Raw genomic sequence first — 144,179 nt, 5'->3', positions numbered from 1 at the left:
ATATCACCTTTCATAATTACTTAGATAACTTTAGTGAAGGCTGCACTGAGTTGGGGTTTAGTCTGAAGTAAATGCTGTTTGTCCAGTAGCAGAACATGTGGGTGTGCCCTGGGTCACCGTGTTTTCTAAGCTCTGGGAAGACAATGAGTAATAGCAAATGTGGTTTTGAGCACAGCATTAGGCCAAACCTGAAAGTCCCTCTTGATCTTGTCTTTCTGAGACATCATAGGAGAAAAGTGTAAGTATGAGTATATGTGTGAGGGTATTTGCATACATGTGTGGGCACATATGCAAATACATAGGTATGTGAATGTGTATGCATATATGTACATGTATATGTATGTATATATGAATGTTACCTGTGGGAGTATATGTGGGAGTGTATGTATGTATGTGAGCATGTACGTGTGTGAATGAATGTGTGCTCATGTTTAGGTGTACATATGTGGGTGTATATGTGTGTTAGCATGTGTATATATGTGCGGCTATATGTGACAACATGTGTGTGAATGCATGTGTACATGCATACACACATGTATATAGATAGATGTGTGCCTATGTGAGTATATATGTGACATATATGAGGGTATATATATTTGTAAGTTTACATATGTGAGTGGAATGTGTGAACATGTGTGAATGTGTATGTGTGTGGTGTGTATATGTGTACAGAACTGGAGCCACTATAATTCAAGAGTGACCATGGGGTCCCCAGCCTTCGGTTTCTCTGACAACATTTAGGGTTGCTTTCTTGGACAAGAGGAGGCACTCTCATCACGGATGGTTTATCACAGAAGCTAGCAAACCGCAGAGCGGAGATTCAGGGTGATGTCTGCTTTTCGAGTGTCATGCTTCTAGGAAGACTTTGACCTTTGGGAGAGCATTCACCTCTGAATTGTCAACTAAGTATTTTCCTGAATTCTATCAGCATGACGGACATTCTATGCATTTTCATAAATCTTTATGTGTACTCTTATGGGGTAGAGTCCCATCTCAAAACACATGAGAAAGCATTTGTCAGAAGGGTAAGTGCACCGAGTCTGATGGAGAGTGTTTATGAAGGTGAGGCATATTGAAGGAAATGAACCCAGAAGGATGAGGCACCCAGAGGGGAGCCACAGAGGGAAGCCCCCCACCCAGGCCTGATGGGGAATGGCAGGAAGGAATCACCACCACAGTGAAGGAAGAGCTCCAGCGGAAAGACAAATTCCTGGGCATCAAGTTCTGTAGAGGAAGCAGCCAGGGTCAAACCAAAGCCTGGCAGGAAGGGAACAGATTTCTCCTTCCCTCACTTCAATCTCTACTTTCTACTGTCCAAACCCAACCAGGAGCAGAAAGCTAGGGAACCCCTTGTAATACCATGCAGAGCAAGGTGAGAAAGGGAGCAGAAGGCAGATCTGGAGGGGCCAATGGAAAGTGTGCATGCCAATGCCCTGAGATGTGCTGGGTACCGTGCGGGTGCCGCAGGTGCACAACGAGTCAGCCACAGTCCCTCTCTGGAAGAGCCCCATGACATTAACTAGGAGAGTAAAATGAAGAATAGAGCTTAGCTTATTTTCTTCCAAAGATTTTATTTATTTCTTTGAGAGGTAGAGTTACAGACAGTAAGAGAAAGAGACAAAAAGGTCTTCCATTCGCTGGTTCACTCTTCAAATGGCAACAACAGTCGGAGTTGGGCCAGTACAAGAGCCAGGAGCTTCTTCCAGGTCTCCCATAGGAGTGCAGGGAGCAAAGTGCTTGTGTTATCTTCTGTTGCTTTCCCAGGCCATAGCAGAGAGCTGGATCAGAAGAAGAGCAGTTGGTACTAGAACCAGTGCCCATATGGGATACTGGCGCCAATGGCAGAGGATTAACCTACTGCACCACAGTGCTGATGGGAGATTAGCTTCTGATTCTGATCCAGATATTTTTTTTTAAATGAAGACTATCAAATAACAGTTTAAAAACAATCTAGAGACCAGTGTTGTAGCATAGCAGGTTAAGCCACCACCTATGATACCAGTAACCCATCTGAGTGCTGGTTTGAGTCCCAGCTGCTCCACTTCTGATCCAGATCCATGTTAATTGCCAGGGAAAAGCAAAGAAAGATGGCTAAAGTGTTTGGGCCCCTGCCATCCATGTGGCAGACCTGGAAGAAGCTCCTGCCTAGCCCAGCCGTGGTGGTTGCAGCTATCTAGGGAGTAAACCAGCAAATGGAAGATCTTTCTCTCTCTCTGTCTTTCTCTCTCTGTGATTCTGACTTTCAAACGAATAACTCTTAAAAAAAAGACCTAGAAATTGAAATTCTTATGCACAATATGGCTTTTATGCAACCAAAAGTGTAGCCACTGAACTAAACATCTAATGTGGATAGGTGATACAATTCTTACCTCTTTCTTGGACAGCATTCCATTAGGGAAAAGCAGACCTTGACACTTAAGCTATTCAGCCATCTCATCTCTTTGTCAGTATGAAGCATGAAAAGAAGTTTGTAGTAACACAGCAATAGGAAGAGACATGGCCTGCACTGCATCCCATCACTGTACATCACACCAAGCCAGTGTCCTGACAACAGCGAATAACAGAAAAAGTCACAAACACCATACTATGTGGCATCAGTCACTTAAGTAGTGTGACCTGCGCTTCAGCTGTGTGTGTGTGTCTTAAACCCCAGTATCAAAATAAATGGCGAAGATTGTAAGGGTCCATTCCTGCATAGATCAATCCTTCCACACCTCAGTGAGCCTCTATTATGATGGGGTAGAGGCTGCACTTGTCAAGCTACCATGGCAGGTGGCAGAACTTTTGTTTTGCAGAGGTGGAGGACCCACTAGAACACAGTCCTTGAGAGCCTAGGGGTTTGGGTTTGTCTGATTTGCCAGATCTCTTTGTGAGATAAACTTAATGACAGGTGACAAGAAATTTTACTCTAGGTGGTGCAGCTTGATTTCAATCAAACAGTACTTGGAGAGTCAGGAAGGATTGAAGTAAATATTTAATCAAGTAGAAGTGAGAGGGATCAGTGTTGTGGCACAGCAGGTAAAGCTACCACCTGTGATACCAGCATCACTTACAAGTGCTGGTTCAAGTCCTGGCTGCTCTGCTGCTGATCCAGCTCCCTGCTAATGTGCCTGGGAAAGCAGGGGAAGATGGTCAAAGTCTTTGGGCCCCTGTCACCACCATGGAAAACTTGGATGGAATCCAGGGTCCTGGCTCACTCTCTTTGTCACTCCTTCAAATAAATAAATAAGTCTTAAAAATATATAGAAGTGAGAGAAGAATTGGTTTGGTTTAGATTTGCTTTTTTTGTAAATGCCAGCCAATATGTGGCCAAAACATTTGACAAAAACTCTCAGAGTCTGTAATTCTGATTGGATTTTTCTAAGAATTAGACATAAAATCATCTCATTGAGGGAGAAAGGAATTGGCTAATGGACCTCTCTAAGAAATCACTCGTTCCAAGTAAAGCGTTGTCTAATGGAGGAGCAACACGTATTTTTGGCAACACTTGGGCAAGCAGGGGGTTGGGGAGAGGTTTAAAGTTATGGTGTTGGCTCCATTTGCAAAGCAAAACCTGTCAGAGGTAGTGTTTACTTAAGCTCCTTTCCAAAAGGCAAGTTAAGACAGAAAGATCAGACAGCTTTGTTTGAACACAGATTGTTCCAGCTCCACTTTTCTTCTTGAGATTGCTCTTTTTTGCTTAAATAGGCTGAGCTTTTGAAGAGTGTGTTATTAACAAGTACTTGGGTCAGAATATAGGGGAAAGCCTCCAAGAGTGGGCAAACAATAATACATTGACACATATGTTGTTAAACAAACAAGGAAGAGCAGCCTGTGCCTCTGGACCCAAGGCAGAGCTCAAAGTGCAGACAACAGGGCTTCTCAGCTTTCATTTCTGACAGCTCCATTCGGGGAGGGACATAGCTTCTCCTGGTAACCAGAGGCGTGACAAGAATGAGGTACTCCATGTTCCCTAGGAAATATTTTAAGAAGCCATCTGTAGTTTGTGTCCTGGGGTTTCTTAACAAGCAGGCAGAGAATCAGCATGTTGGTAGTTAAATGTTCACTGATTTTTTGTTTTGTTTTGTTTTGTTTTGTTTTCATAGCTTTGCAAATAGTTCATATTGGACATTTAAACTGCCAGTTTTATTAATGGAAAAACTGGAGGGAAAAATGTGGTTTGGACTAAATGCCAGCACACAACTTTCTTTTCTTTTCTCCAATGAGTTAACTCATTTAGCTACTGAGAGCTGAAAAAATGCCAGTGGAAATTCTGCTAGGCTTGCCAAAGAGGGAGGAAGGCAGGGAGTCACAGCCTCCGTGCACATGCAGGTAGCAGGAGGGAGGAAAAGGCAAGAAAGGACAGGACTAGGAGGAGGAATAGTTGGGCACTAGTGTAGTGTTGCCCACACATGTCTTCATGATATTGCCCCAGCATGGTTTTCGAGGAACTGATGAGCCTTGTCTCAGCCACATCTCTCTCCTTTTTACAGCAGCTACACACACGATTCTCCAATGTTAAGCTTGGATGCCTGCCTCACCAATGACTGGTGTGTGTCTTGTGCAGTGCAGTGAAGCAACATTTCTTTTTCTCCTGTTGATTTTGGGTTTGTTGACTAGAGCCCTGTAAATTAGACTGACAAGAGATTGACAAGAAAACAAACTAATTCTTTTCTTTTATTTCAAGATTTATTTTATTTATTTGAAAGACAGGAATACAGAGAGATGTAGAGACAGAAAGAGAGGTCTTCTATCCGCTGGTTCACCCCCGAGATGGCCGCAACGGGGGGCAGTTGAGCCTATCCAAAGTCAGGAACCAGGAGCTTCTTCTGGGTCTCCCACATGGGTGCAGGGGCCCAAGGACTTGGGCCATCTTCTACTGCTTTCTGAGGCCATAGCAGAGAACTGGATTGGAAGAGGAGCAGCCAGGACTAGAACCATATGGGATGTCAGTGCTTCAGGCCAGGCCAGGGCTTTTTTTTTTTCTTCACTTTAAAGAACAGTACTTTGTTGAATACTTTTTGTTCACAGAAAAATAAGCTTTAATCTATGATGAATGTCAGATTATACAGCAGAAAACAATTTTCTTAGTTTTCCATACTGATGGAAAGATTTCTACTAAATGATAAACACGCATAATATTATATTCACAAATATAGTACTCTGTCTCAAAGCATTTCACAATTATTCACAATGCTAATGCAATAACATAAGAATCATTCACTCTGTCAGGTTGAAGTTTAACTAAGAAAAAATGCAAAATTTTAACAGAAGATACATTAAAGCCTTTATTACATCAAATCAAAAATGCAAATTTGTTACTAAGCATAGACAAAATTGTAAAATCTACTTACATAATACTTTAAATGTCATATAATGATACATAATAAGAATGTAGTAAATGCCAAAATCTGTATTCATACCTGCAAGCTTTAGACGTCAAAACAGAATCTTACCACCCAAATACTAGTGCAGTATTGACCAATTTGAAGAAGCAGGTATTTAAGACTGTCCTGCTGTATCAATTTTAAAGTGCCACCTAATATGCAATGAAAGTTGGGGCATAATGGAAAGAATAGTTGAAAAAAATATACATTTGACACCTCCCGGGAGAGGCAGGTTGGTGACATTTTTCACCTTCAAACTATGTGCCAGTCAGGGCTCTGCCACTAATTAGCTACCTATAGCTTTGGACAAACCACTGCACCTTTAGCCTTAGCTGTCTCACCTATGAAATGGAGGGGATGAATTAGGTACTCTCCCAGGTCATTTCTCTCTCTGACATGCTATGGTTCTATGATGCTGAGAAAGAAATCCACGCTGTGTTAAGTGTACAAGAGTCAAATTGAAACTGATTACTGGCTGGCGCCGCGGCTCAATAGGCTAATCCTCTACCTAGCGGCGCCGGCACACCGGGGTCTAGTCCCGGTCAGGGCGCCGGATTCTTTCCCGGTTGCCCTTCTTCCAGGCCAGCTCTCTGCTGTGGCCCGGGAATGCAGTGGAGGATGGCCCAAGTGCTAGGGCCCTGCACCCCATGGGAGACCAGGAGAAGCACCTGGCTCCTGCCATCGGATTAGTGCCGTGCGCTGGCCGCGGCAGCCATTGGAGGGTGAACCAACAGCAAAAGGAAGACCTTTCTCTCTGTCTCTCTCTCTCTCACTATCCACTCTGCCTGTCAAAAAAAAAAAAAAAAAAAAAAAAAAAAAAGAAACTGATTATTAAGGTGGGAATAAGACACCTGTTTCTCTTAGGAAAGCTCAACTAAATTTGATAATAACTTTTTCAAATACTTTTAAGAAAATTTAAATATTTGAAAGGATCTGACCTACTTATTGACTGAAATTTATATCTTGACTATGAAAAACACCAAAAATATGAGCATCATCGAAACAGTTATGTAAGAACTTCTTCTAAGTTTTAGCCCAGATTTCCAGGTAAAGGCAAACACATGGAGGGGTGAACAGTGTTATGATGGGAATGAGTATTTGTAGCATACCTGGTTTCCTTAAATCTTTTTTTTTTTTTTTTTTGATAGGCAGAGTTAGACAGTGAGGGAGAGAGATAGAGAGAAAGGTCTTCCTTTTCCGTTGGTTCACCCCCCACATGGCCGCTACAGAGCCAGATGCTTCCTCCCTGTCTCCTATGTGGGTACAGGGCCCAAGCACTTGGGCCATCCTCCACTGCACTCCTGGGCCACAGCAGAGAGCTGGCCTGGAAGAGGAGCAACCGGGACAGAATCTGGTGCCCAGACCGGGATTAGAACCCCATGTGCCGGCGCCGCAGGCAGAGGATTAGCCTAGTGAGCCTCGGTGCCGGCCTCCTTAAACTCTTATAGTCTCCTAAGATGTTATTCTTATTTCACAAATGAAGAAATGGCTAATTTTTTTAAAAAGTAGATTTGGCTTAAAGAACTATGTCAAATATTCTTTACCATTTTATTATTTCTTTAATGGCAATGATATACAGCCTAGGCCATTTCTCTCACTCCCTCACAGGCCAGGGCTTTAACTGGCTGTGCCACTGTGCAGGCCCCAAGACAAACAAATTTATTAACCTGTGCATGCTGCAAACACTTCGGAGGTTTTAGTGATGCATAGCTCACAGGGTGGTTAGGACTTGGGCTCATATGTAAAGAAGAGTTCTTGTGTAGAGAGAAATGAACAAACAAAGGAAAAGGACTTTGAGCTTCTAGGGGAGGCAGATTGTGGGAATGTAAACATGTGGAAGCAACAAGTGGAAGGCAAAGTTCAGTTAGCAAAGTTGTTTTGTCAATTCTTCTGGCGCCTTCTCTAAGCTGTAGGAGCCTACAGCCTGATCTGATGATTAAGAAGCCCCTGCCCTTTCTGGTAGAGAGGGGGCAGGGTGAAGTTTTTGTGTGTGTCTACTTCTTAAATTGGCATCAGCTCAAAAATAATATACCAAAGTGGTTTATTTTGGGGTAGTGTCGCTCCCCCTCTTCGCGGAGGAACGACACAGGACCCTGCGCTGTTCTTTCGTCTGCTCGGCCCTCCCCGGGTTTGCTGCTGGTTCTTCCCGGGTTGGCTACTATCCCTTCCACCTCCGTGGAAGGGCAGTTCCCCCTGGCCGCATTCCCCACTTCCGCAGGGGAGCGGCACACCGCCGGCCGGCTTTCTCGGGGGCTGCACGGGTTCCCTTAGATGTTCCCCATAGATGTTCCTGGTGCATGCCGTCTCTCTCCTCCTTTATAGTCCTCCTCCGCCAATCCCAACTCGGCTGCCCACACGCCGAGTACGCTGCTCTCCTCCAATCAGGAGCAAGTCCTACAGTTTATCAGTTGAACTGGAGGCAGCTGTGCGGAAGCTGTTTACTTCTCTCCCAGCGCCATATTGTGGGAGAGCAGATGCATAGAATAAGTCTTAATTCCAGTAACTCAGTCTAGTCCGGATTGCTCCCCACAGGGTAGCATCTTCTGCTACCCTTCAGCAAGTTACTTAACTTTCTGGTTTCCCTTTTCTCCAAGAAGCAAATATTAGGGGCCAGCCTTGTGACGCTGCAGGTAAAGCTGCCACCTGCAGTGCTGGCATCCATATGGGCACCAGTTCAAGTCCTGACTGCCCGACTTGGGGAAGGGGATTAGAAAGTTTTATATTCAATGAAGAAAGCCCGATTTATTGGTACACAGAATTTTCTTTTCCTTTTTTTTTTTTTTAAGATTTATTTATTTATTTGAAAGTCAAGGTTATAGAGAGAGAAGGAGACACACACACACACACACACACAGAGATCTTCTATCTTCTGGTTCGCTCTCGCTCTCCAGATGGACACAACAATTGGAGCTAAGCCAGGCCAAAGCTAAGAACCAGGTGTTTCTTCCAGGTATCTCATGTAGATGACATGGGCCATCCTCTTCTGCTTTTCCCAGGCCATTAGCAGGGAACTGGATAAGAAATGGAGCAGCTAGGACACGAACAGGTGCCCATATACCCAACAGAGCCACATTGTCCATCAGGATACCAGGAGTTTTATAAAAGGGGAGACCAATTGCCCAAGGAATGCATATTAGGTAAGGAATGAGATTGTCCCATGCCTGCTCCCTGAGCCGTAGATTTGGGATGCCTGCTAAACTTTACTAAAGCCTGTTGGCAGCAAATGATAGTTAAGACTTTAAAGCTGATATTACCAGAGGAATTGGGAATTTTAGGATTAATGAAAAGGCCTAACAGTTTGGAGTCAGGGTTGGTTTCAGGGCAGTGTGTGTTCAAAGCAGGAACCCCAAACCTTTGTAGAGCAAATGGCTAGACATCAGAGGTTAAACATGTGCATGTAAAATCAAAGAGTGAAAACCTTGGAACTGTATCCCAGAGTAGGGGACAAGGTGATCATTAGATGGAGACGGGCCCAAGGGTGCCAGGGTGCTACTGGGGTATTTGTCCCCTCTTTCACCACTTGATTCTCAGAAGCTCCTGTGTTCTCAGACAATTGGATGTGTGCCTTATGGGAGGCGGGGTCAGCACTCAGCAGGAGATGCTGGACACGAAGTGAATACAAAGATTGGAGCCGTTGGGGGAGGAAACGATGTCCTCACAGTTTGGCTCCCACTGATTCTCAGGAGGCCCTATACACTCTGTCAGCTCTGAATGTTTCTAAGTGGAATGGAGAGGAGTCAAATTCCTAAATACACACGTAAAGAAGGAGAGGATTTATAAACAGATAATTGAACTCAGTGTGGAAGTTCTGGTTGCTGTTTAAACTTGGTCTGGCATGACCATGTGACGGTGCTGAATCATATATTAACAGAACAATGAGATCTATTCACTTAGCCAGCGAGTTTCACGTTCTACTAAAACAGAGATCACACTATTCTGATTTGCAGTACTGACTTAGAGGAGAAAAGCAAAGCATCTAAATGATCTGAAACTGGCTTTAAAAAGCTCTTTTACATACAAGCCTCTTTTAGGGGAAAATAATTCACAGATTGCTACCGTTCTAAAATTGCTTCAACTATATTGATATTCTCTTCCCACTCTTCTTTTTTTCTTGTACTTAGGGTTCATTGAGATTCTTGGACCTTGAAAGTCTACTTTTTAGATTAATTTATTTATTTGCAAGTCAGAGTTACAGCAAGAGAGGGAGAGGGAGAGGGAGAGGGAGAGGGAGAGGGAGAGGGAGAGGGAGAGGGAGAGGGAGAGGGAGAGGGAGAGATATCTTTCATCCACAAGTTTTTTTTCTCTCCAAATAGCTATAACAGTCAGGCTTGGGCAAGTTGAAGATAGGAGCCAGGAGCTTGTTCAGGGTCTCCCACGTGATTTTCAGGGGTCTAGACACTTGGATCATCTTCTACTGTTCTCCCCAGGCCATTAGAAGGGAGCTAGATTAGAACTGGAGTAATCAGAACGTGAACTGGCACCCATATGGGAAACTGGCATCACCAGCAGCAGCTTTACCTGATAAGTTTCAACTCCAGATCCTCGATTTTTTAAAAATTTTCATTTGAAAGGCAAGGAAATAAGAGCTTGAGAGAGAAAGAGAAAGAGAGAAAGAGAGAAAGAGAGAGAGAGAGAGAGAGAGAGAGAGAGAGTCTCCCATCTCTTCATTCACTCCTCAAAGCCTGTAACAACTGGGGCTGGGCCAGAACTCAGTCTTTGCCTTCCATGTGGTGAAGCAATCCACGTACTTGGGCTGTTGCTCCTTCTCTGGGTGCTCAATAGGAAGAAGCTGGAATAGGCAGTGGAGCTGGAACTCAGGCTCAAGCACTCTGATGCTGGAGGAGCATGTGCTGTCTTAACTGGAGCCCTCAAAGCTCACTCCTCTTCAAATTTTCTTTGTGTCCCCAACCTCCTTGTCCCCCTCCTCAATTAATCTGGTAACATATACCAGTGGCCTTCAAAAGTCCCTGGAAAATGCATATTCTAAAAAAAAAAAACACTGGGCATGGACTTCAAATTTTTTCTTACACCAAAATAAACTTACCTTTTAATTTCATTCTTCCATATACTTTTGGAAGCATCCTCATGTAATTACATTGCTTAAAATTGCTCATAGATACACTGCTACTTCCCTCCCCTTTTTCTCCTGCCTGAGGGATCCACTATCCTTAGTTTGATAACCAATTGACTTCAAACCATTGTTTTATATTTCCCCCTTTATTTAAATTATTTTCAACATGAGGGTAAAACTGGTCTTTCTTAATCTATCCTAGCTGAATGGAGTTTTGGTTCCTAGTCTCAGTCTGACCCATCTTGGGTGAACCAATGGGTGGAAAGTCTCTGTTTTTTCCTCCCTCTCTGCCACTCTGCCTTTCAAACAAGCAAATACACCATTTTAAGAAAATGGAAAGACCCTTTGGAGGAAATTCATTGCTTTGTAATAAGAGTCATACTATGCTCAAGCAGCACAGGAGAGTTCTCCAAGGTCCAGATGCAGGCACCCGGCAGGAAGAATTGGAGAAGATAAACTATGACCCACTTTGGTTGAGCTCTGAGAAGCATGTCACCTGCCTTATCTCTGATATTTGAGTCTGAGGTCCACTCCTGATTTCAGCTTCCTGCTGTTGTGGACCCTTGGGGAACAGCAGGTAATGACTCAAGTAGTTGGGTCTCTGCCACCCACATGGGAGACCTGGATTGAGTTCTGGGCCCCCGACTTTGGTCTGTCTAGCCCTGGCCTTTGTGGCCATTTGGGAAGCAAACTAAAGGATGGGTGCTCTATCTGTCTGTCTGCCTCCACCTCTGCCTCTGATTCTCTAAAATACTAAAAAAGAAGTGGATTGTCAATGTTTCTTAAAGTACTATCCTGAAGTGTTTAAAATTTAATTAAGATATTATTAAGATCTATCTATTAATTCTCTTTAAACTTTTAAATTTTTAAGATTTATTTGAAAGTCAGAGTTACACAGAGAGAGAAGGAGAGGCAGAGAGAGAGAGAGAGAGAGAGAGAGAGGTGTCTTCCATCAGCTGGTTCACTCCCCAAATGGCTGCAATGGCTAGAGCTGCGCCAATCCGAAGCCAGGAGCCAGAAGCTTCCTCTGGGTCTTCCCACGTGGGTGCAGGGGCCCAAGGACTTGGTCCACCTTCTATTGATTTCCCAGGCCATAGCAGGGAGCTGGATTGGAAGTGGAGCAGCCGGACTTGAATGGGCACCCATATGGGATGCCAGCACTGCAGGCAGTGGCTTTACCTGCTACGCCACGGCTCTGGCCCCTAAACTTTTATCTTTTAAATAAAATTATCATACCAGAGCATTTATTTAATTTACAAAAGCACTTTCCAAATCATCATCTGTTAAAATCATCATTTTCTTTTTATAAATTTTATTGATATAAACAGAATAAATTTCATATGTTTCTTAGGTACAGTTCTAAGAAGATAATGATACTTCTGTCCCTCCTGCTCTCCTTCAGTTTCCCTCCTTCCTTATTTTCTTTAATTTTTGCAAAGAAATACTTTCAATCCACTCTGTAATCACATGCTTAATTCACCACTAACCATGATATCCAATAAATAAAAAGTAGCAAGACCACAGTTCCACAGGAGTATAAACAAGGGCTAAAAGCAACCATCATATCACAAGATTTTATTCCTACACATTTTTTTGCATTCCATATTAACTGTCACATATCAGAAGAAAATATTTGTCTTTTTGTGTGTGGCTTATTTCATTAAGCATAATTGTTTCACATTGCATTCATTTTGTTGCAAAAGACAGGATTTTATTCTTTTTTATGGCTGAGTAGTATTCCATAGTGTGTATATATATACACCACAATTAATTGATCCAGTCAAAAGTTGATGGACATCTGGGTTGATTCCATGTATTAGCTATTGTGAATTTAGCTGCTATAAACATAGGGGTACATATAACACTTTCATATGATGATTTCATTTCTTTTGGATAAATTCCTAGGGGTTGGATGGCTGGATGCTAGGGTAGATTTATTTTCAGATTTCTGAGGAATCTCCATACTGTCATCCATAATGTTTGTACTAGTTTACATTTCCACCAACAGAGTATTAGGATAGATTTTCCCCACATCCTCACCAGTATTTATTGTTTTTTGATTTTTGGATGATAGCCATTTTAACCAGGATGAGGTGAAATCTTTTTGTGATTTTTAATTTGCATTTCCCTGATGGCTTGTTATCCTGAGGATTTCATTACGTGTGTGTGTTGGCCATTTGAATTTCATCTTTTGAAAAATGCCTGTTCATGTCCTTTGTCTATTTCTTAACTGGATTATTTGTTTTGTGGTTGCTGAGTTTCTTGAGCTCGTTATAGATCTTGGATATTAATCCTTTACCAGTTGCAAAGTTTGCAAATATTTTCTCCCATTCTGTTGGTTGTCCACGGAGAGAGCCAAGGCATTCCCAGAGACAGCTGCCTGTCAATGGTCTGCTTTGGCAGTTTGAGTCTGAGTGCCCTTTTTAGAGTGAGGGGAGGGGACTGATTCATAGGCCCAAGTGGGTGCCCCATCCCCTGCCAATTCTCCAGGCCAGCCTCAAAGTCAGTGGGGACCATGGGTTTATCCCTCCAATAAAATCTCCTAGTCATGCAGGCATGAGAACTGCAGCAGCAGCCTCTGCTCACCTTACCAAGATGGGGCTTGTCCCTGCTAATCACCAGATGCCCTTGCAGGGAGGATGGGAAGAAGGCAATGAACTCTCCATTAATGGGGCTAGGTGGGCACCATGTGCCCTGCCAATGCTCCAGGCCAGACTCAGGGCCGGTGTGGTTCACCAGGTTCTCCCTCAGGCAATATAACCAGTGACGTGGGCTGTCACAGACTCCTGGCTCCAAGAAGATAGTGCCGTATGCAGCCCCCAGCTGCTGGAGTTGCTGGTACTGTCCCCGCTTGCTGCTGTGTGTCTGTACTGTCCACGGTGCTCCAGGGTCTCTCTTCTTACTGTAGAATTCCCATGGCAAGCTTCTCTCCAACTCTTCCCTGGGAATGCAGTTACTCTGCTTTTCTTGTTATAGTCTTGAGGTCAGAATTAGAACTTCTTTTCCCTATTCAGCAGTCTTGGTTCTCTCAAATCGTTATTTTCAAATTATTATCTGTTCAACATACAAAGTTGTTCCAACAGATTTATTATTAATATTGTTCTTCCTTTAAAGTTATGAATTGAATCTCAGACTTTAAATAACTTACCCAAGGTGACACAGGAAGTAAATGGGTGAGCAGGAGCTTAAAACTTTGTTACCAATACTGAAGCCTCTCACTCTAAGTTCCATCGCCCCAGCCCTCATAGGTTCATGGCTGTTGAAACATTCTAAGTGTTTCCACTCTGCCTGTCAAAAAAAAAAAAAAAAGAAAAAAAGAAACATTCTAAATTAAAGAGTGGAAGGATTTGCTGCTTGTCTAATTGCTAGAAGTGCTTTGAGTGTATACAAGGTCCATAGAAAACCTCAGAGTTAAGCACTCTGGCACTGCCAGAGTTGTTGTTTTTGACTAGCAAACAAGTAAGTAGACAGCGTGTTCCTTGCTTGTGAGTGCTACCTCCAACATCCTGGTCACCAAAGTCTTACCTTAAAGAAGCAGAGCTTCATCTTCTTAGACCTTGGGGCATTTTTTTTTTTTTAGATTTATGTATTTATTTGAAAGGCAGAGATATCGAGAAAGAGAAGGAGATAAAAAGAGAGGCAGATTGTCCATCGGCTGATTCACTTCCCAAATGGCAGCAATGGCCGGAGCTAAGCCAGGCCAAAGCAAGGAGCCAGGTGCCTCTTCCGGCACTTGGGCCATCTTCTGTTGCTTTTCTAGGAGCATTATCAGGAAGGAGGATCAGGAGTGGAGCAGCCAGGACTCCAACTGGCACACATATGTGATGCTCGTGTTGTAGGCAGCAGCTTAACTGTTGTACCACAGTTGACCCTGGGAGGTTTTTAAACATGTGGAAAAGCATTACTTCTTGAAGGCTGGTCCTTGGATCAGCAGTATTGGTATTAACTAAAAGTTTGATGGAAATGAAGAATTTCAGGGGCTGGCTTTGTGGTGCAGCGGGTAAAGCTGCCACTTGCAATGCTAGTATTCCACATGGGCACAGATTTGTGTCCTAGCTGCCCCACTTGTGATCTAGGTCCTAGCTAATGGCCTGGGAAAAGCCCAAGTGTTTGGGCCCTTGACACCCATGTAGGAGACCCATGTAGGATTAAGCCCCTGGCTTCAGCCTGGCCCAGCACTGGCTGTTGTGGCCATCTGGGGAGTAAATCAGTGGATGGAAGATTCTCTCTTTCTCTTGTCTCTACCTCTCTTTCTATAACTCTGACTTTCAAATAATAACTCTTTTTAAAAAAAAAAAAGAAATGAAAAATTTCAGGCCACACCCCCAAATCTACTTAGAACCTATTTTTTTTTATAGAAAGCTTTTATTTAATAAATATAAATTTCATTGATACAACTTTTGGATTATGGTGGTTATATATTATAGCGATTATACCTGCTCTCCCACCCGCAAACCATCCCACCTCCTACTCCCTCTCCCATCCCATTCTTCATTAAGATTCATTTTCAATTATCTTTATATATGGAAGATCAAATCTATAGTAAGTAAAAATTTCAAGTTTGCACCCACACAGACACACAAAAAATAAAGGACTGTTTGAAGACTAGTTTTGCCGTTAATTCTCATAGTACAAACACGTTAAGGACAGAGGTCCTACATGGGGAGCAAGTGCACAGTGACTCCTGTTGTTGATTTAACAATTGACACTTCTATTTATGACGTCAGTGATCACCCGAGGCTCTTGTCATGAGCTTCCAAGGCTATGGAAGCCTCCTGAGTCTGCAAACTCCGACCTTATTTAGGCAAGGCCATAATCAAAGTTGAAGTTCTCTCCTCCCTTCAGAGAAAGGTACCTCCTTCTTTGATGGCCCGTTCTTTCTACTGAGATCTCACTCACAGAGATCTTTCATGTAGGGCATTTTTTGCCACAGTGTCTTGGCTTTCCATGCCTGAAATGCTCTCCTGGGCTTTTTAGTCAGATCCGAATGTGTTAAGGGCTGATTCTGAAGCCGGAGTGCTGTTTAGGGCATTTGTCATTCTGAGTCTGCTGTGTGGCCTGCTTTCCATGTTGGATCATTCTCTCCTTTGTAATTCTATTTATTATTGTTAGCAGACACTTGGCTTGGAACCTACATGTTACAAGATCTCTGTATGATTCATGTACACACTAAAGTTTGAGAAGCATTATGAGGGTGCTTCAAAAAGTTAATAGAAAATGGAATTAAAAGATGCTATTTTAATGTGGAAATTGAAACTCACGTATAGTTTTTTATAATATGAATTTTAATAAACTTTTGTAAGACCCCCTTACTCATGAATTAAAAAAAATTGTACACAAAAATAAACTTTCCTTTTAACTACATTTTTGCATTAACTTTTTGAACTCTCCTCAGCTATTAGGTCCGGGAGTCCTTTGTGTCTTCTCAGTCTTCCCCAGGCCAGTGGTTCTTCAGCCTGACAGCAGATGGCCTGCGGAGTTTTGATGATTCCAGTGGGGTGTGCCTAGCTATGTTAGTAACGCTGAGGCTGCTAGGCTGCGAAGGCTGATGTCAACAAACACCGGCGGCCTTAGACTGTTCGGGTCATGCGGCCTTTGGAGAGCCCAAGAGCATGGCATCACCCGACAGGCACATTGAGGACAGGAATATTGCCCAGGACCATAACTTCTTTTTTTTTTTTTTTTTTTTTTTTTTAAACAGGCAGAGTGGACAGTGAGAGAGAGACAGAGAGAAAGGTCTTCCTTTGCCGTTGGTTCACCCTCCAATGGCCACCGCGCTGATCTGATGGCAGGAGCCAGGTGCTTCTCCTGGTCTCCCATGGGGTGCAGGGCCCAAGGACTTGAGCCATCCTCCACTGCACTCCCTGGCCACAGCAGAGGGCTGGCCTGGAAGAGGGGCAACCGGGACAGAATCTGGCGCCCCGACCGGGACTAGAACCCAGTGTGCCGGCGCCGCAAGGCTGAGGATTAGCCTAGTGAGCCACGGCGCCGGCCAGGCCATAACTTCTAGTAACAGATGCTATGACACAGACACATGGATTAAGCCTGGTGTCTATAAACCATGATGTCTTCATGATCAATGCTTTCTACAATCTTCACAGATAACACATTTCATTGTGTAATGTATCAGGAATGTAGGTGTTACCTCGAAGAATGGAGGTAATGACGTATCCAAAAATGTGACTTTCAGCTTTGTCACTTCCAGTTTTAAGTAGAGGAATCTGATTTTTTCTGGGCTTCATTTTCTGTGAATTGAAAAGAGATTAGACATATATGTAAGGACTATTATTATAGCCTCAAAGCAAAAAAACACACAGTCTTGCAGATAGTCAGGGATAGAGAGACAATCTATCTTTACAACTGCTATAAACCATGACTGTTAGTATGTAAGCAAACTATTTATCACTTTATGGAAGTTGCTCGACTGAAAATGATACCCACAGACTGATAAGGGTCAGGAGAGGACTGGAAAGAATGCTGAGAAGACTTTCAGAGAAACCTAAGTGGCAACCACAGAGTAGAACATGTAAGTCTCTGTGGCTGCTGGGACAGCTCTTCACTGCGAATGACCTCTCAGTCTGCTTCACGTGCTCCAAGTTCAGATGCTTTGCTTGGGCATATACTTGCAGAAACAGAAAGCAGCTTATTAGCTACTTCTGCTTCTGCAGGAGGCCACAACCCACCCAGGCAAAATCAAGCTTCCCAGCCTGGCTTCTTTATTTCGTGGAAGTTCAGTGACTGTGCCACATACGATCAGGTAAAGCTCTGCAACCAGAAGCACCATAAATTTACTCTTCTTTTAAAAAAAAATTAATTGTAAAACAGTTCAAAAAATGTAGAAAGTGACTAGATACCTACATTTTTTGAATTAATAAATTTTTTTCCAAAGAAACCGTTTATTTAATGAGTATAAATTTCGTAAGTACAGCTTTGGGAATATAGTGATAATAAATACTAACATTTTCCACATTTCCTTTGGATTTCTGTAGAAATAAATTACACTTGGGGCCTGCATTGTGGCATAACTGGTTAAGCCACCACCTGCAATCCCAGTATCCCATATGGGTGCTGTTTCAAGTCCTGGCTGTTCCACTTCTGATTCAAATCTCTGTTAATGTGCCTGGGAAAGTAGCAGAGGATGGTCCAGGTCCTTGGGTCCCTGCACCCACACGGAAGACTTGGATGAAGCTCCTGGCTTCGGCCTGGTCCAGACCTGGCCATTACAACCATTTGCGGAGTGAACCAGAGGATGGAAGATTTTTCTTTCTTTCTCTCTCTCTCCCCCTCTCTTTCTGTAACTCTTTCAAATAAATAATAAATCTTTTTAAAAAAGGGAAAATAAATAAATGAATTATACTTACAGTTTAAGTGATACCTATCCCTATATCCATTCCTCTCCACACCAAAAATGTGACGTTGGTAATGGTTTGTGTTATTCCCTTGATTGTTTTTTATACTTCTACATATATTTGTGGCTCCTAAATAATGTATATTATTGTTTTGTGTTACTTTCTGTGAATCAGATCCAAACCAGGTACTAAATCCCCTGAGGCCACTGGATTTTAGGCCAGCTATAGGGGACAGTTCCGTGAACTCTGCAAGGTTCCCCTCAAGAAATTCCCAGTGACTCCCTGCTTGTCTACATGAGCACTTTTCCTGATCCTGGGAATTCCATGGCTGCCCAGGCACAGGTTGCATGTGCAGAGGAATAGTGCCAAGGGCCACCCTCAGTCACTGAGCAGCAGTCAAAGAGTAAATTTTCCAGACTCTTGTTCTTCTGAGGGAAACTGATGAGGCACAGTCCATGGAATTCCTCAGAGGGTACTAGTACCACAGGGGCCCACAGATGTAAACAGCTCCATAACACACCCTATATTTGCTTTGTTTACTTCCTTGCCTCACTTCCTTTGTCTTCTTGCTCTGGGATCACTTTCTAAACATAATAATAATAATAATAATAATAATAATAATAATAATAAAAACAGCGCATATGCCATTCCATTGCTGACTTCTCTGATCATTTCAAAATTGTTTGGATACAAATAATTTTGGAGTTAAATTTTTTAGATTTATTCTTATTTTATTTGAAAGGTAGAGAGATGAGGGAGAAGGCGAGGAAATGGAGGGGGGAGAGAGAGAGAGAGAGAGAATATGAATCTTTCTTTCACTGTTTCACTTCCCAAATGCCTGCGACAGCCAGGGTTGGGTCAGGGCAAAGCCAGGAGCCCAGAACTCAACTCAGACCTTCCACGTGGGTGGCATAAACTCAACTACTTGGTCCACCAGCTGCTTCCTGCAGGATGTGCACTAGCAGGGAGCTGGAATCAAAGGTAGAACCTGGACTGGAACCTTGGCTCTTCATTATGGTTTGAGGGCCTCCCAAGCAGTACTTAACTACTGTACCAAATGCCTGCTCCAACAGCTTGGATTTTATAACACGTGGTCCAAAAATGTGGTCTGATTGTTATTAATGCTTTCCATTTGTCAAGACTAGTTTTGTGGTCTGGAACATGGTTAGCTTTTGCAAAATGTCTGAAGTTTGTTTGAAAATAACTTGTATTCCATGATTGTTGAGTGCTGACTTTTATATTAGGCCACTTAGAGAAGTTTATTAATTTTGTGTTGGAAATCTTCTGTCTAATTATTAGGTTTTCATCTTCATGGATTTTTTAATAGACACGATCTAAGATTATTATCTCATTTTAAATCTACCTGTTTTACTTTATATATTTTGAAATTATGTTTTTTAGTTGATACAGCTTCAATATTAGTATATCTATATCTCAAATAATTAATGTCTTTATCTTTTACTAATAAAGTTCATTTGGTTTATTTTTTGAGGGGGTTAGTATTTTCCTAATCTATTTTTTCATGTCTCTAGTGATCAACACAAAATTCTATTTTGTTTGTTTAGTCCACTTTAAGAATTATTGTGTTTAACTAGCAAGCTTGATGAAGTTACATTGACTATAATTATACATATATTAAAAATATGTCATTTTATTGTGTTTCTATTTAACAGCACCCCCTCCCCATGCCTTTTTGCTACTTTTCTTTGTGGGGGTCAGAAAACTATTTTATATAAAATAATTTTGTTGGAAAACAGCTGCACTTTCTTGGCTGTGCTTTGTGTATGGTTCCCTTTATGCTACAATGGTATAGTTGCCTTGTTGACACAGAGGCTCAATGGCCCATCAAGCCTGAGATACCTACTACATGGCTCCTTAGTGTAAGGCTCTGTCCCTGTTTTGTTCGCCTTAAATATTCTTTCTCTCTCTCCCTTTGAAATTAGAGATTCCGATTTCTAATTCTAATTTTACAAAGCAAGTAACATATATAACAGGTTAATGCCCAGTGAGGTAAATATTCAATTAAATGGAATAATTACAAACAATTGCCATTATTATCAACTGCTTAAGACAAATTCTCTCACCATGTTTCAATGTCTATCTCTCCTGAAATTTGCAATATTATCTTTATCTTTAGAATATTCAGCTTCTTTACCACTATAAGATCCTATCTCATAGACTATAAAAATACTCAGGCTTTTCTTTGCTTAAAATACAAATTCTGTTTTTACTTTAAAGTCTCCCCTCAGCTACCCCTTTTCTATTTTATTTTCCTTTATCAGCCAAATTCTTTTTTAAAATTTCTACTACATTCTGAAAATTATTGCTCTCGAATCAATTAATCTTTTTTAATTTAATCTTTTTTCACAGGCATGGTGGGCTGTAAAATTCTATAATTGGGGCCCACACTGTGGCATAGCAGGTAAAGCTGCCGCCTGCAGTGCCGGCATCCCACATGGGTGCTGGTTCAAGTCCCAGCTGCTGCACTTACGATCCAGCTCTTTGCTATGGCTTGGGAAAGCAGTGGAAGATGACCCAAGTCCTTGGGCCCCTTTACCCATGTGGGAGACCCAGAGGAAGCTTCTGGCTCCTGGCTTCAGATCGGATCAGCCCAGCTCTGGCCATTGTGACCATTTGGGGAGTGAACCAGCGGGTGGAAGACTTTCTCACTCTCTCTCTCTCTCTCTCTCTCCATCTCTCTCTGTAACTCTGCCTTTCAAATAAATAAAATAAATATATTTTAAAAATTCTATAATTAAACGATTATCATTGGACATAGACATAGTTGATCACTTTATCAAAAATGTGGATAATGATTGCTATTTTGTGCCCTTTTATATGCTAGGGAACAGACTAAGTACTTTATTACTATAGTCCCAGTTGATCTTCGTAACAACACAATGAGGTAGGAACTATTATTCCTCACATTTTACTCTTGTTGGATTTAAGAACTGAAGAGGCTGAACAATTTCTCCAGGCACATTGCTGGTAATTGCAGGAGTTGGGACTTCCAGCTGAGGATCTTGGAAACCAGTTTATAGTCAGTACAAGTAGCCAGCTGTGAGGTCTCCTTTGCTTTCAGGATTCTAGATCTATCACAAATGAAAGTCCCAGTATTTAAGCGAGTTTGAGTCAGCTTCTCTATTATTTTTATCCTATAGTGTTCTGTGGTTGATCTCAGTTACAGTGCTGTAAACCCCTTAAGGGCTGGGATCCTGACTTGTCAGTCGCATGATGACAGGAACATAGTAAATATTCAATTATGTGTACAGCTGTTACTGTATTGCCACTAAACTAGGGTCTTTAGCTTTTTATTTGTTAAACTTATTTGGTGAAGTAGAAAGTCTTTTACTGTAATATGAATTTAAACTATGTTATCTCAGAAACTTAAAAAAATAAAGGGAGAAAGGAGGAAGGTGGGAGGGAGAGAGGGGAGAGAGGGGGAGGGAGGAAGGGAATATCATTATGTTCTCAGAATTTTATCTACAGATCGCATTGAATCTGATAAATATAAAGTAAAATTAAAATGAAAAATTAAAAAATAAATTTATTTTGAATGAGAGGAGAAAGTTTTTCTTTTTAAAATCATTGTTGCTTCCTAGTTTCCCCTTCAACTATTCCTCCCACTTGAGCATTTACTCTAATGATTCTCAGTTGAGGAAAGAGCTGGGCGAGTCATTCTGTAGATGAGGAGCACATGTCTGCCTCATCTCACCCCCACCAGCATTTCGATACTCGCCCCTCAAGGGCAAGTCAGGTGGACTGACCCTGCCACTGTAGCTGAGGGCAAGGTCCAGGAGGGCAGTAACTCTAGAACCCCGGAAAACCAGGTATTGTGTATTTCTGTTTAAATTTATGGGTGCACAAACTTTGTTACTTCAGATGTATTTTAGGAACTTAGCAAGAGTCCTTTTTTCATCATAGAGCACACTGAACTCACAGAAAGTGAGCGCTAGAAGGGACTTAGTAGTAGCTGATTCATTTTGTACTTCACTGATGAGGAAGCTGAGGCCTTGAGAACTGTAGCAATGTGTCCACGGCTGGACCCTTTGCAATGCCTAGCAAAGTGTTAGACACACGAACAGGTGTTCCGTAAATCCTGATGGAATAATTGGACATAAAAATCAGACACCAAGGCTGCTTTGCCTTTCCATTATGCATCAGGGGTCAAACTGTTCAGAACTAACCACCTCCAAGCACAAACCCCAAGTCAGAAACAGTCACTGGGCCAGGCCTATCTCTGATGATGCCTCTCATCTTTGAGTTCTTGTGGAATTTTAGGATTTGCTGCATGACCTAGTGCTTTCTGGTTTATATTCCCTTGAACATAATGTCTTTCTGCATTTCATGCTTCTCCATACTGAATTCTCTGAGAGCACCTTGGCATGTATTGCTTTGCCTCCCTCCACCACACCCAGCCCTGGAACAGTGTTTTGATCCTAATAATGGTGAGCTAAATTCTTCCATTGATTCCTGAAGGATTAGTAGATGCCTAACTGCAGAGAAAATCAGTTGCTGAACAGGTGACATTTATCTTTGACTTGAATATCGTCAGGTCATATAGTTTAAAAGCAAACCAATGAATGAAAGTTACACTCTTTTTAGTGTAATCTAACAAACAATACATTGTGCTGAGTTGTTCTTACAGACTTTAAAGTACAAATTGTGAGCATAGCTTCCTGTTATTTAGAAGCATGTGAATTTAGTCTGCAAACATTAGCAGATTTGAGACTGTCATGTTATTTATTTATTGCACAATCACAAATACACAGCCTTGTGAATGTTAGTATTTTCTGGGTATGACAACAGAGTTTGGAAAAGATAAAAGCTGCAAAAATAGTCAGCATTTATCCACAGTTTTGGAACCTGCACAGGAAAAGGCCAAGATTAGGGGTCTAGGGTTGCAACAAATTAGCCTGAGTCAGGAGATTGGAATTCTTGATCTGGCCCTGGTTCTAGCCACTTATGAGACCTTCAATAAGTCTAAAATCTTCGTGGCCTCTAGCTCCTCAAATTTAAAACTGCAAACTTGAATTTCTGAGGATTTATAACATCTATTCTTGTTTATGATTCTATAATTTATTTAAATTAACAACCACCATGGCAGAAAGAATATGTAATGACAATGGAAAGTATTTTTTAGCACTGTAAAAATGGGCAGTAGAACGGAGGAGCATAAATCAGTGATCTTTTAATAGAGGAACAACATAAATACTTTAACCTAAAACCTTACATTTCATAGCATCTGTCCTGAATATTATGTGATTATTTCACTGCTTAAAAAGATTTTGAAGGTCATAGAAATGTCCATCCAAATATGAGGTGAGACCAAATTGTAAGTAGATGAATTTCATAGAACTACCAACTCTTCCACAATTTTCAAGTATTCATGAGGATGAAATATTGAAGATTTTCATGACAAAAATTTCCATGAATAATTTCAGATGTATTCTATTGAAGAATTTGTCTTTGGACTTTCTAAACTTTCTAAAGTCAAAAGTCAAAATGTTATGTTAGTTAACAGAAAACTGTTGTGATTTATAAAATAAAAAAATTGAAAGCATTATGTCCAAATAGATTATGCCTCATACAAATGTGGCCAAATATGAGTCCAACATTTGTATGATGAACCCCTCTCATGATCTTGAACTTTGCTTACATTTGTTTCAGTAGTTTTGAAACAAATGCACACCAACAAATGACATCCAATGGCAGTTGGATTATTATGGTTAACCTGAACACACTGGAAACCAAGGATAGTCTGAATGTAAACAGCCCATGATTTGGAGTGAATGGTAGAATGAGGCTGAACTATGCATTTCAAAATAGGCAGTAAAGTTTGGGCAGAAGAGTAGCCAACAATTTCCAACTATCTAGTAGCTGGTTGGTAGTTCAAACCTGTAACAACCAAAAACCCATATTTCTCTCTCCCAGAGTTTGAGTTTCAGGGCAGGGGGAAATTGTTCAATTGAAGAATCAATTGGCCGGCGCCATGGCTCAATAGGCTAATCCTCCGCCATGCAGTGCCGGCACACAGCGGGTTCTAGTCCCGGTCGGGGCGCCAGATTCTGTCCCGGTTGCCCCTCTTCCAGGCCAGCTCTCTGCTGTGGCCCAGGAAGGCAGTGGAGGATGGCCCAAGTGCTTGGGCCCTGCACCCGCATGGGAGACCAGGAGGAAGCACCTGGCTCCTGCCTTCGGATCAGCGCGGTGCGCCGGCCGCAGCGCGCCAGCCGTGGCAGCCATCGGAGGGTAAACTAAACGGCAAAAGGAAGACCTTTCTCTCTGTCTCTCTCACTATCCACTCTGCCTGTCAAAAAAAAAAAAAAAAAAAAAAGGAATCAATTGAAGAATTTGACTGATGGGGTTAAATTACTCAAGCGATCCAACCTGTCAATCTTTCCTGCACAGGTGCAATCTGGAATGGAAGGCAGCATATTGCTGGGAATGATGGCTGTGGCTTTGTGAAGCCCAATGTGGGTTATTGACTCAAGCTCCCCTTTTTCTCCTGTTTGAGGCTGCTAGTGGTTGTTCTTTCTCCTCTTACATCTGGGGTGCTCCCAGATCAGTATTAGGTGAAGAATATGATTTTTTGATGTTTTTTTTAAGTTCAAAGGGATAAAAGGTCTAGCTGAGGGATTGGTATTTATCAAGAGGAGAAAATGATTGAGATTTATAGAGAAGATGAAAGTGGCCTAAAGGCACAAGAAAATTAAAAAAAAAAAGAAAAAACTTGGGTGATAAGAGTCAGGGCAAGGATGGGCACCCTGTTTGGGAAGCAGAGCTGACAGCTCTTAAAGCTGAGTTATCTTGTTGAATCTTCTTCCCTGGAGTCTTTTTCTTCCCTGGAGCATTGTCGTTGATGATATTTAGCCATGCTCTTAGCTTTACTTCTCTTTGTGTCTGGTTACTTCTCTCAGGAACAAATGCCTGAAGCTCTCTACAGCTCCCAAGTCAAATCCCCAAGACAGAATTTATCAGTCCATCTGATAATTGTCATCTCTGTTTTGGGAGTGTGCAGAAAAGAGCCAACATAGCAGGTTTGTGGTTGTTATCTTTAGAAAAGTCCTGTTTGGGGACTGGTGCTGTGGCGTAGTGGGTAAAGCCAACACCTGCATTGCTGGCATCCCATATGGAGACCGGTTCAAGACCCAGCTGCTCCACTTCTGATACATCTCTCTGCTGTGGCCTGGGAAAGCAGTAGAAGATGGCCCAAGTCCTTGGCCCCTGCATCTGTGTGGGGGACTGGAATAAGCTCCTGCTCCTGACTTTGGATTGGTGCAGCTTTGGCTGTTGCCAATTGGGGAGTGAACCAGTGGATGGAAGATTCTCTCTTTCTGCCTCTCCTTCTCTCTCTGTGTAACTCTTTCAAATAAATCTTCAGAAAAAAAAAGAAGAGGTCTGTTTGTAAGACTTGGACCTCTGCTGATGTTGTGGTGTTCCTAACCTTCCCAGTACTGATAAGGGTGGTTCACTGTGTCTAGGCTGTTTGTGCAAACAATGTGATTTATGTTGAACAACTGCTTTCCTTCTGGAAGTCAGGAGTTTTGGCACATGCTAGGCAGAGTGGATGTGACCAGCCCCTCTAGAATGTTGACTGCTGGTGGGAATTTCCAGGTAGAAACACTGCACATATGTTACTGCATTTTTTAATAGAGAAAGTATCACACTCAAGTGTAGCCCTCACAGAAGAGAAAGCACAGGGATCTTGTGCATGGATCCTGTCTGTTTTTTTTTTTTTTTCCCATTTTGCCCTGAGTGGATATCTTTACTGTTACATCATTGTAATAAATCTTAATTATGAATCCAATTATATTCTGAGTCCTATAAGTCCTCAGCCATGAGTCCAATATATGCTGAGTCCTGCAAGTCAACCTAGCATATCTCTGAATATGAGGATGATCTTTTAGATTATGGCACAGGCCACCTTGATTAATTAAAATAATTAACTGTATATGGGGAAAGGAGAGTGACATTGTATACCTGGCCACTTTAGCTTATGGAATGTTCTAGAACAGTGGTTCTCAACTCAGTCTGCAAAACAGAATCTTCTGTGATGCCTTTAAAAATTGGACCCCATCAAGATTTGTTAGACTCTCTGGGTGGTGGGGCCTAGAGAGTGATGTACTTTTAAGTTCCGCTGTGATCATCATGTGCAGTCAGAGCTGGGGTCAATGGTCTGGATTGATTTTCTTCCAGGGCATTGCCTGGAAGTCCCCTTTGGAAGGAGACAGTAGACTTGGAGAGCATGGTGACCTATCTGGTCGGATTAATGCACATTTTCCAAATGAAGAACCTATGTCTCCAGGTATGGTATATTGAAGAGAATCACTGGATTTCTTTGTTGTGAGCAATACTCTGGAGATTGTGCCATTTTAAAAGTTCTACCCTCACAGCACGAAGTTTATATATAAAGACAATGTTCTTTGTCTGCAAACTGATAGAATAGACGAGCAGGGGGAGTATAGCTCGGTGGTAGAGCATTTGACTTCAGAGAAGACAAGCAGGAAAAAACAACATCAAAATGTGTGTAGCAACTGCCCCAATAGTTTGCGATTGGCTCAGCTTCTGGAACATATTGTTCCACGACATCTATCTCTTATGAAATAAACACTCACATCTGTTTCTTAGGGTTATTCAAAGAGCCATGCTAAATTGTTTATCCTGATCAGAGAGACTTGTATTTTTTTTTTTTTTAAGAAAAATCTGGTTGCAGGAAAACCCTACTAGGCTGGCTTGTTGGGGTCATGTGCTCCTTCCCTTTGGGTATGGGCAGAGGGTCCCTCTGCAGGTCTTTCTGTCATTGTCATCTTACAGCCCCCAGTACCAAAGCTCTCCGGTAGCTGTTGCACAAAAGAAACTCCTACCTGCCTGCGTCACTTCCATTTGGCAGATGTACCTTAAAGCCAAGCCCTGCCTACAATCGATGCCTGACAAGTATTTGTTGAGTTCCATTATGTGATAATGGAACTCCTCGAAGAAAGAATTGCTGCTCACAGGCAGGAGCTCACCATTCTTGTGTCTCACAAGACCTATGTGGTGTCTTTTGTAGATCGCAATGCTGCTCCATAAAGTGCCACAGATAAAAGCAAATGTTTTCTATATCAAGAAAGCCCTACTCTTCATATACTCAGGAGTTATGCTGATGCCCCTTTAGGATGTAGCTTTCCTCATGATTTGTGGTTATGGAGTATTTGTAAGTGACCGTCACTGGCTGTCATATTACTATATACCCCAGTGCAGCTTCTATTGGCCCTTGCTCAGCTGGGGTAAATACGACTTAACTGTGGGGGTTTAAGGGGTCAGTCTCCAGCCTTCATTTTCTTTGCCTTGCCACTTTGGGGTTGCTGTCTCTATCCACAGGTGTCATGCATTTTCTTTTTCTTTTTTAAAAATATTTATTTATTTGAAAGAGGTACACAGAGAGAGAAGGAGAGGGAGAGAGAGAGTCTTCCATCCGCTGGTTCACTCCTCAATTAGCTGCAACAGCTGGAGCTGGGCCGATCTGAAGCCAGGAGCCAGGAGCTTCCTCTAGGTCTTCCCATGTGGATGCAGGGGACCAAAGACTTGGGACATCTTCTACTGCTTTCCCAAGCCATAGCAGAGAGCCGGATCAGAAGTGGAGTAGCCAGGAATTGAACCAGCACCCATATGGAATGCCAGCACTGCAGGTGGCAGCTTTATGTGCTACTCCACAGCGCCGGCCCCCATGCATTTTCTTAAGCTGTTCCCTGCCTCCCATCAATTTTCCTTTGGGAAAGGACTAAAACTGCATGCTAAAATCTACAGGTTTAAACTCTTTTCAGAATTTTGCATTTTAGGAAATCTCAATGAACAAAACTTAAGGTGAAGGAGTTTGATTTTTCCTCATTTTATTTAAAAAGGAGAAGAAGGAGAAAGAGAGAGAGAGAGAGAGAGAGAGAGACTGTTATCTGCTGGTTCATTTCTCAAATACCTGCAACAGCCAGGGCTAGGTTGAAACCAGGGGCTTGGGACTCCATCCGGGTCTCCAACGTGCGTGACAGGGACCATGTAGTTGAGCCGTCATTTGTTGTCCCGGGATGTTCATAAGGAAGAAGCTGGATCAGAAGCAGAGGCAGGACTTGATCCCAGACACCCCAACATGAGATGTGGATTCCCAAGTGATGGCTCAAGCTGCTGCTTCAAAGGCCTATCCTGGTATTGCTTTTTTGACTACAGTGGTGGTATAGGGGGCTTCACTGTGGGGACTTTTTGGTGTCTGACTAGAGTTCCCTCCTATTGGTTTCCAGCAACAGCCTGCCTCTGGTTCAGACTTGGGAGATTGGGGTTTATGTGACCCTTAGAATTTTAATTAAAAGTTAACCAACGAGAAACCTCAGTTCTGGCACTATAATTTTGTGGTCTCTAAAGAACTTCATTTCCCAACTCCCTTGTGCTTCCCTTTCAACCAAGGCATCTGGCAGCTGTGGTGCTGAGCCAGCAAGAGCAGTTCTGTTTTCCCAGTATCTTAAGTCTTAGCAGTTCTCAACCCCATCTGTGCTTTTGGAAATTTTCCCAAACAAGAGGCTGCTAAAAGACCAAAAGTATTAAAACTACAGGAAATTCTACAGCAAGAGACTTGGATAAAAGCCCACCCACGTGACCTCATTTTACCTTACTTCTGTAAAACCCTATTGCCAAATAGAGTCACATTCTGAGATATGAGGGCTTGAGACTTCAACATATGAATTTTTTAGGAGGATACAGTTGAGCCCATAACAATTTCCATTCTGCAAATGTCTGGCTTAAACAACTCCCCACATTAGAAATTGATAATCAGTGGCCAGCGCCATGGCTCACTTGGTTAATCCTCCGCCTGTGGCGCTGGCATCCCATATGGGCGCCGGGTTCTATTCCTGGCTGCTCCTCTTCCAGTCCGGCTCTCTGCTGTGGCCTGGGAGGGCAGTGGAGGATGGCCCAAGTGCTTGGGCCCTGCACCCGCTTGGGAGACCAGGAAGAAGTACCTGGCTCCTGGCTTCAGATTGGCATAGTTCCGGCCTTGGCGGCCATTTGGGGGATGAACCAATGGAAGGAAGACCTTTCTGTCTCTCTCTCTCTCTCACTGTCGAACTCTATCTGTCAAATAAATAATAAAAAAAATTGATAATCAGTGATGAAAACAGCATTAATAAAAATTGGAGGATATCCTAGAGCTTCTCTTCAAATGAAATAAAGAATATTTTCAGAACAAATATAAGACTTTTCCAAAGAATCCAAAAAGAGCCAGGGGAAAGTATGATGCTAACAATATACATGTGCAATTGTGTTATAAAAGGAACTTACAAACCCTAAAGCCATTATCATTCTGTCATGTTCACCAGTGGTGTTTTGCATTTGTGGTTCAAAAATTTCTCTCTTCTGACATTTCATGAGCCATTTCCAACATCACAGTTAAATTTCTATAAGCCCTAGTATGCTGCTTCCTAAACTACTATTGCTTTGTTTTGTTTAGTCCCCCTGCCCCACCCTTTTTCTTGCAATGAATGATTTACTCAAGCTTAGGATCAAAAGTATAGTATAAAATAACCTCGGAAATGATTGAAGAATTGAATGGAAAAATTCCTCCCCGAATCTTTGAGATTAACAATTTCCATACACAGTATTAGGGCCATGCAAACAATAGACTTTTAAATTTTTTTTTTTTTTAGTTTTATTTATGACAGAGAGAGAGAGAGAGAGAAGGAGAAGGAGGTATAGAGAGAGATATTTCCCATATGCTGATTCATTTCCAAAATACCCACAACAGCTGGGGCTGGACCATGCCAAATCTAGAAGCCCAGAACTCAATCTAAGTCTCCCATGTGGGTGGCAGAGGCTCAGGTTCTTGAACCATACCTGATGTCTCACAGGGTACACATTAATGGACACTCAAAGTGGGACCTGAACCCAGGCATACTGATATGGGATACAGGCACTCCAAGTGGCATCTTAATGGCTGTGTCAACCACCTGTCCTCGGCTTCTTTCTCAGCAGAATCCCTGATACTGGTGAGTGGCCAGAAAGGAAACCCTAAATGAACCTTGCATCTCTTCTCTTGTGGTTTTAACACATTCCTTTCTCACCTACTTGTAGACTGTCAGAGATCTGCTTCCCAACTGCCACCATCCTTTTCACCTCCCCATTGTTCTGCCTTTGTTTTGGCCTGCCTGTTGAATACTGTCTATTCCACAAGGTCTGATCAAGAATTCACTTTAGGCGTGAGTGTTGAGGCAGTGGGTTAAGCTCCTGCTTGGGATGCCCACATCCCATATTGAAGTGTCTTGTTCATGTCTCTTCTACTCTGCTTCTTATCAAGCTTCCTGTTAATGTGCATCCTAGAAGGCAACAGAAGATGGCTCAAGTAATTGAATCCTTGCCAATCATGTAGGAGAATTGGATCACGGTCCAACTTCCTGGGTTTTGACAGGCCCAGGCCCAGATGTTGTGGGTATTTGGGGAGTGAACCAGCAAATGGAAGATGCGACTCTCTCTTTGCCTTTCAAAATAGAAATAAACATTTTTTTAAAAAGAATTCAGTTTACTTTCTCTGGAATGCCTACCTTGATTGGACTTAATTATTTTGTCTTTTCTAGATGTTTGTAGACTTGTCTAGAATGGCTCCTAGAAGATAAGGAATACTTATCATCCTTGGGATGGTTTTATCTTACTAATGTTCAGGAAATAAGAGCTAAATGAATGAATAAGTAAACGAGTCTCAGATAACACGGTCCTCATTTTTGGCACAGTTTACTGTTATTGATCGCTACTTAACAAATTACCCCAGAACATAATTGCTTAAAAAAAAAGGGAGTGTTAATTTGCCACTTGGACACCCACATCCTATATCAGAGTGCCTGGTTTGAGTCCTGGCTCCTTCACTTCCATTCAAGCTTCCTGCTAAAGCACACCTTGCGAAGAAGTGGGTGATGGCTCAAGTGATCGTACCCTGCCACACACGTGGGAGATCTGGATTGAGTTCTGGGCTCCTGGCTTTGGCCTGGTCCAATCCTAGCTATTGTGGCCAATTGGGGAGTGCATCAGTGGGTGGATGATCTCTCTCTCCTTTCAAAATAAGATGAAAAATAAACAAATAAAATGCAAAAAATATATACCCAACAAGCATTTATTATCTAACAGCTTTTGTGGGCAGGAGTCCGGGAACAGCTTAGCTGAGGTGCATCTGCTTCAGTATCCTTCACAGGCTGGGATCACAATGGCAACTGGGACTGCAGTCTCACCTGAAGATTAGATTTGGGGAAGATCTGGCTCAAATTACCTCATGCGGTTGTTGGTTAAATTCATTTCTTTGCTGGTTATCACTGTCAGTTCTGTGTCACACAGATTTCTCCATAGGGAAGCTGATAGTGTAACAAGGCTTCCTTTATAGTTAATAAGGAAGTGGAAGAAGGAAGAACGGAGGGAATCTGGGTCTTCAAAGTGATATTCTATTACTGTAGCACATATTTTCCTATAGAGTGAGTCACTATGTCCTCATTACACTCCATGAGGAGTGATTACACCTGGACATGGGTACAGGAGGAAGGGGTGATTGGGGGTCCTTCCTAGAATCTGTCTTCCATTGCTTCCCTCTAAATCTGTTCTTATTCTTTCTGAAATTGGTACTTTTTCCTCCAGGAATTTAGCTATACACCCATGTAATAAGGTTCCTTGGGCCACAACTCTGGGCTGGATATAAATCCAAATGTATTTGAGTGCATACTTGTTGCTTTAGCTTAAAAAGTTCTCACAGAGGTTCAAACATTTTCTCCTGCTGCTCAGTCATCTTCATTCCATTGATTGGGTTTCCATTTTTGTTTTGAGTGATGGCACTGTATTTCAGCTTACTTTATTCTGTAGACCAAACTATAATTCTAGGGTTCTTATTGATCTGCTACTCTCAAATAGAATTCCTCCCATCATGTCACTACAAAGACCATTCTGGTTTCAAATTAACCAAACTCTTTAAGTGCATCTAGAAAAAAAGGAGACAACTTTATTTTGAAGGATATTACTGTCTGATATTGATTTAGGTTGAGCAAATTTTTAGAATTGGGATAAGAAATGCTTATCATTGAAATATCAAATTTCTGGACTCCAAGATGGCAGATTAAGGAGCAACATGCTGCACTAGGCTAAGAATAAACGGTGAAGACCAAAGTGTAGGAAGTGTATGTTCAGGGGAGGATTGGAGAGAAACTTCCACTGAAAGTCCTATGAGAAGAGCAGGAACTCCGTGGATCTGTGTGGAGCGTGCAGACGTGCAGCCTCAGTATGAGCCCAGTTGCATCAGCCAAAAGCCAGAGCAGGCGGCAGTTTGGAGAGGGAGGTGAGACCACACTGCAGCAACTCATGGGGATATAGCCAGAGGATATAGCCATGGGCCCAGATAGGAGCCTTGGGGGCTGGCAGTTGCTAGCAGTTGCTGGCAAAGATGGGTGCTTTGTAATGATTAAGGGATCAATTCAACAGGAAGATGTGACTATAATAAATGTATACACACCCAATTACAGGATGCCTGGCTATCTAAAAGAAATGTTAATGGATCTAAAGGGAGACACAGACTCCAATATAATAGAAATAGGGGACTTCAATACCCACTTTCAGCAATGCACAGATCAACCAGACAGAAAATCAACAAGGAAACAACAGAGTTAATTGACACTATAGACCAAATGGACCTAACGAATTTCTACAGAACTTTTCATCCCACGGTGGTAGAATACATATTCTTCTCATCAGTGCATGGAACTTTCTCTAGGGTAGATCACATGCTAGGCTATGAAGCAAGTCTCAGCAAATTCCAAAAAAATTGAAATCATACCATGCATCTTCTCTGACCAAATTGGAATGAAACGAAATAAACAACTCAAGATCTCTAGAACACAAGCAAACATATGGATACTGAACAACATAGTCTTAAATGAACAGTGGGTTATAAAAGAAATCAAAACAGAAATAAAAAAAAATTCTGGAAACAAGTGAAGATGACAATATGTCATATCAAAACTTAAGGGATACAGCAAAAACAGTGTTAAGAGGGAGTTTTTTAGTAATTGGTGCCTACATGAAGGAATTGGAAGGGACCAAATAAATGAGCTATCAGTGCATCTCAAAGAACTATAAAAACAACAATGAGCCAAAGAAATAATTAAAATTAGAGAAGAAGTAGACAAAGTGGAAACAATATAAAAAATCATGAAATGAAGGGCTGATTTTTATTTTATTTTATTTATTTATTTATTTTTGACAGGCAGAGTGGACAGTGAGAGAGAGACAGAGAGAAAGGTCTTCCTTTGCCGTTGGTTCACCCTCCAATGGCCGCTGCGGCTGGTGTGCTGCAGCCGGCGCACCGCGCTGATCCGATGGCAGGAGCCAGGAGCCAGGTGCTTTTCCTGGTTTCCCATGGGGTGCAGGGCCCAAGCACCTGGGCCATCCTCCACTGCACTCCCTGGCCACAGCAGAGGGCTGGCCTGGAAGAGGGGCAACCGGGACAGAATCCGGTGCCCCGACCGGGACTAGAACCCGGTGAGCCGGCGCCGCTAGGCGGAGGATTAGCCTAGTGAGCCGCGGCGCTGGCCTGAAGGGCTGATTTTTTAAAAAAAAAAATAAACAAAATCAATACACCATTATTGCAACTAACCAAAAGAAAGAGGGAGAAAACCCAAGTCAATGAAATCAGAGATGAAAAAGGAAATGTAACAACGGATACCACATAAATGAAAAGAATAATCAGAAATTACTATACTGTATGCTAACAAATTAGGAAACTTAGAAGAAATTGACAGATTCCTAGACACATACAACCTACCAAAATTGAGTCATGAAGACACAGAAAACCTAAATACACCAATAACCAAGAAAAAACCGAATCAATGATAAAGACCCTACCAACAAAGGAAAGCCAAGGACCAGATGACTTCACTGCTGAATTGTACTAGACATTTAAAGGAGCATGAAACTAGACCCCTACCTTACACCTTATACAAAAATCCACTCAAAATGGATCAATGGCCTAAATCTATGACCTGATACCATCACATTATTAGATAACATTGGGGAAACTCTTCAAGACATTGGCATAGGCAAAGAGCTCCTGGAAAAGACCCCAGAAGCACAGGCAATCAAAACCAAAATTGACAAATGGGATTGTATCAATCTGAGAAATTTGTGCACTGCAAAAGAAACAGTCAGCAAAGTGCAGAATGGGAGAAAATATGTGCAACCTATGCAACTGATAAAGGATTATTATCCAGAATGTATAAATAGCTCAAGAAATTCAACAACAACAAAACAAATAACCCAGTTAAGAATTAGGCAAAGGACTTAGACAGGCATTTTTCAAGAGAGACAATTCAAAGGCCAACAGACACTTGAGAAATGCTCAGCATCAGGGAAATGCATATCAAAACCGCAATGAAGTTTCTCTTCACTTCCAGTTAGAATGGCTGTCATACAGAAATCAACAAACGGCAAATGCTGCAGAGGCTGTTGGGAAAAAGGTACCATGGCCCATGGCATTGTTGGTGGGAATGTAAACTGGTGTAACCACTGTGGAAGACAGTATGGAGATAACTCATTAATCTGAATATAGACCTACCATATGATCCAGCCATCCCACTCCTGGAAATTTAAGCAAACCAAAAGAAATCAGTACATGAAAGAGTTATCTGTGTGCCCCTGTTCATTGCAGTACAATTCACAATAGCTAAGATATGGAATCAAACTAAATATCCATCAATTCTTGATTGGTTAAAGAAATTATGATATATATATATACACACTATGGAGTACTACTCAGCTATAAAATAAAAAGAGAGAGATCTTGATTTTTGAAACAAGATTATCACAACTGGAATCCATTATACTTAGTAAAATAAGCCAGTCCCAAAAAAGAGAAATATCATGTTTTCCCTGATCTGCAGGTGGAGGCTTAACCCATTGTGCCACAGTGCTGACCCCTGAAGATACACAATTTTAAAAACATAATGAGGGGCCAGCGCTGTAGCGTAGCGAGTAAAGCCACCGCCTGCAGAGCCGGCATCCCATAGGGGTGCTGGTTTGAGTCCCGGCTGCTCCACTTCTGATAACAGCTCTCTGCTTTGGCCTGGGAAAGCAATGGAAGATGGCCCAAGTCCTTGGGACCCTGCACCCGCAGGAGAGACCAGGAAGAAGCTCCTGGCTTCTGACTTCAGATGAGCGCAGCTCTGGCCATTGAGGCCAATTTGGGAGTGAACCAGTGGATAGAAGACCTGTCCATCTCCTTCTCTCTGTGTAACTCTGACTTTCAAATAAATAGATAAATCTTTAAAAAAAAACAAAAAAGAACATAATGGTATTTCTTTCTTCCTTCCCTCCATCCCTCTGTTTCCCTCTCACCCTCCTTTCTTCTCGCTTTTTTCTTTTTTTCTCTTTTTTAGTTTAGAGATAACATTTTAAATTTACATTAGAGTAAAAAAGGGTTAATAGTTCACCAAATAAGAAGTTTAAAAAGTAAAATGCAAATCAAAGAAGGAGGTACCTTTCTCTGAACGGAGGAGTGAACCTCCACTTTGACTATGACCTTGTCTAAATAAGATTGAAGTTGGCGAACTCAAAAGGCTTCCATAGCCTTGGCAACTCATGACAAGAGCCTAGGGAGATTACTGATGCCATAAACAAGAGTGTCAATTTGTTAAGTCAACAACAGGAGTCCCTGTGCACTTACTCCTCATGTAGGATCTCTGTCCTTAATGTGTTGTTCAATGTGAATTAATGTTATAACTAGTACTCAAACGGTATTTTACACTTTATGTTCTGTGTGGGTGCAACTATTGAAATCTTTACTTAATATATACTAAATTTATCTTCTGTATATAAAGATAACTGAAAATGAATCTTGGCCAGCGCTGCGGCTCAATAGGCTAATCCTCCGCCTCTGGCGCTGGCACATCGGGTTCTAGTCCTGGCCGGGGCGCCAGATTCTGTCCCGGTTGCCCCTCTTCCAGGCCAACTCTCTTCTATGGCCCAGGAGTGCAGTGGAGGATGGCCCAAGTGCTTGGGCCCTGCACCCGCATGGGAGACCAGGAGAAGCACCTGACTCCTGGCTTCGGATCAGCACAGTGCACTGACCGCAGCACGCCAGCCGCAGCGGCCATTGGAGGGTGAACTAACGGCTAAAGGAAGACCTTTCTCTCTGTCTCTCTCTCTCTCACTGTCCACTCTGCCTGTCAAAAAAACAAAAAAATGAATCTTGATGTGAATGGAATGGGCAAGGGAGTGGGAGTTGGGAGGGTTGCGGGCGGGAGGGAAGTTATAGGGGGAAAAGCCATTGTAATCCATAAACTGTACTTTGGAAATTTATATTTGCTAAATAAAAGTTAAAAAAATGCAAAAAGACCCTAGTTTAATGGGATTATAGACAATGGTTATAAACAATAATTGAATGGAAAAATGACCATTTCACCCATATATGATAAATTTTAAAGTAATCACAAATCATTAAAATTAAAGTAGTATAAAATTCATTAAAATTATTTATTAGTATAACATTTTTTTAAGATTTATTTTAAAGGCAGAGTCACAAAGAGGCAGAGGCAGAGAGAGCTGGGTCATTCCCAAGCCAGGAACCAGGAGCCAGGAGCTTCCTCTGGGTCTCCCACATGGGTGCAGAGGCCCAGGGACCTGGGCCATAGTGGAGAGAGACATTTCTTCTTTTTATTGTTTGTTTTTTTAAATTTTAGTTCCCACATATAAAGGAGAGCATGTGGTATTTGTCTTTCTGGGGCCAGCTTATTTTACTCAACTTGGCATCCTCTGGTCGCATACATTTTGCTTGCCCTTTCTTCTTGAGTTCACATAGAGGAGCGAGCCCAACAGATTTTTTTTAAAAGCAATTTTAACAGATTTTTTTTAACAATGAAGTATTTTAAATTAATACAGGCACTTTATTTTTCTAGATATTATGCTATTGCACACTAATAGACAACAATAGTGTAAGCAGATTTTTTATATATGCACTGGGACACCAAAATTTTGTGTGATTTGCTTCACTGTAATACTTGCTTTATGCAGTTGTATGAACAGGGCCTGCTGTGCCTCCAAAGTATGCCTCCAAAGTATGCCTGTATTGAACTAAACTGCAGTCTTTGCATGAGAACAAAATGGCCAGTGTGCATCTTCCAAGGCTCAGAGAAACTGATTATAAGGCTGGACCTTTCCCTAAGAAACAAAACAAAACAAAAAACCCACCATAATGCCATTTCCTATCTAAAGGCATAAATTTCTTCTTGGATTCACCAGAAAATCTTATCTAGACGAAGAGCAACAAAAGAAAACTCTAGGCTTTTCTCAGAGCAAATACACGTAAGATTTTGAGACTGACGTCTTTAGCTTTGAGGAATGCTGTGTTACTTTCATTGAAATACAGGCTGAGCACTGCTGGTGGAAATCAGGAAAACAGAGCCTGCTGAGAATCACCTGCCGGCCGGCTTTCCCCAGGCCAACTCAGGGATTTCCTCCCTTCAGCTTCCTTCCCCAATATAAACACAGCCTTCCTAAGACTCTGAGTTTTTCATGTATCAGTTACTTCTTAGTGTCCACAGTGACTCTGAATTGCTTTACATCAGGGGAAAAAAGTGGCTCCCTTTTCTCAGGATAGCAAACCAAGTAAAATATTCAATTAAGGTCACTGAGATGGCAAGGCATGGATTTTTAGTCTTCTGTGAAAGTTAGGAGGATAAATACGAATTGAGCAGCAACCTCAGCAGAAGGATGCTAATTGAGTTTGACCCTAAACTGTTCTGACCAAGTACATAAACGGTCCCCCCAGTTTCCCCATAGAAATAGCCCTGGAGTTCCTGTAAGATGGGAGCTTATGGTTGAAAAAGCGAAGATTATCTTGGAGAAACAGTCTAGACTATCCATGACACATCTACTATTCCCGTTAAATCTGTTCCTGATGGCTCACCAAAGTACTCTCCTAGGACACAGAACTGACCAGTTGCTCCTGTGGGCTCCACGGGGCCTGGTGTGCCGAGGCTGCTGTGCACGTGTCTGTTTCATCACTACCTTTTGTCTCATCTGCACAGACTTCGTTCAGTTCCTTCAACCTGCCCTGCTCCCTTCCACGGTGAACCTGGGCGTGGACTCTCTGCCTTTTTTTTTTTTTTTTACTTCATCTGGTTAACTCTTACAGTTCATTCCTGTTGCAGCTAGTTGTTACCTTCTCACAAAAGTCTTGATCAACTTCAAGAGCTGAGTGATTTTGCTATTTTTCTACTTTCTTCTACTTACCACTTGTTGACATTTGCTTTAGACTGTGAAGGTAGGAGTATGTTTTCATTTACTTAAAATTATTTATTTACTTATTTGAAAGGTAGAAATACAAAAAGAGAGACACAAAGATAGAGAGATCTTCTCTTTTTTTCTTTTTTTTTAACTTTTATTTAGTAAATATAAATTTCCAAAGTACAGCTTATGGATTACAATGGCTCCCCCCCCCATAACTTCCCTCCCACTTGCATCCCTCCCATCTCCTGCTCCCTCTCCCCTTCCATTCACATCAAGATTCATTTTTCTTTTTTTGACAGGCAGAGTGGACAGTGAGAGAGAGAGACAGAGAGAAAGGTCTTCCTTTGCCATTGGTTCACCCTCAATGGCCGCCGTGGCCAGCGCACTGCGACCAGCACACTGCGCTGATCCGAAACCAGGAGCCAGGTGCTTCTCCCATGGGGTGCAGGGCCCAAGCACTTGGGCCATCCTCCCCTGCACTCCCAGGCCATAGCAGAGAGTTAGCCTGGAAGAGGGGCAACCGGGACAGAATCCAGCGCCCCGACCCAGACTAGAACCTGGTGTGCCAGCGCTGCTAGGCAGAGGATTAGCCTATTGAGCTGCAGCGCTGGCTGAGATTCATTTTCAATTATCATTATACACAGAAGATCGATTTAGTATATATTAAGTAAAGATTTCATCAGTTTGTACCCACACAGAACATAAAGTGTAAAATACTGTTTCAGTACTAGTTATAGTATTAATTCACATTGGACAACACATTAAGGACAGAGATCCTACATGAGGAGTAAGTGCACAGTGACTCCTGTTGTTGACTTAACAAATTGACATTCTTGTTTATGGCGTCAGTAATCATCCTAGGCTCTAGTCATGAGTTCACTCCCCAAATACCCACACCAGCTAGGACTTGGTCAGACCCAAGTCAGGAGGCTGGAACTCAACCTGAATCTCCCACATGGATGGCAGCGTACCAACTATTTTAACCATCACTTGCTGACACCCAGGGTATGTATTAGAGGAAGTTGGAATTGGGAGCAGAGCCTGGATGCAAACATGAGCACTCCCATACATAAAGAGAGGTCCCAGGAAGTGTCTTGACTGCTACTACCAAATGTTCACTCCTTCTTTAACTTTCTTGTTTGTTTGCTCTCATATATCTAGTGCTTAGGCCACTGTTGGTACTCAGATCTCACAGGATTGGAGGAAAGCAAGCTTTGGTGCTACTGGGATTTGGAGATTTGAAATAACAATGATAGCTAACATTCTTGTGAGCACTTATTATCCCAGACATCACACTAGGAATTAATGTGTATTTTCTTATTTAATCCTCACAACAAGCTACAAAGCTGTTCATAACACCAGCCTAACCACAGCTGCGCCATCACGAGAGGCTTACCTTTCCTCATGTTTTAAGAAGTCCATGAGTAGGCAGCCTGGGGCTGATATAAATGCTTAAGAAACCATTAACAAGATTCCAGCTCCTTCTAGCTTTCTGCTTCACAATGCTCAGTGTGTGGATTTTAGCCTCATGATTAGAAAATGGCTGCTCCAGTTAAGGCATTGCACAGGTATCCCAGCAGAAAGACAACAAAAGCAAGAAGTGCTAATAAAGAGAAAGAAAAACTAAGAATTCCTCTTGCAGACTTCAACTTCTACTGCATCCCATTAGTTAGAAATGCATTATATAGATACCCCAGAGGCTGGATGAGAAATAGAGGCCTTTTATGGTTTGCTTTCCTATTTTTCTCTGAGCACATAATTGCAAATGCAATTGTGTAATGAGGAAGAAGGAAGGAAAGGGATATTGGACAGGCAGTTAGCAGTGCTTTCTCAGACAGGTTCTCCTGTAATTCTCACTTTGTGTAGGAGGAAACCCAAACATTGAGAATTAAGTAACTTGCCTAAGGTCATATAGTTAATGAGTATAAAAGCAGAACACAAACACAAGCAATCTGATTTACAGGGCTTGAACTTTTAGACTCATGCTGAGATCTACGTTGGAAAGTAGAGGAAATAGCACTCTGGAATGGGGCGGGGGGTGTTAATGAGGATGTAGAGGGGGCGATGATCATGTGCAAGGGAGACCCTGCGGCTGCAAGAGGGGAGTCACACTGAGAAGTGGTGGGAAGTAAGGTGGAAAAGATGGTTTGGGTCATGCCATCTGTCTGGTTAAGCCTTCAGGATCAAAGAATTGTCACTCCTAAGACTGATATAAAGAGGACATAAATAGACAAATGTTGGCAAGAAGTAAGAGCCTTGATCAGGAGGAAAAAGCCAAGTCAGGGAATGTGACCATAGTCAGTGCAAATATGAGCAGAGCTGGAACACAGAGTACACAGCAGATCAAAAGTTGAAGCTGGAACACCCTAAGAAACAGCAGCCAAGATTGGGTTCAGTGTGTTCCGAAGGTGGAGCTATGTATAGGACTTTTAGGAATAAAGGGGTTTGAGGCTAGGGTTTGATGATCTAGTGTCAGATAGTTGAGGAGCTGGAATCCTGGAATATTACATTTCAAAGGCCTTGTATATATTTATATTTATACCTCCTAAGCACCTTTGACACATAACTAGCACTTTAAGAGGACATGATGACCCTAAACAATCAAAACACCAATGAAACAGAGAAGTGTTTTCCACTGGAACGTATTACTTTCAAATACTATCATTAACTTTCTTCAAACACAGAGTAACTGGAGTGGAAACAGAAAAGAATAGTAGAATTAACAAGAAGGAGTTTTAAGAAGTTTTATTTATTTGAAAGGCAGAGTTAGAGAGAGAGAGAGAACTTCCAACTCTTATTTCTCTTCCCAAATGGCTATCATGTCTGGGGCTTGTCCAGAGCAAAGCCAGGAGCCTGGAACTCCATTTCAGTCTTCCACATGGGCGGCAGGAGCCCAAATCCTCGGGCCATCTTCTGTAGTTTTCCAGGTGCTCCATCAAGGACCTGGATCAGAAGTGGAGCAGCAGGGACTCAAACCAGTACTCATATGGGATGCTGGCTTGACAGGCAGCAGCTTAGCCTGCTGTGCCAAAACACCAGCCCCAATAAGGAGAGATGTGAATAAAGTGGCGAATCATATCAGTTTCAGATTTTGTTCTATTCCCTGCCATTTCTGAGTGTAGAACTTACACCATAAGATGTCAAGAGACACAATATGAGAAGCTCATCAGGAGAAACATGGCACCATTCTGAGCGGTGTACCTTTATTCCTGACATTATTTGTTTTATTAAAAAACTTAGTTATGTATTTATTTGAAGGAAAAGAGAGAGAGAGAGAGAGAGAATGTTTGCTTCTGCTGTTTCATTCCCTAAGTGCCTGCAATAGTTAAGGTTGGGATGGACTGAAGCCTGGAGATAGGAATGAATGCAGCACAGGTCTCCCAAGTGGATGACAAGGAACTAACCACTTTAACCATCACCTGCTGCCTCCCAGGGTAATTAGCAGGAAGCTGGAATTGGAAGTGTAGCTGGTAATCAAACCCAAGTACTTTTTTTGATATTTAAAAAGACTTATTAAAGTGAAATCCGGTCATTTGCAACAAAATGGAGGAATCTGGAAAAGATCATGCTGAGTGAAATAAGCCAGTCCCAAAGGGACAAATATCATATGTTCTCCCTGATCTGTGACAATTATCTGAGCACCTAAAAGGAAACCTTTTGAAGTGAAACTGACACTATGAGAAGCAATGACTTGATCAGCCCTTGTCCTGACTGTTGAGGAACAGCTTACTATTTTATTCTTTTTAGTATTTTCTAGTTCTACTTAATACAATTGGTTGAACTCTTTACTTAACACAGAATTATTCTTAGGTGTTTAAATCAAATTGAAAATTGATCCCTGTTAAAAAATAAGAGTGAGAATAAGAGAGGGAGGAGATGTACTGCTCACTTGGACTTTACCCCTAAAGTTAAAGCTAAAAACTTGCCATGGGACTCCAAATCCCATCAAGGTGACATGTACAAATGCCATCTTACTAGTTAAAGTGATCAGCTTAAGTTCACAACTCATAATAAAGATAGGGTGAAGTGTCAAAGGGATCACATAAATAAGACCATATGTCGGCCGGCGCCGCGGCTCACTAGGCTAATCCTCCGCCTAGCGGCGCCGGCACACCGGGTTCTAGTCCCGGTCGGGGCGCTGGATTCTGTCCCGGTTGCCCCTCTTCCAGGCCAGCCCTCTGCTGTGGCCAGGGAGTGCAGTGGAGGATGGCCCAAGTGCTTGGGCCCTGCACCCCATGGGAGACCAGGATAAGTACCTGGCTCCTGGCTCCTGCCATCGGATCAGCGCGGTGCGCCGGCCGCAGCGCGCCGGTCGCGGCGGCCATTGGAGGGTGAACCAACGGCAAAAGGAAGACCTTTCTCTCTGTCTCTCTCTCTCACTGTCCACTCTGCCTGTCAAAAAAAAAAAAAAAAAAAAAAACCATATGTCTGCTAATAATTGACATAATTATAAAGGAGAGAAAGATCCAGCATGGAAAGTGGGCCACACAGCAGACTCGGAATGACAAATGTCCTAAACAGCACTTTGGCCTCAGAATCAGCCCTTAAGGCATTCAGATCTGGCTAAAAAGCCCATGAGAGTTTCTCAAGCATCGAAAGCCAAGACACTGTGGCAAAAAAAAAAAAAAAAAAAAAAAAAAAAAGACCCAAATGAAAGATCTCTGTGAGTGAGATCCCAGCAGAAAGAACAGGCCATCAAAGAAGAAGGTACTTTTCTCTGAAGGTAGGAGAGAACTTCCACATTGACTATGAACTTGTCTAAATAATGTTGGAGTTTGTGGACTCAAGAGGCTTCCATAGCCTTGGCAATTCATGACAAGAGCCTTGGGTGATCACTGACATCATAAGTAAGAGTCTCAATTGTTAAATCAACAACAGGAGTCACTGTGCACTTGCTCCCCATGTAGGACCTCTGTCCTTAATATGTTGAACTATGAGAATTAATGGCAAAACTAGTCTTCAAACAGTACTCTATTCTTTGTGTGTCTGTGTGGGTGCAAAATATTAAAATCTTTACTTAGTATAAAGTTGATCTTCCGTATTTAAAGATAATTGAAAATGAATCTTAAGGAATAATGGGATGGGAGAGGGAGTAGGAAATGGGATGGTTTGGGGGTTGGAGGGTGGGTATTGTGGGAAGAACTGCTAGAATCCAAAAGTTATATTTATGAAATTTATATTTATTAAATACAAGCTTTCTATAAAAAAAGAGATTTATTGGAGTCAAAGACCTCCAGCCAGAGTGACATGGAGGGAGGCTTTCCAACAGAGGAAATAACACAAAGGGCCCCATGGCACTGGAGTTTTTAAGTACAATTTTGAAGGAAAAAACACTTGACAATCAGATTGGCATTCAGCTCCAGGCAGAGACAAAAAAAAAAAAAAATCGAAAGACCTGTATTACAATTCTTTATCCTATCTGAAATCCAAGTACTTTGGTATAAGATATGTATCTTAACTGCTAGGCCCATGCCTGCCCCTCAACATAATTTTATACCAAAATAAACTTATAAATCAAAATTTCAATAAATTCTTAAAAGCTTTTGTGTATGTATATGAATATATACCCACATTTATGAAGAAAATAAATTCATGCTTATTGTGGCAATTCTTATCTTGGACTCTAGAACTGCTGAGTTTGAATCCAGGTTCTTCTTTTTAGCTCTGAAACTCTGAAACTGGGTCAGATTTCTCTTCTATACAACACAGGTAATAACTATTGTGAGGGAAGAAGTACTGTTGCCTATAAAAGGCAGTATAGTGATTGGCACATAGCAAGTCCTCAATAAATACTAGCTATTATTATTTTAGACCTTCCATGAAAAAAAGTGACATAAGCACAAAGAAGAACTAAAACTCATCTTCAAACTTGAGGAGAACCACTGTGACTTACAAACGTACTTTCCCAGATTTTCTTCACATGCATGTCTTCTGTTTATCCCCACTATGGAGTCATGCTCCAATGTCTAGTGTCTCAGTGCACGTTGTGTGCACATGCACACACACATGTGCCCACACACATGAAAACACACACACACATTTTTATGCTTCTTATAAAGGTCAGAATATGTGCTTCAATTATTGGATAAGTTTCCACAATCATGATTAAGCTATGCACAAAAACATCAAAACATCTTTTAATATATATCACATAATACTTTAACAAACTGAAGAACAAAAACATAATTATCTCAATAGATGCAGAGAAAACATTTGATAAAATACAACAACGTTTCATGATGAAAACTAAACAGATTGGGTATAAGACGGACATTCCTCAACACAATCAAGGCAATTTATGACAAAATCATGGCCAGCATTCTATGGAATGGGAAAAAATGGGAAGAATCATTGCCATGAAGATCCAGAAACAGACCAGAATGCCCCCTTTCACCTTTGCTATCCAATATAGTCCTGAAAGTTTTAGCCAGAGCCATGAAGCAAGAAAAAGTAAACAAAAGGATACAAATTGGGAAGGAGGAAGTCAAACTATCCCTATTTGCAGATGACATGATTTTATATATATATATATATATATATATATATATATATATATATATGGATCCAAAAGACTCCAGTGAGAGACTATTGGAACCCATAAAAGAGTTTGGTAAACTGGCAGGATATAAAACCAACAGACAAAAATCAATAGCTTTTGTATGCACAGACAATGCTACGGATGAGAAAGAACTTCTAAGATCAATATCATTCACAATAGCTGCAGAAAAATTAAATACCTTGGAATAAATGTAACCAAAGATATCAAAGATCTCTACAATGAGAATTAAAAAAAACATTTAAGAAAGAAATAGAATAAGACACAAAAAAGTGGAAAAATCTTTTATATTCATGCATTGGAAGAATCAATATCATCAAAATGTCTGTACTACTGAAAGTAATTTACAAATTCAACACAATACCAATCAAAATACTAATGACATTCTGTGCAGATCTAGAAAAAAATGATGCTGAAATTCATATGAAAACATGGGAGACCTTGAATAGCTAAAGCAACCTTATACAAACAAAACAAAGCCAGAGGCATCACAATATCAGATTTCAAGACATACTACAGGGCAGTTATAATCAAAACAGCCAGCTACTGATACAAAAACAGATGGATAGACCAATGGAACAGAATAGAAATGACAGAAATCAACCCACACATCCACAGTCAACTTATCATTGACAAAGGAGCTAAAATCAATCCCTGGAGCAAGGACAGTCTCTTTAATAAATGGTGCTGGGAAAACTGGATCTCCACATGCTGAAGTATGAAGCAAGACCCCTACTTTACACCTTACACAAAAATCCACCCAAGATGTATGAAAGACCTAAATCTATGACCCAATACCACCAAATTATTAGAAAACATTGGGGGAATCCCTGCAAGATATTGTCATAGGCAAAGAGTTCTTGGAAAAGACCCCAATCGAAGCCAAATTGACAAATGGGATTACATGAAATTGAGAAGCTTGTGCACTGCAAAAAAAAACACTCAGTAAAGTGAAGAGGCAACTGACAGAATGGGAGAAATTATTTGCAAAGTATGCAACTGATAAGTGATTTTTATCCAGAACATATGAAAAGCTCAAGAAACTGAACAACAACAAAATAAACAACCCAATTAAGAAATGGGTAAAGGACTTAAACAGGTATTTTTCCAAAGAGGAAATCCAAATGGCCAATAGACACATGAAAAAATACTCAGAATCACTAGTAATCAGGGAAATACAAATCAAAACTACAATTTGGTTTCACCTCATGCCCATTAGAATGGCTTTCAGACAGAAATCAACAAACCACAAATGCTGGTGAGGATGTGGGGAAAAAGGTACTCTAATCCACTGTTGGTGGGATTGTAAACTGGTACAGCCAACCCTAGGGAAATGAAATCAGTGTATGGTGGGAAGAATCACCATGTTCCTAATGTTTTAATTATGAAGTGTATGAAATTTGTAACTATAAAGCTGTATAGTTCTGAGTACATTCATATGGACTTACTTCTTAGGGTACAGTTTAAAAACTTGCCAGGTGGCTCCAAATCCCCTTAAGTTGGGTGATAAAAATAGCATTTTAAGTGTTGTAGTGGTCATATGGATATGATTAAGTATTAAAGTGATCAGATAGATAGGATTAAGTGTATGGTAATAATAATAAAATTAAAAAGAGTGAATGCTCCAACATGGGAAGCAGTCTATACAGCACACTCATGTAATGACAATCACTTTATTTTTTTTTAATATTTATTTATTTATTTGAAATTCAGAGGTGTGCAGAGAGAGAAGGAGAGGCAGATAGAGACAGAGAGGTTTTCCATCTGTTGGTTCACTCTCCAGATGGCTGCAATGGCTGGAGCTGTGCCAATCTGAAGGCAGGAGCCAGGAGCTTCCTCTGGGTCTCCCATGCAGGTGCAGAGGCCCAAGGACTACTGCCTTCCCAGGCCACAGCAGAGATCTGGATTGGAAGTGGAGCACCCAGGACTCGAACTGGTGCCCATATGGGGTGCTGGCACTGCAGGCGGTGGCTTTACCCACTATGCCACTGTGCTGGCCTTGACAATCACTTTAAGTAGCACTCTGACCTCAGAATCAGCCCTTAAGGCATTCTGGTCTAGCTGAAAAGCCCACAAGACCATTTCAGGCATGGAAAGCCAAGACACTGTGGCAAAAAATGTTCTACAAAAGGACTTCTGTGGGTGAGACCCCAGTGGAAAGAAGCGGTCATCAAAGAGGGATGTACTTTTCTCTGAAGGGAGGAGAGAACTTCCACTTTGCTTAGGGCCTTGTCTAAATACTGATGAAGTTTGTGGATTCAGTAGGCTTCCATTGCCTAGGCAGCTCATGACAAGAGCCTCGGGTTGTTACTGACAACATCCATAAGTGTGTTAATTGTTAAATTAACAACAGGAGTCACTGAAACTTCCCATGCAGAACCATTGTCCTCAAAGAATTGTATTATGAGAGTTACAGTAAAACTTTAAAAAAAAAGATTTATTTTTTATTTATTTGAAAGACAGAGTTACAGAGAGAGGTAGAGACAGAGAGAGAGGTCTTCCATCCATTGGTTCACTCCCCAGGTGGCCACAACTGCTGGAGCTGAGCCGATCTGAAGCCAGGAGATTCTTCCGGGTCTCCCATGTGGGTACAGGGGCCCAAAGACTTGGGTCATCCTCTACTGCTTTCCCAGGCCACAACAGGGAGCTGAATTGGAAGAGGAGCAGCCAGAAATAGAAATGGTGCCCATATGGGATGCCAGTGCTTCAGGCCAGGACTTTAACCCACTGCGCCACAGCTCTGGCCCCATAAAACTTGTTCTTCAAGATTTATTTCATTTTAGTGTATTAAGTGGAGGGTATTCTTAAGTCTCATAAGTTTTAATTATGTTTAAGTGTCCAACTCCATTGCTCGTTTTCTTAGGTGCTTCCTTAATTAGTGATAAAACTTGTTCTCAAGGACTAATTTTCTTTTAATGTGTTAAATGGAGGATACTCTTATATCTCATAAGTTATAGTTATGTCTATAGTTATAGTGTTGCAAAAGATGTATCATTCTTGGTTGCTTCTTTAAAGTTAATTAAGTTTAAAAAAAGAAATGAAATCAACTTCGAGATTTGTTTATTTATTTATTTATTTTAGAGTCAGAGTTGCACAGAGAGAGGAGTGGCAGAGAGAGAGAGAGAGAGAGAGAGAGAGAGAGGTCTTCCATCTGCTGGTTCACTCCCCAGATGGCCGCAACAGCTGGAGCTGCACAGATGTGAAGCCAGGTACGAGGAGCTTCTTCTGGGTCTTGGGTGCAGGGGCCCAAGGCTTGGGCCATCTTCCACTGCTTTCCCAGGCCATAGCAGAGACCTGGATTGGAAGTGGAGCAGCCGGGGCTTGAACAGGCTCCCACATAGGATGCCGGCGCTTTAGGCCAGGGCGTTAACCTGCTGCACCACAGCGCCAGCCCCAAGATGCAATGACTTTGAACAGCCCTGGTCTTGACTGTTGAGGAACAGGTTTTTTATTTTGTGCAAATTGTTGAACTTTTTACTTAGTATAGAGTTGGTCTTCTTGTACAAAGTTAATCGAAAATGGATCTTAGTGGAGAATGGGACTGGGACTGGGAGAAGGAGGAGTAGGAGTGTTGGTGGGAAGCTGGGTATGGTGGGAAGAATCACTATATTCCCAAAGTTGTACTTATGAAATGCATGAGGTCTGTATTCTTAAATAAAAGCTTCTTTCAGAAAAAAAAATAAAATGAATGAGGTGATTCTATATACTCTGACATACAAAGATGTCTATGGGGGCTGGCATTGTGATGCAGAGATTAAGCTCTTGCTTTGGACACTGGCATCCTATATTGGAGCACTGGTTGGAGTCCTGGCTGCTCTGCTTCCAATCTAGCTCCTTGCTAATCTGCCTGGGAAAGCAGCAGAAAATGTTGCAAGTACTTGGGGACACCGCCACCTATGTGGGAACCCCAGATGGTGTTCCTGGCTCCTGGCTTCAGCTTGGTCCAGCTCAGGGCGATGCTGCCATTTGCGGAGTGAATCTGTGGATAGAAAATTTATTTGTTTCTCTGCCTCTCCCTTGCTCTGTTACTCACTATGTCTTTAAAAGAAATAAAACAAACTTTTTTTTTTAAAGAAAGATATATATGACTTGGAAAGATGGCTATGATATATTGTTAAATTAAAAATAGTTTTCAAATATTACGTAGAAAATGATTTTGATAATTTATACACAGTATATTCTTTTCCACCAATTTAATATACAAATGAACACAATATTACCTCTTTTGAAAGGTTAGAATTTTAAAAAAATATTTATTTAATTTACTGACAGGAGCAAGAGGATAGAGAGAAGCTGACACAGAGAACACCTATCTCTGGTTTACTTCTCAAATGCCTGCAACTTCTGGGACTGGGTTAGGCCAAAGCTGGAAGCTGGGAACACAGTTCCTGCCTCTCATACGGTGCTGGGGACCTAAGTGCTTGAGCAATTGTCTACTGCCTCCCACTGTGCACACTTGCAGAAAATCACTATGCTACCTGCCACCTCCAAAAAGTCAAATTGATTTTAACGGATATTATTTAAAGCCACTTGATATAAAATTATGTATTACATTACTGGTTATTCTAACAGAAAATTCTTAAGATTTACAAGATTTTACCAAAAAGCCCTTAGGACTTGAGAAATCATCATCAATACAAGTTCTAGAATACTCATAGGTTGTGCATTCACATGAAAAAATGAAGTGGTAAATAAAGACTCCTAGAAAATTAATGTAATGATCTTGAAATATCCATTTACTGGAGGTGAGAGGACTGATTTAGAAAAAAAATTTCAACCATATAAACAGTACTTCATTGCAAACTGGATAGCATGTTAGAAACACAACAGAAAGCTCTCTGTACTTTAAGGAAAATGGACAAAATGGTTTTTAGCATTGGCCTGAGCAATGGCCTAAAGTATTAGCTTTTTTTTTTTTTTTGAACATTTGTTTATTTATTTGAAAGGCAGAGTTACAGAAACAGAGAGAGAGAGACAGAGAGACAGAGAAATCCATCTTCCATCTTCTGGTTCACTTCCCAAAAAGCCAGAATGCTTGGGTCTGGGGCAGGCTGAAGCCAGGAACCATCTGAGTGTTCCATGTGGCAGAGGCCAAAGCACTTGGGATATCTTCTGCTGCTTTTTTTTTTTTTTAAAAGGAAATGGGAAGTAGATGGGAAGTAGAGCAGGTGGCACTGGAACCAGTACTCATATGGGATGTCAGTGTTGAAGGTGATGGCTTAAACCACCGTGCCACAACATTGGCTTCAGCATTATTAGTTTTGGGAATCAATGCATCAGAGAGACTTGTTTATCGTTTAGATGATACATGAGGAAATGAATACTCACTTGAACTTCACTGGGAATAAAGCAGCTCTATTGGAAAAGTTCAAGGTACAAAAAATTCCAAGACAGAGACTAGTAAAGAATCACTAGGTTTGGCTCATTCTTTGGGTTACAAGAAATTCCTTTGGCAATCTCAAGGAAATTTTAAAACTTAGAATGAAGACTTCTCAGTTCTTATGTATCACAGAAGAGTTCATCATTTATTTACCCATTCCTTCACTGAATATTTATTGAGTCAATTGTTTGTATCAGGGTGCTCAATAATCTCCATTGTTGTGTTTCATGTGACAATGGCCTTGAGAGCAACTTTGTCATGTTCCCAGCGTTTGTCCAGGGACCCTGTCTTTCTTTTTAAAAAAGATTTATTTACTTGTTTGAAAGGAAGAGTTAGAGAGAGAGATGGGGACAGAGATATATAAATATATATATTTAAAGATTTATTTATTTATTGGAAATAGTTACACAGAGAGAGAGAGAGAGAGAGAAGAGAGGTCTTCCATCCGATGGTTCACTCTCCAATTGGCCACAACGGCCAGAGCTGTGCCAATCCAAAGCCAGGAGCCAGGAGCCAGGAGCTTCTTCCAGGCCTCCCATGTGGGTGCAGGGGCCCAAGGACTTGGGCCATTTTCTACTGCTTTCCCAGGCCATAGCAGAGAGCTGGATCAGAAATGGAGCAGCCGGGACTAGAACTGGCACCCATATGGGATGCCAGTGCTTTAGGCCAGGGCATTAACCCGCTGTGCCACAGTGCTGGCCTGAGAGAGAGAGAGAGAGAGATAAATCTTACATCTGCTTGTTCACTCCCCAAATGGCTGCAACCATCAGAGCTGGGCCAGGCCAAAGCAAGAAGCCAGGAGCTTCTTCTAGGTCTCCTACATGGGTGCCAGGACCCAAGGACATGGGCCATCCTCCACTGCTTTCCCAGTAGTATTAGCAAGGGACTGGATCAGAAGTGGAGCTGCTGTGACTTGAACTAGAGCCCATATGGGATGCTGGTGCTGCAAGCTGTGGCTTTAACCTACTGTTGCTGGTCTTTTTCACTGTTCCCTGCTGAACAGTAAGAGCAGCTGCTGTCAACAATGCCTGTCCAGCTGTTTGACCAGGCAGATCTTCCATATTGTTCTTTTCATCCCCAATTCTGTAATTTTCTCTCTCCATTCTTTTTTTCCAATCTCATTCTTGGATTTTTGGACCCTGCCAGTGGTCCCCCTTGGACTTTAAGAATTTTCAGTTTCTGATTCAGATTTTAGTTGTATAAGCTCCTTGGATTTCAGTGTTTACCAAAGCTTACAGAGACAATTCATAGTCACCTCACCTCAAGAGCCCTTGCCTCCTGGACTAGCCAATTCAGATGTACCAGAAAAGTGAATGACTGAGGGGCATGTATTAGATAAAGCAAGATCATGAACCAGACTTACACCGCATTGTTGACTTCGAGAAAACCAGATAGGACACTTGGGAAGAAATTCCATAAAATCCGATCTAAATACCAGTTTGAACAATGGGATAGATAGATCGATACTGTTATAATGAAAAATGAATTCCAGGTATTCCAGAAATATTGTTTAATGAGAAGTTTTCCAGAAATAATTACATCTATGGAATGAGTCCTTGATCAAAGCCAGACATTGATGTGGAGCCCTAGGGTTAACTATAATATCTGTTTTTTTCTTCTATGAGAACTATGGACCTAGCTTCCTTGTGTACCAGGGCAGATGGTATGAGTTATTTTTCTCACATGATCTATGTCTGATGTGGACTGCAGTGTATTCAAACATTTCCTTAGCCCCTCTCAAAGCACAACAGTTGTGTGTGTTATAGCCTGAGTGCAGCTACAAACTGTTAGGTTTGCTCTAGTACACACGAGAAACATCCTTCAAGGCTTAAAAAAGTACAAGTAACTCTTTTACTGTTATTATAAAACATAATCTAAAAAGTAAGTTAATAGAGATTAACTTTTTTGGGGGGAATATGTGATTCTTACATATTGTGTTAAAATCAGTAATAAATACTTCTAAAATAGTTGAAATATTTTATGTTTCTTATTTTTTCAAGCAATGAAAGTTCTAATATCATTAACATTAGCCTCATTATTCAAGAGAACTAACAACTTGTTGGTTCACTTCCCAAATGCCCACAATCAATGAAGGCTAGTCAAAGCCAGAAGCCAGGAATTCTACCTACATGTTCCAACTTGAGTAACAGTGACCCAACTACTAGAGTCATCACCTGCTGCCTCCCAGGGCATGCATTATCAGAAAGCTATAATCACAATTACAGACAGGATGCAAACCCAGACACTCCAATACAGAATTGAACATTCCAAGTGGCATCCGTGCCGCATGCCCACCTCAACACCCTCTTCCCTTCCCTCCCTTCCCTTCCCTTCCCTTCCCTTCCCTTCCCTTCCCTTCCCTTCCCTTCCCTTCCCTTCCCTTCCCCTCCCCTCCCTTCCCCTCCCTTCTTTTCCCTTCCCTTCTCTTTTCTACTCCTCCTCTTCCTTCACCTCCTCCTCCTCCTTCTCTCTCTTTCTCTCTCTCTCACTCCCTTTCCCTCCCTCCCACCCGCCCTCCCTTAGAGTTATTTATTTGAAAGACAGAGTGACAGAGAGAAGGACACAGAGATAATTGTCTCCTATCTGCTAGTTCACTCCCCAAATGCCTGAAAGGACCAGGTCTGAGTCAGCCTGAAGCCCAGAGGCAGAAACTCCATCCCGTTCTCCCATGGTACTTGGACTATCATTATCATCTGCTGCCTCCCAGGTGTATTAGCAGGAAGCTGGGTCAGAAGCAGGGAGTACCAGGGACATGCACCGTGTACTCAGAAATGAGATGCAGGTGTCCCAAGCAGAAGCTTAACCCACTGTGCCTCAATGCCCATCTCTATGCTCTCTTTAACTGTCAAATTTCTCATACAGATTGTGTGTGGGCATGGAGGCAAATTGTTGAACTCTATGATTAGCATAGAGATGGTCCTCTATACATAAAATCATACTAAAAATGATCCATAATGAAGAAGGAGATGGGAGAGGGAACGGGAAGTGGGAAGGGAGTGGGGTGGGGGGCATAAGGGAAAGAATCACTGTATTCCTAAAGTTGTATCTATGTAAAAATGCATTCATTAAATAAAAAAAGAAAAAAACAGTTAAAAATTTCTCATACCAATTAGCAAATGTCTTAAAATAGTTATATAGTCACCTGGTTTTGTTGAAGGCCAAAGCACAAATGGCAGATTCTATAATATATTTCACTAATTCAAGGGATTAATGCTGTTTGGATTCCATTTGATACCCTACGTGCTTCTTACATGTTGATGTTGGCACTGTCTCACAAAGATCTGAAGGCACTGGCTCTGGTTTTAACAAGCTACCCTCCCTCCTTCTTAATAACATTCTTTTCAAGGAAAAATTCTTCTAATGTTTGTTATTCTCTGAGTGCATTCAGTCCCATTTGAAATTTGGCACTGTGTGTAGTTATCCCCCAACTGCATTTTTGTTTGAGATATCAAACAGTTCTCAGAGCTGTAAACTCTATGAGCTTCAAGGACAGCTCCCTTCAAAGCATACTTCCATTTTGGAAAAGTCTCAAAGGATCAAGTTAGCTCTTATCTGATACAAACTGCTGTTCCCATGACTTTCTTTGGCTATTGTTCTAATTTATCTTGTTCACTTTAAAAACACCTTGCTTTCTTCTAGTATTCTTTTATGTATTCAGGGGCTAACTAATCTTTCAACAAGACTGTCCAAAAGAGTTTGCAATTAGTGTAATTCTTAGGATAACATCTAGTGTGCCTTTTTATATGCACAAGGGGAGAAAAGATAATTTAGGTGAAAAGGCTAGTGAACAAAAATATTGAGAAGGCCTCCATTTCCCATTGTATGTAAAGCACCACTTAACAAATAAACCAAAGCAGCTAATATTTTACACAGGCACCTCATATAGTAACAATACTTTCCCTTTCTGATATTTTGAGATATCAGTGTATTATAAGTATTAATGAATGCATCCATGCTATAATATCATCTTAGTTATAAACTGATTAAAAATTGTAATTCATAGCTCTTCCTTCTTTTAAGTATACCATGGACTAAGAGATTCTCAGGATTCTATTTTTCATGGAAATCACCTGCTACTCATAAAAAGTGAGAATTATTATTAGAAACATGGATCAGGCCAGCGCCGCGGCTCACTAGGCTAATCCCCCGCCTTGTGGCGCTGGCACACCAGGTTCTAGTCCCAGTTGGGGTGCCGGATTCTGTCCAGGTTGCCCCTCTTCCAGGCCAGCTCTCTGCTGTGGCCAGGGAGTGCAGTGGAGGATGGCCCAAGTGCTTGGGCCCTGCACCCCATGGGAGACCAGGATAAGTACCTGGCTCCTGCCATCAGATCAGCGCGCTGCGCCGGCCGCAGCATGCTGGCCGCAGCGGCCATTGGAGGGTGAACCAATGGCAAAAGGAAGACCTTTCTCTCTGTCTCTCTCTCTCACTGTCCACTCTGCCTGTCAAAAAAAAAAAAAAAAAAAAAAAAAAGAAAGAAACATGGATCAAATATATGCATAAGCATTCCAGGGACAAATGATTAAGCTTGTTGAAGAATCAGACAGTTTGAAGGCTCTAGGTTGTGGCTCCAGGGTTGGAAGTTCTAGAAGATGAGATCATTAGGATAAAGTTAAACTTGACAATTAGTTGCTCCTAGTAATTTTAGTATTTGTATGGTAGTGGCTGGAACAAACTGTCAGGAGATGTTATTTATAAAAATCGAAACAAATCAAAATCACTAGCTAGGCAGTGCTATGGTTTGGTTTGCTGGGTGTTGTTCAAGTAGAGGCTAAAACCCAAAAGAAAGTGCCGGTTCACTTGATCGGAAGTGTGCCAAGTTTACCATGCTGACCCTGTCTCCAGACTGGGTTCAATGATCCTTTTTTCATTTCCAAATTTCCAACAGAACCTTATGCTTACAGCCATCCTAGGCATGATCACATTTTATAGTCTCTTTTTTCTGCTTACTTATCTGTTTATTAGATTTTGAGGCCCTTGAAAATAAGAAACACAGAGATTTAAAAAAAATTTAATTTCTATAATCCAAAATTTAGCATTATGCCTAATAGAAGCAGTAAATAAGCTTCGCTTGATTTGTTTGATGTAACGTAATTTGATTTAGCACCCAATTCCTATTTGCTCAAAAAATTCCTCATTATTAAAACGCTGACTGCTCCCAGATTGTCCAGCACAGAAGACACTACTGAGAATGGATTCATCTGCAAATGGGGGTGCCTGGGTTTGGATTCTGGTTCAGCCCTCCATTCCAGCTTCCTGCTAATGGGCACCCCGGGAGGCAGCAGGTGATGGCTCAAGTACTTGGCTTCCTGCCACCCACCTGGGAGACCAGGTTTGAGTTCTTAGCTCCTGGCTGTGACCTTGCTCAGTCCTGCCTGTTGTGGGCATTTGGGGAGAGAGCTGGCATTTGGGGAGTGAGCCAGCAGATAAAGATCTCTCCCCTGATGCTCCAAAAATTGTACAAGTTCCTCATTTTCTCCTTTTGCCACCTGGATATTTTAGACATTCACTGGCCTGGATAGTCACAATCTTAGCTACTTTCTTTGGAGCCAGAAGCATACTTGGAGGGAATCTTTTTGGGGTAGGAGGCATCCACTAAGCCACATGCAAAAGAAGGAGGAGACAGTGAAATACTTGCTTTCCTACTGCAGCCAGACTAATGTGATTATTTGAATTTGTCAAGGAAATTAACTACTGGGGACTTGCTGTTTTGAACAGAGATTTTGTATGAGATTCTTTGCAAAAATTAAAGGTACAAAGAAAGGAAGGAAAGAAGTGGATTGAGGGAGGGAGAAATGAAGGGAGGGAGGTATGGTTATCTTTTCAGAACTGTATCTATGAAATACATGAAATCTGTTCTCTTTGTATTAATAAAAATAAATAAGGAGAAAATATATGTCATGCATATTTTTTTCTGTGGAGAAAACTGGATTTTCAAAGGGACCTGAGGCCCAAAGAGGCTGATATCTACTGCTTAGTGCAAGTAAACAGAATTTGATTTTCAAACATGAACCTTCTAATTTGATGTGAAATTTCTTTAATGGAAGGACAATATCTGAGCCTCTTTGTATTTCTTGTATCTTGTACAATGGATCCAGCGCTTAGCAATCAATAGGTGTTTGTTTGAATAAAATGCTTTGATACTAAGAGCAAAGCTTACTTGAAAATCATCACTATCCAAGAATGACATCATTTATCATTGTGTTTTGTTCTAAGAATTGTGGCAGGAGTCACCCCTACAGCAGTGGCAGGATAGCCCCCACAAAGGACTGCCCCAAACCATCCTGAGATGAGGCAAAGAAAGAGGCACTTAAATGCCAGATCGCGTAGTACAGAGCATTGATTAGGATGTTGCAGTGTATCCTAGGGATAGACTGCAGGAGAAACGACATGTTCCTGGCTAAGTTTGCAATAACGGTGTAAGGGCAGGGAATTTATAAGAAGGTGTAAGGAATGTTGGCTCAGGGCCAGGACCAGTTTCTTTCAACAAGCCAAACACCTTTGTCAGTGCCTGGGAATGTCCAAGGCCCAGCTTGGGCTCAAGCCTTCTAGAAAAAACCTGCAGCTGATGTGGTCACAGAGCAGTTAAAGCATTCTTTGATTTTTCCATCAGGACAAAGAATGAGAGCTGGTAAAGGCCAAGAGTTGAGGGAGACTGAGGAGCCCTACATGTTGCTCCTCACCCCACTTAATGTAGGTATGCTGACTTGCAAGGTTTACTGGGAGGAATTTACCTCTTTCTGAAGTAGCAAGCATTTTTGACTTTATTTGTGTATTTAAAAATTTGTACCCTTTCTATGTTCAAAAACCACCACTAACTTTTATTTGTAGGGATACTTAATATTTGTAAAAATTTTACATTAAGTCTTATGACCCTCTGGAATACATAGGTCTTCCAGGGAGTAGAACATTGGTGACATAAAAATTAAGCCTGGTTTCCCTTAGACAGGAGGCCTATTGTCTTATTTCCTTTCCTTAAACAGAAAAGAGCAGTGGTTCTGTGAGATTCCATTCCACACAGTTCTGTAACAGCAGGAAACCAGAACAATTTGAAACAGCAGGTGACTTTCCTAAAAGTTCAGGCAGCTGGGTTAGGCTACCACTTCCTCACCCCAAAGCAAAAACAGAAAAAGAAAAACCCACAATCCCCTCCCTCCCCCCCAAAGCAGTAGCGAAATCGCTGGCTCAGTAAATGTGTTTCTCTGTTATGGTTTAGAAAAGAACATGACTTGGAGGCCCTCTTTTCTCTCAGCTCTTCCTCCCGCCCCGGACTGTACCATTAAATCTTGGATACTGGGGTGACTGAAAAGGACAAGGAAATAAACGAGTAATTGTCAAACTTTCCCTTCCACTTCATGCATAGTGGCACTTGCCTCTTTAAGTTCAAAATAATCATAATCAGTTCAGGGCTTGCTCTGCGTGCAAGGTCACTGCAAGAGTGAACACTGAACTTTGGACTCCAACTGAGGGGTGAGTAAACAACAGGACTATAAATACCAGAGCCTCTTGTGGCTTTGTGGAGCTGCCCAAGCCAAGCAGAGAGAAAGGAAGCAGGCCTGGGAAGGGATTGTGTAAGTAGGAGACCTGTGTTTTGCAATACTTGATTTCTTTAAGATTGGGTAAATATTTTGAATCTGGTTATTTATCTCACATAGATTATATTTAGAAAAGTGAGTAAAGGAAAAAAATTAACAATATGAAGAACAAAATAATAATAATAATAATAAAAGAGGAACAAAAGTGCCTGACCGCGGGTGTGGTGGGTAAAGTTCTCTCTGGCCACAGCTGAGTTCCTACTTGATTTCTCCCCTGCCTTCTGCACACCGAGCAAGGGGAGCTAGGGAAATCTAGCACTTTTATTTTCCAAAAATCCTGTGCTATTATACAGACACTATTACATGCTCAAATTTAAATATGTTCTCCTGAGATGCAGAGTGGGAGCAGCCAGGGGAAAAAATAGGATTTGAAAAGCAGAGACTGAAAAGTGCTATTGAAATGTCCAGGGATATGGTGAGTGGTTTCAAAGTAAACATGACAATAGGTCTGCTCTGATTTCATCATCATTTAAAAAAAAATCATCTATTATTTTCACTTTATGTTTCTGTGTGGGAGCAAACTGTTGAAATCCATACTTAATGTATACTAAGCTGATCTTCTGTATATTAAGATAATCGAAAATGAATCTTGATGTGAATGGAAGGGTAGAGGGAGTGGGAAAGGGGAGGGTTGTGGGTGGGAGGGACGGTATGGGGGGGAAGCCATTGTAATCCATAAATCGTACTTTGGAAATTTATATTCATTAAATAAAAGTTTAAAAAAAAAAACAAAAAAAAAAAAACAAAAAAAAAAAAGAAAGAAACATAAAAGAGTCAAGTGGGAGAGAGCAAGTTCATCCCACACTGCAGAAATGGTCATTTTTAAAGAAGTTAGAATCCTTGTCACAATCAGGTGCTCTGTGATTAAATGCAGAGTGGAGAATGGAAGCTTTCTGGTGACTGAGGGACTTTAAGATGCTGGTCTGAAGTTAGGTGGAACAGAAGGAAAAAGTTTCTGTATGTTCTATCTTTTAATGGGAACTTTTAAACAAATGTAGCTCTGTAGGTGGACAACAAATCTAGATTTTGTAATTTAAATGCGGAAAACAAATTTATTACTGAGATGTAAATTTTAATTTCTGGTTTTTATTGTATCAGCTTATAGTAAATTCAATTTTACTATTTATTCTCATTATTTTTATTTATCTGATAGCCATAATGAAATTATTGTGTAAAATGATTTTAAGAAAATGAAAATGAATAGCCTATTATTTATAATGACAGGAAAAATCAGGAAGTGTGAAATGTTTAATGTAATGCCCTCTGCTGATGGCTTACTTTTTCATCAAAAACCAAATGAGGGAAATAGTCTTATCTTTATATTCCCCACTGAGCTATTTTAAACTGTGTGCTCGATGACATGAGACTACCCAGTGGTGATTTTATGCTGAAAGCTCTCTAACTAATGAATTTATGGTTAAAAATAAAACAGGGAAAAATATAGTCATACTATTAAGAAAAGAGAACAGCTTGAGTTTTGTTGTTCTCTTTATCATCTTAGAGCATAATAAAAAGAAACATGGCTGCTATAATTATTCCAAGATGATTTAACTAAAAACTATCAATATACTGCAGAAGCTAAAGGGTCATGTATTAGATTTGAGAGAACTGGTTTGAATCCAGTCTCTCTTGTGACTTACTTCCGATGCAATCATAGATAAAATGCCTAACTCTCTTTTAGCCATAATTTTTTCAACTGCAAAAGGAGTAGTATTCACATAGTATTTTTAAGAACTGACATGACACATAAATGTGCATGGTGCCACCTGCATATGGTTCTATAAATGCTCAATAAGTGATAACTATAATAAGTACAATTATCAATATTAATCTTATTCCAAAGAAATTTCCTAGATTTAGTCCATGTCTTCCCTTGTTAAATATTATAGTTTTAATGAATTAATAGTTGGAATGACCTCAACAGTAATTTAATTTATCCTTTCTCTCCCTCTTTCTTTAGTTTGTATCTTACTAAGATATCCCATCTGAACTGGGATTTTGAGGTTTTAAATAAAAAAGGATAATGAGGTTTAAAAAAATTCTATCTGTATCTGTGCATTAGAGAGTAGATCAGTTAATTTCTTGCTGTTCTGCTTGCTTTTAAATACTTGGCTCACTGTAGCTAACTTATCATTAACTGTCCTCCCATCCAAAAATGCTTTAACTTTTTGTTTTTCTCAAATCTCACATTAGTGCTGAAAATGTACTAACTTCCCTTCCCAGTTTTGGAATTTTCTTCTGATTTCTCTATATCAAAATGGGCTTGAATTACCTGTGTGGATTTTGTTTTGCTCATTTCTGCTGGGTGTGTCCTTTTTTTCACCTCCCTACAATTTACTTCTCTCTCTCTCTCTCTCTGTGTGTGTGTGTGTGTGTGTGTGTATTTCTCTGTTGAGAGAGCTAGCTCTTAACATTTTAACTGACCTACAGAGAAGGCTTATCTTTCTATCCAAGAATGTGCTGTTTAGTTCCAGAAACTTTCTGAAAGTAATGGCAGCCAATAAGTAGACTGAGTGAGTGTAGATTTCAGTGAATCTTAGATGGCGCAAAGGGCAATGGCTTGTGCTATTTCTCCTTCATCAGGTTTTCCCATCCTTTGTCATATTTATTTCGGGGGTGGTAGTAACACCTGGCAGGCTGTTTTGTATCTGTTGAGATTCAAATCCTTTGATAATTTGATAGCTAGACTTTGAGGCATAAAAGAAACAAAACCCAAGACATTTATAAATATAGAAGGTTTGAACCTGAAGAGCTAAGGGCCCAACCTGAGCCACATTCACACTGATAAACTGTCCTCATTGCTCCCTCCATTCTTCCTGAGTTCTTTCTATTCCGGCATTTTTGATTTCAGTGCAAAATCCCCTACTTTCTCTCTCCTTTTTTGGATCAGTAGAAGATAGAAAGAAGCAGTCAGAACTAGTTGCATCACAAACAAAAATCAGATTGTGTGTGCAAAATGGTACTTGGCTATAAAAGTTATGGTCTGAGCACTTTTCAATACATGTGTTTCTAAGGAAGAGCCTGGCTGCCTGATCAGGCAGATTTCCATAGCATGCTTAACTAGGAATATCTTGCCAAACCAGATAGTTGAGCTGCTTTGACAATTCACTTGCTTCAAGCTAATACTGTCCCCTTTATAGGATGATTTAGTGCAGACAGGCTTATCACAATGGGAAATGAGTCCAACAAAATAAATGAGCTTGAGACAGAACCAGTGGGCTAGGTATTTACAGGAAAAAGAATTATATTTGATGGATTTATAGCAATTCATAGTTATGACTATGAAGTCAATGATGAAGAAGACTACAGATTTTCTCTTTCACAGGACACAATCCCAGCAATGTGGAAAAGCCTGGGGCTTGCCCTGGCTCTCTGTCTTCTCCCCTGGGGAGGAACAGAGAGCCATATCCCAAGCTCAATATGTAAGCAACCACCATCTTGGAGCATAGCAGAACAAGATCCAATGCTGAATTCCTTTGGTTCAGTAACTGTGGTTGCTCTTCTTCAAGCTAGCTGATACCTGTGCATTCTGCAGGCATCCAGGTAAGATAATCTTGTTGTGGTTTAGGATATATTTAGGGTAAAGTCATTAAATGCATTACATAAATAGTTAAATAAGATAAAAACAGAAACAGTGCACTTCTTAAATTGCATTTTTGAAAAAAATTGTATGTTTGCATAGGATATATTAAAAGGAGAAGAGTAGGAGGATATGCATTAAAATGTTTAAAATGACTTTCTTTGGGTTATTGAAAGTTTTTGTTTGTGGACCTGTATTATAATGCCCTACTAAATATATATACTTTTGTAATGAAAATGCCCTTCAATATAATGAGAAGAGTAGAATGAACACTAGACTGACTATAAAATATACTGGGTCATTTAACAAATATGTACATTTATAAAACATGTCGGGTTCTTCGCCAACTACTCATTGAGTAAAATTCTGTGTATAAGATGAATTTTAAAAACTCATATACTTTATATGGTTTATTGGAAGACTAAGTGAGCCAGTTTGTGCAAGCATTTAGCATAAGGTTTTAACTAAGCACACATTATAAGAAATTGGGTCAGTCAAAAATAAGGAGAGTTTCATGTAGAAAACAACAGAATGAGAAAGAAGAGAGAAGAAACCACTAATGAAATAATTAATTTTATGTATTTTTATATTATATATTTATTTAATAAATATTAATTTTATGTATTTTCCCCCAAATATTTTAGATTGGAAGAGCTACGAGTAAAACTGGAAAAAGAAGGATATTCTAATATTTCCTATGTTGTCATTAATCATCAAGGAATCGATTCTCAATTAAAATACATACATCTTAAAAATAAGGTTTCTCACCATATTCTTGTCTATCAACAAGAAGAAAATCAAACAGATGTCTGGACTCTCTTAAAAGGATCCAAAGATGACTTTCTCATATATGACAGGTGTGTATACACACATACACACACACACACTCCAAATAGCAATCTTCTTTAAAATTAAATACAATGCCATATTTTGGTCCTCATCTCATATAACCTATTTAACTAACATTTAGAAGTGAAAACTACTTGTTTTTGAAACCCTCTCATGCTCTACTGCTTTCCCCCATATCTCTCCTCCTCCACCTCTTTATCCTTTCCATCCACCTCTTCTTTCTTGTTCTTCTTACATTTTCTTTGGCTTATTCTGTACATGGTTGTGTTATTCAGGACTACTTGGGTTTCCTTCTTTTCACACTCTGTACATTCTGCCCATATAATCTCATCTATTCCTTGACTACAATTACAACCTATATTCTGAGGATCCCAAACATATATACAAAGTTCAAACACAATGGCTGAATTCCACTTCATTATGTCTACTTCACAGACACTTTCACCAACATCTCAAATTCAGTTATTCAAATCTGGACCGATGTAGCTTTTCCTAAAAGTTGCTTCTATTTAACCTTTGTGTAAATTATATAAAGCAAACTTCTTAGAAGTAGATGTAGCCACCCACTGGGGCAATTAATTCAAAATCTTCAGCACCCTGTGCCAGTCATCATCTAATATCAATAGGATATCACAAAAACCATCAAGTGTGGTAGGCTTGCTGAAATTAACTCATCATAAAATTGTGTGGCAGTGAAGTACTACTTATTTTTATCACAACTTCTAGTTTGCATCAATCAAACTTTGGATTCTAGATCTTCATAGTACTTATCTTGTCTTCACAATCACCATTTTTTTTTAAGATTTGTTTATTTGAATGTGTGAGTTACAGAGAGGCAGAAGCAGAGAGAGAGAGAAAGAGAGAGAGAGAGAGAGAGAGACAAAGAGACAGAGAGACTCGGTCTTCCATCTGCTGGTTCATTCCCTAAATGGCCACGACAGCTGGAGCTGGGCTGATCTGAAGCCAGGAGCCAGGAGCTTCTTCTGGGTCTCCCATGTGGGTACAAGGGCCCAAGGACTTGGGCCATCTTTTACTGCTTTCCCAGGTGATAGTAGAGAGCTGGATCAGAAGAGGAGCAGCTGGAACTCGAACTGGCATCCATATGGGATGCTGGTACTGCAGGTGGTGGCTTTATCTGCTATGCCACAGTTCCAGCCTCCATGATCACTATTTCAAGTTACTTCCCCGTTACCACTCCTAGAGATTTTTGCATCCTCACTTGATTCCTTATTGCTTTGCATTTAAGAGCAAGTGATTTAAAATAAGACATTTACTCTTATTTTATTATCAATTACTCATTTTCAAAATAAGCCCATTAGAGTGTTTGGTTTTAATATTTTTGAAATGACTTTCTTGAAAGCAAGGCATGCTATTCCAGTAAGGAAATAAGGAAAATAGCTGAAACATTTTTTCCCTATAAATTGGCATTCTGGCTAAATAAAAAGAAGAATCAATTTGTATAGTATATTCAATTTTAACTATTTTTTCATATAAATAACCATGGTTTGCAGACCATGCTTGTTTTTTTCCTAATTAATTAGTAACTTAAAAGTTATGCACCTGGATTTTTTTGGTAGATATTTATTTATTTATCCATTCATTCATTCATTCATTTGAAAGTCAGAGTTATGGAGAGAGAGAGAGAGGGAAAGGCAGAAAGAAAAAAGTTATCTTTCTTCTGCTGGTTCACTCCCCAGATGGCTGCAATGGCCAGGGCTGTGCCAGGTTGAAGGCAGAAGCCAGGAGCTTCATCTGGGTCTCTCACTTGGGTGGCAGGGGCCCAAACACTTGGGTCATCTTCTGCTGCTTTTACCAGGCCATTGGCAATGAGCTAGATCAGAAGTGGAGGACCCAGGACAAGAAATGGCAGCACCTATATGGGATGCCAGTATCACAGGCAATGGCTTTACCAAATGTGCCAAAATGCTGGCCCTTATATCTGGATTAAAAAAAAATCATTTATTTACTTAATTGAAAGGCTGAGTGACAGAGAGAGAGGAAAATACACAGATTGTCCATTCACTGGTTCACCCCCAGATGACACAGACAGCTGGGGCTGAGCCAGACAGAAGCAGGAGCCCAGATCTCCATTTGGGTCTCCCATGTGAATGGCAGGGAGATAAATACGTGGGCCACGTTCCACTGCCTTCCCAGATGCATTACTAGGGAGCTGGACTGTAGGTAAAGCAGCCAGCACTGGAATTGGCCCTCTGATATGGAATGCTGGCATCACATGTGGAGGCTTAAACCACTGTGCCAAAATGCCATCCCCATGTCTGGATTTCTGTACCTTAAACTATGTTAATCATTTAAGTATAATCTGCATGAAACTGATTTTGATCCCATGAACAAATAAAACATTCATATTTTGAGAGAAAATACAATGTATACAAATGCATACATTATCTGCTGTTATAAACATTCTTAATTGGTACTTTGTTATTTCCTGCCTTCGGATCGGCCATTGGAGGGTGAACCAACGGCAAAAGGAAGACCTTTCTCTCTGTCTCTCTCTCTCACTATCCACTCTGCCTGTCAAAAAAAAAAAAAAAAAAAGACCATTATACCTATAATGCCTATCTCAAACCATGCATGAGTAGGATAATAATATGGAACATAATGTAATAATATTGTATTTTTCCTTTTTGTTAGATGTGGCCGTCTTGTATACCATCTTGCTTTGCCTTATTCCTTTCTAACTTTCCCATATGTAGAAGAAGCTATTAAGATTGCTTACTGTGAAGAAACATGTGGAAACTGCTCTCTCATGGTACTTTTCTTAATTATTTTTAGTGGGGGAAAAAAGGGACATATTTAAGAGCTATCTAAATAAGTTCATTTTATGATCAATTAGCTAATGAATTTCTTGATGATGTTCTAAAGAGAAAAAAACAATAATTTTATAGTTATGTAAATTTTGTTATATAATACACTTTGCAACAAAATGCATGCAACTGGAGACCATTATACTTGGTATAGTAAGCCAATACCAAAAATCATGTTTTTTCTGATATGTGGTATACAAAAAATGTATAAGAATGAAACTGACATCTTATGATTTGGTTATTGTTTTTAATCCTTGTCTATACTCCCATAGAACAGTGGTCTTTCTATGTTTTACTTGTTGAACATTATGGTTATAGTGCATTAAGCTTGTGATTATAAAGTAAATTGAAATTAGGTTATTGGAAAAATTAAAGAAAAAAGAAAGGAAGGGGGTTTAAGAGAGGGAGGGAGAGGAGTATGGTTATCTTCTTATAATTGTGTCTATGAAACACATGAAATCTGTTCTCCTTACATTAAAAAATAAGAAAAACACAATTTTAAAAGGTGTATATTCCTGCATTTATCTAGCAGGGCTTTAGAAAGTAAAAATCAATATAAACAATATATTTTCATTACCACCAAGAGATGTGAAAGGTTCCATGTAGTCAAGTGATTTTTAGGATCTGATATTGGGTGACTTCACTGTGATCTAAGTTCTTTTAGCCAATTTACCTACTTTTGTTTCTGCAGGTATAAATACAATAGTCTGACTTTCTCCTTAAGTATTTAATGAAAGGTGTAGATGTTGAGACTAAAACTTCATTTCTCTTCCATTAACATGATGCTAGAAAAGCAAAGTCAACTTTGTCCAATTTAATTAGCAGAAGTTTCTTACATGTGACCTTTACAAATTATCTTTCTTACATTCCCGCTAAATGTATAAACTTAATAAATGAACTATAAATTTCTTCCAGACTCCAGAAGATGAAAGCTTTTGTAAAAATGTGTCTCTGGCTACTGTGGAAAAAGTAAGTGAGGCTCTGCGGCCACATCACCATCACACGCATCATCACAAGCACGGGCACCAGCATCTTGACAGCAGTGAACTTTCAGAGAAGCAGCACCCAGGAACACCAGATGCTCCTCTTCATCTCCCTCCTTCAGGCCTTCATCACCATCATAAGCACAGGGACCAACATAGGCAGGGGAACCAGGAGAGCTGAGATATGCCCGAAAGTGAAAGTTTGCAGCTTTCACTTGTACGAAAGAAGCTCTGACAGAGGGGATGTTTAAATCAGTTACGGTGTAAGATGCTCAAAAAGTCAGAGCTAGCTCCAAGTAGCTGTTGCTGCCATTGTCGACATCTGATATTTGAAAACACAGGGTCTGCAGTCACCTGACGGTGTAGAGAAAACCTCCCATCATTATGTAGCTGACAGGGACTTCTGGCAGAGGAGAACGTCATTGAATCTTGTCAGTGACGTTTGCCTCCTGCTGCCTGACAGACAAGTCAGCAGCTCAAGCCCACAGAAGCCAGCACTAATTGAAGCTGAAATAATTTGGCAAAAAAGTGAAAATGACCTTCAAACTAAATATTTAAAATAAGATATTGGAGTTCTCTCTAAAGTCAGTCTCGATGCAATTTCATTTCCAGAATTTTTACAAGCTACCTAATTAGTGAAACAAAACTAGAATTGGATTCGTGCAAACATGGAGAAATGGAATAGATTGGCTTCCAAATATTGAATTACACATTACAGAAATTTTGAACCAAAAATATTTTTATAATGGGGCAACTGAAAGGTGATTGCAGCTTTTGGTTAATATGTCTTTCTTTTTCTTTTTCCAGCATTCTACTTGCATTAATGATAACAGAAACGTAAACTATGACCTAGGGGTTTCTGTTGGATAATTAGTAATTTAGAATGGAGAAGGAACAACAAAGACATGTTTTCCATTTTTTCTTTACTTATCTCTCAAAAACATTATCTTTGTAATCTTACAGTTTAGCTGATTAAGTCTTTAAGGAAAGAAATAGATTCTGTTTTTTTTTAAGACTCAGAAACACTTAACATATGAATATTCTTCTAAAAAGCATATGTCTCTACATTTTAAATATGCATTTATCTCTTTATAGCTAAGACTCATATCTTGATTTTTACTTTCCCATATGAATAAAGCCTTTGTATCTTCCTCTTTATCTAACATTGCATCACACTCTTCTGAATTTTTAGTGTCTGTCTTGAAAGATATAAGGGGAGAGAGAAAAGAATGTTGTCTATCTTTAGGCTGCTCAGAGTATCTCCATATTAATGATGGTTTAACAGGTAAACTAAACCCTATGAACCTGAATTTCTTTATGGATAATACTACTAAGTGAGAATGCAGTTCACATTTGGATACCATACAGGTTTGTCTTAATAAACTCAATAAAAAAGTTTAAAGCTGTCTCTTATTTATTATTTAGGCAGTATGCTTACAACTAAAATATACGTGACTTTTTCAATTGTTTTTAAAGAACTTAAATAGCAACTAATGAATTTGCTGCTATACTCAAAATCGTCTACGCTTAAGGTGAGAATCTTTGCCAACAGAAAGGCGTTGCTCTAAATCACGAATGGTGTTACGAAGACCTGCAATCTCTTTGTTTTTTTCATCTTGAAGATGTTGAAGCTTCTAAATGAAGCAGAAAAAGTGTGTTATTGCAATTCAGAAATAATGAGGTCAAGTAAAAATACCAACAAAACAACAATAAAAATATACTCTGGTTAAGCTTGTTTTTAAAAATATACCTTTGAAAGATCTATAATTTCAGCTTTGTGTTACTTATTGTGGGAGAGGGGTAAAGCTGGTATAAGGATACAAAAAACACCGTGAAATATGTTGTTAATAAATATTAGATAATTTTTTTTGACAGGCAGAGTGGATAGTGAGAGAGACAGAGAGAAAGGTCTTCATTTTGCCGTTGGTTCACCCTCCAGTGACCGCCATGGCTGGTGTGCTGCGGCCGGCCCACTGCGCTGATCCGAAGGCAGGAGCCAGGTGTTTCTCCTGGTCTCCCATGGGGTGCAGGGCCCAAGCACTTGGGCCATCCTCCACTGCACTCCGGGGCCACAGCAGAGAGCTGGCCTGGAAGAGGGGCAACCGGGACAGAATCCGGTGCCCCGACCAGGACTAGAACCCGGTGTGCCGGCACCGCTAGGTGGAGGATTAGCCTATTGAGCCGCGGCGCCAGCCTAGATAATTTTTTATAGAAACATATTAAGAAAATTATTTTCTTAAGCAACAGTCATGGAAGAAAACTCACATACCCTTCTGTAGATACTCTGTGGCAAAACAGTAGCATCTGGATATGATTTTGATTTAGTCTGAACTTTTGCTAGTTTGGCATTGAACTGAAACAAGTTTAAAAAAGTTATTAAGAACATTCTAGTAAAACAATTAGAAACAAGCATGTCCATAAAATAAATATAATTCATGATATCCAACATATAATCTGTAATTTACATACATTGTCTATACAACATTATGAAAAAATATTTCATTAAGAAACAATTTTAAAAAGCAAAAAATATTCCAACAAATTTGACTCTGTTGGATATTAAAATTATCTGGGGAACTTTTTAAAAAAGTACCAAGTGCTTGGGCACCACTTCAGAGATTCTAGGGTACGGCTAGCACCATCTTTTACCTAAAACATCAGATGACCCCATCAGCCTGCCAGGGTTGAGAATCTAGTTTAGCTTAAAGATGAATAAAAATATTTTTACATTATCTTCAGCATACTTCTGCAAAGAAAATACAGTTCCATTAACAATTATTGGAAAAAAATTCATATATACTTTTGTAGAAACATTGAGACTTAGTGATAGAGTTGGATATGATTTTGTTGATTTAGTTTAAATTCTTGCTGGTTCAAATTTAGCTGAATCAGTATTAAAATTTCTGAATTTCTTCTAAAATTTCTTTTGTGCAGCATTTTATTATACTTCTCTTTAGATTTGTTTTATTGAGTCTCTTTGATAAACAATAACAACAAACTCTCAGTGACACTGTGTTTTGGTTTGGGGCGAGAAATGTGTAGTTATGATGAAGACAACCAACAGAATTTTGAATACCAATCAAATAACAGGCTTGGGATAGTCTAGTGACAGAGACCAGATGGCAAAGAAAATACAAATTCCCAGCTAGTGGATTGGAAATTGGTGGTAGATCAGAAATAAGACCTATCATATTTCAGCCTTGTCAGTAGTTTGTGGGTATACTTGGTCAGAAGTAAGCAACAGTAGCAGTAACAGCAAAGAGCCTCTAAAGCTAACATAAATTTCCTTTCTACCTAATGATTACACATGGTTTCTCACCAAACACTCCAGAGGTATCAGAGTTTTGAGAAAATGAATAGTAAGTAACTAACTTAAGACTCGCAAATTTATACAACAGAAATTAAGGTGGGAGTTTAAGTTTGGGGAAACAATGCGAAGAAGTATGGAAAGGAAGATGGGTAGAATATAGAAAAAAATTTAAGGACAGTTTTCTTGTCAAAATATCAATATCTCTGAGAGTCTGACGTCAACTGAAATAACTAAAAATGCTTTAGAGCAGAGTGGAGTTTTGGCCTGCAAGATACCTTATTTGAAGTTCCTTTAAGATACCCTATTCAAAATTCTTTTAAAATGTTATTTTAGGAATCTGGTGTGCTTGCCTCTACAATTTTTTATGATGATTTATTTATTTACTTGAAAGGCAAAGTTACAGAGAAAGAAGTAGAGACAGACAGACACAGAGAGTGAGAGAGATCTTCCATCTATTGGTTCACTCCCCAAAGGGCTGCAATGGCCGGGGTTGGGCCAGGCTGAAGCCAGGATCCAGGAGCTTCTTCTGGATTTCCATATGGGTGCAGGGTCTCAAAGATTTGTGCCATCCTCTGTTACTTTCCCAGGCATATTAGTAGGAAGTTGGATCAGAAGTGGAGCACCTGGGACTTGAACTTGTGCCTATATGGCATGCTTGTGGCACTGCAGGCCATGGCTTTAACCTGCTGTGCCTCAGTGTTGGCTCCTACAATATATATATATTTTCCCCTAGGAATTTATTAGGGAGAAATTTGTCTTTTTTATCCCAAACAAAACAGGAGGAATTTCTAGTTGGCTTTCCAAGTTTCTACAATTTCTCCTGGAATGGTAGTCTTAAGAAGCCTGCAGGGAATGGCTGTAAGAAGCAGGTAACCCCTCAGTTATCTGTCCCCTTGTCCAGAAGCAGCAACATCGCTGGAAAGCAAGACCTTTTGAGCAAGTGAAGAGTCCCACCTTCAGGTTAAGTGCTGAAAGGCAGCGTAGCTGGTGGATGGTGCTTGAGCATGGTATTTGATAGAGAATGAGCTTGTGTAAAGAACTGTTTCTAGTCCTGAAATGTGTCTAATTGTGATAAAAATACTCGAAGTATGTTTTATAATAAGGAATGATTCCTTAAGTTTAGCAGATTCTTAAACACCTACCTCCAGGTGTAGTTTGATTATTTCATTTTGTTTTCTCTTTTCTTGAGTTTCTAATTTTACTTTTAACTCTGAAATTTCCATCTCCTTTTTCTTTATTAGTTCATTGTACTTTTCTTCATTTAATTCAACTAAATAAAACAAAAATAGAATTCAGTTAACATTTTACAAATATTATACACCTGTAGTTTTAGTATTTTAAAATTTACAAGAAAGTAAATTTTTAAAATAAAATATATTTTAGAATTTATTTATGGTTAGGGTAGCTTTTATGTATTTTTGACAATACTCTGAATAATGGTTGAAACACAGTGGTCACTTACCAAGTACTTTTGTATGAATTAACTAGATTTTACTCTAAAATAGCCAAGACCTAGAAAATAAGAAGATTAAGTGTTTTAAGAGTGACACAAGCCTGGGTTTCTAGGCACACAGGGCCTTGACTACTATTAACACCAGAGTAAAATAATGCTCCTGTTGTACACTTTTATGTCATCAGACCTCTCTCATATCCATGTCATATTTTTATGCTTCATCCAATTTTCTCTAATCTTCTTTATTTCTGTTAAAGACATCATGCCATATAGGATGGGAGGACAAGGACATCTTTGATTTTTTTTTTTTAACTTTTATTTAATGCATATAATTTTCCAAAGTACGACTTATGGATTACAATGGCTTCCCCCCCATACCGTCCCTCCCACCCACAACCCTCCCCTTTCCCACTCCCTCTCCCCTTCCATTCACATCATGATTCATTTTCGATTATCTTAATATACAGAAGATCAGCTTAGTATACATTAAGTATGGATTTCAACAGTTTGCTCCCACACAGAAACATAAAGTGAAAAATAATAGATGATTTTTTTAAATGATGATGAAATCAGAGCAGACCTATTGTCATGTTTAATCCCAGTGAGAGTCAAGTTGGGAATTGATAATTTCTTTTTTTTTTTCTTTTTTTTTTTTTTTTTACAGAGGATCAGTTTAGTATGCATTAAGTAAGGATTTCAACAGTTTGCACCCCCATAGAAACACAAAGTGAAATATATTGTTTGAGTACTCGTTATAGCATTAAATCTCAATGTACAGCACATTAAGGATAGAGATCCTACATGAGGAGTAAGTGCACAGGGACTCCTGTTGTTGACTTTACCAATTGACACTCCTGTCTATGGCATCAGTAATCTCCCTATGCTCCAGTCATGAGTTTCCAAGGCTATGGAAGCCCTCTGAGTTCTCCGACTCTTATCTTGTTTAGACAAGGTCATAGTCAAAGTGGAGGTTCTCTCCTCCCTTCAGAGAAAGGTACCTCCTTCTTTGAAGACCTGTTCTTTCCACTGGGATCTCACTCGCAGAGATCTTTTGCCAGAGTGTCTTGGCTTTCCATGCCTGAAATACTCTCATGAGCTTTTCAGCCAGCTCCGAATGCCTTTAGGGCTGATTCTGAGGCCAGAGTGCTATTTAGGACATCTGCCATTCTATGAGTCTGCTGAGTATCTCACTTCCCATGTTGGATCACTCTCCCCTTTATTTACTCCATCGGTTAGCGTTAGCAGGTACTAGACTTGTCTATGTGTTCCCTTTGACTCCCAGTCCCTTCACCATGACCAACTGTGAACTGAAACTGATCACCTGGAACAGTGAGATGGCATTGGTACATGCCACCTCGATGGGATTGAATTGGAATCCCCTGGTATGCTTCCAACTCCACCACTTGGGGCAAGTCAGCCTGAGCATGTCCCAAATTATACATCTCTTCCCTCTCCCATTCCCACCACCATGTTCAACAGGGATCACATTTCAGTTAATTTTCAACACTTAAGAATAACTGTGCATCAATTACAGATCTAAATCAGTCATATTAAGTAGAACAGATAAAAAAAACTACTAAGAGGGATAATGTATTAAGTTGTTCATTAACAGTCAGGGCTATGCTGATCAAGCCACCATTTCCCATAGTGTCCACCTCACTCCAACAGGTTTCCCTCTTGGTGTTCAGTCAGTCGTCACCGATCAGGGAGAACATATGGTATTTGTCCCTTTGGGACTGGCTTATTTCACTCAGCATCATGTGTTCCAGATTCCTCCATTTTGTTGCAAATGACTGGATTTCGTTGTTTCTTACTGCGGTATAGTATTCTAAAGAGTACATAAATGAAAAAGAGACATCTTTGATTTTTAAAGAGAAGAGTCAATTAGTCCACAAATCCCATGCACAACTATTCTACTACTTACTTAGTTTCAGGCCTCATTTTTCCTCACTTGGACTCTATGGCCAGTCTCTATCACCAGTCTGTACTCTGTCCCACTATTGCCAGGTCATTATTCCTAAATCATGCTTCTAAATATGGTCATCACTTTTTCAAAAACCTTTAGTCACTTCTTAATTCTTTAGTCTTACAACTAAAGAAGTCACAGAATCTAGCCCTAGTCATAGTGTCTGGCATTTATTTGTTGAATCTTTTTGCAACAAAAAGATAGGAAATGAATTTGCATGGTATGTTCCTCTTCATCTTTTGCTTTAAGTATTTCATTATCTTTATATTTTAGGGATGTCTTCTGAAAGCAGCATATTAGAAGATTTTAATTTTTTATCAAATATGACAATGTTTGTCTTTTAATTGGAACATGTAATCAAGTTTTATCTAATGCATTTACTGATTTGTTTTGGTTTATATCTACAAGATTATTATTTTTTGCTGGCTTTGTGTCATGTTCCTTTCTCATTTGCTTTCCTTTGGATTGAATATTACCATTCCTCATTTTTCTCTCCTTATGCCCTGTTTATCCTTAGTTTGACATATGTTATTTTCCTCTTCCTTTAGTGTTTATCCTAGTGATCATGAATATTTAATTTATTAGAATCTGATAAACTTAGTAATTTTATGACTGTTACAGACATTATAAAAATCTTCAGTGCTTTAACACTGTTTACTACTCCTCTATCATTGGTGTTTTTGTACAATCTTAACCAAATTAGAAATATGTTTCTCTCAGCATTCCCTTGATATTCAAAAGATGTGGGATGTAAAGTAAAGTAGACACTAATTTTTTCTGAAGGTCAGTGTAGGATGCCAGGCCATGCTGCAGTTGACAAATGGTGTTGCTGATCTTCTGGTTTGCCAAATTAGCAGCTATTAGCTTCTAAAGGTCAATGTACAGCTCCAGGCAATACTGCAATTCATGTAAGTTGTCACTGGTCACTGGATTCCCTTACTACTATGAAGAAGCATTCCATTTCAAAGCTTCTAAAACTCTAACCAAATTTCATCTTCTATGAGTCTTAGGATATAAGTACTTGAAGCCCCATGGGAAAGGGTATTAATTATCTCTTCCTGTCAGTTGCCATATCACCAAAGTTGATAGAGGTTCAAGAAAGATGAAGGTTCCAGACTGTCCTTTCTCTTTTCCATTTCATTTCTAGTTTTTCTTTCTCAATGTAAATCTTTTTGACTACAGCAACTTCAAGCCTTCACTACATGAAGAAACAACTGTCTTTCACAGATGTCACTATCATTATCTAAGTCTCATATGATCTTTACATTTTTTCCTTTTTAAATTTATTTTTAAAGGAATTTTTGTTAGTACATTAGATTCTCAGGGTCAAATCAAATGATTGGTAATTACCACAACACAATTCTCATCAATTTTCATGTAATACAAACAGAATAGATTTAATGTAGTTCATAGATACAATTCTTATTTTTTTAAGATTTATTTATTTTTCTGAAAGGCAGAGATACAGAGACAGAGGCAGAGATAGGGAGAGAGGTCCTCCATACGCTGGCTCACTCTCCAGATTGCTGCAATGGCTAGAGCTGCGCCAATCCAAGACAGGAGTCAGGAGCTTCTTCCGGGTCTCTTATGTGGGTGGAGGGGCCCAAGGACTTGGGCTATCTTCTGCCACTTTCCCAGGCCATAGCAGAGAGTTGGATCAGAAGTGGAGCAGCCAGACTCAAACTGGTGCTCATATGGGATGTCAACACTGCAGGTGGTGGCTTTCACCTGCCATGCCACAGCGCCAACCCCTATAGATACAATTCTAAGGATATCATGACACTTTCATTTCTGCCTCCCTCCCTCTCTACTTATCCCTTTCTTTCATTTCCTTATTTCTTTCTGTCTTCCCTCCCTCCCTCCTGCCCTCCCTCGTTCCTTCCTTCCTTCTCATCCTCCTTCTTCTCATCCTCCCTACCTCCCTCACACCCTCCCTTCCTTTCTTCTTTTTTGAGACAACATATTATTAATTTATATTATAGTCAAAGGCTTAATGTGTCACTAAATAAAGAGTTCAACAAGTGAAAAGTAAAAAGACCATAGGTCACTGGGAATATAGCCAAATACTGTAACAGTAGTCAAATGAAAAATGTACATTTGACTCATATACAGTAAATTTTAAAATAATCACAGATTATTAAAACTATAGTAGTATATCATTAGTTTGACAAAGATACAAAAAAAAGTGATAAAACTGTGTTTGTAGCAATACTGACACACACAGACATTTCTTTTTCTTTTTTAAGTTTAGCTCCCACATATAAGGGAAAGAACATGGGGCATTTGAATTTGTTTTTCTGTGTCTGGACTATTTTACTCAGTGATGCCCCCCAGCTACATCCATTTTGATGCAACTGGTAGAATTTCATTTTTATAACTCAGTAATATTCCATTTTCTTTATCCATTCATCTGATGATGTTTAACAACTTGGTTGATTCCAGGTATTGGCTATTGTGAACAGTGCTGCTGCAAACATGGTGGTGCAAGTATCTCTTCGATACAATGTGTTCATGTCTTTTGGGTATATACCCAGTTACTGAGATTGCTGGATCATATGGTAAATATATTTCTAGTTTTTAAAGAAATCTCCATCCTCTTTTCCACTGTGGCTGCACTAATTTACATTCCCATCACATTATTGAAAGCATTTGTTACTCTCTGTCTTTTGGATTTTAGCCATTCTGACAGAAGTGAGGTAAAATCTTACTGTGCTTTGGATCTGCATTTCCCTGATGGGTAGTGATGTTGAGCATTTTTTCATGTTTGTTGGCCATTTGTATTTCTTCTTCTTTAAGATTTATTTATTTGAAAAGTAGAGTTGGAGAGAGAGAGAGAGAGAGAGAGAGAGAGAGAGAGAGAATCTTCCATCCTTGAGTTTACTACCAGGTGGCTGCAATGACCAGAGCTAGACCGGCCCAAGTCAGGAACCAGGAGCTTCTTCTGCATCTCCTACTTGGGTGCAGGTCCCCAGGCACCTGGGTCACCCTCTGCTGTTTTCCCAGGAGCAAAAGCAGTGAGCTAGATCAGAAGTGGAGCAGTCAGGAATCGAACCACTGCTCATATGGGATGCCAGTGTTGCAGGTTCAGCTTTACCCACCATGTCACAATGCTGTCCCTGTATTTAATCTTTTGAGAAGTGTCTTATTGAGGTCTGTTGCCCATATCTTAACTGGATTTTGTTGTTGTTGAGTTTTTTTTTTTTAATTGCTGATACATTCTGGATATTATAATCCTTTGTTAAATAGGTAGCACAAATGTTTTCCCCCATTCTGTTGGATGTCTCTTCATTCTATTGATTGCGTCCTTTGCTGTTCGGAAGCTTCAGAGTTTTGTATAATCTCCTTTGTCTAGTTTTGCTTTTGTTGCTGGTGCTTTGGAGGTCTTGTCCAAGAAGTTGTCCCTCATCTCAGTGTCTTGGAGTGTTTTGCTTAAATTTTCTTCTAGCAATTTCTTAGTCTCAGGTCTTAAATTTAGGTCTTTGATCCCTCTTGATTTGACTTTTGTATATGGTGAGAAGTATAGATCTAATTTCATTCTTTTACACATATACATCCAGTTTCTTCAGCACCACTTGTTGAAGAGATTATTCTTATTCCAATGTATGGTCTGAGCAGTTTTGTCAAAAATTAATTGGCTGTAAGTGCTTGGATTAATTTCTGGGCTTCCTGTTCTGTTCAATTGATTTATATAGGGCTTTTTTTCTTTGACAGTACCATGCTCTTTAAATTACTATAGGTTTTTAGTATGCTTTGAAGTCAGGTATTGCGGTGTGTTCAGCTTGATTTTTCTTGCTCAGGATTGCCTTGGCTATTCTGGGTCTTTTGTGATTCCATATGAATTTTAGAATTGCTTTTTCTAATATAGTAAAGAATGTCATTGGTATTTTGTTAGGGATTGCTTTGAATCTGTAGATTGCTTCAGATATTTCAGACACTTTAATGATATTGATTCTTCCTATCCATAAGAAAGAAAAATCTTTCCCTTTTTGTGTGTGTGTGTGTCCCAGATAACTTCTTTCATCAGTAATAATTTTCATTGTAGAAATATTTTACTTCTTTGGTTAAATTTATTCCTAAATAGAACAAACTGTTGAAATCCTTACTTAAGGTATACTAAGCTGATCTTCTGTATATTAAGATAATCGAAAATGAATCTTGATGTGAATGGAAGGGGAGAGGGAGTGGGAAAGGGGAGGGTTGTGGGTGGGAGGGACGGTATGGGGGGAAAGCCATTGTAACCCATGAGTCGTACTTTGGAAATTTATATTCATTAAATAAAAGATAAAAAAAATTTATTCCTAAATAGTTGCTGTTGTTGTTGTGGCTATCATGAATGGGATTTCTCTTTCAGTGAGTTCATTACTGAAGTATAAAAACACTACTGTTTTTTGTGTGTTTACTTTGTAATCTGTAGCTTTACTGAACTGGTTTATCAATTCTAACAGCTTTTTGGTGGAGTGTTTAGGTTTTTCTATGTACAATATCATGTAGACTGCAAGCATGGATAATTTAATTTTCTCTTTTTCAACTTTGGTGCCCTTGTCTTGCTCCAGATCTGAGGGGAAATGCTTTCAGCTTTTCCCCATTCAGTATGATATTATGATATTGGGTGTTGGTTTGTCATACATATACAGCCTTTATAATTTTGAGATCTGTTACTTCTATCTCTAATTTGTGGAGGGTTTTTATCATGAAGGGGTGTTGAATCTTATCAAATTATTTCTCTGCATTTGTTTTGATGACCACATGGTTGTTGTCCTTCATTCTATTTATGTGATTTATGGTGTTAATTCACAAATGTTGAATCGCCCTCACAATCCAGTTGATCATAATTAATGATCTTTTTTGATGTGGTTTTGGATTTGATTTCCTAATGTTTTGTTGAGAATCTTTGCATCCATGTTCATTAAGGATATAGATCTATAGATTTTGTGTTTTGTCTTTGTCCAGTGTTGGATAAAGTGATGCTGGTCTCATAAAAAGAGTTTGGCAGAGTACCATATCACTCAATATTTTGCAATAGTTTGAGAAGTATTAGAGTTGCTTTGTCTTTGAATGTTTTGTAGAACTGTAGTAAAGCCATCAGGTCCTGGAGTTTTCCTTGATGGAAAACTTGATTACTGCTTCAATCTTGTCACTTGTTATGGTCTGTTTATCTTGTCTATATCTTATTGATTTAATCATGGTAGGTTATATGTATGCAGGAACTTATCCATTTCTTTGAGTTTTACCAGTTTATTAGCATATAGTTCTTCATAGTAATTTCTTATGATACTCTATATTTCAGTGGTGTCAGTTGTAATGTCTTCTTTTCTTTTTTTAAAGATTTATTTACTCATTTGAAAGGCAGAGTTACAGAGAGGCAGAGAGGAGGAGGGAGGAAGGGAGTGAGGGACAGAGGTAGGGAGTAGGGGGGTAGAGAGAGTGAGAAAGAGAGAGAGAGAGAGAGAGAGAAAGAGAGAGAGAGAGAGAGAGAGGTCTCTCCAACTGGCTGCAATGACTGGAGCTGGGCTGATCCAAAAACAGAAGTCAGGAACTTCTTCTGGGTCTTCAGTATGGCTGCAGGGGCCCAAAGGCCTGGCTATCTTCTACATTCCTAGGCCTCAGCAGAGAGCTGGACTGGAAGTGGAGCAGCTGGGACTCGAACTACTGTCCATATGGGATGCCAACACTGTAGGTGGTGGCCCCACCCGCTAAGCCACAGGAACAGCCCCATAATGTCTCTTTTCATCTCTAATTTTATTTGAGTTTTCTCTCTTTTTTCCTTTGTTAGTCTGGCTAGAGGCTTATCTATTTTATTTATCTTTTTTTTTTTTTAAATAAACCCAGCCTTTTATTTTGTTGCTCTTTTGTTTATCAACTTCAATTTCATTTGTTTCTATGCTGATCTTTACTATTTCTCACCTCTTGCTGATTTTGGGTTTGGTTTGTTTTTGTTTTTTAAGTCACCAAGATGCATCATTAGATTTTTGAGACATTTTTAATGTAAGTACTTAAAGCTATAAACTTCCATCTTAATACTGATTTTGCTGTATCTCACAGGTTTTCAGATTTTTTGTTTTCATTTTCATTTTATTTCAGGAAAGATTTTAATTTCCTTTTTAATTTCTTCAATGACCCATTGATCATTCAGTAGTATGTTGTTTAATTCTTAAGTATTTATGAGTGTTCTATTGTTACTCTTATTGTTGATTTCTATTTTTATTCCTCTATGGTCTGAGAAAATACATGTTATGATTTCAATCTTTTTAAATTTACTGAGACTTGACTTGTGAACCAATATACGGTCTAGAAAATGTTTCATGTGCTGATGAGAAGAAGGTGTATTCTGTAAGCAGTTGGGTGAAATGGCCCACATTAATGTCTGTTAGGTTCATTTTTTCCAGAGTGTGTTTCAACTCTGATGTATCTTTATAGATTTTCTGTCTGGATGATCTGTCCATTGATGAGAGTAGGGTATTGAAGGCACCCAATATCATTGTATTGTAATCTATCTCTCCCTTTAGGTGTAATAGTATTTGCTGTATATACCTGGATGGTCTTATGTTGGGTACATATATATTTATGATTGTTGTGTCTTCTTGATGAATCAAACCTTTTATCAAAATGTAATGTCTCTCTTTATCTCTTTTTATAGTTTTTTATTTAAAGTCTGTTTTACCTGGTAACAGGATAGCTATTCCTGCTTGTTTTTGGTTTCCAGTTGCCTGGTTTATCTTTTTCTAGCCTTTCACTTTCAGACTGTGTATATCTTTGTTTGTAAAGTGAGTTTCTTAAAGGAAGCATATATATATGTATATTATATATATATTATATATGTATTTAATAATTTCAGTCAACCTAAGTCTTTTGGCTGGGGAACTGAATTATTTACATTCATGATTAGTATTGATAGATAAGCACTTACATCTGTATTTTGTTGATTGGATACTGATTGTACCTGCTCTGTTAATGAATTTGTTGGTATCATGTGCTTTAATGATGTTTACTTCTAATGCAAGACCCCTTCACGATTTCCTGTAAGGTTGGTCTGGTGATGGTGGCTTCTCTAAGAGTTTTTTTTAAATTACCTTTTGTTTACTTGTTTGTAAGGTAGAGTTGCAGACGGAGGGAGAGACAGAGAGAAAGGTCTTCCATCTGCTGGTTTACTCCCCAAATGGCCACAAAGGTCACAGCTTAGACAATCCAAAATTAGGACTCAGGAGCTTCTTCTGGGTCTTCCACGAGAGTGCAGAGTCCCAAGCTTTTGGGCTATGTTCCACTGCTTTCCTAGGCCATAAGCAGAGAGCTGTTGGGACATGAACTGGTACCCAGATGGGATGCTGGGGTACTGCAGGGGGAGGCTTAGCCTACTATGCCACAGCACCAGCCTCTCAGCTCTTTTCTTATCTGGAAAATATTTTATTTCTCCTTCACTTTTAAAGGATACCTTCATTGGATATACCATCCTCCATTTGTAATTTTTTTTTCCTTTTAAGACTTTCAATATATCATTCTATTGTCATGGTCTGTAGCATTTCTGCTGAGAAGTCTGTTGTTAATCCAGTTGGTTTTCCTTTATATGCAACTTAATGCCTTTTTCTTATTGTTTTTAGGATTCTCTCCTTATCCTTAACTCTTGGAAATTTGTCTACAATATGCCTTAGAGAAGATCTTTTTTGGCTGAATCCCTTTGGGGTCCTTAAGCTTCCTGTATCTGATGTCCATGTCTCTTTCAAGACCTGGGAAATTTTCAACTATTATTTCACTTAGCAGGTTCTCAATATCATTTTCCTTCTCTTTTGTTTCAGCATCATTATGGTATGGATATTGGATTGCTTAATGGCATCAAATTTTTCACACAGACTTTCTTCATTCTTTCAAAAATCTTTTCTCTTCATTTTTGTCTGATTTTGTTATTTCAAAGGTCTTGGCCTCCTGCTCAAAAATTCTTTCCTCTTCTGATGCTAGAGCTCTCAATCATATTTTTTATTTCATTGATTGAAGATTTCATCTCCAAAATTTCTATTTAGTTCTTTTCAATGATTTTTATCTCCTTCGTGAGTTTTTCATTCACATCACTTTTTTTATGTACAGAACTATACAGCTTTACAGTTACAAACTTCATACAGTTCATAATTACAACTTTTAAGAACATGGTGATTCTTCCTACCATGCCCATCATCCCACCCACACTCCCATACCTCTTCCTCCTCCCTCACTTATTCCTACTTTTTTTTACTAAGATCTATTTTCAATTAAATTTATACACATATGATTAACTCTATGTTAAGCAAAGAGTTAAACAAATAGAATGAAAACAACAACAACAACTGTTACTCAACAGTCAAGACAAGGGCTGTTCAAAACATTGCTTCTCAAAGTGTCAATTACACAACTACAGATTGCCTTTTAGTTGCTCTGCTAGTTATCACAGGTCAGAAAGAACATGTGATATTTATCCCTTTAGGACTGGCTTATTTCACTCAGTATGATGTTTTCCAATTTCATCCATTTTGTTGCAAATGACAAGATTCCTTTTTTTTAACGGCTGTGTAGTATTCCATGGTGTATGTGTCCCATAATTTCTTTATCCAGTCTTTAGTTGATGAACATTTGGGTTGATACCATGTCTTAGCTATTGTGAATTGAGCAGCAATAAAAAGGTACAGATAACTCTTTCATATGTTGATTTCATTTCCCTTGGGTAAATTCCCAGAAGTGGGATGGTGGGTCATATGGTAGATCTATATTCAGATTTCTCAAGTTTCTACATACTGTCTTCCATAGTGTCTTTACCAGTTTACATTCCCACCAACAGTGGATTAGGGTACCTTTTTCCCCACATCCTTGCCAGCATTTGTTGTTTGTTGGTTTCTGCATGAAAGTCATTCTAATGCAGATAGGGTGAAACCTCACTGTGGTTTTAATTTGCATTTCCCTGATGGCTAGTGATACTGAGCATTTTTCATGTGTTTGTTGACTATTTGGATTTCTTCTTTTGAAAAATGTCATTTAAGTCCTTTGCCCATTTCTAAAATGGGTTGTTTTGTTGTTGTTGAGTTTCTTGAACTCTTTATATATTCTGGATATTTATCTTAAATCAGTTGTATAGGTTGCAAATAATTTCTCCCATTAAATTGGTTACTTCTTAACTTAACTTTGCTAAGTGTTTCTTTTGCAGTGCAGAAAATTATCAATTTGATGTAATCCCATTTGTCAATTTTGGCTTTGATTGCCTGTGCCCCTGGGGACTTTTCCAAGAACTCTTTGCCTATGCCAATGTCTTCCAGCGTTTCCCCAATGTTCTCTAATAATTTGATGGTATTGGGTTGTAGATTTAGGTATTTAATTCATTTTGAGTGGATTTTTGTGTAAGGTAGGAGTCCTGCTTCATAATACTGCATGTGGAGATCAAATTTTCCCAGCACCTTTTGTTGAATAGACTGTCATTGCTCTAGGGATTGATTTTAGCTCCTTTGTCAAAGGTAAGTTTGTTGTTAATGCATGGATTGTTTTCTGGCATTTATATTCTGTTCCTTTGGTCTACCCTTCTGTTTCTGTACCAGTACCAGGCTATTTTGATTATAACTGCCCTGTAGTATTTCTTGAAATCTGGTATTGTGATGCCTCCAGCTTTTTGTTGTATAAAATTGCTTTAGCTATTTGAGGTCTCCTATATTTCCATATGAACTTTAGCATTATTTTTTCTAGATCTGAGAAGAATGTCCTTGGAATCTCAATTATTATCACATTGAATCTGTAAACTGCTTTTGAAAGCATGGAAATTTTGATGATATTGATTCCTCCAGTCCACAAACATGGAAGATTTTTCCATTTTTTTGTATCTTCTATTTCTTTCTTTAATGCTTCATAATTCTCATTGTAGAGATCTTTGACATCCTTGGTTAAATTTATTCCAAAGTATTTGATCTTTTTTGTTAGCTATTGTGAATGGGATTGATCTTAGAAGTCCTTTCTCAGCCGTGTCATTGTCTGTGTACATTAAGGCTGTTGATTTTTGTGTGTTGATTTTATATCCTGGTACTTTACCAAACTCTTCTATGAGTTCCAATAGACTTTTAGTGAAGTCTTTTGGATCCCATATATATAGAATGAAGTCATCTTCAAATAGGGATAGTTTGATTTCCTCCTTCCCAGTTGTATCCTTTTCATTTCTTTTTCTTGTCTAATGGCTCTGGCTAAAATTTCCAGGACAATATTGAATAGCAATGTTGAGAGTGGAAATTCTTATCCGATTCCAGATCTCAGTGGGAATGCTTCCGACATTTACCCATTCAATAGGATGCTGGGCATGGATTTTTCATAAATTGTGTTGATTATTTTGAAAATGTACCTTCTATACCCAATTTGCTTAGAGTTTTCATAGAGAAATGGTATTGTATTTTATCAACTGCTTTCTTTGCATCTATTGAGATAATCATATGGTTTTTGTTTCAATTTGTTATTGTGATGTGTTACATTGATTGATTTGTGAATGTTGAATCATGCCTGCATACCAAGGATAAATCCCACATGGTCCTGGTGAATGATCTTCCTGGTGTGTTGTTGGATTCAATTGGCGACTATTCTGTTGAGGAGTTTTATATCTGTATTCATCAGGAAAATTGGTCTGTAGTTGTCTTTCTCTATTGCATCTTTTTCAGGTTTAGGAATTAAAGTGATGATTGCATCATAAAAGAATTTGGGATGATCCCCTTCCTTTCAATTGTTTTGAATAGCTTGGGAAGAATTGGTGTTAGTTCTTTAAATGTCTGGTAGAATTCAGGATGAAGCTATCCGGTTCTTGGCTTCTCTTTGTTGCAAGGGACTTTATTACTGATTCAGTTTCTCTGTTGCTTATGGGTCTGCTTAGGTTTTCTATGTCTTCATGACTCAATTTAGGTAGGTTGTATGTTCCAATAATCTTTCAATTTCTTCTAGATTTCCTGGTTTGTTGGCTCTTTGTAGTACTTTCTGATGACTCTTAATTTCTGTGATGTCTGTTGTTACATTTCCTTTTTTCATCTCTAATTTTATTAGTTTGTGTATGCTCCCTCCTATTTTTGGTTAGTTGGCCAATGGTGTGTCAATTTTGTTTATTTTCATCGACCTGTCTTTTCATTTTCTTCACAGCATTAAAGAACAAAAATCAATAATTTTGTGGTAATAAGAATGGGAAAATATATTTGCAAACTATGCAACAGATAAAGGGTTGATAACCAGAATCTACAAAGAAATCAAGAAACTCCACAACATCAAAACAAACAACCCACTTAAGAGATGGGCCAAGGACCTCAATAGATATTTTTCAAAAGAGGAAATCCAAATGGCCAACGGACACATGAAAAAATGTTCAAGATCACTAGCAATCAGGGAAATGCAAATCAAAACCACAATGAGGTTCCACCTCACCCCAGTTAGAATGGCTCACGTTCAGAAATCTACCAACAATAGATTCTGGAGAGGATGTGGGGAAAAAGGGACACTAACCCACTGTTGGTGGGAATGCAAATTGGTTAAGCCACTATGGAAGTCAGTCTGGAGATTCCTCAGAAACCTGAATATAACCCTACCATTCAACCCAGCCATACCACTCCTTGGAATTTACCCAAAGGAAATTAAATTGGCAAACAAAAAAGCTGTCTGCACATTAATGTTTATTGCAGCTCAATTCACAATAGCTAAGACCTGGAACCAACCCAAATGCCCATCAACAGTAGACTGGATAAAGAAATTATGGGACATGTACTCTATTGAATACTATACAGCAGTCAAAAACAATGAAACCCAGTCATTTGCAACAAGATGGAGGAATTTGGAAAACATCATGCTGAGTGAATTAAGCCAGTCCCAAAGGGACAAATAACATATGTTCTCCCTGATTGGCGACAACTAACTGAGCACCAAAGGGGAAACTTGTTGAAGTGAAATGGATACTGTGAGAAACAGTGACTTGATCAGCTCTTGTCCTGACGGTTGATGTACAATGTAATACTTTATCCATTTTAGTATTTTTTTTTTGTTCTAGTACCATTGGTTGAACTCTGTAATTAACACACAATTCTTCTTAGGTGTTTAAATTTTAAGTGAAAAGTGATCCCTGTTAGGAATTTGGAAAACATTATGTTGAGTGAAATAAGCCAATCCCAAAGGGACAAATACCACTTGTTCTCCTTGATAGGTGACAACTAACTGAGCACCAAAAAGGAAACCTGTTAAAGTGAAATGAACACTATGAGAAACAGTGACTTGATCAGCCCTCACCCTGACTGTTGATGAGCAGCTTAATATGTTATCCCTCTTAGTATTTTTTTGTTTGTTCTACTTAATACTTTTGGTTGAATACTGTAATCAATACACAATTCTTCTTAAGTGTTGAAACTTGACTGAAAAGTGATTGCTGTTAAATATAAGAGTGGTAATAAGAGGGGGAAGAGATGTGCAATTCGGGACATGCTCAAGCTGACTTGCCTCAAATGGTGGAGTGGTGGAGTTAGAAACATACCAGGGGATTCGAATTCAATCCCATCGAGGTGGCATGTACCAATGCCATCTCACTAGTCCCAGTGATCAATTTCTGTTCACAATTGATCGTAATGATAGGACTAAGAACCAAAGGGATCACATAAGCAAGAATAGTGTCTGCAAATACTAGCTGATAGAATCAAAAAGGGAGAGACTGATCCAACATGGGAAGTGAGATACACAGCAGACCCACAGAATGGCAAATGTCCTAAACAGCGCTCTGGCCTCAGAATCAGCCCTTAAGGCATGCGGATCCGGCTGAAAAGCCCATGAGAGTATTTCAGGCATGGAAAGCCAAGACACTCTGGGGGAAAAAAAAACCTAAATGAAAGATCTCTGTGAGTGAGATCCCACTGGAAAGAATGGGTCATCAAAGAAGGAGGTACCTTTCTCTGAAGGGAGGAGAGAACTTCTACCTTTTTTTTTTTTTTTTTTTTTTGACAGGCAGAGTGGACAGTGAGAGAGAGAGACAGAGAGAAAGGTCTTCCTTTGCCGTTGGTTCAGCCTTCAATGGCCGCCGCGGCCGGCGCGCTGCGGCCGGTGCACCGCGCTGATCCGATGGCAGGAGCCAGGAGCCAGGTGCTTTTCCTGGTCTCCCATGGGGTGCAGGGCCCAAGTACCTGGGCCATCCTCCACTGCACTCCCTGGCCACAGCAGAGGGCTGGCCTGGAAGAGGGGCAACTGGGACAGAATCCCGCGCCCCGACTGGGACTAGAACCCGGTGTGCTGGCACCACTAGGCGGAGGATTAGCCTAGTGAGCCGCAGTGCCGGCCGAGAACTTCCACTTTGACCATGGCCTTGTCTAAATATGATCAGAGTCAGTGAACTCAGGGGGCTTCCATAGCCTTGGCAGCTCATGACAAGAGCCTAGGGTGATTACTGATGCCATAAAAAAGAGTGTCAATTTGTTAAATCAACAACAGGAGTCACTGTGCACTTACTCCTCATGTAGGATCTTTGTCCTTAGTGTGCTGTACATTGAGATTTAATGCTATAACTAGTACTCAAACTGTATTTTTCACTTTATGTTTCTGTGTGGGAGCAAACTGTTGAAATCTTTACTTAATGTATGCTAAACTGATCTTCTGTATATAAAGAGAATTGAAAATGAATCTTGATGTGAATGGAAGGGAAGAGGGAGTGGATAAGGGAGGGTTGCGGGTTGGAGGGACGTTATAGGGGGGAAGCCATTGTAATCCATATTCTGTACTTTGGAAATTTATATTCATTAAATAAAAGTTTAAAAAAAAAGAAAAAAAATTTGTGGTAATATATTATTTTTCCTTTATTATTTGAGTTTTTTGTTTCATTTGAAGAAGCTTTGCCAAACTCAAGGTTGCAAAAGTAATCACTCATGCTTTCTTCCAGAAGTTTTGTAGTTTTAAGTTTCACAGTTAGACCTATCATCCATTAAGTTAACTTTTGGGTATGGTATGTATAAAGTGAGATCCCGAGGTGGGTCGGGGCGTGCAGCCATGGCGCCGCCCTCCAGGCTCATCGTCGCGGCCCTCAGCGCCCGGCTGCCAGCCCCGCCACCAGTGCCCGGCCAGGCCCTGTGCGCCCCGGGCACGGTAAAAAAAAAAAAAAAAAAGAAAAAAGATGAGATCCTTAGGAAGGTTACTAATAACCATATGAAACCAATTAATCCTAAACGCAATTGTGTGAGATCTAATTTATCAAAGAAAAATTTCATTAGTCGTTATATTCAATATGCTTAATATATAAATACAAAAATTTCATTGTACTATATAAAATTTGTAGTTGTTTTATAAGTACTTTAACACTACAGAACATTAAATGCAAAAGGTGTGAATCAGATTCAGAACTGTTGTTATTACCTAACATAAATATGGGGAAATATTTTTAAAAACTCTAACTGAAAAAGAATCAAGGTAGCATTTATTCAAGAATACTGGCTATTGCAGAAAAAATGAGCCTGCACATTAAAATTATTTTATAATATCTTAGAATTCAGTAGATTTAAAATAAAAAAATCTTACCTTTTTTCTGCATGTCCTGATAAACACTGCTTATTTCTATCTTATGTTCATCCTCTTTGATTTTCATTTCATTTACAAGTTTGGTAATATTATTTTTATATTCCTAGATATAAAATATATATATATATTATTTTTTCTAATTTAAATGTGTATAAAACTGATTAATTAAAAAGGTAAAATTAGCAGTTTATATAATTTTTGATATGTAATTATATCTAGAAGAAAAAAGCATTTATTGTTTGATTAATGAGCGTAGAGAAAAAACAATTTCTTTTTTGTATGTATGTAGTGAATATATTTAAATATTTAAATGGGGCTGGAGTTGTGGTGCAGTGGGTTAATGCCCTGGCCTGAAGCACTGGCATCCCATATAGGTGGTGGTTCTAGTCCCGGCTGCTCCACTTCTGATTCAGCTCTCTGCTATGGCCTGAGAAGGCAGTAGAGGAAGGCCTAAGTCCTTGGGCCCCTGAACCCATGTGGGAGACCCAGAGGAAGCTCCTGGCTCCTGGCTTCAGATGGGCATAGCTCCGGCCATTGCAGCCAATTGGGAAGTGAACCAGCAGATGGAAGACCTCTTTCTCTCTGCCTCTCCTCTCTCTGTGTAACTCTGACTTTCAAATAAAATAAATAAATCTTTAAAAAAATAAATATTTAAATTATTTTAGCTCTTCAGTTGACAAAATTTTTACCTTTAAAGTGTACAGCCTGATGTTTTTGGTATGTAAGTTCAGGTGGAATGACTAAATCAAGCTAATTAAAATTATATATATATATATATATATATATATATATATACTGACACACTTATTTATATGTGTGTGTGTGGTAAAACCACTTAAAATCTACTTTCTTAGCAATTTTCAAGTCTATAATTATTATTAATTATAATTATCATGCTGTATAACAGAGCTCTTGAGTCTATTACTCCTATCCAATTGATTTTTTTTTGCATTATTTGGCCAACATCTTCCCAGTTATGTCCCCAACCCATGAAAGCCCGTGTTAAGATACCACTCCACACTTATATATATGACTTACATAAGAAAGATCAATTTTTGATCCATGCAGATCTAGAGCATACAGAAAAGATGTCTTTTTATCTTTGCTACCTGATACTCAACACCAGTGTTTAGTATGGACACACAAAATATTTGGCTTAATGATATGAGTAAATGTCACTAAAGCATTAAAGCATGTATATGTTAAATATAAGGCAAAGCTATACTTATTATTATTTACTTTTTAAAACAATTCAGATGCAACAATTTTTGAGTTTTTGTAAAAGACTTATTTACTTATTTGAAAGACAGAGTGACAAGGAGGGAGGGAGGTAGAGATATTTTCTATCCACTGGTTCACTCCCTATATGTCTACAACAGCCAAGGATAGGCCAGGTATAAGCTAGGAGTCAGCAACTCCCTTTTGTAGTCTCCCTGGGTGGCAGGGGCAGAAGTATTTGGACCATTATCTGCTTTTTCCCAGGTGTGTTAGTACAGACCTGAATTGGAAGAGCTAATTAGCCAGGATTTGAACAGATAATCCCATATGGGATGTGGGCATCCCAAGCAGCGGCTTAACACATGGCATCATGATGCTTTTCCCTTCTTTAGAGCCAACAAAGGCATTGTCTGATAGCTAGCAAGTTTTACTCATGTAGGAAAAGCATTCTGAATGTGGGGAGAACTTTGGTTTTGAAAATTATACAGATCATTCTAATTCTGATGGACATCAAACACTATCCATGGCAAGGGTTAGCATCTAAAGATGGATCTAATTTGAGAAGTCCTTAACAACTGCCTAAATTAACTTCTTAGGTTGCTAAAGCATATAAATGATTTATTACACTAAAAGTTGACAGTAGTATTGAGAATGGTACCGAAATAGAAAACCCCAATGTTTTACAGTTTTTCCAGAAGAGCTATATTACATAAAGATTATGTAGACAAGAGAAAAGGAAAACAGGAAGAATGAAAGTTAAATAGGACAGTAGGAGAAATGCATTTTTAAAGGCAAGATGTCCTAAAAAGGCTCTAAATATCATAAATGCTGAGACCCATGCATTATATTCCCAACTTCTTAAATATTTATCTTGTTTTATATTTATTGAATTAATGTCAATAAGAATTCTTCAAGTTGGGGTCAGTGTTGTAGTTGCAATGTCAATTCCCATATGGGCCCTTGTTTGAGTCCTAGCTGCTCCACTTCTGAACCAGCTCTCTGCTAATGCACCGTAGAAAACAGCAGACAATAGGTCAAGTGCTTGGACCCTTACAACCTGTGGGAGACCCAGATGAAGCTTCTGGTTCCTGGCTTTGGCATGGCCCAGCCCTGGCCATTACAGCTATTTGAGGAATGAACCAACAGGTAGAAGAGCTCTCTTTCTCTGTCTATCCCTCTCTCTGTGTAACTCTGCCTTTAAAGTAAAACCTTAAAAAACAAAGAATTTTTGAAGGCAGAGCCTTCGGGCCAGCGCCGCGGCTCAATAGGCTAATCCTTGGCCTTGTGGTGCCGGCACATTGGGTTCTAGTCCCGGTCGGGGTGCCGGATTCTGTCCCGGTTGCCCCTCTTCCAGGCCAGCTCTCTGCTGTGGCCAGGGAGTGCAGTGGAGGATGGCCCAAGTGCTTGGGCCCTGCACCCCATAGGAGACCAGGAGAAGCACCTGGCTCCTGCCTTCGGATCAGCGCGATGCGCCGGCCGCAGTGCACCAGCCGCGGCGGCCATTGGAAGGTGAACCAACGGCAAAAGGAAGACCTTTCTCTCTGTCTCTCTCTCTCACTGTCCACTCTGCCTGTCAAAAAAAAAAAAAAAAAAAAAAAGAAGAAGAAGAAGAAGAAGAAGGCAGAGCCTTCAAAATGAACGGGCTTTTGAGGGAAAACCAACTTCCTGAAATTTATGCAAAATTATGTTTGTGTGCATACATACATGCATACATGCCTTTGAGCATTTTTCCCCAAAGAAGTTGCATAGCTTTTACTGCTTAGATATTCAACGGTATTGAAGAGTTTAAAAAAAAAATCAAGGTACACTGGCTTACATGTCTATAATTAAAAATAGTCAAACATTCTACCAGATTACTTCAGTTCAAAGGTGATCAGGGCTCCCATTTGTGCTAATTATCCTGCAATGCAACTTACAGAGAATAGCCAAATCTATCCAACCTCTTGGCTCTGATTAAGGCTTGGCAGGCAAATACAGGGGTGGATATCACAAATCACCATTTTCCATATGCATGTATTTAGGTTTCTAGATGGGTAACACTAAAGTGGCTTTCATAACAAGTCCTGATTCAACCGTGTGCACTAAGTGATTGCTGCCCTGAGAAATCACAAGTCAAATCTATGTAACTTTCCATTACCCACTGATTTTGGCATCTGAAGATGCCACCATTAGAATGGAATGTTTCCATTAATTTGGTAAGAACCAGAATTTTCACTCTAGCCTCCAGGCATGAAGTGTCTCTAAGGTCTGGGCTGAGGCAGGCTATATCTCACTAACTTCCTTTCCTCCATTTTAGCCTATGCCAACCTTAAATAATTTAACCATTTCTTTTTCTCTAAGGGTATCATACTCTAATAAATTATAGTTGATTGCCTTCTTCTTACTTGCTTTCTAGAAACTTTTAAGTTCTGAGAGATAGCTGACTATAATGGAGATGACTGCTCAACTCCTTCTCCACAAAAAGGAATAAAACAACAAATGAAGAGTTGTATTTTGAGATGAGTTGCTGAAGGAGAGCAAGGGATAGACAGGAACCATGTAGGATATGGAGACTTGGGATGGAAACAAAGAGAAAAGAATAAAGTCCACTGGCAACCTCAACCTTAGCTTTCTGGCTAAAAGGACTCCTCATTTCAGGTTAAAGGGTGAATGTGAGTCCTTGCAGACCAAATCAACACAGAGCTGGCAGTGCTAGCAAAGCAGAGTTGAGTTCTACAGTTGTTACAGACTTGGAGACCAATTAGGGGAGCTTCCTGGAATCTTTATATCACTTTGCTTCAGAGAAAGAACTCACACTATCTCCCTCCCCCCAAAACCCCCCAACTCCCAGAGCCCAGGCAGCTCTATAGAGTTTGGTGCCAAAAATATTGGCCTAGGGGACAGAAGTCTCTGTATATTCCATCCCTGGTATCATATAAACATGGTGCCGCACTAGAACAAAAGGCTAATTATCCAATTAGACTCTGCAGTGAAACTTTGACCATAGCACCCAGTTTCACAGTGCTTTGCACTACACAAGTCAGATAGTTCAGCGTTTTTGCTTCTCAAGACCAGAGAAGCAAAGGTGCTTGCTCCCTGGAACCTGGGGCCCATCTTCTTCCACTTCCCCACAGTTTATGCACTGCTATCAGCAACTGTACTATCACTAGACCTTAGGGTATTTGCTCCATGCACTTGTTAATTCTGCACTTGTCAGATGTCTCTGATAATAGCAATAATGTACCTCAGCAGTACCTGAAATGCTCCCTGTGGTCCAAGGCCTCTGTGCCATTACTGTCATTCATGGAATGGCCACAGAGTGAGTTTCCTGAGTCACCAATGTACTCCTACTCCTCTCAACACCTCAGAAATAGATGGACTTTCTACATGTACTGCATCCAAAACCATGGATGATAGCCAAAGAAGCTCTAGGAAGAACACACTGCTGTGTCCAAATGGAACCAAAGCCAACCAAATATAGCCCTAGGCAAATCTTCATGAGAAATTCTTTTACAAAGACCATCTAAAAGAGTTGTAGAGATAACTGTTCTGTCAGATGCACAAACATTAACATAGGTACAAAAGAAGTAGGAAAAAACAAGGTAGCATGACCTCTCCAATAACTCTCTAGCTTCCAACCCAAAATAAAAGAATATTGATAAAATACCTGAAAAAGTATTCAAAAGAACAATCCTAAGGAAATTAAGTGAGAGTCAATAGAATATAAACAAACAGTTCAACATAATTAGGGAAAACAATTCATGATATGAATTGAGAAATTAAGCCAATATATAAAGATCAGGATAAAGAACCAAACAGAAGGACTCAATATGTGAAATAAAAAAATACAGTCAAGAGTGCAAAGACTAGATCAAGTAGAAGAAAGAATTTCTGAACTTCAAGATAAGCTTCTTGAAATATCCTAGTCAGACAAAGAAAAAATAAAAATAGATTAAAGAAATCTATGAGATTTATACAACACCAATAAATAAAAAAATCTTCAAACTGTGGGAATACTAGGAGGAAAATGGGAGGGAAAAGGCATAGAAAACCTCAAGGAAACAACAGTTGAAAACTTACCTAATTCTGGGAAAGATACAGACATCCAGGTCCAGGAGACCCAAAGGAACCTAAACAGATTTGACTATAAAAGTCCTCATTTAGGCATATTAGATCAAACTGCCAAATGTCCAAGACAGAAAAAGAATTCTAAACACAGAAAGAGAAAAGTGGCCAATCACATTTAAGAGAACATTATTAGAGTAACATCATATTTCTCAGCAAAACTCTTTTAGTCCAGGAGAAATGGAATGACATATTCAAAATTCTGAAAGAAAAAAATTGCCAACCAGAATGTTACACTCAGCAAAGGTATCATTCAGAAATGAAGGGGAAATAAGCACTTTTCAAAACAAACAAAAACTGATGAAATTCATCATCCTTAGATTGGCCTTGGAGGAAATGCCTAAATAAGTCCTACATTTGCAAGTTAAAGGATGATAATTACCTTCATGAAAATATGCAAAGGATAAAACTCATTGGTAAGGCAGATATACAAATGAAAAAGAGAAAGGACCCAAGTCCTATCTCCACAGTAATTGCCATATCACAAAAATGAAGAGATGAAAGGAACAAAGAATATACAAAACACTCAGAAGCAATAACATGGAGTGGGCATTTGTTACAACAGTTTTTACACCACTTGGGATGCCCATATCCCATATCAGAGTGCCTGATTTTCAGTCCTTGTTGTATTTCCAATTCTAGCTTTTTGAAAGTGTGCATCCCAGGAGGCAGCAAATGATGGTTTGAGTACTAGGGTCCCTGCCACCCATGTGGGAAATGCAGATTGAGTTCTGAGCTCCTGGCTTTGGCCTGGCCCTGTACCTACCTTGCCTGTTGTGTGAATTTGGAGAATGAACCAGAAAATGGACAATCTCTCTGTCTCTCTACCTTTCGAATAAATAAAAATACATTTTTTTAAGCACTAGAATGTAGACTTTTAAAGAAGAAAAAATAGAGAACCAGAGGAGGTGAGGCAAGATGGCAGAATAGGAAGGGAGCACACTGATAGTCTGGGAAGAGACAGTTTAATAAAAGTGGAGATACTGCAGGTTCAAGGAAGAGTAGGGGAAGAAACAGCAGAGGAAACTCTTCTGGAACTAGTGATTCACGGTGGACCTGCGTGGAGGGCATGGGAGCCCACGGCTCCGGACACCAGCGGCAGAATCAACACACCAGTGCTGGAACATGAGGTGAGCCGAATCTCAATAGCCTGAGACACTGGTGGGAAAGTGGAAAGATGAGACTGGAGGGAACGAGACTTGAAACCCCGTGGGGAAAAGTTCACCTGGCTAACTAGAAGAGAGAGGGAAAAAAAAGTGACCAGTACGGACACGAGTTTCTCTCCGCTCACCTCTCAAAGGTGAGCAAGACAAAGAGCAGGCACCATTTTGGACATATGTCATAAGTGGCGTGTCCCCAGAACTGCACCTGCCCTCAGCCAAGCAGAAAAACCTGACTCTGGGGTGGGGGGTGAAATAACAGGAGATTAGGACCTAGTGAATGTGTGGTGCTAATGAACTGAGACTGTGAAAAAAGAGATGGTGGGGGAGAGAACTCACGGAATTCACGTGAGTACTCTCCAGAGATGCTACAATTTGGCAACCTTGGCAACCCAGTGGGAGACTGCAGGAGAATTTGAGCCCACACTGAGGGCAGAACAGATTCCCTGTGTGGTCCTTGGGAAAGAGCTTCTGATCTATGGCTCCTGTGGGTATATCATTCACCTGCTAACTACCTTCAATTCCACTCAGCTGTGTGGAATTACTTCCCTTCTGAATCAAAAAAAAAAAAAAAAAAAGAGAGAGAGATTTACCACGCCTAATCTGGGAGTGTTACCTTTGGCACACCCTTAACCCTGAGGAACCAAACAGAGCTCTCAGGCCACACCCATCTCAAGCCTCTAAGGCTCCATCAAAAGCAGACAGTCCACTTAATACAGTCATAGTGTAACAAGAAAAAAACACCACAGCAAGGGAAGAAGAATCCAAAGAATATCTGCACAATGCCCAGCAACAAATGCAGAAACCGAGGAAACAAGAATAAGAAAGACATTATGGCACCCCCAAATGAACAAGACACCCCAAGCCAAGATTATGAAGACGATGAGATGGAAGAAATGCAAGATACGGATTTCAAAATATTTATGATAAGAACAATTAGAAGTTTTCAAAAAACAAATGCTTGAGCTACGGAATTTCTTACTGGACAGGATAGAAAATCTCATTTGAGAAAATGAAATCTTAAGGAGGAACCAAAATGAAATGCAGAAACTAGTAGAACAGGAAAGTGTGATAGTGAAGAGAAATCAAAATGAAATGAAGAACTCGAAAGATCAAATGACAAACACATTAGAGAGCCTTAAAGACAGAGTCAGTGAAACAGAAGAGAGAATATCGGACTTAGAAGACAGAGAACAGGAAAGTATATAGTCAAACCAAAGAAAAGAAGAGGAAATTAGAAATCCAAAAAATATTGTTGGGAATCTACAGGATACTATTAAAAAACCCAACATTCGGGTTCTAGGAGTTCCTGAAGGCATGGAGAGAGAGAAAGGATTAGATGGCCTTTTTAGTGAGATACTTGCAGAGAACTTCCTGGGTCTGGAGAAGAACAGAGAAATCCTAGCACAGGAAGCTCATAGAACCCCTAATAAACATGACCAAAAGAGATCCTCACCACGACACGTTGTAATTAAACTCACCACAGTGAAACAGAACGAAAAGATCCTAAAACATGCAAGAGAGAAACGTCAGATTACTCTCAGAAGATCTCCAATTAGACTCACAGCCAACTTCTCATCAGAAACCCTACAGGCTAGAAGGGAATGGCAAGACACAGCCCAGGTAATAAGGGAGAAAAACTGGCAGCCCAGAATATTATATCCTGCAAAGCTCTCATTTATGAATGAAGGTGAAATAAAGACCTTTCACAGCAAACAGAAATTGAAAGAATTTGTCACCACTCATCCAGCCCTACAAAAGATGCTTAAAGATGTGTTACACACAGAAACACAGAAACACGGTCATCAATATGAAAGAAGGTAAATGAAGGAAACCTCACAGCAAAAAGATCACAGGAAGTTCAAAACATATATTAGAAAATATCTTTGGGAAATGGCAGGGCAAAGTTACTACTTATCAATAGTCACATTGAATGTTAATGGCCTGAACTGTCCAGTTAAAAGACACCGATTGGCTGATTGGGTTAAGGAACAAAACCCATCTATTTTCTGCTTACAAGAAACACATCTTTCCAACAAAGATCCATACAGACTGAAAGTGAAAGGCTGGAAAAAGATATACCATGCCAACAGAAATGAAAAAAGAGCAGGCGTAGCCATCTTAACATCACACAAAATAAACTTTAACACAAAAACTGTTAAGAGAGACAAAGAGGGGCACTATATAATGATTAAGGGATCAATACAACAGGAAGATATAATGATTATGAATGTATATGCACCTAATCACAGGGCATCGGTTTATTTAAAAGATTTGTTAAGGGACTTAAAGGGAGACTTAGACCCCAATACAATAGTACTGGGGGACTTCAATACTCCACTTTCAGAAATAGACAGATCAACAGCACAGAAGATCAACAAGGATACATTAAATTTAAACGACACTATAGCCCAAATGGATCTAACAGATATCTACAGAAATTTTCATCCTACACATAAAGAATTTACATTCTTCTCAGCAGTACATGGAACCTTCTCTAGGATTGACCACACACTGGGCCATAAAGCAAGTCTCAGCAAATTCAAAAGAATTAGAATCATATGATGCAGCTTCTCAGACCATAAAGGAATGAAGTTGGAAATTAGCAACTCAGGAAACCCCAGAAAGTATGCAAACACATGGAGACTGAACAACAGGCTCCTAAATGAACAATGGGTCATAGAAGAAATCAAAAGAGAAATCAAAAATTTTCTGGAAGTCAATGAGGATAATAGCACAACATGCTAAAACTTATGGGATACAGCAAAAGCAGTGTTAAGAGGAAAGTTTATATCAATAGGTGCCTACATCAAGAAATTGGAAAGGCACCAAATAGATGAGCTTTCACTGCATCTCAAGGATCTAGAAAATCTGCAGCAAACCAGATCCAAATCTAGTAGGAGAAGAGAAATAATTAAAATCGGAGAAGAAATCAACAGGATTGAATCCCAAAAAAAATTTAAAAAAAATCAGCGAAACGAGGAGCTGGTTTTTTGAAAAAACAAACAAAATTGACACCCATTGGCCCAACTAACTAAAAAAAGAAAAGACCCAAATCAACAAAATCAGAGATGAAAAAGGAAACGTAACAACAGACACCACAGAAATAAAAAGAATCATCAGAAATTACCACAAGGACTTGTATGCCAGCAAATAGGGAAATCTATCAGAAATAGATAGATTCCTGGACACATGCAATCTGCCTAAATCGAACCATGAAGACATAGAAAACCTAAATAGACCCATAACTGAAACAGAAATTGAAACAGTAATAAAGGCCCTCCCAACAAAGAAAAGCCCAGGACCAGATGGATTCACTGCTGAATTCTACCAGACATTTGAAGAAGAACTAATCCCATTTCTTCTCAAACTATTCAGAACAATTGAAAAACAGGGAATCCTCCCAAACTCTTTTTATGAAGCCAGCATCACCTTAATTCCTAAGCCGGAAAAAGATGCAGCATTGAAAGAAAATTACAGACCAATATCCCTGATGAACATAGATGCAAAAATCCTCAATAAAATTCTGGCCAATAGAATGCAACAACACATCAGAAAGATCATCCACCTGGACCAAGTGGGATTTATCCCTGGTATGCAGGGATGGTTCAACATTCGCAAAACAATCAACGTGATACACCACATTAACAGACTGCAGAAGAAAAACCATATGATTATCTCAATGGACACAGAGAAAGCATTTGATAAAATACAACACCCTTTCATGATGAAAACTCTAAGCAAACTGGGTATGGAAGGAACATTCCTCAATACAATCAAAGCAATCTATGAAAAACCCATGGCCAGCATCCTATTGAATGGGGAAAAGTTGGAAGCATTTCCACTGAGATCTGGTACCAGACAGGGATTCCCACTCTCACTACTGCTATTCAATATAGTTCTGGAAGTTTTAGCCAGAGCTATTAGGCAAGAAAAAGAAATTAAAGGGACATAAATTGGGAAGGAAGAACTCAAACTATCCCTCTTTGCAGATGATGTGATTCTTTATTTAGGGGACCCAAAGAACTCTACTAATAGACTATTGGAACTCATAGAAGAGTTTGGCAAAGTAGCAGGATATAAAATCAATGCACAAAAATCAACAGCCTTTGTATACACAGGCAATGCCACGGCTGAGGAAGAACTTCTAAGATCAATCCCATTCATAATAGCTACAAAAACAATCAAATACCTTGGAATAAACTTAACCAAGGACGTTAAAGATCTCTACGATGGAAATTACAAAACCTTAAAGAAAGAAATAGAAGAGGATACCAAGAAATGGAAAAATCTTCCATGCTCATGGATTGGAAGAATCAATATCATCAAAATGTCCATTCTCCCAAAAGCAATTTATAAATTCAATGCAATACCAATCAAAGTACCAAAGACATTCTTCTCAGACCTGGAAATAATGATGCTGAAATTCATATGGAGACACAGGAGACCTTGAATAGCTAAAGCAATCTTGTACAACAAAAACAAAGCTGGAGGTATCACAATTCCAGATTTCAGGACATACTACAGGCAGTTGTTATCAATACAGCATGGTGGGCCGGCGCCATGGCTCACTAGGCTAATCCTCTGCCTTGCGGCGCTGGTACACTGGGTTCTAGTCCTGGTTGGGGTGCCGGATTCTATCCCGGTTGCCCCTCTTCCAGGCCAGCTCTCTGCTGTGGCCAGGGAGTGCAGTGGAGGATAGCCCAAGTCCTTGGGCCCTGCACCCCATAGGAGACCAGGAGAAGCACCTGGCTCCTGGCTTCGGGTCAGTGCGGTGCGCAGGCCGCAGCGTGCTGGCCGCAGCGGCCATTGGAGGGTGAACCAATGGCAAAAGGAAGACCTTTCTCTCTCTCTCTCTCTCTCTCACTGTCCACTCTGCCTGTAAAAAAAAAAAAATACCGCTTGGTATTGGTACAGAAACAGATGGATAGACCAATGGAACAGAATAGAAACACCAGAAATCAATCCAAACATCTACAGCCAACTTATATTTGATCAAGGATCCAAAACCAACCCCTGGAGTAAGGACAGTCTATTCAATAAATGGTGCTGGGAAAATTGGATTTCCACGTGCAGAATCATGAAGCAAGACCCCTACCTTTCACCTTGCACAAAAATCCACTCAACATGGATTAAAGACTTAAATCTATGTTCCAAAACCATCAAATTATTAGAGAGCATTGTAGAAACCCTGCATGATATAGGTACCAGCAAAGACTTCTTGGAAAAGACCCCAGAGGCAAAGGCAGTCAAAGCCAAAATTAACATTGGGATTGCATCAAATTAGAACTTTCTGTACTTCACAAGAAACGGTCAGGAGAGTGAAGAGGCTACCGACAGAATGGGAAAAAATATTTGCAAACTATGCAACTGATAAAGGGTTGATAACCAGAATCTACAAAGAGATCAAGAAACTCCACAACATCAAAACAAACAACCCACTTAAGAGATGGGCCAAGGACCTCAATAGACATTTTTCAAAAGAGGAAATCCAAATGGCCAACAGACACATGAAAAAATGTTCAAGATCACTAGCAATCAGGGAAATGCAAATCAAAACCACAATGAGGTTTCACCTCACCCCGGTTAGAATGGATCACATTCAGAAATCTACCAACAATAGATGCTGGAGAGGATGTGGGGATAAAGGGACACTAACCCACTGTTGGTGGGAATGCAAACTTGTTAAGCCACTATGGAAGTCAGTCTGGAGATTCCTCAGAAACCTGAATATAATCCTACCATATAACCCAGCCAAGACATTTTTGAAAAACAAAAAACAAAAAACAAAAAAACCAAGCCGGCGCCGCGGCTCACTAGGCTAATCCTCCGCCTAGCGGCGCCGGCACACCGGGTTCTAGTCCCGGTCGGGGCGCCGGATTCTGTCCCGGTTGCCCCTCTTCCAGGCCAGCCCTCTGCTGTGGCCAGGGAGTGCAGTGGAGGATGGCCCAGGTGCTTGGGCCCTGCACCCCATGGGAGACCAGGAAAAGCACCCGGCTCCTGGCTCCTGCCATCGGATCAGCGCGGTGTGCCGGCCGCAGCGCGCCGGCCGCGGCGGCCATTGGAGGGTGAACCAACGGCAAAGGAGGACCTTTCTCTCTGTCTCTCTCTCTCACTGTCCACTCTGCCTGTCAAAAAAAAAAAAAAAAAAAAAAAAAAAAAAAAAAAAAAAAAAAAAAAAAAACAAACCCTAAATGAAAGATCTCTGCAAGTGAGATCCCAGTGGAAAGAACAGGCTATCAAAGAAGGAGGTACTTTTCTTTGAAGGGAGGAGAGAACTTCCACTTTGACTATGACCCTTTCGGAATAAGATCGAAGTTGGCAAACTCAAAAGGCTTCCATAGCCTTGGCAACTCATGACTAGAGCCTAGGGAGATTACTGACGCCATAAACAAGAGTGTCAAATTGTTAAATCAACAACAGGAGTCACTGTGTACTTACTCCTCATGTACAGTCTGTCCTTAATGTGTTGTCCAATGTGAAGTAATGCTATAACTAGTACTGAAACAGTATTTTACACCTTGTGTTTCTGTGTGGGTGCAAACTGATGAAATCTTTACTTAATATATACTAAATCGATCTTCTGTATATAAAGAGAATTGAAAATGAAACTTGATGTGAATGGAATGGGACAGGGAGCAGGAGATGGGATGGGTGTAAGTGGGAGGGAAATTATGGGGGGGAAAGCCAATGTAATCCATAAACTGTACTTTGGAAATTTATATTTACTAAATAAAAAAAAGAAAAAAGAAGGGGCTGGCGCTGTGGTACAATGGGTTAAAGCCCTGGCCTACAGTGCCAGCATCCCATACAGGCGGCAGTTCTAGTCCCAGCTGCTCCTCTTCTAATCCAGCTCTCTTCCATGGCCTGGGAAAGCAGTGTAGGATGGCACAAATCCTTGGGCCCCTGCACCCACATGGGAGACCTAGAAGAGGCTCCTGGCTCCAGGCTTCGGATCAGCATAGCTCCAGCCATTGTGGCCATTTGGGGAGTGAACCAACGGATGGAAGACCTTTCTCTCTGTCTCTCTCTCTCACTGTCTGTAAATCTACCTGTCAAATAAATAAATAATAAAAAATAATAATATTGAATGTTATAAATAATATTGAATAGAAAAAATTTCCCAATCCATGGATATAGAGTAGCTGAATGAAATTCACTTCACCATAAAGACAAACAGACTAAAAGTGAATGGTTGGACAAAGATATTCTATGTAAATACCAACAGGTAGCAGGACTAGCTATATTTAGATAAAATGGACTTTAAGATGAAAATTTTAAGACATTGAAAATAAAGAAATAAGAATTTTTTTTTTTTTTTTTTTTTTTTTTGACAGGCAGAGTGGACAGTGAGAGAGACAGAGAGAGAAAGGTCTTCCTTTGCCGCTGGTTCACCCTCCAATGGCCGCCGCTGCAGCCGGCGCACCGCGCTGATCCTGGCAGGAGCCAGGAGCCAGGTGCTTTTCCTGGTCTCCCATGGGGTGCAGGGCCCAAGCACCTGGGCCATCCTCCACTGCACTCCCTGGCCACAGCAGAGAGCTGGCCTGGAAGAGGGGCAACCGGGACAGAATCCGGCGCCCCAACCGGGACTAGAACCCGGTTTGCCGGCGCCGCAAGGTGGAGGATTAGCCTATTGAGCCACGGCGCCGGCTAGAAATAAGAATTATAAATAAATATGCAACCAACACTGGAACACCCAATTTTATAAAGCAAACATGATTAGATCTAAGGGGAGAAACAGTTGGGGACTTCAACACCTATCTTTTTTTTTTAAGGATTATTTATTGGAGAGGCAGAGTTGACACACATGCAGAGGGAGAGACAGAGAGTGAGGTTTTGCATTCGCTTGTTTACTCCCCAAATGGCCGCAATGGCTAGAGCTGGGCCTATCAAAGCCAGGAACCAGGAGCTTCTTCTGGGTCACCCATGCACTTGGGCCATCTTCCACTGCTTCCCCAGGCCATAAGCAAAGAGCTGGATCAGAAAAGGAGCAGCAGAGACACAAACTGGCACCCATAAGGGATGCGGGCACAGCAGGTGGAGGCTTAGCTTACTACTCACAGCGCTGGCTGGCCCAACACCCCACTTTTATCAATGGGCAGATCATCCAGATAAAAAAAAATCAATAAAGAAACAAAGGAATTAAATTATATTATAGACCAAATGACTTAACAAACATCAGAGCATTACACACAATAGCTTTAGAATTCACACTCTTCTCATTAGCACCTGGAACATTCTCCAGGATAGAACATATATTAGTGCAGAAGACCATCCTTAATAAACTTTCAAAAATCAAAATCACATATATTATCTTTATTATATTTCAATTAAAAAATAAAAAAATTCCAAAGGATAGCCTCTGGTTGTATAAAACTCGAGTATTCTCTATACACATGTTATAAAAATCCTCCCTGCCTTGCAAATATTTCCATTAAGTACTTCCTGAATTTGTTCTTCACAAGTTTGGGATGTGCTTGGCAAATTTTGTACTAATGAATTCTCTTGGACAAAGGTCATTTTTTAGTTTGCCTTCATTAGCAGTTAATTAAGAAATTCAGAATGTTAGGTTGTGATGTTTCCTCCTTAATTTCCAGTCCTCTGAAATTTCCTTTTGAATTCCAAACAAAGCAGTATTCTGGGACTTAAAGCTTTAGAAGGGATATAAGGTAAAAATTTCTCCCTCTGTCTTCCTACTCCAACTAAAACCTGAACTTGCCATCTACTGTTGAACTCTAGATTCAATACACAGGAGGAATGGAGAAAGGATAAAGGAAAAAGAAAAGAGTAGGATGAATTCCAGAGGTACTTACATTACCTTAAAATTGGTGGTTAACAGTTAATTTTTACAAAGCACAGTTAGAATACTTTTTATTACTGCTGAGTATTACCCAGAAGTTCTGAAGATGTTTCTAGAAACAGCTTGTGTTCTTTTCATATGCTCCTTAAATGAGAAACCAGACAGAATTTAGAGAAGGGTTTTCATATTGAAGCCTGTTTTAGATCCAGCTTGAGTTTTGGAGTTCTTAGATCTGCCATAATTTGACATTTTGGCTCTTTGGAAATGAAAAAATTAGCATAATAAATCCCAAAGTCTTTTAGGATCCCAAAGGGCAGAAACATGTGAACTGCTATTTATTAAGCACTTTCTATGACTTTTTTTAGACACTGTACTATAAGAGGATACTTAGAAAAGTTCTTGGAAAATGGAATTAAAATAAAATTAATGCTTTGTGTAAAACATTCTGAAATCTACACATTCAGCAGATCCTCAGAAAGTTCACAGAAAATGTGAATTATGAACAGTTTCAAATATTTTTGCACCAAAATAAGCTTATCTTTTAGTTCTATTTCCATGAGCTTTTTGAAGTACTCTCATTTGTTCTAAAACTGCTATCACTATATTCCTATAGGTATGGTTGTCCTGTAAAGGCATTTAATTTGTGATCCATGTAAAATACTCCCTTCATTTAGATGGTGAAGTGATTACCCAAATCAGAAAAGTACACATACATTTTTATACATATATTTTTATACATTTATACTTTATTATAAAAGTTTCAAAATAGCTAATCAAACATTATTTTAAGGTAAAAACTCTACTGTTCCAATAGGTATGATTGCCCTTTAAAGAGATTTAATTTGTGATCCATGTAAAATACTCCCTTCATTTATTGGTGCAATGATTACCCAAATCATAAATAGTATGCATATATTACATTATTATAAAAATTCAAAATAATAATCAATAGATTACTTTATGGTAAAGACTATTAACACAAATGAAAATATATAGCAAAATAACTGCAGCTCTTTGTGGTAGAAGCAAAAAATAATGTACATGATATATTAAGTAGATTACATTTTATAGAGACATTAGACTTCTCAAAATTTGTATTGCTCTTAAAAATAAATGTTCATTTTTTAAAGATTATGTATTTACACACAAAGTTTGTGGGAAATGGAATTAAAAGATAAGTTTATTTTAGTGCAAAATAAATCTGAACTTCAGACATAGTTTTTCCATAATGTGTGTTTTCCATGAACTTTTTGAAGATTCTTTGTATGCACTTTTGTGTATAAACAAAAATATTTGGCTGTGCTTATTAATCATCTCTTTTTTTTAATTTGTAAAGATAATGCTTTACAGATACTTGCTCAAGTATAATGATACATAAATTCACCTGTTCATGAGATTTTAACTTTTCTTTTATAAGATCAGCAGTTCTTTTCAGTTGTTCATTTTCACCTGCATAAAAATAAAAAAAGAACATTGTAATACATGTCACTTTTCAATTAATATATGATCATTTTAACATTTTAGCTTCAACTCAGGTATGTATTCAACAAATATTTATCTTCTGCTGTGTTAGATCCTAGGAATGTAGAAGCAGTTATTGCTCTTCAAAGATAGACATAGATGTATAAGTAGTTGCATGTGTTGAGAATGATGGCAATGTAACTGAAATACTGTGGGAATCTGTGGAAAGAAAGACTAGGTCAGCTTGAAGTCAGGAAAGGATTTCAAGAAAAGAAAATTCCTGTATCAGGGGAAGGCATTTCAGACACACAAAACTGCAAAAAAGAACTTAGGCTTGCGTGAATACAGCACTTTTGGAAAAACTAAAATTCAAGCACAACTGCTGGAAAATAAAATGTGAGAAGGGGACACTATTCTATCACTCAAGTGGACATATTCTAAATGAAATACTCCGGGGCCAGCACTGTTGCTCAGCGGGTTAACGCCCTGGCCTGAACCACCGGCATCCCATATTCCCAGCTGCTCCACTTTCAATCCAGCTCTCTGCTGTGGCCTGGGAAAGCAGTACAAGATGGCCCAAGTCCTTGGGTCCCTGCACCCACATTGGGGACCCAGAGGAAGCTCCTGGCTCCTGGCTTTGGATCGGCACAGCTCCGGCTGTTGCAGCCAATAGGGGAGTGAACCAGTGGATGGAAGACCTCTCACTCTCTCTTTGCCTCTCCTCTCTCTGTGTTAACTCTTTCAAATAAATAAATAAATCTTTTAAAAAAATGAAATACTGGATTCTTTTTAAATATGTGATTTTATTTTTTACACAGAAACCTTGTATTTAGGGAATAAAAACTTGGTGCATTTCAGAAATACAAATTTAGGAACATAGTAATTCTTCCCACTGTACCCCACTCCCAACCCCCACCTCCACCCCTCTTCCTCCTTCCACTCCTATTCTTATTTGTATTATTTTTTACTAAGACTTAGTTTCAATTAAATTTATAATATATTCAATTAACTCTATACTAAGTAAGGAGTTCAATAAATAGCATGAAAAAAACTGTTCCTGTTGAGACAAGGGCTGTTCAAAGTCACTGCATTTCAAAATGTCAATTCCACTTGCGTAGCTTACTTTTTAGGTGCTCTATTAGTTATCACAGATCAGAAATAACATATGGTATTTATCCTTTTTAGACTGGCTTATTTCACTGAGTATGATGTTTTCCAATTTCATTCATTTTATCGCAAATGACAAGATTTCATTTTTATTTTACCACTATGTAGTTTTCCATGGTGTATGTATCCCATAATTTCTTTATCCAGTCTTCAGTTGATGGGTATTTGGGTTGATTCCATTCTTAGCTATTGTGAATTGAGCTGGGGAACAAATACATTGGGGTACAAATAACTCTTTCATATGCTGATTTTTAATTGCCTTGGGTAAATTCCCAGGAGAGGGATGGCTGGTTCACATAGTAGATCTATATTCAGCTTTCTGAGGTATCGCCATACTGTCGTCCACAGAGTTTACATTTCCACCAACAGTGGATTAGGGTATCTTTGTCCCCACATGTTTGCCAGCATTTTTCGTTTGTTGATTTCTGTATAAAAGCCATTCTAATGGGGGTGAGGTGGAACCTCATTGTGGTTTTGATTTGCATTTCCCTGATGGCTAGTGTTTCTGAACATTTTTTCATGTGTCTGTGGCCATTTGGATTTCTTCTTTTGAAAAATGTTTAAGTCCTTTGACCACTTCTTAACTGGGTTGTTTGTTTTGTTGCTGTTGAGTTTCTTGATCTCTTTATATATTCTGGTTATTGATCCTTTATTGGTTGCATGTTTTACAAATAATTTCTCCTGAAATTTAACTGAAAAGTGATCCCTGTTAAATATAAGAGTGGGAATAAGAGAGGGAGGAGATGTACAATTTGGGACATGCTCAAGCTGACTTGCCTCAAACGGTGGAGTTAGAAACGTGCCAGGGGATTCCAATTCAGTCCCATGAAGGTGGCATGTACCAATGCCATCTCACTAGTCCACACGATCAATTTCTGTTCACAATTGATCATAATGATAGCACTAAGAACCAAAGGGATCACATAAAAAAGACTAGTGTCTGCGAATACTAACTGATAGAATCAAAAAGGGAGAGAATGATCCAACATGGGAAGCGGGATACACAGCAGACTCATAGAATGGCAGATGTCCTAAACAGCACTCTGGCCTCAGAATCAGCCCTAAAGGCATTTGGATCTGGCTGAAGAGCCCATGGGAGTATTTCAGGCCTGGAAAGTCAAGACACTCTGGCAAAAAACAAACAAACAAACAGACAACCTATATGAAAGATCTCTGTGAGTGAGATCCCAGTGGAAAGAACAGGTCATCAAAGAAGGAGGTACCTTTCTCTGAAGGGAGGAGAGAACTTCCATTTTGACTATGACCCTGTCTAAATATGATCAGAGTTGGTGAACTCAAAAGGCCTCCATAGCCTTGGAAACTCATGACAAGAGCCTAGGGAGATTACTGATGCCATAAACAAGAGTGTCAAATTGTTAAGTCAACAACAGGAGTCACTGTGCACTTACTCCTCATGTAGGATCTCTGTCCTAAATGTGCTGTATATTGTGATTTAATGCTATAACTAGTACTGAAACAGTATTTTACACTTCTTGTTCTGTGTAGGTGCAAACTGTTGAAACCTTACTTAATATCTGCTAAACTGATCTTCTGTATATAAAGATAATTGAAAATGAATCTTGATGTGAATGGAATGGGACAGGGAGCGGGAGAAGGGAGGGGTGCAGGTGGGAGGGAAGTTATGGGGGGGGGGAAAGATTGTAATCCATAAGCTGTACTTTGGAAATTTATATTAATTAAATAAAAGTTAAAAAAAAAACAGATTCAGAAAAAAAAATTTCTCCCATTCTGTCAGTTGCCTCTTAACTTTACTAAGTGTTTCTTTTGCAGTGCAGAAGCTTCTCAATTTGATGTAATCCCATTTGTTAATTTTGACTTTGATTGCCTGTGCTTCTGAGGATTTTTCTAAGAACTCTTTGCCTATATTAATGTCTTGTAGGATTTTCCCCATTGTTATTTAGTAATTTGATGATGTTGAGGCATTGATTATGTTCTTAAATCCATTTTGAGGGGAGTTTTGTGTAAGGTGTAATATAGAGGTCTTGCATCATATGTCTGCAAATGGAGATTCATTGTTCCCAGCACCATTTGTTAAAGAGACTGTCCTTGCTCCAGGAATTGGTTTCAGCTCTTTTGTCAAAGCTATGTTGATTGTAGTTTCATGGGTGATTTATAGCAATTCTATTCTGTTCCATTGTTCTATCCATTTATTTTTGTACCAGTACCAGATTGTTTTAATTATAATTGCTCTGTAGTATGTCTTTAAATCGGTATTGTCATGCCTTTGGCTTTGTTTTTGTTGTATAAGATAGCTGTAGGTATTCAAGGTCTCCTGTTTTTCCATGTGAATTTCAGCATCATTTTTTCTATATATCAGAATGTCTTTAGTATTTTAATTGGTATCCCATTCAACCTGTAAATTGCTTTGGGTAGTATGGACATTTTGATGACATTGATTCTTCCAATCGATAAACATGGAAGATTATTCCATTATTTCTTGTGTCTTCTATTTTTTTCTTTAAAGTTTTATAATTCTCATTGCAGAGATCTTTGACATCCTTGGTTAAATTTATTCCAAGGTATTTGATCTTTTTTTGTTGCTATTTTGAATGGGATTGATCTTAGAAATTCTTTCTCAGTAGTAGCATTGTTTGTATATAGATGAGCTATTGATTTTTCTGTGTTGATTTTTATATCCTTCCACTTTACCAAACTCTTATGTGAGTTCCAATAGTCTCTCAGTGGAGTCTTTTGGGTCCCCTATATATATATATATATATATATATATATATATATAAAATCATTTCATCTGCTAATAGGGATAGTTTGACTTCCTCCGTCCCAATTTGTATCTTTTTTATTTCTTTTTCTTGCTTCATGGCTCTGGCTAAAACTTCCAGGACTATATTGAATAGCAGTGTTGAGAGTGGGCATCCTTCTCTGGTTCTGGATCTCAGTGGGAATGCTTCCAATTTTTCCCCATTCAATAGGATGCTATCCATGGGTTTGTCATAAATTGCTTTGATTGTGTTGAAGAATGTTCCTTCTATACCCAATTTTCTTAAAGTCTTTGGATTTTTTAATAGGCTACCGGGAGTCATCAATGAATTTTGAACAATGAATATACGAATATGGAGTTATATACTAAAAAGAGTATCTGGGAATGTGGATAATGATCAATATTCTATCTCACTTATTTATATACAGTACTTTCTTATATGATAAAGGTAGAGGCTAAAGCAAGTGTTGTGGCACAGAGGGTTAAGGCATCACTTGGGATGCTAGCATCCCATATTGGAGTACCTGGGTACAAGTCCAAATTTGGCTTCTGGTCCAGCTTCCTGGAAGGCAGCAGAAATTGGCTCATTTACTTTGCGCTCTGCTATTATGGAAGGCCTGGATGGAGTTCCTGTCTCCTGGATTAAGCATAGCCCAATCCTTATAAGTATTTGGGGAGGGAACTGGAGGATGGAACAATACTCTTTCTATTGCTCTGCCTTTCAAATAAGTAAAAATAAATAATATTTTTAAAAGCAGAGGCTTAAGATGATAAATGCTTATTTCAAAGGAGTTTTATGTTGGAAAGGACCTTTAAGAGCATTTAGTTTAATAATCTCTAATAAACTCAAAGAAAATTTCACAGTCTTCCCACAGCTGAATCAGAATACTTAGTTGCTCTGTTTCCTGAATGGCAGGCCTCTTAAAAGTAGGATAATGGTAGGCATTTAGCCTATCAGTTAAGATGCTCAGATCCCATATAGGAGTATCTGGGTTTGATTTACAGTTCTAGTTCCTGGCTCCAACATTCTGCTAATGACGACCCTGGGAAGGCAGTGGTGATGGTTCAAGTACTTGGTTTTTCCATCACCCATGAAATTTGGTTCCCAACTTCCAGCTTTGGCTTAGGTTTAGCCTAGCTCAAGTTGTTGCAGGCATTTTAAGGAGTGACCAGTAGATGGGAGTATCACGTGTTCTGTCTCTCTCTCTCTCTTCCTCTCTGTCCCTAGGTGTCTGTCTCTCAAAATGATTTTTTTAAAAAATGAACAAGAATGTCAATAAAGATATACTGAATATGTTGGCTTCACTGTTAATGTAGTCTTAGTCTAAGACAAAAAATTAAATGATAATTTATCACTGAGTTTTGAATAGTTTAGTCGTGGTTTAAGTAGTAAATACCCACTTTTCAAAACTGAAGTTTTTAAAAATCATTGCTACTGAAAATAAATATACTAAAGAATTGGTTTGAACTACTGTAAAACATCTCTTGAAATTTCTATAAGAGAATGTTACCAAATTGTTCTATTCAGTACAGCATTTATTTCATAATCATATTGGAACTATAGTACTAATAAGAGTCTTTCCTTTAGATAATAAATTGAATAAGATCAAATTAAAATGGACTTATTGTTAATGACACAAAAAATTCCCTAGAGGTGCTCAAGTAAATCATGTTACTTTACCTTTCAAATTGTGTTGATATTCAATGGTCTGTTGTAACCCTTTTATCATATTATGAAGAGTAGTACATTCTAAAACAAAAAGAAAAACTTATTTGTAAATGCTTTCATTTTGGAATAATTCTCTCAGTTGAAATAATTAAAATAATATTTACTTGATAATTAAGAAATCTTAAAAGCAATTAGGCATCTCAAAATAAATTATATAATGATTTTAAAGTTTGATTTATTTATTTGCTTTATTTGAAAGGCAGACTGACAGGGATATAAAGAGAGAAATACAGAGCTTTCATCTGCCGGTTCATTCTCCAAATGCCCGCAACAGCTGGTGCTTGATCACGTTGGAGCCAGGAGCCCCAAGCTCTATCTGAGTCTCTCATATGGGTGGCAGGGATGCAGTTCTTGAGCCATCACCTGCTGCTTCCCAGGATGCATATTAGCAGGAAGCTGAATTAGAAGCAGAATGAGGACTCAAATTCGGGCACTACAATATGTGATGCTGGCATCACAAGTAATGCTTTAACCATTGTGTCAAATGCCCACCACATATATAGTAAAATTGTAATGAAGCTTTCAAATCAAATGAATTTCAAGATTTAGTAATGAGTTTTCTAAAGCATGATAGAGTAGGGATGCTCCCATGTACCTTAGCAATTTCTGCCCTATAAATGTCATACCTGAACATATGTGGGAGGCTATGAGGGGTGCATAAATACAAATTTTCCATGAAACTATACTCTAAGGAAAGAAATTATGTAAACTTTTGTGCAAAACAAAAGACGGCCAGAGTTGGTAAGAATGTGTTGGACAATGTTTTCCTTACTGTCCTTCAACTTTTCCTCTTGATACTCATGCCTGAGTCTTTCTTTCAATGATTTACTTATTTACTTATTTGAAATGCAGAGTTATAGGGGTAGGTAAGGAGCGAGGAAGGGAGGAAAGGAAAGCGGGGAGGGAGAGAGAGAGAGAGAGAGATCTCTTCCATGCACTGGTTAATTTCCCAAATGGCCGCAATGGCCAGGGCTGGTCTGGGCCAAAGTCAGGAGTCTGGAACTCTGTTCAGGTCTCCCATGTGAGTGGCAGGGGCCCACACAATTGGGCCATCTTTTACTAGATTGGAAACAGAACAGACAGGGCTCAAATGAGAGCTCAAATATGGGATGCTGGCTTCCTAGGTGGTGACTTAAATTGCTGTGTCACAGTGTAGTCCCCAACAGCCACATCTTTGAGGGGGAAAAATAGTGGTGGAAATTTGTATGGCTTTAGAAGTCCATTTGGCTATTAAGTACACAACAGAAGACTATTTTTTGTCTTGTCCACTATTTCACACTAGTATTTATTTATTTATTTTTAGAGATGTACTTATTTACTTGAAAGACAGAGTTACAGAGAGGCAGAGGCAGAGAGAGAGAGAGATCTTCAATCCACTGGTTCACTCCCCAAATGGTCACAACAACCTGAGCAGGGCCAATTCAAAGCCAGAAGCCAGGAGCTTCTTCTGGGTCTCCCATAAGAGTGCATGTACCCAAGGACTTCAGCCATTTTCTGTTTTCCCAGGTCACAGCAGAGAGCTAGATCAGAAGTGGAGCAGTCGGGACTTGAACTGGTGCATAGATGGGATGCTGGCATTGCAGGCAGTGGCTTTACCTGCTACAACACGGCGCTGGCCCCTCATGCTAGTATTTAAAACAGCTGTGGTACACAGTAGGAAATCTACAAATATTTGTTGAATGACTGGTGGATATATAGGTGATATCACAGTAAGCTAGAACAGGGGAGGAATAAATGGAGAATCTGTGGCCCGAAAATAAAGTTTATTTTATTGACTGAATGAAAGAACCAATATTGTAATAGGGCAATGAAAAAATTCTCATCTTTCAATGAAAGTGTCTGCCCTAAGTCACCATATGCTTTATTCAACTATGCTTATATAAAACAAAGTATTTTGCAGAAATTAAGTTTTCTGCAGATACAAGATCTTACTATTGTTGTCTTTTACTTCTTTCTACCCTCATACTGTCATCACTACCATTAGGGCAAAGCTCAAACTAGCCTTTGTTGTCTCTATTTTCCCATTTGGAATGGTGATTAAATTACATATGGCCATTTGCTGCTTTGTGTATAGTGCTTTGCTAATTGTTATAATTTAAAAATTATAAATGTATAATCAATGTCATCACTTGTCTTTTTGTCTTTTAGAGTAATGAATCCAGCAATTCATCAGTTACAGTAGCTGTAGTTGAAACTATGTCACTAATCAGCAAATTGAAAACAGAGCCCTATAACTGAAAGTATAGATGCTTTAAAAATGTGAGATTTGGGAGCAGTACCTAGATGGCAGAATAGGGAGGTAGCTTACTGCTCTAGTCTAGGGCAAGATAGTTAAAAAATAGTGGAGAGAATACAATCTCATGCAAAGAGTTAGGGAGAAAATGACAGAGAAAACTCCACACAAATTAGAGGGACATTGTGGATTTACATGGAGGGTATGGATGCGCAAACTCAGGACCCTAGCAGCCGAGAGCCTCAGCACCAACATTGGAGAGTGAGGTGAGAGCAGACTGCAGCAGCCCAAGCCACTGGTGATAAAGGTGCAGGAAGAGCCTGGGGTGAATCTGGCTTAGAGCCCTGTGGTGGATGGTGTATCTGCCAACCTAGAGGAAAAAAAAAAGATGGCACGTTTCTCTTTTTCTGGCCACCCAGCACCAGTGTCCTCTAACTAGCCAAGAGCAGGCAGGTGTGATTTGTAACTGCTGGACATTGATTTAAAAAATTGATCGTAAGATTACATAAAAGTAATCAGATGCAAATGCACGAACTACTGAAATCCATACAGGACCTGAAAGAAAATTTCTCCCATGAACCTGAGATCTTAAAGAGAAAGAAATGAAATGAAGAACTCAATAGAGCAAATATAAAATATGCAGTAGAGAGCCTTAATGACAGAATTGGTGAAGCAGAAGAATGAATATTGGACTTAGAAGAGAAAGCACAGGAAATGATACAGTCAAACCAAAGACAAAAAGAGGAAATTAGAAAACTAAAAAACACTGTTGGGAATCTACAGGATTCTATAAAATGACCCAACATATGGGTTCTAGGAGTTTCTGAAGGTGTGGAAAGAGAGAAAGGATTCAAAGGACTTTTTAGTGAAATAATAACAGAAAACTTCCCTAATTTTGAGAAAAAAATTTTTCTCATGAAACTGAAATTTTAAAGAGAAGTCACAATGAAATATTGGAAGTGAAGAAATCAGTAGAACAAATAAAAAAATGCAATGGAAAGCCATAACAGAATCAGTGAGACAAAAGGAAGAATATCTGAATTGGAAGACAAAAAAGACAAATCTCTGAACATTTTACAGTCAGACCAAAAAAAAAAAAAAAAAAAAAAAAAAAGAAGAAGTAGAAGAAGAAGAAATTAGAAAACTAAAAAACAGTGTTGGAGTTCTATGTGATACTATCAAATAACCCAATATAAGGGTCTTATGAGTTTCTGAAGGCGTGGAAAGAGAGAATGGATTAAAACACCTTGAAATAATTACAGAAAACTTCCCTAATTTGGAGAAAGAAAGGGATGTCCAAGTTCAGAAAGCACACAGAACTCCTAATAGACATGACCAGAAAAGATCTTCACCACAACATATTGTAGTCAAACTCTCCACAACAAAATATGAAGAAAATATTCTAAAACGTGTATGAGAGAATTGCCAGATTACTTTCAGAGGATCTCCAATTAGACTCACAGCTGACTTCTCATCAGAAACTCTACAGTCTAGGAGAGCATGTGAGATATATTCTAAGTCTAAAGAGAAAAAACTGTCAACCCAGAATATTGTACCCTGCAAAGCTCTCATTTATGAATGAAGGTGAAATAAAGACTTTCCATAACAAGCAGAAGTTGCAAGAATTTCTCACCACTCATTCAGCCTTATGAAGGATGCTTAAGGATATGCTACAGAAACACAGAAACATGGTCATCACTACAAAAGAATGTGAAGGCAGAAAATCTCCCAGTAAAAGTACAAAGGAAATTCAAAGTAAAAGATAAGAATATTTATCAAAAAATGACATGGCAAAGTTGTTACTTATCAATAGTCAACCTTGAATGTAAATGGACTCAACTATTCAATTAAAAGATACAGACTGGCTGCATGGATTAAAAACTAAGACCCATCTATTTGCTGCCTACAAGAAACACATCTCACCAACAAAGATACAGACTGAAAGTGAAAGGATGGAAAAAGATACTTCAGGCTAATGGAAACCAAAAAAGAGCTGGTGTAGCCATTTAAAATCAGACAAAATAGACTTTAACACAAATACTGTTGAAAGAGACAAAGAAGGGCACTGTGTAATGATTAAGGGATCAATTCAACAGGAAGTGACATAATAAAAGTATACACACTCAATTACAAGGTGCCTGGTTATCTAAATGGAGACTTAGACTACAATATAATAGTATTGGGGGACTTCAATACTTCACTTTCAGCAATGGACAGATCAACCTGACAAAATAGAGTTAATTGACACTATATACCAAATGGACCTAATGGATATCTACAGAACTTTTCATCCTACAGTTGCAGAACACATATTCTTCTCACCAGTGCATGGAACTTTCTCTAGGATAGACCACATGCTAGGTCATAAAGTAAGTCTCAGCAAATTAAAAAAAGGTCAGGATCATACCATGCGTCTTCTCTGACCACAATGGAATGAAGCTAGAAATCAACAACTCAAGAATCTCCATGGTATGTAAACCCATGGAGACTGAACAACATGCTCCTGAATGAACAGTGGGTAATAGAAGAAATCAAAAGAGAAACTGTTCCTCAACACTTTTTTTTTCATACTATTTGTTGAATACTTAGTATGGAGTTAATCTTATGTGTATAAAGTTAATTGAAAATAGATCTTATTAGTAAAAAATAATGAGAATAAGGAGAAGGAGGAGGAAGAATGGTGGAGTGTGAGTAGAAGGGTGGGTACGGTAGGAACAATTACTATGTTTGTAAAGTTGTATTTATGAAATGCATGAAGCTTTTATTCTCTAAATAAAAGGTCTCTTGGGGAAAAAGTCATTCTAATCAAAGTCTTATGAAGAAAAATGAAACCTACATATGATACTACAATTACTTTGAAATAAAGAATACTAAGCACAGTGGAAAAAAAAAATTTAAATGTGCATTTTCTAAATTTGAACACAAGGTGGCTCTCCCACCATATTTTTTAATGCAATGGATACTGACTTGATATGGAATTTGTCATAAGGCAGGATAACATTCACTAACTTAGAATAATAGTTTTTAATTCTCTTTGATACCTTAATACATATTACGTTTTCCATTGGACTTTACTATGCAGTTTTAAAAACACTATCCAGAAATCAGAGTTGCTATTTCTTATGCTACATAATTTAGTAGATCAGTGATCATGTTGAGCATAAATATAGGCTTTTACATTAACCAGAAATTTGGGAATTAATATATACTTTGTAGAACAATTGGAACTTTTAAACAAAACTATGTATTTAGTGTGGTGGTGTTGTGGCATAGCTTGTAGAGCTGCTGCTTGTGATGCCAGAATCCCATATGTTCCGCTTCTGATCCAACTCTCTGCTACTGGCCTGGAAAAAGCACTGAAAAATGGACCAGGTGTGTGGATCCCTGCCACCTATGTGGGATACCTCGATGGGGCTCCTGGCTTTGGCCTGGCTCAGTGTTGGCTGTTGCATCCGTCTGGGGAGTGAACCAATGCATGGAAGATCTGTTTCTCTATCTCTCCCTCTCTGTAACTCTGACTTTTAAATTAAATAAATAATGTATGTAAAGGAGTTTCTACAGTACTTAGTCTACAGTGCCATCTATAGTATAAATAATACTGCCACTTTGAACTAGTAAAGAAATTCCTCATCTAGCATTAAATATAGAACTTAAATATCCAGATATAATTTTCTTTGTTGAATAAATCCAATTATGTGTAGTTTGTTCTTCCTTTCTAAGTGAATTATTATACACTATGAGAATTAACTATAAAACTTGTTCTCTCTTTTTTTTTTGACAGGCAGAGTTAGTGTGAGAGAGAGAGAGAGAGGGACAGAGAGAAAGGTCTTTCTTTTTCCATTGGTTCACCCCCCAAGTGGCTGCAATGGCCAGCGTGTTGCGGCCGGTGCACTGCGCTGATCCGAAGCCAGGAGCCAGGTGCTTCCTGCTGGTCTCCCATGCAGGTGCAGGGCCCAAGGACCTGGGCCATCCTCCACTGCACTCCCGGGCCACAGCAGAGAGCTGGACTGGAAGAGGAGCAACCAGGACAGAACTGGTGCCCCAACCAGGACTAGAACCCGGGGTGCTGGCGCCATAGGTAGAGGATTAGCCTAGTGAGCCACGGCACCAGCTAAAACTTGTCTTCAAACAGTGCTTTATACTTTGTGTGTCTGTGTGGTGCAAATTCTGGAATTTTTTACTTTGTATAGAGTTAGTCTTCTGTATCTAAAGTTAATTAAAAACTAATCTTAATGAAGAATGGGATGGGAGAAGGAGTAGGAGGTGGGACGGTAGTGGGGGTGGGAGGGCGGGTATGAGGGGAAGAACTGCTTTATTCCTAAAGCTGTACCTATGAAATCTGTGTTTATTAAAGAAAAGCTTTCTTGAAAAAATAGATCTTAGGGTCTGGCGCTGTGGTTCAGTAGGCTAAGCCCTGGCCTGTGGTGCCAGAATCCTATATGGGTGCCAGTTCAAGTCCTGGCTGCTCTTGTTTGAATCCCGCTCTCTGCTATGGCCTAGGAAATCAGTTGAAGATGGCCCAAGTGCTTGAGCACCTGCACCCACATGGGAGTCCCGGAAGAAGCTCCTGGCTCCTAGCTTTGATTGGCTTCACTCTGGCCATTGAGGCCACTGGGAAGTGAACCAGTGGATGGAAGACCTTTCTCTCTCTCTCTTCTTTGTTTGTAACTTTACATATCAAATAAATAAATAAAATCTTTTAAAAATAGATCTTAGTAAAAATTAAGAATGGGAATAGGAGAGGGAGGAGGAGGAGGTGTGGGAGGGCAGGTAAAGTGGGAAGAATCACTATGTTCCTAAAGCTGTATTTATGAAAAGCATGAAGTTTGTATTCCTGAAATAAAAGGCTTCTGGGGGGAAAAAAGTTTACCTAGAAGCATAATGGGCTCTAGGGGCATGTGAATTTTCAGTTTTGGTAGATATTGTTAAACTATATTCTGCAGAGAATTTATCCCCTAGTTAGCAATATATAAGAATGACTGTTTCTCTACATACTTACAAATTAGAATATTAAACATTCTTACCACTGTCAATCTGTTACAAAAATGATAATATAAAATTTATAAATTATGAGAGCTCATATTTTCATTTATTTATGAATCATTTGCTTTTCTTTTTCTGTGGTCCAAAGCACCATGTCCTTTCCTATTGTGCTATTATTACTGGCCTCTCATTAACTTGTCTGTGATATGAGTTGCATACCTGTTGTCATTTGTCTTTCTTTTTCAATCTTTAAAATTAATTTATCTTCTATGAAGAATTTTTCCATTGTTAAATGTCAATTATACTTAGAAATGAAACGAAAAACCATAAGCTGGGTGAAAACCTCTCTAAAACATGTCAGAGAACGGGTTGTTATCCAAAATACGCATAGAACTCTCAGAACTCAACACAGGATAACAATTCAATTAAAAATGAGCTAAAGATGTGAACTGATGCTTCACCAAAGAAGATATACAGATGGCAGGCAAGCACATGACAAAATGTTTAATATCATTTGTCACTAGAAAACTGAAAATTAAAACAATGAGATATTAATACACACCAATTAGAATGGCCAAAATTTAAAAGACTGACAAGGATGTAAAACACATTCATTGCTGATGGGAATTCAAATTGGTACAGCCTCTTTGGAAAATAGTTTGGCAATCTCTTACACAGCTTAAAAGCTTAAGAAGTCTTATAATCTGATCCCCTTGCCCTTGAGGCCATTTGGGGAGTAAACCAATAGATGGAAAATCTCTCTTTCTCTCTCTCTCCATCTCTGTTACTGTGCCTTTCAAACAGCAAGTAAATCTTAAAGAAAAATGGTGCAGCCATTAAAAAAAAAACTAGTATTGTCCATGTAACAAAGAACCAACCTTCTTTAATTGCAACCTCCTTTGTTTGCAATAATTTTAACAAACACTTAGTCTTTTCCAACTTCATTTCCAATATATTATTCTTTCCACTGGTTTCTATCATTTTCTGTAGAAGAAATAGAATATATGTTATTACCAAATAAATGTTGCTCTTTTGATTCTTTTACTGTAGATATGAAGACTAATGAAAATATAAACTGCTTAATAACTGTTAAGTCTAACAGTTAAATCTGGTATATATTTTTAAATAAGTCAACTCCCTGATTTATGTTTAATTTTTTTTTGACAGGCAGAATGGACAGTGAGAGAGACAGAGAGAAAGGTCTTCCTTTGCCGTTGGTTCACCCTCCAATGGCCGCCGCGGCCGGCGTGCTGCTGCCGGAGCACTGCGCTGATCCCATGGCAGGAGCCAGATGCTTATCTTGGTCTCCCATGGGGTGCAGGGCCCAAAGACTTGGGCCATCCTCCACTGCACTCCCGGGCCACAGCAGAGGGCTGGCCTGGAAGAGGGGCAACCGGGACAGAATCCGGCGTCCCGACTGGGACTAGAACCCAGTATGCCTGCGCCGCAAGGCGGAGGACTAGCCTATTGAGCCACGGTGCCACCTGATTTATGTTTAATTTTAAAAGTAACATGGTAAAATTTTATATAGGTAAAACATCACCTAACTTGAAGGCTTTTCTTTCTGACTATTCAACTCACAGTCCTATGGTTGACAATTCCTTGTATATGTTTCCTAAATATGTTATGACTATCAACTATAAAAAGGATCATATTACATTTTATCCTATTTCTTGGCTATTCCACTTAGCCCTATTAACTGGAGATGATGTTATATAAGTATGTGTATGTCCACCTCAATCCTTTCAGCAGCTGCACTGAGTTTCATTTTTGAATATGCTGTAATTTAACTATACTATTGAGGAGAATTTGTGGGTTTTTTCTAAACTTTGTTTTGCTATTACAGCCAAAAACATTTTTGAACTTATATCTTTGGTATTTTATGAACACAATAAGCCTCCATTTATTCATCAAACAGCTTCAAAAATCATCAATTCATGACCTGCCTTGTGTTATCAATACCTCTATCCACAGTCCCAGTCTCATCACTTCAAAATTTATCTCTAAGCAATTTCCTGACATATTATTTCATGTGTAAATGCCATCATATATATTTATTACTAAGTGCTAAGACTTTTAAAATGTGACATAAATACCATTTTAATATAAAAACAATTATTTCCTACTTAGAATGTTTAAGAATATGACATATATTTCCAAAGTAATCTCTGAACTTTGTTGTAATTTCTCTCATATAAACAAAACTTATTTCTTTCTCTTTTCTCTCTTAGTATGCTAAGAATCACTTGGCTAAGCAAATTCAAGTTCATTGTTTAAGAAGAATTCATAACATTACATTAAAATCCCATCATAATGATTTTTTTTTTAAATTTTTTGACAGGCAGCAGAGTGGACAGTGACAGAGAGAGAGACAGAGAGAAAGGTCTTCCTTTACCGTTGGTTCACCTTCCAATTGCCGCCGCAGCCAGTGCGCTGCGGCCGGCGGACCATGCTGATCCAATGGCAGGAACCAGGTGCTTCTCCTGGTTTCCCATGGGGTGCAGGGCCCAAGGACTTGGGCCATCCTCCACTGCACTCCCGGGCCATAGCAGAGAGTTGGCCTGGAAGAGGGGCAACCGGGACAGAATCCGGCGCCCCGACCGGGACTAGAACCTGGTGTGCCAGCGCCGCAAGGCAGAGGATTAGCCTATTGAGCTAATTTATGGCACTGTATGTGTGTGTGAGCAGGTGCACTCACATGTGCAGAGTAAAAAAGGAATAGAGAAGAATGAAAAAGGAAAACTGAGATAGGTCTTATACTCAGTCCTACTCTTGCTTCACAAATTCTCTGCCCAGATGTTTAATTTATGCACCTAAATGTTGTTTCAACATCATTTCAACTCTTCTGCTTAGCAGAGGAAGGGAAAAAACCCAATATTAATTTATATTTATGGGTTTGGTTGACTGTGTGTACAGAGAAGGGGGAAAGGGACTTCAATTTTTAAATTAACTTTTTATTTATTTCTTTTCATTTCTTTGATAGGGAGAGAGAAGAAAGAAGAGAGGCAGCAAGAAATACACATAAACACACACACAAATTATCTTCTATCCACAGGCTCACTTCCCAAGTGCCCACAACAGCTGAAGCTATGAGCTTGGAATTCGATTTCACATGGTGGCAAGGAAATAAGTACTTGAGGCATCATCTATTGTTTCCCTAATTGTGCCCAAATAGGAGGAAATGGATTGGAGGCAGAGCCTGGACTTGAACTAATCACTCCACTATGGGATGTGATTAGTTCAAAATGCATCTTAACTGCTGTACCAAACGCCCACTCCCCAGTTTGGTTTTAAGCAAAATAGAAAAGAGAACATAGAGAACAGAAGAAAACTCTAAAACAAAATTACAGTTACTGGGGTCGGCGCCGTGGCACAATAAGTTAATCTTCCGCCTGTGGTGGCGCCATATGGGCGCCCTGGTTCTAGTCCCGGTTGCCCCTCTTCCAGTCTAGCTGCCTGCTGTGGCATGGGAGGGCAGTGGAGGATGGCCCAGGTGCCTGGGCCCCTGCACCCGCATGGGAGACTAGAAAGAAGCTCCTGGCTCCTGGTTTTGGATGGGCGCAGCGCTGGCTGTGGTGGCCCTTTGGGGAGTGAACCAGTGGAAGGAAGACCTTTCTCTCTGTCTCTCCCTCTCACTATAACTCTATTTGTCAGATAAATAAATAAAATCTTTAAAAAAATTACAGTTACTTGTAACTATAGAATTTTGAAAGATTAGTCTAATTTTTTCTAAAACTATTCCTGAGTTTATGGACATCCTGGACATTTAAGGATGCAGCTTCTCTTTAACTTTACATCAATTATTTGTTCCTTGCTTAAGAAACATTTTAATCTATTAGTACAAATGAATCAAAATCTTAAATACAGAATTAAATATTATTATTAAATATTAAATATTATTAATATTAAAAATTTAAAAGAGAGAGAAAGGTCTTAGCAAAATAATTTGCATTATCTTTACCTTCCTCATTTTTGGGTGCATTTTTCTTTCTTCTCAACTTCATCTATTGGCAAAATCTATTTAATTTTTCCTTATATAATGCAACTGTTTGCTACCCTTACATACCTTTTCCATCTGTGAGAAGTCATTTATAAGCTTGTCAAGATTCACACTGCTGATCTTTTTCATACATCCTTCACTGTCTCGATCCATGCCTGAGCAAATAAAAGGTAGACAGTGTGAAAAACAAATAATAAAAATCTAAAGCAAATAAAAAATGGTCATAATTCAAATATTGAAAGTTTCTGTACTCACAGAGTAACTACTTTGAGCTCCATTTCACTTAAGAGAATTTATATTATTCTCAATGTTAATAATGGTGAAATGTGTTTTCTTCACTCCTTACCACCCCAGCAGAGTTTTCTCTAAACAAATTTAAAATGAGTGCAATTATATGTGCATGCATAGGAAATATTTGTGCCAGTAAACCAAAACGAACTAGTAATTCCATTGTCTTGTACTCATTACTTTGTCATTAGTATAGCTGTACTTAAAATGTAATGCACTGTTACATACAAGTTATGACTTTTAAGTGTAAGTATTCTCTACTTAAGATGCTGCACCTATTTGTTATCATGTCATAAACATTTTCTGATAGTGTCCTTATTTTTCATATTTTGCTCAGTAACCTATTTGGAAAATAAAGAAATTTAAAGTTAATGTGCTCAAAGCAAATTTTTGTTCTTTTTGTTCTTTTATAATTAACTGATGAAGGGAAAAATGAGAGTTTCAGTCTTAGTCTTATGGAACCCGTTGTAAGAAATTATTCAGAATCCCAGAGATAAACTGTTTCAATGAAGATGGAGAGATCGATTGTTGCAAAGTATTCAGCATTCACATTTGGTGATTGATTGGTGTCTACAGGAAATAAAAAATAAGACAATCTGAAAGTATGAGACCCTTGTCTTTAGACAAAGAGGGGAGAGAAATACAAACTTGGAATTCAAGTATTTTACGTTGAAGAAAGAACATGATACATCGTTTTGGTTTAAGAAAGCAGTAACTAGTCCAAAGTAAAGGGAAGGTAAAATTCCTGAAGTAATTACTAAAATAACTTGGGAGAGTATATTTTTTTTAAAAGAAGTACAACCAAAAAATTTGCATGCAATATATTGCTTTAAGAAATCCCAAGTCCTTCTTCATTGTTATATTATTTTGCATTAGCAATTTTAATGGCTTTTAAATGAGAATTTTAGCATGAAATTTGATTTTATTGAATTATCTTTTGTATCACAAATATGAGTGAAACACTATATAAATCCTTTAAGTAGTTAAAACTTTATCGACATTGCAAAAAAAAAATTATTGTATTAGCTTTCCATGACGAATACAGGAAAACTCCTCTGTGTGACAATGAAAAACCAGTTATTTGGTGTTACTGTTACACTTTAATAGAAGTATAGGGTAACTAGAAGAAGTAAGTGCAAAACCTTTTTATTCCAATCTTGGCACTTTAGTCATTAACATTTTAAATAAAAAGGTTTTACTCGGGTTTTGTCTTAGAGCCTGGCTCTACAACTAAATGCACTTTAATCTGAGCTTGATACTCTCCCAAGTCCTTCATCCTCCTAAGACAGTTGGCGTGTTTTTCCTAATAAAACCATCTCTAATATCCCGTCTACTATCATTGCTGCCGAGCCAGTCAATTCATTCCTTCATGGCTCCAGTTTGAGGTACAGCCTTTCAGTGGATAGTCTTGCCGGGTGAAATTAGATGACAACCTCACGATTCAGAGGTTGTCAAATGCTTTTTTCTTTTCCTTTCTCCTTCTCCCCTCCCTTCCCTTTTCTTCCGGTCCCCTTCCTCCCTCCTTCTATTTTCTTTCTTTCATTTATTTACTTGAAATGCAGAGTGACACAGAGCCGGAAAGGAAAGATTTTCCATCCGCTGGTTCCCTCCCCAAATGGCTGCAGTGGCAGGGCTGGGACAGGAGGAAGCCAGGAGCCAGAACTCCATCAGGGTCTCCCATGAGGGAGGCAGGGCCCCAAGCACTAGGGCCATCTTTCAGGGCTTTCCCAGGAGCATTAGCAGGGCGCTGGATCCCAAGCGGAGCAGCTGTAACTCCAACCTCTGCTTTCTCCAGATGCGGTGTTGTGGGCGGAGGCTTAACCCGCAGCGCCACAACGCCAGGCCCAGCGCGTGTCAAATTATTTTGTGAGCAGCAGAGATTGACTTGATATCCAAAGCCCAGCGTCAGCCATCCCCGCAGGTGAATGACAGCCCCTTTTTTTGTCCCTGGCCTCCTGCCCGCTTGCTTGAGTCCCTGGGCTCCCGAGTTCGGTGGGGTCCTGGCTGCCGCTAGCCGGCGCAGGAAGCACAGGCTCGGTCCATTGCTCCCCTCCTCGTGGCCCTCGGTTACTTCACTTAGTTCTGAAGCCTTGGCCGCATCTGCATCCTGGCTGTCTCCATCTCATCTGGGTCTCCTTAAGGGGCCCAACGGAACCGTAGCGCGCAGGCCGAGGACGCCCGTGTGTGACAGGAGTGACAGGGACAAAACCGAATATGGACACAGGGCACTGAGAGGGTGTGAAGGAAAGAGTCCCTACGTGAAAAGTGGAAATTTCGAATCTTCAATAAAGAATTTGGAGCGAACCTGGTGGTCCCAGTCTCAAACTCCGCCTCACCTGCCCTGTGCCGGTCTGCCCCTCACTACTGTCCTCCCCTGGGAATCAGATTCCCTCAACAATGAGTCCGGCCTTCTCCTGGTCCCGCTGGTGCCCTGTCCTAGAGTTCCCACCCGCACCCGCTGCGTTCTTACCAGCTTGGTCCTAACTCCACTTTGGCCTCCCCTCCCCTCCCCTCCCCTCCCCTCCCCTCCCCTCCCCTCCCCTCCTCTCCCTTCTCCTCTCCCCTCCCCTTCTCTCTTTCTCTCTCTCTCCTTCTCTCTCTCTCTCTCTGTTTCTAGACCATGAATTAAAACCCACTGACTTCCAGATGAATAACTGTTTTCTCTTCACCAAAGAATAAATCACACTGCTTTAAGTTCTCATTTATGAGTCTGTGCCATTGATTAAACAATAGTCCACATTTATTCTTCTAGTTTGTAACAGAGGCTTGTAGAGTCTGTTAGTTGATAGGGCTTCCAATCTACACAATTTTGTCCTGATAGTTTGGTGTGGATTCACATCCCACATCTTCTATTTACCAATGGGCAATCATGGGCAAGTTCTTAATTACATGTGCCTTACCTTCTTTATCTGTATCATACAGAGTGATAATAGTGTGTACCACATACAGTGTTGTGATAAGTAATGAAATGATGCATTTAGAGAATAATTAACGGAGTTCCTTGCTTAAAGCAAGTCTTCAAAAATAGTTCTAATAATTTTAAAATGTTATTAAATGACATTTTGTAACTATATTCACTGCCAACTTGGCCCCATCTGTCTGGGTATTTTTTTTTTTTTGAGATGAGGGATTTGATTTTATTAATTAAATTTTCTATATGATGTAAAATTTGGCAAGCAGAAAAATAAAAAAAATGCGGTATGATAATAAGATAACCAACACTGTATTACTTGAAAGCTGGTATAGCACTGTGACAAGAGAAGTTAATTAAAGTAAGAAATGTGGAGTGTTGGCCTCACTCTGCTGCTCTGCTGTTCAAGTAAATCTTTTTCCACATTAGCAATAATGCATGGCGATATTGAAAGTAAATGGCAAGCCAGCGCCTCGGCTCACTAGGCTAATCCTCCACCTAGCGGCGCCGGCACACTGGGTTCTAGTCCCGGTCGGGGCGCCAGATTCTGTCCCGGTTGCCCCTCTTCCAGGCCAGCTCTCTGCTGTGGCCAGGGAGTGCAGTGGAGGATGGCCCAAGTGCTTGGGCCCTGCACCCCATGGGAGACCAGGAGAAGCACTTGGCTCCTGCCTTCGGATCAGCGCGATGTGCCGGCCGCAGTGCGCCAGCCGTGGCGGCCATTGGAGGGTGAACCAACGGCAAAAGGAAGACCTTTCTCTCTGTCTCTCTCTCTCACTTTCCACTCTGCCTGTCAAAAAAAAAAGAAAAATAGATGGCTCCCTTACTTGTGGATTCTGTCAAATTAAATATAAAATGTCATACGGAAATATGACTCATGTCATATTCATTTTTGAAGCAAATCTCTTTTATGACCCATCTAAAATGCTGCCTTCTTCATGATGCATTCACAGACCATATCAATCAGCAGTGGCCTACTTTTTTTTTTTTTTTCCCCTATGCAATATGCCAGGCTCTTTGTGGCATTGTTAGAGCTATTTGAACTGATGTTTTATCTCTCAGGCTGTGGTTTTTATTGGCTTCTGTCAGGGAAGAAACTCTACTTTCCTTTACTTGTATATTTCTCCATAATTCCCAGCATAGGCAGAAAAAAATAAAAAAAGGACAGCACAATAGAAACAAATAAGGAAAAGTTATTAGATTTTTCTAGTTTGGAATGAGTCACAAATTTCTCTTCCAGTTTATAAATGTAAGCACTTTTTAAAAAAATTTCAAAGAATCATAGTGAGTTCAAAATGTGTCTGTCAATGAGAAAGTACATGATTCTTATTTTTTTAAAGATTTATTTATTTGAAAGGCAGAGTTACAGAGAGGCATAGGCAGAGAAAGAGAGAGAGAGAGCGAGCTTCTGTCTGTTGGTTCACTCCCCCAAGTGGCAGCAACAGCTGGAGCTGCGCTGACCAGAAACCAGGAGCCAGGAGCTTCTTCTGGGTCCCCCACATGGGTGCAGGGGTCCAAGGACTTGAGCCATCTTCTACTGCTTTCCCAGGTCATTGCAGAGAGCTGGACCAGAAGTGGAGAAGCTGGGTCTCAAACCAGTGCCCATATGGGATGCCAGCACTGCAGATGGTGGTTTACCCACTTCAACACAGCGCCAGCCCCATGATTTCATCTTTTAAAAGGGAATGATTTTCATAGTTGAATTCAGTTTTATTAATCACTATCTGAGAAAAATTCACTGAATATTTGCTCAGATAGTATTCATTTTCTGATTGATTAACGATTCATTGACTATTCAGGAACTGCCTGAAAAACCATAAAAGAGAAACAAACTGCATTGCTATGTCATACCAAAACAGAAGGTAGTGTTGGAATCCCTTGAAAACATCCTGATTTAGTACGGAAACACATATGCACATTGGCAATTGAAATTAATAGCAACAGATCATTTATATAATTATCTCAAGATGAGTGATATATTTTTTAGGTTACAAACAACTTCATTTACTATTTAAATATTTAAAAGTACTTGCAAGTTATCATCTACTGCAGGTCTAGGCACTAAAGAGAACAAGATGAATAGGATACTCTCTTTTTGCCTAGGATATACTTCTAGGGGATTGAAATCTGATTTATGCTATTGGCAATGTTATTTTGGCATTAGACTCAGCTCATTATTTTTATAACAACAGAACATAATGATGTTCCTTCCATATCATGTCAAGTGTTTAAAAGTGGCTTAGCTAAGCTAGTGAATCCTCTGTTCCAACTATATTAGTCAACTCAGTTCTCTGAATATTCTTACCTCTGTTGAGGGCTTTTTTGTTGTTATTGTTCTGACTTATGAAATTTGCCAGTGACTGATATTCCAGCTTAATATTCCCATGAGTATTTGTTTGTAAAGTGCTGTAATTGGGGGCAGGGGACTACACAAAGTGAAATGTAAGTTAAAAATGAAAGTAAAGCAGAGAAATGAAAAACGAATATGTTCGTCTATAGATGTATAAGGTTGTAGTGTTTCTGTCACAAATTTGGCTTTGAATTCCTATTGTCCAGAATAAAATACGATATGGTTGCAATTACTTAGTTTTCCTTGGGAAAGAGGACAATACACACATTTCACAGAAGGAACAGAGTGTTTCCTGACTTAACCTCTTATCACATCAGGATTCATATAGAAAGCAATGGCTAACTTAACAGGCATATCTCTTAATATTAACCTTAGAGAAAGAAATGAGCTCTCTATGATGGTTTCATAAAAGTATCTCTATTGAAAAGGCCGGTGTAAACTGGCGATGGTAATCATAATGAATTGTGGTATAATGATTCAAAGGGTGACCTTTGGACCAGCAACCTCAGCATCACCTGAGACTGCAAAAATGCAGAATTTCAGATTTAGTAGATCAGGCTCTGCATGTTTATCAAGATTCCCAAGTGAATTATGCTTACAATAATGTTTGAAATGCATTGGTCTTCTAAGAAGAAAGCTTTTAGAGTTTTTCATTTCATTCCTTTCCCTTTTTAAATACTAGCAGCACTTATCTATTTATTTATTCAAGAAATACTTGCTGAGTTCCAAGCATGTTCTGAGATTTGTGAGAACAGTGTAAATAAAGTAGACATGGTCCTTGACCCCAGAGAGCTTACAGTTTAATAGGGGAACTAGATTAATAAAAATGAGTAAATAACCTATAAATTACAATTGTAATTATTTGTATGAAAAAACATAAATTTTGACATAGTAGTTCCTTCTCATCCATTGTTTCACTGTCTGGGGTTTAAGTTACTTCTGGTCAACTGTGGTTCAAAAATATTCATTGGAGCATTCCACAAATAAAACAGTTTGTAACTTAAAGTTCACACTGTTCTGAGAAGTATGATGAAACAATCACACTATTCTACCTCATCCAACTCAGTAGAATCATCTCTTGGTCCAACATATGCACACTCTGTACACTACACATCTATCAGTCACTTTCTAGCTCTCTTGGATAGCAGATCAGTTGTCACTGTATCAAAGTGCTTGTGTTCAAGTAACTCTTATTTTACTTAACAATGGACTACTCTATTGTTTTATTAACACTTTTTCTATTATTAACTATTTTGCCTAATCTATTACTGTGCCTTGTGGGGAGCAACTCGGACTAGACTGTTACTGGAATTAAGACTTATTCTATGCATCTGCTCTCCCACAATATGGTGCTGAGAAGGGAGTAACAACTTCTACGCAGCTGCCTCTTGCCAACTTGAGTGATGACCTGCAGGAGCTGATCCTGCTCCTGATTGGAGGAGAGCAGCGTACTCGGCATGTGGGTAGCAGAGTTGGGATTGGTGGAAGAGGACTATAAAGGAGGAGAGAGACAACATGCACCAGGAACATCTATCTGAAGGAACACCTGAGCAGCCCCCGAGAGAGTGCCGCTCCCCTGCGGAAGTGGGGAAAGTGGCAGGGGGAACCGCCCTTCCACGGAGGTGGAAGGGTTGGTAGCCAACCCGGGAAGAACCAGCAGCAAACCCGGGGAGGGCCGAGCAGACAAAAGAACAGCGCAGGGTCCTGTGTCGTTCCTCCACGAAGAGGGGGAGCGACAGTGCCTAATTTATAAATTAGACTTTACTCTAGATATGTATGTAAAGGAAAAACAACAGTGTATATAGAGTTCAATATTTTTCATAATTTCAGGCATCTATCAGGAGTCTTGGATTGTATCTCTTGCCAATAATGGTGTATTGATCTAAAAAGTGAATGAAAGTTGGTTTGGATGTAGCTGCCTGGGAAAATCTGTCAGTGGATTCGATGAAAGTGAGACTTGAAGGGTACACTAAAAGCCAACAAATAAATGCCAAGATTGGCCTTTGTAGTACCAGCTGGTTTTCTTGACACAATGCTCCTTGCTCTTATCTGTATATCTGGTTCTAATATTTCACTCTCATATTGGGTTTGATTACAACTTCAGAGCCCAGTTCTTCAGCTTCCTGGCTCCTAGCACAACTTGTAATAATAAGTAAAGGAAGTTGTAGGCAGCATTGCCGTGAGGATCTACAGAATGGATTCAAATAAAAAGAGAAAACAGATAAGCAAAAAATCAACAAGCTGAATCTAGAAATGTGAATAAGCAGTATAGGACATATTCTATTTAATGACATCTCATAGTATATCAAATATATTGTTTCAAGTTGCTTAAACATGGCCAAATTATGAGCATTATATTAAAATTTTCTATATTCTAAACATTACTTTGGCAACACATGATTTTATAAAACTTCAATAAGATCAAATGTAACATCAGTGAAATAACCATAGTTATACTAAAAAAGAGATAAAATTATTTTTAAAGAGAATAAACAGTGTTAAATGCTGTGTGGTTATAGATGTTTAGATGAGAAAGCTGAATCAAACCTGCATATGACCCTGGACTCTTCACAGTGAACCCTCCTTCCCTGAAAACCTGATTATCTAGTGGATCTCCTGATCCTCTTGCACTTCTTTCTGGGAATAGCAGGGGCAAAGAAACCACATGAAGAAAGCTAGAGATTTTTTTGAAGCTTGATGTTTTATTTAATGTTGGAGCTGTGTTTGGATTGTATATGCCTAATAACTCATACTCATAATATATAAGATTCCTTCCCTTCCTCCCTCCCATTCATAAAGTATGATGGTTAAGCACAGGATGGTTGTGACACAGCCCTTTTGAGAAAAACACATTTTCTTGCTACAGAGACTGAGTTTATCATTAAATAAATGACTCTGTCATTGAATAGTTACATATGACATATGCTGTATGCCACATAGGAGAACCACATGGCCCTAAGTGAGCATCTAATAAGGAATTTCATATAAAAAGGCATGAGGGGAATCAAACAAGTCTTCTACAAGAAAGTTACACCAAAATTGAGAACTAAGGCATGAGTATAAGCTCTCAAGACACAGGACATCTCAAGGAGTTAGAAAGACAGAATGTTTGGGGGGTGGAAATCATGCCTTGCAAAGTATAAGTGGAAGCAGGAGGAAAGAGACATTCCATCAGTTAGGGACTTCTTTAGTGTATTAGAACTTGGAATTTGTATCAACAATTATAAGGCACTGTGTTTTTAAGAAGAGTGGCCTGACCAGACTTGTATTTTAAAGTGATTGCTCTGGCTCCACTGAACTGGGGATGCAAGAGGTGGAAGCAATGACATGTGCATCTACTGTAGTAGTGATAATGACAACAGTTCAGGTTAGAGATTATGGTGAGTCAGATTTGAGTGACAGGAATATTTTGGGGCCTGAGGATACATTTTATATATAGGGGAAAGGATTAACAACATTCTGTGATTTATTGGATATGATGTGAAGAAAGAGTCAGGATGATTTCCTGGTTTCTGGCTTGGGTCACTGTGTAGATGACATGATACTTCACCACAATAGGGACTCTTGACAGAAAAACAGGAAGAAATACACATTTATTTTTGGGTATGTTGAATTTGGATCTATGAAGTAGCCAAGTGGCTCATTTAAGTAGTAATTGTATTGTACGAAATACGTAATTAGGTAGTTTGAATAAGGGTCTGAGATTCATAAGATAGGTCTGGCATTGAGATAATAGAAATGAATGGATCCTTAGAAACAATTCTGTTTAACTCTGTTATTTTATAGATGAGGGAACTTATTCCTAGGGCTCATGTGTTTTTAGTGTACTTCATTGTTTACATACCACTGTATATAATTTCATTTACTATGAACATGTGGTTTTCGAAAACTTTATGGAAAATGTATATTGTAAAAGAATTTATGCATGGATTTAAAAAAAATTTGTGCTGGAACAAATATATGCTAACTTATCATAATGTATCTGAACATGATCTAGTTTGAGGCACTAAGGAGGATGATTTGCAAACAGCTACTATTAGAGCACCATGAATTCTGCTAAAATTAAAGCCATAACAGATATCAAAATTATGGTGACGCTTGGGTGGAAGAATGGTGAAATTACTGATGATTTATAAAACGTTGATGATGAAGCCCATAGCAGCACATTCATCCATATCAATTCGGGAGGAAAAAATTAATATTGTTCATGTCTTGATTGATGAAGACTGATGATTAACAGCAGAAACAATAGCCAACACTGTAGACATCTCAACTGACTCAGCTTACACAATTCTGACTGAAAAATCAATGTGCAGCAAACATACTGTTCAACGAGTCCCCAAATTGCTGCACTCAGATGAACTGCAAATGAGAGTAGAGCTTTCAGAGGAATTTTGAAAATCCATATCAATTAAAACTCTGTTCTCATCAGTTCTTGTCCATTGTAGCTTTATTCTTCTCCCAGCCTTCTGAGATAACCCTTCGTTGTCAGAGCTGCCAACACTGTTTCTTATGTTTCTCAAGGGAGATAATATGACTAGATTTCAAAAAGTTGTGAGGTAGAATTTAAAGATTAGTGCAATAAACTGAAATCCATGCATAGTTTTTCATAATATGTATTTTCTGCAAGCTTTTTAAAAACTCCCCCTGCCCCAGTATGCCCTTGAGATGGAAATTCTTTCTTTAGAAAGAATGCTTCCAGTGCACATGAGTTATGTTTTCATACACTTTGGGGATTTTCTTTCACCTCTATTTTTAAGTAGTAAATTCCCTCCCCTACTCATTTTCTGCAAAGTTGCATTAAATATTCTTTATGCATATCAGGTAGAATTTGAACTTTTAGTGGAAGCTTTTGAATTTAACTTTCACGTTGTACATTTCAGACTGTAAAGATGCTTGCCAGCTTAAAAACTTTTCATTTGAACTATAAGTGCTTCAATCACTTGATTTTCTTTACATAATTGTAAAAAATCTTGTTTTTCTCACTCCAGCCATCTAAAGGAAGACCTTAATTTAACGATTTTCTGCCCAAATCAACTCTGACTAATAGTCTAGATGATCACCCTCTGATTCTGAAGAAAACAGGTAATCTTATCTTTAGCAAGACTCTAGTCTGAGTTCTTAACTGGCTTTGTTATTTACAATCTGTCCTATCAAAATGTTAGAATTGTCAAACATTTTTTTCCTGTTCCATTGGTTCCTACACTGATTTTCTCCATAATACAGCTTCTTGGAAAAGCAGTTTTAGATTTTCCTGAAGATGAGTATTTTTACTCAAGCAACTTATTATTTTCTTATAAATTTGGTGTCCCTTTTTGAGATGCCTTTAAGATGTTTTTATGTCAGTCACTTGGACTTGCAGAGATTTTTTTAAACTTTTATTTAATTAATATAGATTTTCAAAGTACGGCTTATGGACTACATTGCCCCCCCCCCCATGACTTCCCTCCCACCCGCAACCCTCCCCTTTCCCGATCTCTCTCCCCTTCCATTCATATCAAGATCCATTTTCAATTTTCTTTATATACAGAAGATCAGTTTAGTATACATTAAGTAAAGATTTCAACAGTTTGCACCCACATAGAAACACAAAGTGAAAAATACTGTTTGAATACTCGTTATAGAATTAAATGTCAATGTACAGCACATTAAGGACAGAGATCCTACATGAGGAGTAAGTGCACAGTGACTCCTGTTGTTGACTTTACAAATTGACACTCCTGGTTATGGCATCAGTAATCACCCTAGGCTCCAGTCATGAGTTTCCAAGGCTATGGAAGCCTTTTGAGTTCTCCGACTCTTATCTTATTTAGACAAGGTCATAGTCAAAATGGAAGTTCTCTCCTCCCTTCAGAGAAAGGTACCTCCTTCTTTGATGACCTGTTCTTTCCACTGGGATCTCACTCACAGAGATCTTTCATTTAGGGTTGGTTGTTTTTTTTTTTTTTTTTTTTTTTTTTTTTTTTTTTTTTTTTGCCAGAGTGTCTTGGCTTTCCATGCCTGAAATACTCTCATGGGCTTTTCAGCTGGATCCGAATGCCTTTAGGGCTGATTCTGAGGCCAGAGTGCTATTTAGGACATCTGCCATTCTATGAGTCTGCTGTGTATCTCAGTTCCCATGTTGGATCACTCTCCCCTTTATTTATTCTATCGGTTAGTATTAGCAGGCACTAGACTTGTTAATGTGATCCCATTGACTCTTAGTCCTTTCATTATGATCAATTGTAAACTGAAATCAATCACTTGGACTAGTGAGATGGCATTGGTACATGCCACCTTGATGCATTTGAATTGGAATCCCCTGGTATGTTTCTAACTCTACCATTTGGGGCAAGTCAGCTTGAGCATGTCTTAAATTATACATCTCTTCCCTCTCTTATTCCCACTCTTATATTTAACAGGGATCACATTTCAGTTAAATTTTAACACTTAAGAATAACTGTGTATTAATTACAGAATTAAACCAGTAGTATTAAGTAGAACAGACAAAAAATACTAAGAGGGATAATGTATTAAGTTGTTCATTAACAGGGCTATGCTGATCAAGTTCAAGTACCACTACAGTAAATTCTTTCCATCAGTACTGAAGTGAATCAACTTAAGCCTGTAGGTTCAATTGCCAGTTTATAGGAAACAGGGATAGAGGAACATTTTAAGAACATGATATGCTGATCAAGTCACCGTTTCCCATAGTGTCCATTTCACTTCAACAGGTTTCCTTTTTGGTGTTCAGTCAGTTGTCACCGATCAGGGAGAACATATGGTATTTGTCCCTTTGGGACTGGCTTATTTCACTCAGCATGATGTGTTCCAGATTCTTCCATTTTCTTGCAAATGACTGGATTTCGTTGTTTCTTACTGCGGTATAGTATTCTAAAGAGTACATATCCCATAATTTCTTTATCCAGTCTACCGTTGATGGGTATTTAGGTTGGTTCCAGGTCTCAGCTATTGTGAATTGAGCTGCAATAAACATTAGGGTGCAGACCGCTTTTTTGTTTGCCAATTTAAATTCCTTTGGGTAAATTCCAAGGAGTGGGATGGCTGGGTCGAATGGTAGGGTTATATTCAGGTTTCTGAGGAATCTCCAGACTAACTTCCATAGTGGCTTGACCAGTTTGCATTCCCACCAACAGTGGGCTAGTGTCCCTTTTTCCTCACATCCTCACCAGCATCTGTTATTGGTAGATTTCTGAATGTGATCCATTCTAACCGGGGTGAGGTGAAACCTCATTGTGGTTTTGATTTGCATTTCCCTGATTGCTAGTGATCTTGAACATTTTTTCATGTGCCTGTTGGCCATTTGGATTTCCTCTTTTGAAAAATGTCTATTGAGGTCCTTGGCCCATCTCTTAAGTGGGTTGTTTGTTTTGATGTTGTGGAGTTTCTTGATATCTTTGTAGATTCTGGTTATTAACCCTTTATCTTTTGCATAGTTTGCAAATATTTTTTCCCATTCTGTCGGTAGCCTCTTCACTCTCCTGACTGTTTCTTTTGCAGTACAGAAACTTCTCAATTTAATGCAATCCCAATAGTTGATTTTGGCTTTGACTGCCTGTGCCTCCCGGGTCTTTTCCAGAAACTCTTTGCCTGTGCCAATATCTTGAAGGGTTTCTCCAATGTTCTCTAGTAACTTGATGGTGTCGGGTCGTAGATTTAGGTCTTTAATCCATGTTGAGTGGATCTTTGTGTAAGGTGTAAGGTAAGGGTCTTGCTTCATGCTTCTGCACGTGGAAATCCAGTTTTCCCAGCACCATTTATTGAATAGACTGTCCTTGCTCTGACTTGGAGAGATTTTTAATGCATCTTCGTATGACCACATCTATCTTTGAAGGAGGGAGCTCTATTTTATGTTATTTGTTTGAGAAGGTTTACTGTATCCTTGAATAAAGCGATTCACATTTTAGTAAGTACTACTGAGCTTCGAGTTTGTAACGTTAGATGACTTGCCTACCCTGGAAGAAACTTAAAGGCTCACAATTTTGTGTAACCAGCTTAGCATTCTCAATTGACTACATTATTTTTTAGCTAGGGCAGAAAATACTTTGGTTAGCTTTCCCTCCTTAAAATACTTCAAAAAGTGTATGGAAAAATTGAATTAAAAGATGTTTATTTTGTTGAAATAAATTTGAAATTCATGCATACTTTTTTTTATAATACTTATTTCTATAAACTTTTTGAAGACCCCCTCATTTGTTGTTTTACCATTGAAGGGGGTCATAGCACATACCAGAATCTCCCAGGCAAACCCAAAGAGATGTGAATGCCATCTCAAGAACTCAGAAAACCATAACAGTGCTGCATGCTCAAAAACATTTTAAATATCAAATATGATTTCATTTAACTCTATTGAATTGGAATAAATTAGGCTTTAACCAGCCCTTGTGCTGTACTTGAATAAGTGTGGCCCAAAGCTTCCACCATACATAGTAAACTGTAACCAAGCTTGATATGTAAACAAATCATAACCAAAGATTATGTACCTTTGTAACTGAAGAATATACCTTTGTAATCAAGCAATAGGGCCTTAGCCAATCATAGGAGTTGAGCCTCTAGCCAGTTCCCAAAACAACGATATAAAGCAAATGTTCACAGCTGCCAATCAGATTGTTTCTGTATGTGACTTCCTTTGCTCTGGCTATCAATACACCTTGTATATGTGGTGGGGTGGAATATTCTTAACCATTTTTAGTTTGGAGTGCTACCTAATTAGAGAAACTTTTTCCTGCTCAAGTACATTTTGTAAAATTTGACTGGTCTTGGGATTTTTGTTAACAAATCCCAAGAACAATCTCAAAGAAAGAGTCGTTATCATACACATTTCTTAAATGAGGAAACTGAGATTTAGGTAGCTAAGGGATTTCCTCATAGGTTTAGCACTGCTGAATCATAATTTTTCTTCATTTCTAATTGAAGTGCATTTCCCAAGGCTTAATTTTGAGTCACTGAAACTATTTGTAACAAAATGTGCTTCAACATATGTTGTTAAGCAGAATGGTGTCCATTTGCTAATCACTGTGATGGATAACCAACATTTAAGTTGTGTGAAAATTTTTTTCTGCTACTGAATCCTTATCTCCATAAAATATCAGATTACTATCAAAACCACAGTTACAGGAAAAGACAACAAATCAAATGGCAAAAGTGTTAGTATTTTAAACACAGTTTCTCCTTTTTGAGAAAAAGGGAACATTGATTTTAGTCAAAGGCCCAATTGATACTTACACAGTCTGGGACAGGCTAACAATTTAGGGTATACTGAAAAATATTCATATATATTCATTTTTAAATTCAGGTGAGGTGTTGTACAATGGGCACGGAAAGAGCTAGGAAGATTGATTTTTCTGAAAGAGCAATTCTAGATGGTTTTCCTTCTTTCTTTTTTAAAAGATTTATTTTATTATTTATTCAAAAGACGGAGTTATGGAGAGAGGTAGAGAGAGAGAGAAAGAGAGAGAGAGCTTCTACCTGCTGGTTCATTCCCCAAATGACTGCATTGATCAGAGCTGAGCTGATCTGAAGCCAGGAGCCAGGAGTTTCTTCCGAGTCTCCCACGTGGGTGCAAGGGCCCAAGCACTTGGGCCATCTTCTGATTTTCCAGGCACATGAGTAGGGAGCTGGATCAGAAGTGGAGCAGCCGGCGCTCAAACGGGTACCCAGATGGGATGCCGGTGCTTCAGGCTGAAGCCTTAACCCACTGCACCACAGAGTGGGCCTCTGGATGGTTTTCTTTTCTTTTCTTTTTATTTTTTAGACAGGTAGAGTTATAGACAGTGAGAGAGAGAGACAGAGAGAAAGGTCTTCCTTCCAATTGTTCACCCCCCAAATGGCTGCCATGGCTGGCGCGCTGCACCAATCCGAAGCCAGGAGCCAGGTGCCTCCTCCTGGTCTCCCATGCAGGTGCAGGGCCCAAGCTCCTGGGCCATCCTCCACTGCCTTCCCTGGCCACAGCAGAGAGCTGGACTGGAAGAGGGCAACCAGGACAGAATCCGGCGCCCATATGAGATGCCGGCGCTGCAGGCAGAGGATTAACCAAGTGAGCCACGGCGCTGGCCCCTGGATGGTTTTTTTTATCCTGCTACATTTCCTGGTAGTTGGCACTCAAGCATTGCCTGATTCTGATTCAACAGCAATGCTCGTTGGGGATGAGGGTGGGTAGAGGAGCTCTCGCTATTCTTCTGTTTCTTCCTTTGGCTGTCATTTTCCAAATTATTATATAAAGTTATGGTTTTTTCTTTGTTCTTGTTGAAATTTTTGGCTGTTTTAATCTAGACTTTGTTTTGCTGGTTAGTTTAAAGGTAATAAACTATGTGATATGATTATTATCTTCTATTTTTACCATGAAGCATGAACAACAATTTAATGGTAAAGAAATTGGAAGTATATAGGTTGAAAGAGATTTAAAGAGAAAAATAATACCTTAATATCACATATGGCTAATAGCAACAATTTATCCATTGACCTTGATGGCATCAGGAGATTGCTTGTCTCCTCAGCTATGTGGCATGCTTCATAGAGACTTCATTTCCACTTTTCAATTAATGCTGCTGCAGAAAGGTAATGTCCAGTTCCATTTAAGTCCCTGTAATAATTCATGCAGAGCTCACATAGGCTTTAAAGAGACAATCTGGGTCAAATAGAAAGAAATGACAACATATCCTCTTGAGAACATCATTTCCTCCTCTGGAATCCACTGAGTGATTTCACCTTGCAAACAGCAGAATATCAGAGGCTGTATTGTTTATTTGCCAAAAGAAAGAGTTGCATCCTCTCAAAGCCTTGTTCAAGGAAACAGTGTGGAATTAAATACTATTGAAAATCAACAACACTCATTTCTACTTAAGTAAACTGAATTACCACAGAAACCTGTGTTTCCATGGCTATGTAGACTCCGCTGAGAGGTTCTGCTGGGCTGACAGTACCAATGTTGGATTCTCTACCTAATCTTCAGGACAAAACACACACCCACTTTCCTGCAATGAAGCCTACCCAATCATGCTTGTTGGAAAATTGCATTTACTACAAAAAGAAGAATTTGAAAATAAGCACAAGGGAAACAGAAGGAAGAGGTTCAATTTCACATGGATTATTTTTGCTCACTGGAGGCTCTGGGCAGAAAATGCAGCAAGTGGGAAAATAACAGAAACACTGAAAAAATGATTTATAAGTGATTTTATTGGAAAATGGATTAAAAGATTTTATGGCTGGGGCAGGATGGTTAGAAGAAGTTCAGGAAAATGTAATGTCAAACCCTTTGTTATAGCATTGTAAACGTGTGCCAGGCTCCAAACTCTGTGGCCAGACTGGCTATATAATTTGTGGGTCTTCATGCAAAATAAAAATGCAGAACCCCTGTTCAAAATTTAAGAATATCAAGTTGGAATAGCAGAGCACAAAGTAAAGTGTGGGCCTCTGCGGTGGTTTTCCAAGTTCATATGTTGAAACTAATCTCTACAGTATTTGAAGGTGGGGTCTTTGAAACGTCATTAAGTCATGAGGGTGGTGCCCTCACAAATGGGATTCATGTCTGTATAAAAGCACTAAAGAGAGAGGTGTCTTTACACCAAGTGAGGACACAGCTTAAAGGCAAGATCTATGCAGAAAAAACAGAGCCCTCATCAGACATCAAATCTGTAAGTGACTTGGTCTGGGACTTTCCAGCCTTCCAAACTGTGAAAAGTAAGTTTATGTTGTTTAAAAGCTACAGTTTGTGGTATTTTGTTACAGCAGCTGTTACAGACTTGGTCTTTCTGTATCTGGGATCTCATACTAATACACACCCATGACACTGGCCCTTTTTCTTGCTCTTCTCTCACCTCAACACTTTTTTTTTAAAATCTCTTACCTCCCCCTTGTTGTTGTTTTTTTATTTTTTTTTAAGATTTATTTTATTTATTTGAAAGACAGAGATACAGAGAGAGGTAGAGACAGAGAGAGAGGTCTTCCATTCGCTGGTTCACTCCCCAGATGGCTGCAATGGCAGGAGCTGTGCCAATCCAAAGCCAGGATCCAGGAGCTTCTTCCAGGTTTCCCACCTGGGTACAGGGGCCCAAGGACTTGGGCCATCTTCTACTGCTTTCCCAGTCCATAGCAGAGAGCTGGATCAAAAGAGGAGCAGCCAATACTAGAACTGGCACCTATATGGGATGCTGGTGCTTCAGGCCAGGGCTTTAATCTGCTGTGCCACAGCGACAGCCCCTCTCCCTTTGTGTTTATTTGTGTGGCTTGGAGGTTTGGGGCTTCAGTCTGTGTGATGGATGTAGAAAAGGGGGAGCAGGAGGATCCTTCTCAAGAAACATACATGCATCATGAAAATAGTCAAATGGTCCTCTAGACTCGCTGCCTCTCAGGAATTGGTTGTTAACCATTTACTAGCATGCCACTGGGTTATCAGAAACACAACATTTATTTGGGGAAGGTGGCTTTTTGGATCCATGGGTGTTATAAAATTGTTGATTTTCCATTTTCTCTGTTGATTTTCCATTTTCTCTATACTGTGAATAGGATCAGAAACTGACCCTCCCTCCCCTCCACAAAGTAATAATATAGCCTGTATTGTTTCTAGCACTCTGTACTACTCAGAGGTTCCAATTTTCACCCTGGTTCCACCACTTATTAGTTTCTATTTTTTAATTTTTTAAATTTTATTTATTTTTGACAGGCAGAGTTAGACAGTGAGAGAGAGAGAGACAGAGAGAAAGGTCTTCCTTTTTCCATTGGTTCATCCCCCAAATGGTTGTCACGGCCAGCGCACTGCACCGATCTGAAGCCAGGAGCCAGGTACTTCTTCCTGGTCTCCCATGTGGGTGCAGGGCCCAAGGACCTAGGCCATCCTCCACTGCCTTCCTGGGCCACAGCAGAGAGCTGTACTGGAAGAGGAGCAACCAGGACAGAATCCGGCATCCCAACCGAACTAGAACCTGGGGTGCCGGCGCCACAGGCGGAAGATTAGCCTAGTGAGCCGTGGCGCTGGCCTTATTAGTTTCTTAACTTTGAGGAAACCTAGATTTTTCTGAGGGTCGAGGAAGACCTTTCTCTCTGTCTCTCTCTCTCTCACTGTCCACTCTGCCTGTCAAAAAAATAAATTAAAAAAATAATTTCTGAATTATTTGCAATGCAGATTTGTTAAATTTAGGAGATACTTAAAAATTTCATGGAAAATAGAATTAAAAGAATATGCTTATTTTGGTGCAAAGATTGTCAAATCCATTAATATAAAATCCATACTATAAGACTTCAGAAAGTCTTCAAAAATTCATATTATGAACAAATTATGCATGGATTTCAAAAAATTTGAATCAAAATTTAATTTCACCTATTCATGAACTCTTTGAAGTAGTATTGTACATATGCAAGTGCTTTATAAAATCAGAACTCTATGCAAATTATTTTTATTATATGGTATCACCTAAATGGAAAACTAATAATGAAAATCTTTCTATTTTTCACTTTTGAATACAGTACCACAGGGAAAGCCAAAGCAAATACAATTTCCTGACATACTATTTCATCCTTATAGAAAATGCTACTAACATCTTTTAATGCCCACAGAGCAATCACATAGAGACAAGAAAAATCAATAGAAAATTGCTTCCTACGTATTCCCACAAAGACTGCTTCCTAGGACTACCGTGTAGAAATCTGTTATGTGTGAAGTTCTGTCCGGGTGAATTTTTTTGTTTTTCTCTTCTTTCTTTCTTTTTTTTTTTAGACTTACCAAGCAACATTAAGGAGTGAATCACTTATGTTCATGTAATAACAGAAAAATGATTTTCTATAGCTCTATCCACAGCAAAATATGTTCCTCCTCATGAAGAGTGAGAGAAGCATTTCTTGGCACAAGAAGCTTCAGGCTTCAGAGACAACTCAAGTTGTCTCTGTATCTCAAGTAAAGACGAAAAAATTATTAATGTTGATAAATCCCATGTGTTAGTCATTTTCTCCAAGTCTTTGGGTAAAAAGTTAGGCAACTCTGTTTGGTATGCTGATAAGGTTACTGTCACAGAGAAGATAACGAATGTTCTAAGACTGTTAAGCACTTAGAAAAACATCATTCCATATGTGAAAAAAGGTAACGTAACCTAATTGATATGAGAAAAATCTGTGAGTTCTTCCTTTATCATGTGAAGATTTTGCCTTTTATTTTTAAGAAAACTTTACTGAGAGAGTAAATTTTAATCAAGTCACTTGAAGATTCTTTATTGAAGTTCACATTCATCTGAAATTTATTATAACATTTTTGTGTGTATCAGGCATGCTGATCTTCTTGGAGCAGCTTTTCCCAAGTGTTAATAGAAATAAATATACGTATTTTTCATCAATGTTTCTCATTGCCCAATTAGGAAATACAATGTTAACTTTAAACAGATTTTTAAAAAAAAGTTATCTGAAAGGCAGGAGTGGGGAGGAGAAAGAGAAATATATATCTCACATCTGTTGATTCACTCCCCAAAGGCCCACAAGAGCCAGGGCTGAGCCAGGTCAAAGCCAGGAACTGGGAGCTTAACCAAGGTCTCCCACATGGATGACAGGGGCCCAAGTACTTGAGCCATCACCTGCTTCCTTTCAGGGTATGCATTAGCAGGAAGCTGGAATCAAGGGTGGAACTGGGACTCAACACAGGCACTCTGATAGGAGATGCAGGCATCCTACATGGCATCCTAACCATTATAGATTTATTTATTATAATATGCAATAAGACTCATTCTGAGGGGAACATAGTGTAGGTGTTTACCAGACTTGTTAGACTATTGAATCACCCATTTAAGAACATTTCGGGTATCAGGTATTCTCCAGGATACATATAGGTAAACCCATTCCTGGTGATTATGTAACTGAGAGTGGAGGACCTAGGCAAAAGGGGGCATTGGGACATGGGATGAGAATTGGTAACAGTTTGAAAGTAATATTATCATGAGCTCATTTTTAGGACATATTCTAGAACAGATTATCTTGCAACATTGTACTCAGAGGAAATCAGAGCACCATTAAATAAGAAAGGTTAAAGTTGAAAGCAACAGTTTTTTGGGTCAAGTGTTTGAATATATGATGGTTGAAGACGCCTCTTGCTTGAACACACTTTCTACATGCTAGGCACACCACCACCCTTTGCTATAAAAGCACTTGCACTGTGCTTCTCAGGAAGGCAATTTCTTTTCTGAAATTGTGTTACAACTGTGTCCTTGACTTACTGCAAGAAAATAAAACTTTCCTCTGGGAAATACATGCTTGAGGCTCATTGTTTGATGGCATCCCATGTAAAGGACTTATTTCCATTGATGGTTATTAGGCAAACTAACAAGCAGAGATAAACCCATTAAAAGTGATTCAGAGGATGGAATGATGAGTAAAGGCTGGGGTCAACCAGAGGAGCCTTCATGAAGGAGGAATTAGAACTAGGGAGTGAAGGATGAGGTGAATTTCAGTAGAGAGGATTGGTAAGTGGGAGATTTTCAGGCAGAGGAAGAGGCATGAGCCAAAACATGGAGATGGGAAATTGCAAACTTTGTTTAAGCTGTGGCAAATGTCACCTGCTGTATTTGCATGGGGGATCTTAGGCTCACTCAAATACTCACAAGATAATTACAGACCATACTTGGTCCTACTCAGCATAGAAGTATACAAGAAAGGGTAGATGTAGGGCAGGGTAACATCAGGCTATGTAGTGACAACAGTCCATACAGCAGTCTACAAAACTACCCAGTAACTATATATTTTTTTCACTCCTTCCCCACAGAGCACTCAGGTATAAGGTAAAGGCACTCATACTGAGTAGGCGATGGAGTTTCCTGGGCTTAGAATCCCTATGTCCCACTGCAGCTAATTTCTGGTGTCTCCATAGAAGACTTGCTCAATTACAAGTCATCATACTCACATCCAAAGTGTGATTTTTTTCTAGGTGTTTATAGCAAGGTTGTCTATGAAACACAGTTGACTTAATATCCTTATTAGATTTCCAAGGAAACAGAACTTGAATGTGAACAAAAGCTCAAATTTTTATTTAGATGCTGTGTTCTTTACATCCAGCTCTTTATCTATTGAGTTCAAGATTGGAGAAAATTACCTAGAATCTTGAATTCCAAACTAAAGAGTCTGTATTTCAGTAACTTAGTTTTTCCACTTCCTATTTTTCCCCTAAACAAAGCATATGAAAAGATATGTGTTGGTGTAAAAGTCCATAAGTAAATTGGTAGGTATATAACACTTGAACAGAGTTCAATGTTAATATGTTTTAGTGATATAGGCAAGGAGGTAGTTAAGGCAAACAGTAGGAACTGAGGTCACCAGTCCCTTCTTACAATCCTGCCCACTCCTCCCAAACTTTTCCCCCATTTTCTGCGCTATGGAAGACCAATTTCTACAAGGCTGCTGCCAAGAACCAGTGATGCCTGAAAATAACCAACATGGCTGCTGATTGTGTTCCCATGGAAACCCACAACCTATTATAATATCATTATCATAAAATTACCATGGCTGCCACTCCCACTCCTATCATGCAGCTGATGCTATGACACTTTCAAGAGTTCCAAAAATAGCAAGAAAATGGGCATTACTCAAACCCCATCTCCAAATATCACTCACTATGAATATTCAATTAAAACCACCTCAGATATCATGTACATGTCTCCCAGTTTAATAACAGGGTAACCCAGAATTTCACTGGATGAAGGTCACTCTTGAGCATGCCACATTCCTTTTCAAGTGTTACTTTTGTTTTGCAAATAAATCTTCTTCCTCTGCTGTTCCTTGATTGTGTCTCATCTTTGAATTCTTTCTTGCATCAGAGACAGGAAACTTGACCCAACCATCCCATGATATGTGCAGTGAACTATTCATGAGGTGAAAGCCCATCCAGAAATTGGCTGGTGAGTCATTCATTCTCTCAACTCATCTTGTTTGCATTTGAGAGCTTTGGTTTCATTCTTTCTTTCCTTCTTCACTCCATCTAGCCTGTTACAGACTAAATCATCTTAAGCCAACAGTGTCTGCCTCTCCAGTGACTTTTGGGAGTGGAAAGGCTGAGGTTGACTCCATGTAGATAGGGCATGTTGAGAAGGTGGGGCACTTTGTGAAGAAGATACGTAAGAGTGGTTGGGGCTTGCTCCCAGGCCACGTAGTGACCAGAGGGTATCCTTGTTTCTATTGCCATCCAGTCATGGATGTTCTACATTGCCTATTCTCTCTTTTGCTTATCGTGTCTGAACCTCCAGCATTTTGCTCCTTCAAGATGAGTGCCTCATCACATATTTTAACATCCTTACCAATGAGGTGTTTTGTCCCCATGCGGAAAGTCTCTCCTATATAGGGCAAATCAATTCTGTCATCCTCTAATCCCTGGGAACCTTTTCTATCTCTGTGGAAAACACTTTGGCATATACCACCCTCATGCTCCTGGCTCCAACACTTTCAAGACCCCATTCCACTTAATTGGGAGTTTTGTTTTTTCTGCCACATGTTACAATGTTGTCATCTCCCATATCCATGGCAATGCCCCCAGTGGGGAGGGGGTGTGGAAGCAATCTGGATGTAACTGACAGGTGCTCCAAGGAATACTCCATTTAAGAGCTTCTCTGTGTTCTTTGAAAGATGGCCCCTCTTCCCTCCCTCCAACTAAGAACTTTCAAGATTATTTTAACAGTAATATTGAACTGTTAAAAGCTAGAACTGAAGCACTGCAGGTTACCCCTTGCTAAAATGCTAAAAATGAGGGTTAAGATCTGATCAATCCTATACAATCTCCCTTCCCATCCTCACAGAAATCCCCAGGGGTTGTGCGTGTCTAGGAAGAACGTGATCCTCCCCCTTTCCCTCAATCCCTGCTTCTCTTTCACTTCCTAATAACCCACTTACCCTACCCTGCATCTGGATCTGTTCCTGTTTATTAGAGGACAGCTCTGTTGGAACTACTGCCATCAGGGCCTCCTACTATTTAGGTACAAATAAGTATTGACTGCTGAGAAGTGTCTAATGGAGATGCTGGGACAA

The 144,179-nt window shown here is 39.5% G+C and overlaps 2 protein-coding genes and 1 long non-coding RNA gene across 7 annotated transcripts; 2 read left to right on the top strand and 1 right to left on the bottom strand.

Moving 5' to 3' along the window:
* The first annotated feature begins 17,085 nt into the window (after positions 1 to 17,085).
* LOC138845255 (uncharacterized) lies at positions 17,086 to 20,533 on the top strand. The gene is made up of 2 exons (XR_011382144.1): positions 17,086 to 17,194; positions 20,157 to 20,533. It is a non-coding gene; the product is annotated as an uncharacterized lncRNA (long non-coding RNA).
* A 36,969-nt stretch (positions 20,534 to 57,502) lies between these two features.
* SELENOP (selenoprotein P) lies at positions 57,503 to 67,222 on the top strand. Its single transcript, NM_001199846.1, is given in 5 exon segments — positions 57,503 to 57,555; positions 60,905 to 61,122; positions 61,804 to 62,016; positions 64,661 to 64,778; positions 65,749 to 67,222. Coding segments are annotated over 4 exon segments (1,152 nt in total). The 5' UTR covers positions 57,503 to 57,555; positions 60,905 to 60,919; the 3' UTR covers positions 66,367 to 67,222.
* On the bottom strand, positions 66,057 to 127,204 carry CCDC152 (coiled-coil domain containing 152). Of its 5 annotated transcripts, none has more exons than XM_008262157.4 (9): positions 127,075 to 127,204; positions 120,715 to 120,803; positions 117,527 to 117,632; positions 109,385 to 109,453; positions 103,720 to 103,784; positions 87,054 to 87,156; positions 70,269 to 70,396; positions 68,086 to 68,169; positions 66,057 to 67,450 (listed from the first exon to the last, which is right to left on the bottom strand). In XM_008262157.4, exons 1-9 carry the CDS (start codon positions 127,082 to 127,084, stop codon positions 67,328 to 67,330), a joined length of 777 nt encoding a protein of 258 aa, XP_008260379.1. In that variant the 5' UTR covers positions 127,085 to 127,204; the 3' UTR covers positions 66,057 to 67,327. The 5 variants fall into 5 exon arrangements, with proteins under 5 accessions (XP_008260379.1, XP_051709470.1, XP_051709468.1 ...); XM_051853510.2 differs by lacking the exon at positions 127,075 to 127,204 and adding an exon at positions 123,273 to 123,342; XM_051853508.2 differs by lacking the exon at positions 127,075 to 127,204 and adding an exon at positions 123,242 to 123,287.
* Positions 127,205 to 144,179: the final 16,975 nt, after the last annotated feature.

Source organism: Oryctolagus cuniculus, chromosome 14 (genome assembly GCF_964237555.1).
Source record: "Oryctolagus cuniculus chromosome 14, mOryCun1.1, whole genome shotgun sequence".
In the NCBI taxonomy this organism is placed as follows: domain Eukaryota; kingdom Metazoa; phylum Chordata; class Mammalia; order Lagomorpha; family Leporidae; genus Oryctolagus; species Oryctolagus cuniculus.
The sequence above is the reverse complement of the archived record's forward strand: the minus strand, read 5'-3'. Positions and strand labels throughout refer to the sequence as shown.

Excerpts from the sequence above, each read along its gene's own strand:
- CCDC152 (XM_008262157.4), bottom strand. Across the intron at positions 117,633-120,714 it reads ACTTCTCACAGATGGAAAAG|AAAATGATAGAAACCAGTGG; the intron begins GTATGTAAGGGT and ends TTTCTTCTACAG. Across the intron at positions 67,451-68,085 it reads CACAGAGTATCTACAGAAGG|AAGCTTCAACATCTTCAAGA; the intron begins GTATGTGAGTTT and ends TGCTTCATTTAG.